Source organism: Thermobia domestica, chromosome 1 (genome assembly GCF_964235325.1).
Source record: "Thermobia domestica chromosome 1, izTheDome1.hap1.1, whole genome shotgun sequence".
In the NCBI taxonomy this organism is placed as follows: domain Eukaryota; kingdom Metazoa; phylum Arthropoda; class Insecta; order Zygentoma; family Lepismatidae; genus Thermobia; species Thermobia domestica.
The window spans coordinates 227669869-227814047 of record NC_137454.1 but is presented as its reverse complement, the minus strand read 5'-3'; the positions used below and the strand labels follow the sequence as shown (position 1 = coordinate 227814047).

The following is a 144179-nucleotide window of genomic DNA, read 5'->3' as shown; positions in this document are numbered from 1 at the left end:
GTTTCGGTACTTAGCACGGATTTAATATTCAATCTACAATTGAGGCCTATTCCGGAAGAAGGGCACATAGACCGTTTCCGTGAATGGAGAAAATGAGCCTTAAAGATTTTATCAGAGCATATGTTATTGTTATATGTTCTGATAAAATCTTTAAGGCTCATTTTCTCCATTCAAGGAAACGGTCTATGTGCCCTTCTTCCGGAATAGGCCTCAATTATCCATGCCGTTATGCTGTACTTAGTTGCTGCCTTTGTGCGTTATTTAGTTATTGTAATACAAGTCTATTTTAAAATATTTTTCATTGTTGTTGCTGTATTATTGCTAGGCACCAACACTGTTTTGATTTAATAATTTGTCAGAGGTGAGGATGGAAATGATGTGTACAATCAATTCTGTGTTTTGAAATATATATACATCAACACTTAATAAGGAATGATCTTGATAATTGTTCTAAATTATGAAATGGCTGTTTCAAGGAAGTAAAGGCACCAATCTTGATGGAAAAAATTGCAGTTTATTCTCACAATACAAGTCAGTAATGCACATGTTGAACATGTGTTTAGTGTAATGAAAGCTTTATTTAGATTTAGGAGTTCAGATAATAGAAACAAAACGCCAACGGAAATTGTGATGACTAAATTTTGTTCACTTGAATATGAAAATGACCTATCATTTTCCCCCACAAAACTGCAGGAAAATAGGAGTCTTCTTCAGCAGTGAATAAATTAAGATATATATATATATATATATATATATATATATATATATATATATATATATATATATATATATATATATATATATATATATATATATATGAGTATGCATATATAATGGTAGTATTAGGAATTCGTATTAGAAATAACGGTGGTAACAAAAAAAAAAAAAAAAGCTATTTCAAATTTATGTTCCCAATTGCACAAATATCGCTGTTTCCCGGGCTTGCCTTCAGTTCAATCTGGCAACTATAATTTTATCCTTATTGCATTTGTAGAACTATTCTTGTGAACCATGAAGATACTACCATAATCGTAACGTTACGTAGTATATACTATTTTTGCTAAATAATGTGTGTACGTTATTAACAATTACGCCTGCTGTGTCATCGTCATCGTGATATTTATTCTGCCATTATTGGCAGATCAGTTGTCGCAACTGAGCTTTTCTGCTTCATTGTCTTCAGCTAACCTCTTTGTCCTCACGTACGATTTTTCTGCTTTGATACCGTTCATCAATCTAGCCTCTTTTGTTCCCTCATTCTTCTTGATGTCATCATATCCTCTAGCATGTCCCTCATGATATAGTTCCTTCTAAGCCAATTTCCCAACCAGTTACTCTTCCTTTTTTCAATGACATCTAAAATTGTTTTTTTTCTCCCACACCACTTCTAACAGCCTCCCATTCGTTTTCCGCTAATTCTTTCTATTCTTCTCTACACCGATATTTTGAAAATTTCTAATCGTTTTTCATCACTTTTGTGTAATGTACGTGTTTCTGCTCTATATGCGTAGTGCAATACTCCTGCTGTGTAATATCAAGTTAATACAAGATACCGTATTTTCCAAATTTTAAATGTAAAATAAATAATGAACGTCGAATAGATTAGTCAATACAAGCACCTAATAAATATATTGAATATATGTGTCTCTTAAATTTATTTAATTTTTTTCAGAAGTACATAAAGCACAGGAAGTAATTGACGAATATTTTTTTCATGTTCTGTCGTCATTATGTTTACGTCTTAAGACGTCTTATGTTCATGTATACACAATACCGAAATTATGAAGGAGGGGACCTGTTATTTTTATAGTCTCCGAATCACGTCATTACCTTAAATAGGTGCACACACCCTCTCATACACAACGAATCCTTTCTCACCACAGTATATACCCCATTCCTAGGGAGGTAGATTATAAGACCAATACACACAATCCTGATGTTTAAAGATTGATTACATTAACACTTTTAGGCAGGGGTAAAAGTGGATCTGGAAAGGTAGGGGGACGCATGACGTCTCGTCGTCCCCCGTGCCTATCTGTGCCCATTATAATTATCTTCGAAAGTGGGGGGACGCCACAGGTATTTTCTGGAAGTAGGAGGATGGCATCCTCCCGTGTTCCCTCACACTTTTACCCCTGCTCTTAGGGAAAAAAAATTAATCTACAGGGTATTAATATACTTTTAAACAATAGTTGCTCTTGACAGAGTCACGTTGGGGAAAATTCAAAGCTTACCATTGGAAGTTCGAATTTGTAGCTTGTAGAAATATTTTTTTTAAAATCAATGTATCACCCTCAAGAGCCGCCATTGCTTTTTAGGAAAGCTAAGTTAATTGCACTCTTACCTTGTACTCTGTTATGCCGACGTAGAAGTCCACTTTAAGTGAAAGTTGATAAGAAGAATCAACTGACGATCTCTGTTGTCTTCCGTCAAATAATAGCAAAACTTCCCACTAGCTTAGTATTAAAAATAACTGTGAGAGCGAACTCACTTCTGATTCCTTGTGTTCGATAATCTTATGATGTTGTTTCACATAATATCAATAACATCACCAATCACATATACCGTAACAATAAATACTTTATGTTACCCTTGAAACATGGACGACATAACAAGTTGCTATTTCAAATAAACGATGCGCCAATATTAAGCTTAAGATAGATTACGTTTCAAAGTTTACACCACAGTTTCTTCCTCAATGTTATCATGTACTGAATGGAATTCATTACTAAGCTAAATAATAATTATTATGTTTAGACTTCCTGATTCAAATTTTTTATGCTGACGATATTCGCTTAGCTGTGTTTGTTAGTATATTAAACATACTCTACATGACACAGTTAAATTGTTGATAGTGGTTTGAGAGTTCATGCGATTTGCATGTCAATATCATGATGCAAACATTTACGAAACTTTTGTGTTTGCAATCTGTCTGATAGAAATGGGCACATTGGCTTAGTGGTAGAGCGTTCACTCTTGTGAAGGATCTCTGGTTTGATTCCAGGCTGTGTGGATTTTCTGATATTCTCCCGCTTCCTCCTACGTTTAATTCTTAAAAAAAATATTCACTTTAAAAATAATATGTCTCCTTCAGCCTACAGAACACAAGCGTGGGAATTGCGGATTTCATTTTGTATCTAAAAGAGTAGTCATTTGTGTCCCAGGAGCTAATGTCCGTGGTTCCGGACTCTATTGCACTTGGGTTTCTGGTGTGGGTACTTCCTCTTATTGTTGCCGCGGTGGCTCAGTGGTAGAGCGTTCACCTCTGGTGCTTGGGGTCCCGGGTTCGATCCCAGCCCCCGCCAAGTGAACTTTGTGGTGGACAAACACCGTGTGCATGGGTTTTCTCGTGGTTCTTCCGTTTCCTCTTACTTTCTTAATTTCAGCATTTCATTCATTACTCATCACCACCGTCTTCTTTAGCCTAACCGGCATAACTGTGGAACGTAAAACTCAAAGATTTTATTTCATTTCACTTCCTGACTTATTTTTCTATTTCCACTTCTTTTCAGGACTACTGGACTCGTCAGATACACGAACACAGACACATCAAGGACAGTTAAAGTTCAACCCTTGCTACTACAAAGGTACTCGAAACTCAATGGGTTTCACTTCATGATCATCAGCTTCAGCCCGCTCGGTTACACCCACCTACACCACTGAGCCACCGCGGCCCACCTGAGTTAAAATTATAGAAAGGCGTAGGCCTACTATATATTAACTTTGATAAGAATATTCTATTACTAATGCACTCAAATCTATCGTATAAACGTATAAGTTTTCCTATCCAAGATACTAAGCTCCCACGAACACATCTTTGCTTTAAAAAAAAAAAAATGCTTTTGGTGTGGAAGACTTATATGTTAGGTTTAATTCCCGAAAGGAGTACATGCTGTTCGAATCTCGTGTTAAACTGTTAAGTTCGACACTCCATGTTGAAAATAAATGTTGAAAATAACTTCAATCAATAAAACAAAATCAACTAACATTTTTTATTAAATATACGAAAAAGTGTTTTACCCTACTTACGTCCATTTGGAGCAAATTTTGCAACAAAATTTCCAATAACTTTTTCCCCAGAGGATTTTCTTCAAAATTTTTGCATGCATTCTTACCTTTCCGAGGCTATGAATATATTGATTAGGTGAAAGTTAAATTTTGTAACTGAAAACAACGTTCATGAATCATTTATAGATAGGGACGTGAAGTTTTCGTTTTACTTTATCCCTGAAATCGGTTAATTTTGCCGAAAATCGGTGTTATTTTTCGCTATTTAATAAAAGCAAATAGGGTTTATTTGCTTTATTCTGTAATGGTTTTGAAAAGCAAGTATATTGTAAACATAGAGAAAGTGGTATGTGAAACCTAATTAAAATAAAATATAATTTTAAAATTAAATGAATAGTTTTAAACTTTGACATCTTAAATTTAAAAGAATAAATTTTTTTACGCACAGAACCCACTTTGCATTAAGTCCGCTGACAAAAATACAAAAGATTACATTCCTTGAACAGTGCACAATTTACATTTTACAGAATATCAAAATATAATTATCCACTAATATACGTTATTGTGATAAGCCTCGCAACAGCATCCTCAAACCTTCGCCGAGATTACAGATAATTATATTTTCGGACTTATCATCTGAGAGAAAATGGCTCGATATCTTTCCTAAACTTGGACTTATTTAACGTATGATTTGAATACATATATCGACTAAAAACCACATTGCAATGTTTCTTAACATTTTCTTCACTTAAAAAAATCAATTCACAGCATACTTAATTAAAACGCAATTCATATCATCATCAACACACATTTTCACTTAATGGTAAATTTATAGTTTCTTCAATGTTTCTTATTGAAGCATTGTTTCTTATTGTCAATATTTCCACATTTTCTTCTTTAAAGTTTTGTCTCCTTACCGTAACTTCGGAAATATATTGTGAAAAATATCTTTCAGAATCAACGTTGGAAGTTGGCAAAGATATTGCTTCAAGAGTACAGGCAGCAAAATCTCGGGGGCAAACTTTCACTAATCAACCGCTCTAAAAATAACAGGACTGATGATCTTCTGTAAATCACATTTTGTTGAAAAGGAAACCTGTGTTGTTTTATTAGTATTACCGGTCAATATGGCGATTTCGATAATCTATTGCTTTATGCAGTGCATTTCGGTGTTATTTTGAAAAAAGTACCTAATTCGCATTATTTCGCGATTTAAAAACACCAAAAACGGCTTTCTATCATATTTTGGGTATATCTACACACTTTATTTTACCTTTTTGAAGTTTTCGATTATATCGTTAAAGCGGAAACTTCACGTTCCTATTTATAGATCGAATAACTCTTGCCAGTAACACAGGATATCACTACTAGTCAAGCTTCAATTATAGCGGCTCACAGAGCTATTATAGCTGTTATAGCGGCTCACAAATTAATTTTCTTGACCATAATCATCACGATTAAGCAGCATAAGCACACTGCCGTTATTGACTCAAATTCATAAAGTAGAGTACACATTTCTGGTGCTACGGGACTCTAATTCGGTCTTAGGCCACTGGGTTTGGGGAAGACAATAATATTAGTTTTTTTTTCGGGATTCTTCTCAGTGATAATTTCAGGGCAGGCGCGGGGAGGAATTTTCTACCTTGGATCACATTGTGCTCAATATAGATTCCCAGTATTTTCGTAATGTTACTTCTTCCCAGTGTATTGAAAGTTGAGCCGGAGAAAAACCTGAAATCGTCACTAGTAATACCGTTCTTTCCCAAATTCTCATTCTGCTATATTTTTTTTAAAATCATAATTTACTTTCATGCTTTCATTGATAAATTTGTCTCTTTTATCATCAGTGTTTGCCTAAAGAGCATTAGTGTTCGCCATGGGACGAAACGAGATGAAAAATAAGTTTTCTTTCCTTCTCGTCTCGTATTTTTTATATTTTTTTCTCGTCTCGATTCTTGAACACTTCTTTTGTTCCGTATCGCAATTTTTCTTGTCTCGTTTTGAAAATTTATATATGAACTTTATGCTTTTTTAAAAATGATTTAATCTAGAACTTATCAGAAACCTTGCTTGTCACGAGAAGTCTAGCTTGGGTGTGATATCATTATCATCATAGGTATTCTCCCATTATTGGCAGGTCACTTGCCGTAGCTGAGGAGCTTCCATGCTCCAAGTTCTTCCGCTAATCTCTTCATTTCGTAAGACATTTCCGTTTTTATATTGTCCATTAACTGTAATCTACTTCGATCCCTCCTTCTCTTTCCTGCCACCACACCCTCTAGCACTCCCTCATGAAACAGTTCCTTCGTAGCCAATGTTCCAAGCTGTTTCTTTTCCTCTTTTCTAGTAATGTCTAAAATTGTCCTTTTCTCTCCATATTTCTAAGACCCTTTCATTCGTTTTCCACTCAACCCAGCTAATTCTCTCAAGTCTTGTCCACACCCACATTTTGAAAGCTTCAAGTCGTTTTTCATCATTTTTGCGCAATGTCCATGTATCTGTCCCATACAATGCAATACTCCAAACGAAGCATTTTATGATTTTTTTAAAAACTCTTTATTCAAGGTGCCACAAAATAGCATTTTCTTCCTCCTAAAGGGTTCTTTCGCCATTCCTATCCTTGCTTTTATTTCACCTTCACTCTTCATATCACCACTAATAATACTACCAATGTATTGAAAACTAGACACGATGCTCTATTTTCTCCCCTCCTTCTATATTTGACACCGACCGCTTCGTTCCAATAACCATGATTTCTGTCTTTCTCACATTTATTTTCATCCCATGTTCTTAACAGTACATTGTTTTTAAGAGTCCCAAGAAAAAGTATTACAAAAATTGCAACCTGTAAAGAGAGCCAATAAACGGTGGAGATGAACAGTGTGGTCATTAAACGGGTAGGGGAGAACTGTTAGGTAAGACTTCAGAGGAAGTTACTCCAAGACATGGTGTGAATATACTTGGCGTGTGATACATTTGGTGTGGTATATGATACACTTGGTAATGGAATGAAAGTGTACAGAGAGCAATCAAAGAGCAATGAAGCGCGAAATTAAAATATGATAAATCAAGAACTGACAAGGATCGAGAATGATACCGGAAAACAAAGGAAAAAAGTGAAGAGAAAAATGGGAAAAGCAAAGTCAGAGGCCTAGGGGGAAGTATACGAAGAACTTACATTAGCTCAGAGAGAAAACTTCCACGGATAGCTAGGGCACAAAAAAAGCAACAAGAGATTTCCCTCATATTATATAATACAAATAAAGAACGAGAAAGGGAAAATACTACAGGAAGAAAATAAAAATCAAAAGAAGGTGGGAAGAAAACTATAGAAAACTGTTAAATTAAAAAAAGCTGGGGAGTAATCTTGCAGGACGGCGTACGAAGCTAAGGAGTTACAGGCAACAAAGGAAAAGAAGAAGTAATATTAGACCCACACCTATTTTCTTGTACGTCATTTTTTTGGTTGAAAGAAGGGTCACAGTCCTTGAACACTTCCGTATTCATCTGATGTAGCCTCAGATGTTCAAATCTGCCCTCAGTTGACAGAGTTTTTAGGATGTTGCATCGATTCAAGCGAATGTGACGCTGATGCTGAGCGGTATTGGCGACTATCCTAGGGATGTCCAGAGCATCTATGACCAGTACCGCGATATCGCGAGCATGTGGTGCGGGAAGGGATGTGGAAACTGAAGTGATAATAAATTTTTCAAACATCGTTAATTTTATTATTTTGAGATTGTTTCGGAAGGTATTGAACGGTCTGTATTTCATTTTTGTTATTTTTAAAGTACTTTATTAAAAAAATAACTAAATAAATAAAAACTAGGTTTTTAGAAAACTTGATTGAAAGTTACCTACATCGGCTGAAAGTAGATATAAACAAAATTTGCAGCCATGAATAAAGTTAAAAAAAAAAAAAAAAAAAACATCTATACGCATCAGGTACGTTATGTATTGCTCTCAAGAAATTGAAACATAAGTGCTCTTGATACCTTGAGAACTAAATCAGTAAGAATTAACATTGCGAGTAAAAGAAATTTCACTTTCACTACGTTAAGCAAATATGACGAATTTCGTATATTCTAACTTCTATTTTAAATTATAGTATCCCACCAAATAGTGTTCAATCTGAAAATACGGTTTCATAATTCAAGTTATTATTTGATGGTAGGGTGTCACTCAATGAATCACATAGTGAGTGAGTGGCATACTGTATACTGGCACTCAATGAATCAGTGAGTGGCATACTGTATACTGGCTATGAACCAGTATACATCACCTAAAATTGTTAGCGAGGCCACGGTGGATAGGTGGTAGAGCGTTCACCTCTGGTGCTCGGAGGTCCCTGGTTCGATCCCAGCTCGTATCAAGAGGACTTCGTGATGAACAAACAGCGTATGCGTGGATTTTCTCGGGATTCTCCTCTTTCCTCCCACTTTCTTCATTCCACCATTTTATTCATTTCTCATCATCATCCTCTCCTTTAGCCTGGCCGGTATATCCGTGGGACGTAAAACTCAAAGATTTCATTTTTCCCCCTAAAATTGTTAGCATAACATTTTTTTTTTTTTTGAAATTCAGGAGCTGTAATGCGATTATGCGTATTTAAACGCAATTTACAGTACTGAGGAGTAATTGCCAATCTAAGGTACATAATGAACATACTAAAAACAATGTGAACCAAAATTATTCTTTCTCTCATCGCCCCTCCCCCCCCCCCCAATTTTATTTTTCGGATGTAGTTCGCAGTAGTTCATACGTATTCGAACCGAGCCGCTCGAAATGTCGCACTGGGGCGTGACCTGCACATTCCGTGTCCCAATAACTTAAAGAGGACATAGCGACTCTTCGATGACAATATCAAGTATATGTAGCATTCATGTACTCACCCTTTATGTTGGTTGTATTAGCGTGGGACGTAAAACTCAAAGATTTCATTTCTTTTCATTGGCCGTAGTCGTTTGTAACCAATTAGCCAGTACACCTAGCACTAAAAAAAAATCATCACCATCATTGTGATAAGTATTCTACCATTACTGTCCTTCCAAATCCATATTTCTAAAGCTTCTTGTTTTTCATCATTTTTGCGTAATGTTCATGCTTCTTCTCCGTTCAGTACAATACTCCATACGAAGCATTTTATGAGTCTTTTTCTCACTTTAAAATAATAGAAACTTGTCCCACCATAAAAGAAATAGAAAATATGATTTTCACACACTTTCATAAGCTGATAGTCTCACACTGTTTACTTGTTATGCCCTGTAGACATAAAGGAGAAGGATCATCAATGAAAGCGATTGAGTGCGAAATAATTGGTGGAGTGAAATTGTATGAAATGAAATCTTTGTTTTAGGTCCCACGATTATGCCGGGCAAGCTAAAGAAGACGGTGATGAAAAATGAATGAAATGGTGGAATGAAGAAAGTGGAAGGAAACGGGAGAATCCGGAGAAAACTCACGCATACGGTGTTAGTTTACCACAAAGTTCACTTATCACGACTGGGATCGAACAAAGGACCCAGCTAAAGGCTATTTTTAAAACACTTTCTTACTCTTTTGTTTCTTTCACTTTTGACTATTACCAGACTCAACAGGGACACGAACACATTAACATCAAGGGCGGTTATAAAACACCCATGCTCTTCAGAGGGACTGAAACTTCCGAGGAATCACTTAGTTTCGCCTCACAATCGTCACCTTAATGTCTCAGACAGCTCTTTTTACACTACACTGGTTAGTGAGCCATTGCGTTCCCTCTACACACTCACATGCACACCTACATATAACCTTCATACTCTTTAATATACTTTTCCTACCTTGGCATAATATATAAACAACAAATTACAATTTATATCGATAATTTGTTGTTAACTATTGTGACCTTAACACTAAATACAATTAAGGAAGAGGAATCTCAAATAATAAAAAAGAGAAAACATACTGTCATTCGTCTTTGTTGTACCATTTTATTCCATTATCATTTATTACAATATCCTTCCTTTCACCTATGTAAGTTCCATTGAATCAAGGCTTACAGATACAGTAAAAACACATAACTCTTCTAGGTGACCGTAACAGCGAACAGAGGACACTCTGAGGAAGATACTGTTACGATACCAAAATGTCAGCAAGAATTAGTGTTTTTATTGTATTAATTTTAATTAACACCGCGTGAAAGTATTAATCAATGAATATTAAAGCTAGGAAAGTGATGTGAATTCTTTATCGTTACTTTACCCAATTATACTTTATGAATTTAGCGTACCATATTGTTTTAACATGGAATCAAGTTAGGCAATCAAGTTGACAAATTTGAGGCAGAAATCAATATCAATTCTATTTTCTTAAAATGTGATGTGATGCTAGAATTTACAATTGTAGAAATATAAAACATTAGACATATAATAAAATTTTTCTACATTAATTTTAACATAGGTCCTATATATTTTAAAGCGCTTTTCTGCTATATATAAACACAATGTTTCTGAACGCACATATTGTTGAAGAATATATCTGTTAGCACTTTAAAGCATTGAGGTCATTGGAACAATTATAAATACTTTTTCTTTTAAATATATAAATTAAGAATAAATACTCATAAATAAGTAAAAATAAATCGTGGACACATAAGCGACATATTGTGGATGATATGAACAGTTCATAGAACTCAAACAATTAAAAATTAGCTATTTCAAGGATAATAATAACTCGCTGACGAAACTTACGTAAAAGATTTATAATACTTTAAAACAAAGATTATGAAAATCGCAATCACAAATCGCAGTTAGTCTCCAAATAAAACGTAAGAACTAATAGAAAATTATGTAATAGATCTACATTTAGAATGTGGTATACATGTGCGGCACAACAAGTATTATAATTTAAAATATTTAGTTCAAGTATGTATAGCAAATAGAGAGTGAAATGAGAACTATTTTGAGTGGTTTCTATTAAATTTACTATAAACTTCCCTACCTCGTTGTTCGAGAGCATGCTTCGTATATTCCCTGAAAGAGTATGGTACTCTGAAGGATTCTAGTATTGCCGCAGGAATCCGAATGCCCCACAATTAACAACATGGAATCCAAACAAAAAGTTCAAGCGAAGGTTGCACCGGAATTTGAACACTACATTTGAATTTAAATGCCCGGTGTGTTATTCGTGTGTTTGTGCGTTACGATTTCCCAGTGGTTAGACCACCGAAATGAAAAATGAAATGGAATATTTGAGTTTAACATCCCTTTAGGCTAAAGGAGACAATGATTAAAGGAAGGAAACGGGAGTACGCGAGAAAACCCACGAACACCGCAAACTTAGTTGGCCTGGGATGGAACCAGAGACGGTTTAGCCACCGATATATGCTATGTGTTTGTTCAATTCATTCGGAAGCTATACTGAAAGCCATCTCATGTGATTTTCACTGCTAATTTTGTGCTTTTGTGCTTGTTCTGTGTTATTTTCTAAATGTAATAAGAACTAAGTGTATTCACCATGGTGTCCTAAAAAGTGAAGGAAACAAAATCAAGAGAAAAGCTGTTAGAGCTACAATTGAAATTAAGAAAGTTTTTTTTTTTATCTATAATTATTTTGAAAAATTGAGTTATCGGAACCTAGGAACGGATTAATCCCATTCCTATTATTTTAAATGGAATGTTGTGTGTCGGAACTTGAACTTGGATATGAAACGGAATTATCCAGTTTCTATTATTTTAAATTGAAAGTTGTGTCTCGGATCTTGAATATGGATATGTAACGGAATAATCCAATTTCTATTATTTTAAAGGGAAAGTGGTGTTTTGGAACTTGAACATGGATATGGAACGGATTAACTCAATTTTTAGCATTTTAAAGGTAAAGTTGTGTCTCGGAATTTGAACATGGATATGGAACGGAATTATCCAATTTCTATTATTTTAAAGGGAAAGTTGTGCCTCTTGAAACTAGAATGGGGTTCTGGAATGGATGAAGTTTAAGTTTTAAGATCTCAATGTATTTCTATTATTAAAACTCTCTGCTATCTCCATCCTCTTCGTTTTAGAGGAGTCCTCATCAATAAAAACGTATTTTCAGTCATGGACAAAATTGTGAAGGAATAAAGAGAACAACTAAGAATCGGATTAAGTTTTACTTATATCTAGCAACATAATAGTAACGACGAAAAGCTGAGAGGGAATTTAAGTAGATTCTCTGAAAACAGATCATGGGGCTTCTGTTCCACTTTGACTTTCTGTGGTACTTTCAATCTTCTCCTCTAAGGTATCCGAAGAACTTTCCATGACATTTTCGGTCAGTATTTCTTCTGGCGTTTCAGGAGATTTTGTAATTTCTTCTACTGATAAACTAACTATGTTGTGCGTTGTACTATCTTCAGAATTTTCATCGGAAGGCATTGGAGTGCTACCTAAATTTTCTTCAGCAGAACTTTCGACTTTGTTTTCTGAAGATTCTTCCAACTCGTTTGATGAATCACCTTCTACGTATTCTGTCACAACTTCAACAAGATTTTCTGAAGATTCTTCCAACTCGTTTGATGAATCACCTTCTACGTATTCTGTCACAACTTCAACAAGATTTTCTGAAGATTCTGACAACTCTCCTGGAGAATTCTCAATTGCATCCTCTCCAGAACTCTCAGTGTAATATTCCGTAAAACTTTCGGTTTGCTCTTCTGTAGAACTTTCGGTGTAATCTTCCGTAGTATCTTCAGCAGTTTTCTGACTTCCTGTCTGTAGGTATACTTCAGTGTTCTTTTTGGTAAAGAAATAAGGGTTCTCTTCTGTAGGGCAGAGGAATCGGATGAACTCTGGTTCCCAATGTTTTGTCTTCCTACCAACAGGTTCCAGTAAATTATTCCACAAGGAATTTGCAGCTGAAATAGGATAAATGCGTGTTATTATGCATTAAATAGATGAGAACAGAATTTTATCATCTAACATAATTAGAATATAATTAACTTTCTGATCATGTAGAATTTCTAGCGAACAGTGGAGCAAGTTGTTCATGGTAAAGAAAATTAAAAAAAAAAATATCTTTGAGAATATTGAAGCATTAATTTTTGATTTTGATTTGGCTTTTCTTAGCTTAGCGTTCCTTTTTGCAGCAAGGCTGTATGAGATATGGACCTACAGCTTAACATAGGATCGAAACCGCACGAGCTCCTGTGGTGAATCGAACCTGGGTCTCCCACCCAAATACATGTAAGCTAACTGCTTAGTCAGGTGGGGGTTATGGAAGCATTAATAACTCACCATACATCAAGTATATACATATAATAATAATAATAATTATTATTATTATTATTATTATTTTGAAAAAATCTTTTATTTTTAATTACAAACGTGTGTAAGTGTTAAACAAGTTAATAAACATATAATAAACGAATCCTATTTGGAGGCAAATATATTGTTTGGTAACTGAGTCTCCATTTGAAAAAAAAAAAAGACAAAGTTTATATGAGGCTCTTATATATGTGGAAAAGTTAAAAAACGTTTTTGCACTATAAGAGTTATTTTCAAAGAGGTGGTAAAATTATTGCAAAACTGAAGAAAAAGAAAATTTTATTCTACTTATCCCACTTCTTTCAGCAACGGACGTGGCTGAACTAATGTTTTGATATATATTTTGTCACTAAATAATATAGAAGAAAACATTGGTTTCAAATCTGTAATTTTGAATAAAACTAATAGATGGCTTCCTTCTCCCAAATATTTTCACTCTGTTAAGCCAACCTACTCATGTAAATACAAATTTCACCATATCGTTGCTTATAGCACCTGTTGACAACTCTAACGAAAGTATTGGCTAACAACATGGCAAGTCAACGAACCACAAGTACCTGTGTAAGGTGCGTTGATAATAATGGTTTTTACGTTTGTTTTCAATTTAAAATATTAAATTTAACTATTAGAGAGCCATTCCATGACTGTAACTGTACTATGAATAGCCTTGCAGTTCCAGAACTTCCGCTCAGTCAAGAATGAGCGGCGAATTTAGCCTCCTAATGTGGAATGAATTACTCTCTCCTCCGACTAAAAAAATATAATCTAAGGTATTTTTTTCGCAAAAATGTTAGATTTTCATGGAAGATGGAGTACACTTCTTAAGGCTTCACAATGATTACCATTATTTCAACTTTCTGAAACAAAATACAGTTTTGTTGAATATGGTCTAACTTGTTTCTTTGAGTTTCCAACCGCCTCAATCACTTGCCCTTAGAATGGTCCAGAGCACACTCAGAGTTTTTAGAACATTGCGTTTTGTCGGAGATTTGAGACTTATACCTGTAGTTTGGGGCTGAACTTAGTTTAGGATTTAGGAATTAGATTTCGGGGCTTTCGGCATCTATGACCATTTTAGCCCGTCATGTATGACGGATGACGTCCCTCGACGATCACACTATTCGAGGATAGGGAAGGGAGGAAGCGGCATTGAACCTATATGTTAGGTACGATTCCAGCATTTGCCTGGTGTGAATGAGAAAAACCCAGGGCTTCACTCAGGATGGCTGACCTGAAAAAGCTTTTACACTTTTTCGATCGAATGTCCTTATCGGGAACCGAACACAGGACCGCTTGCACTAAAGACAGGAGCGTTGATGACTACAGTACACGGCCCCTCAGAGGTTGAAATTAGTGAGAGGGAGAATTGTTTGTTTTAACAATGCACAACACTACTAGTTATTTATTATTTCTTAATATTGTTGCATTTTATTCTGTTTGGAGTATGCGATTAAGTAATACGATGGAGTAATACAAATTACGGAACAATTCATCTTTTACAAACCCCAAAATCTTTCCAACGAGTATTGGATGCAGCAAAACATTAAGATCACCTTTGCCTGCTTTTGTCTTTGAGTGTAAATAAATGAAAATTGTTGAGTGTATATAAATGAAAATACTATATACTATCATCATCGTAGGTAATCTACCATTAATGGCATCGCGGACAAAAAAAAAATCCATTAGCAGAACTCTTCTTACATCTTCGTCTCAGCGTACCTATTTTCTGTTTTAAGACCATTAACTGGAGCCTTTTTCTTACTCCTTTTTCCTGACATTATAATTTATAGCATGCCTCATGATGTAGATCCTTCGCAGCCAATTTCCTACATAAAACGTATCTGCTGCTTTGCAGTTGTTTTATCGATCGACCCAGTTAATTTTCTGTATTCTTCTCCACAACCACATTTAAAAAGCCCTCAGTCTGTCTTCGTTTCTTTTTCATAATGTCTATGTTTCTACCGCATCGAGTACAACACTCCACACAAGACATTTTATGAATCTGTTTCTTAATTATTTATTCAAAGAACCACAAAGCAGATTTTTCTTCTTCCTAAATATGATTTCTATTTGGAAAATCAAATTGCAGAATCACTATTTCTAATTATAACCGGTAATTCAATTGTATTAATTAAATATTAAACGTTAAAATGAAAACGAAAACTGTATTTGTATATACATTGTATATACTTGTACTTACCACACGCATTGCCTCTCTGACTGAAGTGGAAGCAGTCGATGCCAAACAAAGATGTTTCTACATCTTTTCCCCAGGCTGTTCGGAGGGTGAAAGGTTGTAGGACAACCGTAAAATCGTCTTTAGTATCGTATCGTCCACTTTCAACCTACAATTAGAATGAACAATGAGTATACAATGACTAAAACAGCAAAACTGCGTAAATTGTGAGAAGCGTAAATAGCAGAGTACAGAATAATCAATCGTAGAACTTCAAAAATTAAAAATTAGTAAACAGCGAGATTGGTTGCGTTTGTCGATGAGTTGATTGCATTTATCCCAATAATTCATTGGATGTCTCTTGTCATTGAGAAATAAAAGCTGAACCAAATTGGAACCCTGAGGAACACCAGATTAAGTACTGTAGATATCACAGACACAACAACTGTACCTAATAACAAATTTTCTACACAACAAATAAGATATCAACCACATTATAAATGAAATGCAAAGATAATACAATTCTAATTTCTTTATCAAAATATAATGAGGTAATTTATCAAAGGCCTTGGAGAAATCGAATTATATTACAGCAACGTGCTCAGATATAACAACAACAACTACTACTACTACTACTACTGCTAATAATAATAATAATAATAATAATAATAATAATAATAATAATAATAATAATAATAATAATAATAATAATAATAATAATAATAATAATAATAATGACATTTCGCATCAAGATCTCAAAATATGCAATATAATTTTTTGGCACAATCACTAGCGCTGTCAGCTGTTTTGTGTGTAGATAGGCACATTTTATATTTCAGTAAGACAAACTAAGTTTTTTTTTTTAATCAAGATAAACTATTACCTGTAGATTTTTCTTAAGTATTGGTGAGCTCACTGCCCATATATTTTAATATAAAATCAACAATCAAATAGTAGTTTTAAATAGAGACTTATTGGTCAGAATCTCAATAAAAATAGCTCGAAGTAGACAATCATAAAGCCCTCAATATGGGTAAGATGGCTTCCAACTTTGATAAGAAAACATGTGACTTTGATGTGAACAATATCTTATTCTTTTTGAGCTGGAAAAGCGTACTGAAGACGTAATTTAATAGTATATACCTGGATCAACGATAACAGTGGATGTTGTAGAGGGAGCCTGTTGGATTCTTTTGTTTGCCAAATTTATAGCCCTAATCATCGTGTATTACACTAGCTCCAAATGCAATATATGTTTCGTACTCGTGTCTAAGTTCCCCTTCTTTTACATCACCATATCTGCGAATGACCTAAACTTATAAAAAATATACCTAAAAACTTACTTTTGCCATGGTTACGTTGGAAATCTAAATGTTTTACGAAAGAAAAACTGTAAAAATGTCAGATTGACATTGGACATTTTGAAGTTATCGTAGAGAATGACCATTACGAACCTCAAATTATTGCATTCTATCTTACATCTGAAAGTGAACTTGTTATCTACTATTAGTGATCTGAGGTGGAAAATTTTCCGCTACATTTTTCCGGAAAATTTTCCCATCTAAAAAAAATCAGTAATCAAATAACAATTTCTCAGCAATCATGAAATTGATTGAATTTATGTATAGAAATGTTAAAAAGTGAAAGATCGTTTAAAGAATCTGAAAATTTTCATGGCTCAAACAATTTTCAGTACTATGTAGAATAAGTTAAACAATTTTTCATAAATCGAAATATTTTCTGTCTTATATGGAAAAATTGAAGAACTTTTTATGAGTCGGAAAGTTTTCATGATTTTGAAGCAAGAAGTAAAACAACTTTTTTGTGAATCGGAAAGTTTTATTGCTCTGTAGAAACTAGCGAGAGGAATTTTCATAGATCGGAAAATTTTCATCACGATGTAGAAACAACTGGAAAACACTTTTCATAGGCCTGACAATTTTGAATATTATGTATAGTGATGTTAGGTGAAAATTTTCCACTATTTTTAACTACACATAGAGCTACAAAATAGAATTTGAGTAGAGAAAAGTTAGTCAGCAACAAATTATAATTTTCTAATTAGCTTTCGGGAACCGGAAAATTTTCTATTTCAGGTTGGGAAATAAAATTTTACAGTATTTCTCTCTCTCTCTCTTGCTCTGCGAGCTCCTTCGTTGCTAAGCGGTTAGCATACGCGCCTTTGGCATGGAAAACCTGGCTTCGATTTCCAGCGGGAGCCCATGTAGTTCGGATTCAACGTTAATCAGTTGGTACCGTTTTATATAGTCTCGGTGTTGAAAGGGACGTTAAACTCAAAATCAACTCAATTCAACTACTCTCTCTCTCTCTCTCTCTCTCTCTCTGTGTGTATGTGCGTGTATGCAAAGTGCAGAGAACATACCTCGAGTTCGTAGAGTACAAATATCCAATTCTATTATTTAAAATTTCAATTTATTAAAAGTCATGAATATTTTCCGATTCATAAAAACATACTCCACTTATTCATTCGATTCATGAAAAATTGTTCCACTTGTTCATACATAGTACTGAAAATTGTCTAAGTCATGAAAATTTTCAGATTCTCTAAACGATCTTTCAATTTTTAACATTTCCATATATGAATTCAATCAATTTTTTGAATACTGACGAATTGTTACTTGATCACTGATATTTGTTAAGAACGGAAAATTTTCCGGAAAAATATAGAAGAAAATTTTCCACCTCATATCTCGACTAAACAACGATGTAGGAATAAGTGGAGAATGTTTTATGAATCAGAAAATTTACCGGAAAATTTTCATCACTTTAGAGGTCAAACAATTTTTCAATTGATGAAAAATTGTTCCACTTGTTCATACATAGTACTGAAAATTGTCTAAGCCATGAAAATTTTCAGATTCTCTAAACGATCTTTCACTTTTTAACATTTCCATATATGAATTCAATCAATATTTTGAATACTGACGACTTGTTACTTGATCACTGATATTTGTTAAGAACGGAAAATTTTCCGGAAAAATATAGAAGAAAATTTTCCACCTCATATCTCGACTAAACAATGATGTAGGAATAAGTGGAGTATGTTTTTATGAATCAGAAAATTTTCCGGAAAATTTTCATCACTTTAGAGGACAAACAATTTTTCGATTGATGAAAAATTGTTCCACTTGTTCATGCATAGTACTGAAAATTGTCTAAGCCATGAAAATTTTCAGATTCTCTAAACGATCTTTCACTTTTTAACATTTCTATATATGAATTCAATCAATTTTTTGAATACTGACGAATTGTTACTTGATCACTGATATTTGTTAAGAACGGAAAATTTTCCGGAAAAATATAGAAGAAAATTTTCCCGAAAAATATAGAAGAAAATTTTCCACCTCATATCTCGACTAAACAACGATGTAGTAATAAGTGGAGTATGTTTTTATGAATCAGAAAATTTTCCGGAAAATTTTCATCACTTTAGAGGACAAACAATTTTTCGATTGATGAAAAATTGTTCCACTTGTTTATACATAGTACTGAAAATTGTCTAAGCCATGAAAATTTTCAGATTCTCTAAACGATCTTTCACTTTTCAACATTTCTATATATGAATTCAATCAATTTTTTGAATACTGACGATTTATTACTTGATCACTGATATTTGTTAACGGAAAATTTTCTGGAAAAATATAGAAAATTTTCCACCTCACATCTTTACTAAACAATGCTGTAGGAATAAGTGGAGTATGTTTTTATGAATCGGAACATTTTCCGTTTCAAAATTTTCCGGAAAATTTTCATCACTGTCTACTATATAACAACTTTTTATGTTCCGAGTCATTATGCAAGGAATTTGAGTAGGTTTGTAAGTGCCACCTGTCTAAAACATGTTCCTATATATAAATGTTTATCAACTAGCAGTGATTTGGCCAATGTCATTGATGTATTTATTCAGGATTTAGATTTACTTCAGGAGCAACTCTATCTATATTTTGTGACAGGTTGAGGGTGGTTTTAATTAATTTATTTAATACATGATTTACTTTTTAAGAACTAAGTTTATAATCTCATGCAACTTTGTACACTGGAAATTGTACTTGGACGTATTGTCTCTTATTGTCTGATCCTAAGAAAATTATTATTATTATCATATATTTTGTATTATACGTAGGGTTGTCAGATCTTACGTTTTTCCCGTAAGTTTTACGTTCTGCCGTGTTTTACGTTATTCATTGTTATTTCTTTATAAAACAATTTCTTTCGGTTTTTCAATAAATGAAAAGAATGATAGCCCTAGACACTTAAAAGTTTTTATATACTTGTGCGATAAAATATTTATTTTTTTAAATTAAAGGAACTGAATTCTCCCAGATTATTAACAAGGATACCCAACGATATAGCTGTATTCAGAGAGAAAATGCAACAGGTTGCGTTTTTATATCCTATCTAACCGACACCTCAACCTTATTTTTAAGAACAACTAACTTTTAAGAATAACATCTTAGCTTTCGTCTGTCAACACTGTATCTATCATATCGCAATTTCGGTCGATTGTGAAATACTGATGTCAGTAATAGGGGCTATTGCGAACTAATAAAAGCAGAATTCAAATCATTGTGGATTTCGACATATTCTGCAATGTTTTTTCGAACGTATAAAAATAGATATAGAACTATTAGAAGACGTAAAGTTTTTATTAAAATACTATTAAATTGGAATAAAGATCTGTGTAATATACTTAGCCAGTTCTGTTTCGGCTTAGCGTTCCCTTCCGCACAGAGACTGTATGAGACGAAGACTTATACCTTAACATGGGATCCGGAACTTCCGTCGGTTGTTGTAACACTTTTTTAGTGTTTTGTGTGCTGCAATTATTTTTAATAAATCTGCCTCAGTTTCCAATTAAAATTACTTTACTTTACTAACTTTACTATGTGAAATTATATAGGCTATAAATCTGATATGTGCAAATTATGAATATTACATATTTTCGTTTTTTCCCTAAAAATCGTAAAGTATTTTCTATTTTCTTTCCAAAAAGATCTGACAACACCAATTGTACGGAAAGAACAAGAATCTGTGGCTAACTATATGTCCTTATATACTCTGAGTTCTCGTAATTCCCGAATAATACCACATATTATACAGATAGTCCCTTTTCAATTTTCTCGAGAACCGTACATTCACTTAAGTCTCTGTAGGGTTATCTAATACTAGAATCAGAACTCCCTCATAGCTATATAGATAGCGTACGCCCCTACAGCGCAGGAGACTCGGATTTGATTCCCTGTGGGATCTCCTTTGGTTGGGATCCCACGTTATATTGCAATTTCACATATTATATAGCCTTCGGTGCTGAATGGTGTGCTCGGTTAGAAGTGAGTGCATATTGTGGTGTTTATAGCTTTGCTTTCGTTGAAAAGTTTTAAAAGAACTTATTATGTAGGTATAGTTGCTGGTAGGAGCAGCCGAAGGCGCCAATAACTCCCAAAGTGGCAAAAATTCAGGGTGGGACGTCATCAGTTACCAGGAGCTTGCCCATAGTTACTGATGCAAGGCGGCGAAGGTATCGACGATAGGGCACCTCCAAATTCCATAGAATTACCCTGGGTTGGATAGGTTTCATAAGGATGGCTATTAATTAATCAGAGAAACTAAAGACAATTCTTTTTAGCCCCCTTATTTGGATGAATTTTGCAACATCACTGTTTGCTTTACCCATCGAAAGTATTCTCATCCGTACATTTAACTAACGAGATCTACAGTATCCTCTACATATTGGTAAAGATTATATCGTAGAAGAAAAAAGACTGAAAATCGGCAACGGGTATAGTATGTATGCTGCAACATTTTCTACCAATGTTAAAGTATAGACTTCCTAATTTGTAATGTTCATAAATATAACCCTTACCAACTCCTTTTCTACTCTGTGGTATTCATTCATCAGCCACTTTGTCAACTGGGTGTTAATGTCTTCTCGAAATCCAAACAGGCAATTACATTCCAAAGCATATGCCAATTGACATTCTCCAGGAACTTTCATTCTCTTGTAAGCCATTACATCTTCAAGGAAAATAAGTATAAAAATAAATATCATTTGCTTAAATTAAAATTTTGTATTGCTTATTAGTCAAACATCTGATTTATGATTAGGTATAAACATTTGTATGATAGACAGTCATCTTCACAGCAAGAGAAACTAAGTGACTATTAGAACTGCATGCTTTTTGGATCAACAAATCTTTTATATTTATTTATCTTTATAGTGTTAGTAAGTCAGTGGATTATAGTCTTTTAGTGATGACAAATACAATTCACCTGAGGTACTCGTACATTTAAAAAAAAAATGAAAATTTGCATAATATACTATTTCAGTACGGAGAGAATTAAACCTATGCAGTTAAATTTCAATACTTTTGCAGAGATTTCTCCTGCCCATGATTAATTAATTCGTTACTATATAAAGTTATTAAATATCCTTATACTTCTTGTATTGTATGATAAAGTATGTTCATATGAATCAAACCATATATTATAATATGTGTTTATACATAGTGACTGTAATACTCCCTATCATGGTAAAAGTACTGTATGTCTAGCTCATTAATAAATCAACTTAAACCAGATGAATACACATTGAAATTCTACTGTGAAGTCGTTGGAAAAATAAGTGTCTTTTGGTGATGATTAGTAAAATGACCATGAAATTTTAGAAGGTTCAGAAAAAATTATAGAACCAGTTGGCAACTTTAAATTTGTTTAAAAAGCTTTGAAAATGAAAACCAGTTTTAAATCAGGTTTGAAACAAGAAAGTAGCTTTTTGAATATCAAAATTACAAAGTAGTGATTTACTTTCGTAACGAGAAGAGAAACATTTCTGGCAAATGTAAGGGAAGTCACCGAACAAGCAAACGTTATTTTCTCTAATCAACAGAGTTAGTGTCCTTTTTAAAGTAGTCATTTTTTCCAATACTTACTAAACACAGGGACTAAATTCACTAATGCTCTCGGAACATTTTCATGGAGATAATCTAGAGCTTCTTGCAGGTGCTTTTTATGGATTTCAGGACTGTTAGCAGTGCCATTGTGACAGTGATAAGTACACAAGTCATTGACTCCTATGTTGACAGTAATAATCTGTAAAGAGGAAAGAAATTTAAATGTTAGATTACGTATTATTGCTGTTATACTTTTTCTCCGTAAGTTTTAATGTGTAACTGTATATTTAAAAAGGTATCTCGACAATATTTTCAGTCCTCGTTTACCCAACTGTTTCTGGATTACAATAATCTCAAGAACATTTCATACTTTCTATTTCAAAATTGGCCTCCAGTGACTATGGATCAGAAATAGGCAATGAAACACGCGTTTACTGGGGACAATCAATTTTTTTTGATCTTATAATTTGCTAAATACGAATCTCTTGTGTAACTCAACCCGCGCAACTTTGATGTGGGGTTACATCGTATGTATGCTTTTCCTGTGCCAGGTGATTTTGCACAATTGCAAGAGCACTGTGCATGCAGCCACGAATGTTAACCATGACATACTGGAACGTGCAATACAAAAACTGAAATACAGGATTGATGTGTGCCACAGTACCTGAGGCACATATATAGCATCTCTGCAGAATTAGAAAGTTTCTATCTCTGCAGTATTTCCCTTTGTTATTTTGCTATCAGTATGTAAAAGCTTGAGTTGAATAAAGAAAAACTGTGTATATGCTTAGTAGAAAGAAAAGATCGAGATTTGATTGTGCTATTCGAGAATTATTATCCATCCCCTTCCAACGCATTCGTTCGCAAATAGTTCAACATAAGAAAGAACATTTTTCATGCCAAATTTATTCAAAATTTTTAAAGAAACCTAAGGTGAGTTGTTGGGCTAAAAAGTAAAACTTGACTATAAAGACTTTAATTTATTAATGTCAGTTACCTTCCAATCCTCTTCCATGTTAACATCGGGGTCAGCAATCATTCTCTGGGTGAGATACCTAGCTTGATTTCGTAAATCATCATCGTCTGCACCTGTCTGAGCAACATTGAAACGTGAATCCGTGACAAGTATATCTGACGGCCCTGTAGAGAAGCCAATCAAGTTAGGATTAAACTCCTTCAGTATATTTGGTAATGTCAGGTATTCTTTCCACGTCTTGTCACCACCTGAAAAGAATAATAATAAAGAGGAATTATTTCTACATCAACGTAAGATCTGAACTGTTTGTTATAGAATTGGTTCGAAGTTTAATGTTGATTCTCACAGTGATATTATGTGAGACATAGAGTGACAATGTAATCTAGTATCCTAGTCATGCATTGCCACTCATATTCATTACAGATTCATAATTAAGGAAATAATAAAATCAGGTTTAAAGCTTTCTATAACAACCAGGCAATTTATCCTCCAAATTTCCCGTAATTTTGTTTTAAAATAAATAAAAATTGAACTTTCTTAAAATCTATATTTCCTTTTTAAGGAAAATGCTATCTGAATGTTTAAATGGTCTCATAAGTCTGGAATAACTGTGAAAACAGTTACATCTATTTCCAGGTAGAGTAATATCACTTCAGCAGGAAGAGCGATTTGTCAACAAATTAATCCTAGTTTCATCAATTGAGCGTAATTATCGACTAGATCTATGTTATGACTAACGGGGGTCCTAAGTCCATGTCTCGCGACACCTTATAATGTACTTGCTGTCACTGACTAGTAGATCAGAATATAGACTACTCAGATCACACATTCATAACATCATCAAAATACAGTAGCGTTCATAGAATCGTTACTATTTTGAACCGAAGAGCATGCTGATACCTCTCATGCGTTCTCTACACCTCCTTTACTTTTTGTACTTAAAAAAAAACGCCTTAAACTTTTTAATATTGTTGTTCGCAAGTTTTAACTACATCAAACTTTATGAAAATGTTATTCTTTCCAATCTAAGTTTTAGTATTTGATGCTGATGTCCACTGGTGTCTCTGGCATGTAAAATTTGGGGGGAAGGGGCATGAAAGAGAGTGATTTAAATGCTAGTACCTGTATATTATCTTTGATTCCATTTGTTACCTTTCTGCTTACCTTCATGGACCCCCCGAGACATATCAAGAACTCTGTTATAATCGTTTCACAGCCTGAATATTATATTCCAAATAAATATAATTAATATTATTTATATGCAGGGCTTGAAATATTTACTCGCCCGCTCGCCTGTGGCGAGTGCTTTTTTACATTTGGCGAGTAAAGTCCGATCAATCAAAAACGTGAATTCAAGAATAAATAGTAGATGTTACTCTTTTTTTATTTGTAAGAGACATGCCAATAAACAAAGTAAAAAATTTATTGATGTGTTTACTACGTCGCAAAATGAGTTCCGCTTATTTGTATAAACGTTGACTGCAAAATGGTCTGGTAAGTAGATTTTTTTGCTAGCTAGTACTTGCAAGTAAGATTTTAAAGTCCTGTTTATATGTTATTTTGTCGTAAGTAAATAAATTAGTAGAATAGAATATTGAATATTTTGCACTTCAAAATATTGGGGGGGGGGGATAAGGCCCCCTCGTTCCCCTCACCAGAGACACCCGTGCTGATGTCTATGAAGTTACAGTTTTCAAATTTTCTTATGAATTTCACACCAACAACTGACCTTCGCCTTATCTCCATAAGCATTCAACTCAGGATGTGAGGGCCAATGGAACAGACCTCTACAAAAAGCGACAAAACTTTTTTTTTCGTTACTTTTATAACAACAAACTCCAAATTATTTGAAATTATTGTACAAGATCAATGCTACTTCTGAAAATTGATTATTGTTGTATAATGTTATATCGCTCAATCCTCGATGTGCATATACGTACATAAGGAGGCTAAAAGTTATATTGATTATTATTCAACGTATAAACATCCGCCCATAAAATCAAACTTGCGGTCACATAGCTAAGTTTTTGTCAACGTCATGAAAATGTAATTTCGATATTAATTTTGTGAGCACACATTAAAAGTTTTCAACGGATGCTGGAACCTCAGAGCCAAGGCCATACCCGTTTAGTCGACACCTATGGTGTACGGAATTACCTATGTTTAATACTACATTTCTCTTTAGTTTTGAAAGAACAACAGCAATATATTTCGAAATGAAATGAAATTCCTAGTTTAACGCCCCACAATTATGCAGAGGCTAAGGGAGAGGGTGATGATGAGAAATGAATGAAATGGTGGAATGAAGAAAGTAGGAGGAAACGGAAAAACCCGAGGAAACCTACGCAAACAGTGTTTGTCCACTAGAAAACCTACATTGCGCAAGCTGGGATCGAACCAGGGACCCTATGCACCAGAGTTGAACCGGTTTACCACTGAGCCAGTGCTTGTGCATAACTTTTGCGCAAGAGTCTTGGTTTTGGTCTTGATCTTACACCCCTTGGTCTTGGTCTTGGTCTTGCATCGGGATTCTTGTTCTTGGTCTTGGTCTTGCATGCAAGAGTCTTGCAGAAACTTCAAGACTAAGAATTTGCGCTCATCACTAAATATAACGATCTCTATCCCTTACACTATGGGCTACTTGCCTCACAAATGTGCTTTAGATCTGGACAATAATTACAGAAAAATAGAGTAAGTCCACCATAATGAGTCAAGCCGAGCCCAACCTTTTCCTAGCCAAAGTCGGCCACTAATGTACCAACGAATTTTATTCATTTGACAATGGACTGCCTGATCATCATCAAATTTTGTTTAGATCCGGTCAGTAGTTACCAGAAAAGGAAGTACCACATTCATGTAAAACATACATACATACACACACACACAGATATATATATATATATATATATATATATATATATATATATATATATATATATATACGTTCACATAAAATGAAATTATAAACTTAAAGTATTTTTACGCTGGGATCTAAAGAAAGTCGTAACATCGGGATTTCAAATGGAACATACTCCACCACTTTCAATATGACTCCACTAAAGAAGGGACAACTTGAAGCCGGATTAGCCACTGGATCACACACAACTTACCTCCACTCCAGGAGACTCCCTTGAAATCAATAGGTAGTTGGAAAATGCTAAAGGCTAAACTAGCCATTCCAGAAGTAAGACTGTTTCCCATAGCTCCTACTACGTCAATATCTCCTGGCCTCAGTTTGTGAACACTTTTTGGACGATTGCGTGAGCGAAAACTTTCTGTTTGACACATGAATTTATTCGGAACGTTCTTCTGCCAAAACTATATAAAAGAAAGTTAAAAAAATATATTTTCAAACTTTTTTTTTTTTTTAGTTGGAAGTAAAATGTTTAGCTGTGTTCAAAGAATGTAAATCAGTTGAAATAATTCCAACTCAACAATTTATACTTAACGTTTTCCACTAAGATAAAATTTAAGACCTCGATTATTTATAATTCTAAATCAGTACAGAAATGTAGAATAGCTACAAAGATTATAACATACAGTTATTTATTTTTGTTACACATTGGAAATGATTGTGATAAACTTCGATGAAATAATTGTCACAAGGGTTAAGTGATACAATTATAACTTACCCTTTTCTTGTAAATATAGTGAATGCAAAATCTTGTTTAATATGAAACATAAGAAGCAGTTTAAATTTATATATATTATATATGATATAGTGTGATATATCACTTCCAAATATGATTCAGCCAATCCGTAATACTGTAACTCAGGGATGCAAATAACTACTCGCCCACTCGCTCGGTGCGAGTAGTTCATCAGTGCGGGCGATTATTTAATATCGTACCGAAGGAAAGTAAATGATTTCTATTATTGGGTGTGGGCTAATAGCTCTTTTCTTGGGCGAGTAAAATTTTGTTGCTTATTTGTATCCCTGTTGTAACTCAAAAATATTGGAATCTTATAGTACTCAGTTTCACCAGAACTCATTAAATAACTGTTAAACTACTGTTAATTACTCCTTAATTAACAATGTACAAAATTTTAAACATTCGTTAAAATAAATGACAGCGTAGGAAATTATCGATTCATCGAACAATATATTTTAAAAAAATATTTAGCAATTGATAGAGTTGTAATGTTCATCTTTCAGCTGAAAGTTACAGCTTGGTCCATGCACCTTCTGTTTGTATATGTATACAGGGTGTTTCAAAACAACACCGGCAACGTTTGGGAGGTGATTCCTGACACCAAGATAAGACGAAAAGTATAGACCAACCTGAGTGCACGAATGCTTCCTTTCGCAGTTATAGGTTGCCGAAAAAATGAACTTTAATGGCTCATAGCTCCAAAACTATGGGACCTACCGTAGTCGGATCAAGATTTCACTTAGGAACTAATACGTGTGCGCTATCCCAAAAATACATATTTTAGAATCCTAAGGTACTCACGAAGAAATTTTTATAGAGCCAGTTTGGCTACGGGCATAGAGATTAAGCAGAAATATAATACAATTCAACCTGTAGAAGATATTAAAAGGATGGAATTAATTCGTTTAGCAGGTACGGAGGAAAGGAAAATACATACAATCCTAAAATTACCTTTTCAGGTTATGATGTTTCGATATACTTTTTATTAAATTATGATTAGCGTCTATGGTAATCATGAAATTCGAAATAGGCAGGGAAACCCGGAGTGGATATCCCTACTTTACCAAATCAGCCTTCTAAATAATGGAATAAAATTGCACATAACAAATTTTGAATCTAAAGTTGAAGTAAATAGTAACCACGAACTTTTTTCGAAATATTATTATCTTCAAGTTTGAAGCAGAACAAGTTAAATCAAACCATCAAAAAATGAAAAACATTAGTAAAATAAAATGTTACTGTACATGTATAAGTGTAGTAATTTCAACATAAAGCAATACAGTTTTTTTCTTTAACTAACATTGTATGGTGTATGCTTAAAGAGGATTTGCTGAGATCAACTTTAACTAATGTAGAGATACTCGTATTTTGATTTTTCTAACATGCTTGGATCAATTACATTAAAAAAAAATCAATATTATTAGATAATAAAGATAACGTTAGGAATACAATCAGCAGAGCATTAAGGGAAACATACATACATTTGGGAGCGTTCAGAGCACACATAGGGAATTCAAGTCAAATTACCAAAGTTGTGAGAAAAAGAGGCATTAACTTTGTAAACCCCATTCAAATACATAGAAAAGTGAACATTGTTTTCTACACTATAAGAGTAATTTACTGTATCTAGACATGAATATATTAAGCACTGAAAGGAGCTTTAGGATAGAGATCTTAAATGTGAAGTATGTCTGAAATAACCAAAATTGGTTTTTCAACCTTTGTGCATTGAACGCCCCATATATGTTTATGACAAATGGCAATAATAATAATAATGAAAAATAATGCAATGAGAAGAATTATGAAATACATTAATGGAAATAATAATAATAATAGTAGTAATAATAATGTATTGAAGATAGTAAATCAATAATTTACAATTGAAAATAAAGATCAAAGACATGCTTCAATTAATTAAATAATAATATTAAATAACATAAATATTATTATTTTATAAAGAATAATATTCATATAATAATAAAAATTATCATCAAGTAATTTGTGGAATTAAATAATCTAATCTTTCAACATCAGTTTATTATTATTACAAATATTGTGAAAGTAAAAAAAATACTATATGGTTAGCGTACGCATCTAAAGCGCGTAGTAGTTTCAGTTCAATTCTCGGTGGGATCTTATGTGGTTATATTTTTATGGAGAAATACGACCTTATCCCCATTGCCCTTTCCACGCTACCTTTCTGGTCTCAATCTGAGGTGTGTTATGAATTGAGAAAATATTTTCAAAGATCTGGTACCAGCTGGCAGTGTTAAATGACGAGGCCCTCGTGATCTAAAGTCCGGATTGTGATTGGTTGGTTTTGAACCCGGAATGGAAGCCACGGATCAATTGACGTCGATCGTCAGTTAGTCAGTGTTTAAGGTACGTAGAGTGTGTTTCTTTACATTTGTTAAATTAATATATTTTCTATTTATGAAAATATTGCATGAAAATTTATCCAAAGGATACCAGTGAGTATACGCAATGTATTTGAAAATTATTATAAAGAACTGACATATATACGGTTACGAGAAAGTGTCAAATTATGCTATTGAAAATTAGACTGCTTAAAGACGAAGAAATTAGTGTTTGTTATAAGCCATGTTGGAATTGCCCTTTTGTGAAAAAAAAAGTCTTCTAGGCTGTTTCATTGGGAAACTGTAGAAACTGTTTTTTTTTTACTACTAATCCTATTGTTAATTTTTTGTGTACTATTAGTTATTTTTCTCTTATTTTTTATTTTTTTATTATTTAATAAATTGTTTGCACTTGTTATTTGAAATACTAGGTTTGTCATTGCTAAGTAACATCCTTGAACAACTGAAATAATTTTTAAATTAATTTAATATATTAAAAATGAGAGTAAGACATTTACATTATGTGGATGCGCCACACGGTCTTTCAATACAGTACCGGCGAAAAACCCTCCCTAATTTTTCAGGATTATTTCCCCGGAAGTCAGGTCTGTGTTTTCAAAGTTATATTGTACTTATTTATTCCTTCAAGTGCGGATTTTGGCCCAAGGCGGTCATCCGGAAAGAAATTGAATTTAAGAGTGTTTCGTTACAAGTGTAATAATAAAAATAGTAAGATACTATATTTTTGCATACATTTTGAACCCTATATCCTCCTTAGGATACGCCCTTTAATTGAAGGGGTGTGGTGGGAACCTAGCTCAATGGAAGTGCTAACTATGGTCTGAAATTTATTTCTTTATGCTACTTTCTTGCGACGCGATCACAAACAACAAACAACGACACTTTTAAAGTGGTAAAATAAATTATCTGAAATGCTCCCCTTACTCCCGTGAAACGGAAATTTTTCAAAATGTTAGGACACTGTCCACTTATTTTTAATGAGGATTTTTTTTTCTACCGAGCTTCATCATTCTAACTTGATGACCTCTAAGATATTAAATTTTTGCATAAATTTTGAGCCTCATACAATTCTTAATCATTTTAATCAAAATAACATGATGAAATCCCAGTTCAAGATAAAATGATAACTATATTCCAAAATTCATTTCCATGAGTCGATCTACTACAAGATCACTTTCATTGTTATGTACAGTATATTAGATATCATAGAAAAGTTTTAATGTTACATCTTTTTGTTTCTACAAAATCTTAAATAGTAAGACTATTCATGGCTTTGGATTAATTGTTTTAACAAAAGAGACACTGACCAAAGCTTAAAACTTTACTTTATTTTAAATTATAATTTGTAACTGTTTCGGATATCTAGCATATCCTTCTTCAGACACGATCGAAATTAATGAAAATACAGACATATATATAAATGTTGTTATAACAGAGTTTAAATTCTTTAACCGTCATATATATATTCATTGTTATAAAAAAATTTTTAAATTCTTTTAACAGTCATATATAGAGTCATTGTTGTACTTTTTTATTTTTATTTATTTATTTATTTTTCTTATTTACCGAGGCCTTCAGCACATCCTATAAGTCTTCGTGTTCACTTTCCATTTAATCACTTCCTTTATTTTTGGTTCTTATAAGGGCCTTTTATTTTTATTTTTATTATTATTTTTTTATTTTTATTTATTTATTTTTTTTTCTCTATGTTATTCAAACTTCCTTGCCATGATTCATTAATTGGTAATCCCCCTGTCCAGTTCATCAGTTTATCTCTTCCTACCTTCTTTATCCAATCCGCTTCTTTCCACTTCCTTATTATCATTCTTTTCTCCATCTCCAATACTTCCGTCTTATCCCAATTAATTGCGTGATTCGTCTCCTTAACATGTTTGTATATGGATAAACTGATGAAGAGATAAACTGATGAACTGGACAGGGGGATTACCAATTAATGAATCATGGCAAGGAAGTTTGAATAACATAGAGAAAAAAAATAAATAAATAAAAATAAAAAAATAATAATAAAAATAAAAATAAAAGGCCCTTATAAGAACCAAAAATAAAGGAAGTGATTAAATGGAAAGTGAACACGAAGACTTATAGGATGTGCTGAAGGCCTCGGTAAATAAGAAAAATAAATAAATAAATAAATAAAAATAAAAAAGTACAACAATGACTCTATATATGACTGTTAAAAGAATTTAAAATTTTTTTATAACAATGAATATATATATGACGGTTAAAGAATTTAAACTCTGTTATAACAACATTTATATATATGTCTGTATTTTCATTAATTTCGATCGTGTCTGAAGAAGGATATGCTAGATATCCGAAACAGTTACAAATTATAATTTAAAATAAAGTAAAGTTTTAAGCTTTGGTCAGTGTCTCTTTTGTTAAAATCTTAAAAATAAGTAAAGAGTAACCATTAAGCACCTTTAATGAAATTGTATATATATATATATATATATATATATATATATATATATATATATATATATATATATATATATATATATATATGGGGGGGGGGGTCTTAAAACTTTCATAAATCTATATAGTATGTTTGGTTAATGCATCTTTCATCCGTCTTCCTTCCTTTTCCCTTCCCCATCAAATAAGATTACGCATGCACATTTGTAGACAACACTTTTCTTTTCTGGGTTTACAGCCATCGCTCCCAAATCAAAACTTTGACATGAAACAAGTTCAAAATTACCGTAAGAATAAATATAAGAACAACTTTGCTAATTTAATATGTTATTTCCATTTAAGAATGTGCTACTAATATGTTTACTTCTGTAGGATAGCTATAATTAAATAACGATCAAATATATAAATGCAGAAATTCAAGAGATTCGAATACGTTTTACAGAGGGGAGGGGGAGATCAAGCTTTAGTATGAGACCATATTCATCACCTACATGGGGGGGGGGATCTAGAGCTTGGTAAGGAATGCTTCCTCTCTTGACATGTCTGAAAAAAAGAAAAAAAAAAACAATGCGAAAACCATCCTTGAGTCAGTTTGTTACTTATCCTCCCATCTGTTGGATAATAAACCAAGGCATATTACATGAATTTATTCGTAAAAAAATGTTCATAACTTATTCAATTCCATAAAAAAAATTCGACTCATGTGCAATTTGTAATGATCTATTAAATATTGTTATATATATATATATATATATATATATATATATATATATATATATATATATATATATATATATATATATTATTAGCAAGGACATGAAATACTATCATGAAATATAAGCAAGAATAGGAAAAGCGAAAAAAGGATTTACGAAGAAGAAAAGTATATTTTGTGGGTCCTTGAATAAAGAGTTAAAATAAAAACTTATAAAATGATTGGTGAGGAGTATTGTAGTCTTTGAGACAAAACATGAACATTATGCAAAAGCGATGAAGAAAGACTGGAGGCGTTTGAAATATGGATATGGAGAAGACCGAGGAGAATTTGCTAGGTCGAACGGCAAATTGATGAGAAAGTGTTAGAAATAGTAGGGGAAAAATATGTGTAATTAAACATATACAGGTTGGAGCATTGTCGGAGAAGGAACTGTATTATGAGAGATGTGCTAAAGGGTAAAGTGCACGAAAAAGAAGAGGAGGCGAAAGAGGGTACAGCTGATAGACCAGTGGCGGTGCTAGGCTCGTAATATTAGGGGTGCAAGAGGGAAGGCAAGAAAATGTTTTGGAAGGCGAGACAACCACACTTGTTTTGCTTTGAATAATTTTATTATCGGTTGTACATATTATTATTATTCACCAGTTGTACATAGAAAAATGGGGAGGGGGCGAAGGAGGGCATGAAAAATATTAGAGTGTCGGTCGTCTCTCCTCGCCCCCTTGTAGCGCCGCCACTGTGATAGTATTAAAAAAAAAACTTCTACGGAAAGACAAAGACGTTAGTTGAAGACCGTGGTGCATGGAAATTTTTCCACTTGGCAACGACCTACCAATAATAGCAGAATGCCTATGATGACGAAAAAAAAATATTTTTCTTACAGTTAATATTAGTAATAATTATTCTATTCTAAATATTGAAATAGAATAACAAAATTATAAATTACTCTTAGTTTTACCTTGAGTTTAAACTTTTCCGGAACTTGTTTATGATCCTTAAGTTGGCTATTGGGGTCACCAGATTTAATGTATGCATCTCGTAACTTTTCCACTAGCTCCGCTGGACTAAATTTAGCTGAAGAAGATTCGTTGATAACCAAGGACACACATAGAACTACTATTAGCAGTCTCATTACGTACGAGATCTGGACCAATACTGAAAAGTAATTGTTATTAAAACATTCACAAACTCGGAAAGAATATATTGTATTGTTCTTACATGTACTATAACACTCGTTATCATTTATTTGTTTATTAATTCACAATAACCTGCTCTGTTCTTCCGCTCATCCATTTATAAATGTGCATTTATATCATAAAGAAATAAGATGAAGTAATAAACGGCATGGATCATCAATTGTAGGCTTTACAAGATCGTTTGTAAAATATGGTATAGAAAGAAACTGTGAATACAAAAATCAAACAGCTTTCAGAGCACTTGCAAGAGAAATAATATATATATATATATATATATATATATATATATATATATATATATATATATATATATATATAGTAAACGTATAGGGTGCTTATAAAGTGTCGAAACAATAGGAGAATTGATGAAAACATAATGTGCCTTAACATAAGAAGTAGTCTATACGTCAGCCAGCATTCTCGACACACTTTACAAAAGTATTTACTTGAATATCTTTGAAGTACGTTAAGATCCACAGCGAAATTTCTTTCTTGTTCTACTCTCGTTTCCGTATGGTTCAGGAGGTTCATGAAGGATTATTGAGAGCATTTTTTGTATTTCAAAAGAAATATTGAAATGTTCCCTCATATTTACTATCAAAACTTTTTTAGACTTCGTAAGTTCATGGCTGCCTAGACATAAAACATTTGACTCATTTTACTGATTAACATATAGGCTAAAAAATCGGTTCTCAGTGCGATTATTTCTAGTTTTCTTACATAGAAGTTTGTTTCATTTTAATTCATGTTATGATTATGTGAACTCGAATAGTTAATAGGAACTTGCCCTCTCTGTGGATGGTAATATGTCTCATTCCTATGAGGCACGAAATTTTCGTTTTCCATTCTGTATCAAAAGGCAATTGATGAGGTATTTCAATCAAAGATAGCGAACTCTAGTTAAGAAAGCCAAAAAAACATGACGATGGGAATGGATGGTAAAAGCAGCTTTTGACTACAACATTTCATGGGTTCTATCGCTATTTTTAAAAACACGTAAAGATATTTAAGAGAGCTGTGAATTGTAATACTTTCTCTCGTGTTAGTTGATATTGCCGCCTTTGTTTAATCCTCTTGTAATAAGAAAACACTTTATGTATTAAAGATATGTATTTTGTAAAAATCCAGAAAGAAAATATTTTTTGTTGTAGAATGATTCATTTTCCGATTGCTGCTCATCTCCTACTGTCCTGTCATTATTTTATGCTTTTTGGTGTAGAAGGTATTCAAGTACCAGACATAATTTGTACTAATGTTATTGACGATATAATTCTTTGACAAATTACTTCTCACTTATGTTGGGTTGTCAGACAAATTTGTCTGGTATTTCTACCAATGCTATTCGAAATAACATGAAAAATGTTTTATTGAAGTATTATCCAGATTATTCTCAAAGTCTTTTCAGATTTGAAAGCATCATTAATTTCAAATAGAATTCATAGTATCAGGATTCATAGCCAAGGAAATTTCCTGCTTCCAGGGAAATAGTCGAGTTGAATTCTAGACTAAAATTTGTGAGTGTGCAAAGCGAGCGGAGAATGAGTAATGGTACGTAAATCTCTCACAGGGCACAGTGAACGTAACTCAAATGGTCTGGGCCTAGATTTTTTTTAAATTACAAACCAAACTTCTCAACCCTCTATACACATTTAATGGGCTTTCTTTCTTTCTTCTCGTTTTTGACATTAGATGTCACTTTTCTGCGGTGACGATTCGTGCCGTCACGCACTGTATGTTATTTTCAGCATAATGTATCTGCACGCAGTTTCGTTAAAATCTTGCATATTCTTTAGGTACTTCTAAACTATCTTTATTACCAATTCTGACATTTTATGGTCATAAGTTTGGGGGGGTTCTTTGCTACAACCAACCGTTTCATGAAGGAGAGTGAGAAACACACATTTCCTTATTTTATGTCTACTATACCTAAGTGCAATTTCATTCGCTTCGATGTAGTTTCTTCTGTGCTATTGGTGTCAACTTTGAAATTTTTGAACGGGGACTTTTGTCCCCAGGTACCGTTTTTACGCAGAAAATGCATTTGAGAAAGTGTGTGTTCACTTATTTCACGTTCTACTGTCTACCTACCAAATTTGGTCGAAATCAGCTTACATCAGTAAGATCCACACAACACATAATTAAATATATAAAATGATTGAAGTCGATTTCAACCAAATTTGGCAAATACTAGAAATGACATAAAGAAATATGTGTCGTTTATTTTCTACGGAAAACGGTTCTTGGGGGCAAAAGCCACCGTCCCAAAATTTTACACTAAAACTGATGCAAATATGGTAGGAAGAAGTAGATCGCGGTGGATGCAATTACACAGACATAGTCTATAGTAGACAGAAAATAAGGAAACGTGTGTCTTGTATTTCATAGAAAACGTCCGTATGAGCATTTGAGTTTCATGCCTCATTTCGTCATCAAGACAAGTATGACTTGATTAATGGATCAATTAGAATTATAGCAAAATATACCCTAACAACACTGTTAAAAACACTTTCTTAAATCTCAGAAACCGTTTCTTATCTGTGCACCGAGAATATCGTTTCTTAGAAACAAGAGTTTAAAAATTTCATTAATGAGAAATGAAGAAGATTAAATGAGGTTGTATAAAGCGAAACGAGAAAATATAGATCTACTGTTACTTTCCTCATGTAAGAGAATTGCCAAATCTCATTCCTAAGAAAACGGTTTCTCAAATTTAAGAAATTATTTTTAACAGTGAATTTGCCACGTAGGGAATTGAAGAAAGAAAGAATTCATTTTCGACCAACTGTTCAAAGAAGGTGTCAATACAGTGCTGTGTTTCATCCTTTTCAGCAGCTTCAGTTATATGAAGTAATTGCAGTGGAGCTGTATAGTAAAGAAACGTTAATTTTAAACATCAGAAGGTTGAAAGCTCTTTGGTTAGCCTACTTCATATAATAATTTACTATTATGCAAGATGAAACATGACACAAATATTCATACATTATTTATAAACAATGTATTAAAACTAACAGTTAAGTACGTGAAGTATTTTATTTGCATTATAGACATTCCTGACATCGATATCGATCCATAATCGATCAACTTTGAAAGATATAGATATCACTGATCTCTTATTTGATTTGTTTATGAATCTCAAAATATTTTGTCATCTTTAAAGATGGTAGTATTTGGATTTTTTAAAAGATGATTGATATTAACTGTCTATTGTTTATCCATGCTATAACTGAAACATCAGTGGTTTCCATATTTCTTCAGAGTTAGGGTACTTCTTTTATTTTTAAGGCAAGGTACAAACACCACACTTTTAAATTTTGGTAATTACGTAGTAATAGTAATGGAGAGATACGTAGCAATATTAACAACACGTAAATGATAATTTTTTATTTGTTATAAGCATAACATATACAGTATTATTATTATTATTATTTATATTTTATATAAATTGATATTTTTATATACATTTTAAATCACGATATTTACGTTGTCTTGACTAACGGTGGGTACTCAGTCTTATAAGAAAGAAAACACCTGTGACCAGTAACGTAGCCAGGATTTTTGTTCTGGGGGGCTTTAGTGTTGTTGTCTCTCTTTATATATATAATAAAACGAAATATAATAAATTAGTTAATATAATACAAAATGTTAAACTGCATTTGACAGATATTAGAAACAACCACGAAAAAAATCCCAAATTCTGAAAATTCGATTTCCGTACCCCTCCCCCAAAATGCTAACATTTTAAAAGAATATAGACGATGTAGGCGAACACAGCTTGCCTAAGAACTGTTTAGTGAACAATAGTACAGGACAGTAAAACGTACCTGTGACAGCTTAGAGTTCTTTCCATCTTGTGGATTCTTGGGGAGACTCCTGATACCATAGAATGCTCGTAGTTTGTAATGTACTATTGTGTACTGTTGCAGTAGACAGTAAAACACTTTTGAAACGACAATTTTTTTCGTCTTGTTTCTCGCTATATCTTTATGGTGGTGTGTGTGTTAATCCCTCTCCCTACATGTAATGGTAACATATGAACTAACCTTCCATTTGCATATTTCAGAATTTTTTAATTCGTTACCATTTTCGAGAAAAAAAAAATAGTTGCCATGACTTTTGCAATGACCCTCGTATATACTGAACTACGATGTTAGCCATTTATCAGTAAAAATTAATTGCAATTAACCAATCAATTGAATGTAATTGCTCTTGAAATTAATTGCAAACTATACTCAATTGCAATTTAATGACAATTTAACTTTACTTTCAATTACTTTCAATTGACTGATTTATTGTAATTGATATGTCAATTTCGTAATTTCAGTGGTTAGAAGAAACATAATAAGAAATATGACAATCTTAATCCGATTGTCGGGTTAAAAGGAAAACAACACTCGACGCCCGAATATTCTTAACTCGATACTTGATAAGTTTGGCCAAATAAGATATCAATACAGCAATTCTACATGAATTAGTCCTATAAATAACAATAATAAATATACGAATTCATAATGATATAATCATATAGCAATAATATTAATACTACGCCAACTTATGGTTCTAACCATAGAAAACATTTTAAATGCTTTGAATGGCATCACTGTATAGGGCCCTATACTCAAATAAACTTTCTAGTTCAGCTGTTCTGAAACTTCGCGCTTTTCAGGATCCCTTTGATATGATATGCATTTACCAGACGCTTAACAATTTATTTAATAGAAGGTAAGAAAATAGTTTCATTTAAGCATAATGAGCACTATAATCACAGTACTTGTAACGCGAACTTTGATCAGGGAACAAACTTAAAACAAGAAATTTCCAACAGCACGTATTTTAACTGTAACGAAAAACTTGCTTATTATACTTGTGCTTTTCATAAAGAAAGCTAAATAATATTAACTTTGACTTGAAGACCTCTGACTATAGCCTACACTCAAGGTACTCAGAGGATTTGCGGACTCAGAGGTTTAAGAATCATTTTTCCAGTGGATCAATCCTAACAGCACAATTACATAGCAGGCATATGCCTATCATGTTCTCTCAGGCACAGTATGTCCAGTATGTGCCTTATATACTTCTGAGAAAGAAATACATAGATTGCAAGTGATAGTCACAGTCTATGTCCGCCCCTAGGCACATGCCTGACACGTACCTGGGGAATGTGTCTAGTATGTTCTAGGTATGTTCCCCATGCCGTAAGCTCAATGAACCACAAAATTACTCCCCCAAAATATGTTAAATCGCCGCGTGCTCTTCCGACTTGGCCACGGAAGCGATGAAGAAAACGTCGCTTGTAGACGAATAAATTATTGAGGTTTTTTGCACTCGGCTAATCAGAGTGCTCCTTTAACCGTATATAATCGACTATAACCGTTTAAGATCAGATAAAATCTGCTCGCCATGTAATTTTATAGCAAATTGACGAGTGTTTATTTACTGTATTTCATGGTTCTTCCATATTCACTTTCAAATCATCGGTGACAGTTGCCATCTAGTAAAGTTGATGCGTTTATTGTTTATAGTACACAATCGCTTAGAAAAAGAAGCAACAAATGCATCAAATGTGGGACATGAATTTAGAACATCTAAATGGCGAATGCCTAGCACATCTTGTGCTGTTAGGGTATCTGAAACAATATGTACTTAAAGGACGTACCTAGAATATGACAGATATTTGTCCCAATTGACGACATAAAAACAATGACTGTTGCGAAACTGAGCCAGGTATATAAATGCTATATTTGTGGTACAAAGCTACAAATATCAATTAGCTGTAACAAGTATCTAAAACTGTAGGTAGCTGAAGTACATACTTAGCACATGAATATCATATGTGCCAAGTTTCGGTACCGGTACCTAAAAAGTAGCTGGGACACCTAAATGGCACATGCCTAGCACATCTTGTGCTGTTAGGGAAGTAGTCCAGCAGCCTCTTTAAATGTCTATCTACTCAAAATTTAGAATCACACAATAACATAAATATTTTTTCAAGAATTGTAATGGTGTCTCTAAAAAAAAAAAAAATCCGAAGTATAGACGAATAGCAAAACACAAAATTTGTGTTACTGATGCAGGCGTGGATCCAGAATTTTTTGTTTGGAGGAGTCCAAGGTTTGGGGTGTCCAATAACACAAGACACTATCGAATGCGTGTTATTATACACAACAGAAAAAATGATAAGTGACTTTTAGGTACTGACACCTATATTCTCACGAAAAATTGTAAAATTAGATTTTTTTATTAGAAAAGAAATAGTACACATGATGAAAATGGTCAAATCTTTAGTCTATATCAAGTATATGTTTGCTAAATTAGTATGATTTTATTAAGAATGTGTACAAATGAATGTCGAATTACGAACTTTTTTATGGGGTGTCTGGACCCGGTAGACCTCCGGTGGGTGTGCCTATTTACAAAATGAATAGACCTATATAATACCGATTATCGATTTTATATTGCGCTGATGTATATCAATATGGTATGGAGCCTCAGTTCAAAGTACCCATTACCTTATTTTATTTTCGTCTTACGTTAGTAAAAGCAAAAATAATTGCGTCAAGACAATAATTCTTGATGAACTAGGATTTTGAATATAATTTATATTATAATTACAAGTACTTACCAAAGTAAGAAATCCAATTATGAATAACAGTTACTAAACGAACCTTTCTGCAACGAACTTACAATATAATTCTGTTTTCCTCTCTTGGTGAACTTGAACTTGTGCGTGTGCTTTTCTTTTCTACATCGAATTCCATGCCTAAGGTGGTTTAGCGCGAATGCCTTGTTTGTTTCTTCTTTTCCTCTGTTTTTTCTTTACAAGACAAAAATGTAACATAACATACACAAAATAAAAACAAATCGTTAACTGCAGATCTAGAGATGAACTCGTTCTCCCGTTGGAAATATGTGACTAGCATAAATATACGAAAAAAAAAATCCCAACGTAGTTGCTAAGGTTTTATTTTACTCAAATTGCTTCCTGCAACAACAAATGCTTTTTTTTTTTTTTTTGGTTAACAAGGGTCATTTGCCTTTTCTTTTCGCAAAGTTTAATTTATCTCTATCCTTCTTCATGCTTACGATAGTTTAATCCATTTGGAGTAGTTTAATAGCTTGCGTTATGATAGTGGAATATTTTGGTCATTATTTTACGTTTAATTTTAGTAGGCGAACTGGTAGATAAACAAAAAATGTATCTTTTTGATTTGTTATATATATATATATATATATATATATATATATATATATATATATATATATATTGCGTGAAAAGATTAAGTGCTGTGGGAACTTGGCCTGGTAGTCAAAGTCGTCATATTCTGAAGGCAAAATGGCAATTATGTGTTACGCTACTAATTAACAAACAGCAACAACGAATTAGTTTCAACTAGGGTAAGTATATAGGCGGATCAAGAGGGGAAAGGGCTAAAGAATTGTTCGCAAAGTCCAGGTCTATTCACAAGTAGAACTAAAGTAGCATCGGAGAAATCTTTCACCGCCCCCCCTTCCTTGGAGTCCGTCCTAGATGTGGTAAAGTTCATCCCGCTTAACTGATAGGTAAATGTGAGCCTGCTTGGTAATATTGGTTCGATTCTCGATAGTGTTATAGAGACCCATAACCAGAAATTTCATTCTCGGGAGAGGGAGATGGGAGAGTTCTTCACAATATTAGGGACTTAACCTAGTTTACGATATAATTTACCTAGTACTACCTAAATCGAGTCGAGATAACATCCACTACTCGGGTTTGTGTCGGGGTCAAGCATCCAGTATCAGCATTCGAACCTGAAACCATCATAAACATTAGCCCCAAAGGAATGAAAACATCATTAGAGATTAATTTATGAAATTATGACTTTAGTCATATTCCGCCTTATGCAGAGTCGTTTTGACAAATGATTAGCGTCATGCTAAACGCCCGACTTCTGCAGGAAGCATATGTAAGTCGAACGCTTTAGTATGGCTCTAATCACACTTCAGAAGGACTCTGCATATGGCCCATTGTGTCTTGAGGTATGCATTACTGTAATTTTATACTGTTATTCTCGTAGTAGCTATTCACAGACTGACAATTCCTATGTGCCACTCGACTGTTTTTAGTTTTAAGAAATTATAAATGCCTTCTTATGCACTTCCATGTTCAAATGAATCATACAATTTACGTCTCCATTGAGAAGACCATCCCAGCGCTGCGCTGGCTCACTAGTATAAAATCAGGTTAAACAAAATAAAACAGTCCAGGAAAATTAGACTTTAGCCCGAACATTTTGAGAAACACGCTGAAAATTGGTGGAGATGTTCAGAATGTTACCCTAATCAACTTACTCAAAGTCCCAAAAAATCCAGCTTGGGGAAACCGAGATATGACGTCATCAATATGTCCGCCGACCGAATTCATATCATAAACTTTAAAAACGTTATATCTACTCTGCATTTCAAGATAGGAACTTCGTGTTTGCTTCATTTTGCAGAAAATGTACTGGAAATTGTTATTTAGGACGTGTATTTGTCTTACATTGGCACTACTTTCAATTAGATGACCTCAAAGTGAAAATAATGTGCATTCTTGATCTGTTTTTTAAGATGTAACTGTAAATTACTTGGGAAGGAGTACATATACGAAAACATATCCTGAAGTAATTGTTATTTGTCGTTGCAAGAGCTTTCCAATGAGCCCAGTTATGTTGCTGTACCTCTAAAACTGACGGAGATATTCAATTCTATGTGCAGCAAGCCGTATTATCTCATCAAATTTATTGTGACGTGTAAGGGATAAAGACCGACCAGTCTGTAGGGGTAAAAGCTTAGTGAAACCTACACAAAATTAGTGAATTTTCATAACTTGGTAGACAATACCCTAACCAACATCCTTGCCGCTCCAACGTTTGCGTCATCCAATATGGCGCCCATTTCTAATATGGATGCCGTATCTAAGAGTTTATAAATTACGCTTTGACTCGGACATTTCGAAAAATACGCTGAAAATTGATGGAAATATCCCGGGAAGTGTTCTAATTAACGTACTGAAAGATCAAAAGCATCCATTATGGAGAAAAGCCACCATTTTGAAAAACTGACGACGCTATCTCGGATATTAGCATTTTGTGGTGTAACTTTGAAAGTAGCAGTCCGATAAAGATATTTCTCGGACCAAGTAAATACTTGTAAGCCAGATTACACAACGGAAAGGTTTACTTTAAATAAAAACAATAATTTAGTGCTTCTGGACCATTTTAATTGAATTACGTGCTATAAAATGAAAATGAAATCTTTTAGTTTTACGTCCCATAATTATGCTGGCTAGGCTAAAGGAGACGGTGATGATGAGAAATGAATGAAATAGTGGAATGAAGAAAGTGGGAGGAAACGGGAGAACCCCGAGGACACCCACGTACATGGTGTTTGTCCACCAGAAAGTTCACTTGGCGCGAGCTGGGATCGAACCAACGACGAGGTGAACGCTCTAGCACTGAGCCACCGCGGTCCTCATTTTATATGCTATGACAGTGGGTAAAAACCAAAATTAAAACGTTTAGTTAACATCTTTACAGTAGAATTAGAAGTGAATATGTAGTTTAGAAATCAGCTCAATAATGTTCAATGAAGCATTGCACATCCCAACGAGCAATCATCCATATAGCTCCTGTCTGTGTGTCAGTCCTCCAACAATTTTTATAGTCCGCATAAGTACTTGTGGACGACCATGTCTGCCCAAACCCCTGTTCAAAATTTATCCGATTTTCTAATAATGGAATAGTCTTGGGTGGTGAACCGTTCGAATTGTGAGGTTGTCATGGTTTCTTCTAACTTCGTCATTAGCTGAAGGTTAATCTGAACAAACTTAGGTGCCCAGTAGTGAGCAAATACGGAATTATACTTTTTACAGAGTAGAGGTGGCGTTCCCAGTAGCTAGAGAGTTCTGCTCTAATAAAAAGACAGAATGTGTGTTGGCATTCGTCTTAATTCTCAAGGAAATCGCAAAGTTTTTGGAACACATACAAAATTGTGTCACTTTCTGAAAATTCATTTAAAAACAGTATCACGTCATCCATTTTTCCTCCTGTATTTTCATGTATTGTAACATTTTGACTGGTTGATGAAATCTGCCTTCCTTATCAAAGAATTAAAAAAAAAAAAAAAAAAAAAAAAAAAAAAAAAAAAAAAAAAAAAAAAAAAAACAGAAAATTACGCTTGATAGAAACATATAAAATTAAGCAACACAAGCCTACTATGTCGTTTGTAACTTTATATCTACCTAACCTGCAGAGATTATATATCAAATGAAAGGATTTTTTTTTTTTTTTTTTTTTTTACAAAATATTTTGTTATCAGTTCCAAGAACATATAATTGAACCTAAACTAAGAAATCAAAGAAAACATAATTATTCTATAGACGGTGGTGGCGTTGATGCATGTCTCATTGAATTTTATTTATGTGTGACTAGTGATTCTTAGTGCTTTGTTTACATTATGATTTATGCAATTCTCGTAGAATTTCAGTCACTTCATTTTGATTTTTGGAAGACATTTTAGAACTTCATGTAACATTTTCATATCTCGATGTCGAACATATAATATCTAATCATATACCGTAATTGCGTTGATACTGTTTTAATATTTCTTATATATATATATATATATATATATTAAATTTATAGACTAAAATTTTTTGTGTCATTTCTTGTCAGTTCTACCAACATAATTTCGCATTAGGCAAATCTTGAAAGGCGAATCTTGAATTCAAGATTCGCCTATACATTCTCTTGAGTTAATATTTGTAAATTCAATTGCCTAAGGTTATTAGGCGAATCTTGAATAGGCGAAATTTGAGACACCATTTCATCTAGATAAGAGAAGAACTTCTGAGTGACTGACTGAGCTACGCTCAGACCAAACCACTTAAGCTAGAAACTTTAAATTTTGGCAGTACAAAGGATTTGTGACATAAAGTACCCTAAGTAAGGATTTTCGGAAATTCGACGTAGTGGGAGGAAATGGGATTGGCAATTATTATCGTAAAATGTGTATATCTAAAAATTTCTGAAGGGTAAAGACATGAAATTTGGTATATGAACTTCTCATTTAAAATAATTAAAGACGCGTTTAACCGTTTCCTGATATTTCCCCTAGGAGGAAAGAAAAAGATGCGGAAAAGGGGTAGGGTTACATTTATTATAACAAAATAACCATTTCTCAAAATCTCTTAAGATTCAAAACATGAAATTTTCTTTTTAGATTTTTCATTTAAAATAACTAAAGACGTGTGTTTAGTGTTTAGTGATGTTTCGCTTAGATGGGAAGAAAAAAGCTAGAAAGAAAAAGGGGAGAAGTTGCTATTATCAAGCAGTTCTTGAGGCATGGGCTGCTACTACTTCTTGAGGACCCGTCGGAGGTCTGGAAGAGTACTGGGTGGAGGTATACGCTCTACAACACGACTCGCTAGAGCATCCCAAGCATGCTCTATGGGGTTGAGATCCGGGGAGTATACTAGCCTCTCTATTCGATGAATATCTTCTTCCTCAAGAAGAGGGACCACGGCAGCCACAGGCATGCGCAACGTGGGTGCCATGGGTGCCTTGGCACCCCCATTAGACAAACTTTTTTATGTAGAATTATTACAAACTGAGAAGAGATTACGTGTAAATTATTTCCCATCTGCATGTGTGCCGTGCGTCGCCAACGCAGCGTCGGATGCAATGATCTATCTTTTCTTAGGGAAAAAGGGGGGGAGGACGACATTCCATATGGTGGTACTTTAGATCTGGCACCCACATTCCCAATGTCCTGCACACGCTAGTGACGGCAGCTGTACGATATGGATGAGCATTGTTGTCTATAAAACGAAGCTCTGGACGTACTGCTCAAAGAAACAAACGAACATGACGGAGAAGAGAGTCCCTCCTTCTACAAACTGCAACTTACTATAGTGCGTACATCATTATGCTGACCTTGATTTCGCCGACTGTTTTGTTCGTTTTCACAATGTTTTCTTGGCGGTATCGAGTTCCAGATTCACGCCAGATATACCGTCGTCCAGAATCAGATGACAGACAAAAGCGGCATCGCAACTTCTCCCCTTTTTCTCTCTAGCTTTTTTCTTCCCTTCTAAGCGAAACATCACTAAACGCTGAAACACATATTTAGTTATTTTAAATGAAAAATCTAAAAAGCAAGTTTCATGTTTCTATCCTTAAGAGATTTCGAGAAATGGTTATTTTGTCATAATAATATTGTAACCCTACCCTTTTTCCGCATACATGTTAGGGATATGAAACTTGGTATATAAAGTCCTTATTTAAAACAAACGGGAATACGTCATAGCGTATTTGGAATTTTTGCCACAACGTTTACCGAAATTCCGGTTTCAATGAGACAGTGGGAGCAATTTTTCTTGTCTGAATAATATATAAAATTGTCTGAGGTTGCCAGTCTTATAATCAGGAAAAAAGTGGGGGAAGGGGTAGACCATACGAAATGAATTTTTAAACACAGCTAGGACCTGGGTTTAGATGGGTTTTTATCATTTCACTTTGATCAAAATACGTATTCTATGTGTGAAACGTTTCTCTCATTTTTGGGAAAGAATAATGTCATAAACGTATTCTTGCCGTGCAAAGAACGGAAGTAAAGGCTGAAATTAAAGATACGAGACCGTAAGGCGAGTAAATTCGGGGTTTCGGAGAAGAAATTCCCAGCTAGTGATATATAGTGATAGTGTGACTCAAACCTTTAGATTAAGTTTTAATATCATTGACTGTTAGAAATTGGAAATAAGAAAATTTTCTTGAATAAGTATTAACCGATGTGTTTCATGATTTAGCTCCGAAAACTATGCTCGCGTCCTGATGAAATTTATATAAGACAGCCGGTAGAGTTGCAGTGTTGCGCAACGACCAAAGTAGTTAAAAAAAATATTATTATCAATAGTAGTAAAGAACAGAACAATACTTTTTAATGCTCGCATATATACACTTTAAATAATATATTTTTTTTTATTTATTTCTGTAACTGTCCGTTCCGTTAATCCGTTTTAAAAACCGAAAAATAATCCGTCACAGAGTCTCTAATTTATATTGTGTTGCAGCGACCATACAACGACCAGATTCCTTCAGCGCGGCAATTGGAGCGAATGTTAAGTCTCATTTCCCATATCTCAGAAGTTAAAGGGACTGGTCGTTGCAGTGCTTCTGCAACACAGCACGGTTTCCAGTGAACGAGAAGGTTTTTCGCACTAAATAAGATTTTTGAATTTTATTTCACTAGCAATTAACAAATGGAATTTGTTTTTATGCATTCATATTTTTAAATTACAGGACCATACTGAAGCAAATCAATATAATGACAATTAAAAAAAAAGCTATTGCAGAATTACAAAATAAGAAAGAAAATATCTAGTAGAGCAGAAAACAAATGAAAGTAGACCCGCATTTACAAGTTAATTCTTAGCTTATAATGATGATGAAGGCTTCTTCCATCAAGCCTTCATTATCAATATAAGCTGTGATTCAAATATTAATAAGTTAGTATGTAGAATCGCCCCCTCCCTGTGTGGATAGCCTAGTATTTTAGTATATACATATTTTTATCTTTTATAAAATCAGTATATTTTATACTCTTGATAATTTCCACATAAAACTGTATGATGGGGAACACCACATTGAATTTGGGACTAGTTAGCAATGCTCAGGGTCGTAGCCACGAGGGGGTCCACCGAGTCCGGACCTCCAAAAAATTTCGAAACTTGACTAACATTTGTAAACTTTCCTAACGAACTATACTTGTTTAACAGAGAAACGATTGATGTAGGCTAAATATTTTATTTACGCCTCCTCATGTACTCTCTCTTTTCTTAAAAATAATCCTTCTATCATTTTTTTGCTAAGAATATAGGTGACAGTTATTACTTGTACTTATCGTCTTTCCGGATGCAGAATAAGAAAGGTATATGTTTCTACATAGACATAGACATATCGAACCCCTCCCAACACACATTTCTGGGTGTAGAACTCGCAGCGCAGTTTGTTTGACTTTTACCTTCTGTTAGGTACACATGCTGATTCTACATCTGGCGGGTTTCGAAGTTTCCTTTCCAGAACATATGACATTGATAGCATTGTTTTGCCTCATTTGGAAGTATACTATGTTCATCGTGCATTGCGTAACAACCAAGACGGATGATTTGGAATGTAGTTTTTTTCTTTTACGCACATGTGTGTGTGTTTATGTATGAATATGTGACATTCGGAATTCATATACCAGTACCTCTTTTGTATCACTGTTTTGATTTTTATTTATTAGATTTAATTTTATTGTGTGTGCTTTATTTCTGTAAATAACCTACAAATTCTGAATGAATTGTATACAGTGACTTCTGTAAATAACTTACAAAAAACATTGACCAGCTTTCAACTGGGGAAAAACTTGAAATTAAGGCTTAGACAAAACAAGCAAAGGACAATTCAGGAGAGTGTTCGAAAAACATCCAGTTTAAATTTACAGGATGTTTTATGGCAGTAATGTTGTTTGCACTAGATAATTTTCTCAATTTATTTTAAATATTCCTGGATAAACTGTGAATAAAGTGTGTTCAATGGATATTTTTATAACACTAATCTCTGTTACGAACTCTCTTCAGTCAACGCTGAAGAGGAATTCGGATCACTGTCAGGGACTGAGTTTGCTAGAATGAATCGTTCGCAATAATCTAGAAAAAATATTTTATTTAATCTACAAAGCTTCTGAAATTAATATTAACTGTACCTATGTCGTCAGCAAAAGATGAAAAGTATTTTTCTACATGAAAAAGAATTGACACTTTCAAGGAATACAATGTCCCAAGAAAGGTTATCACCATTGGTTATGCTTTCCATCGAAAAAGACCTGACAATAAGAATACCAGAGTTTAACCAGCATGTATTAGACAGATTTGCTCCAATCAAAGAGAGGAGAATGAACTTACTAATTAATTAAGGTGATTAATCGGATAAAATGTTCTGCATATATATATATATAAGTATGCCTAATTTCGCAGTACCACATAATATTAAAAAAAAATGAGAACTTGGGAAAGATTATGAAATTAGTTCTCCGCATGAGTAAGAGCAATATATGGCAGGTACTCCTTTATGAGAAGAAACGTTGTCCTTCTACCTGTAGCGTCCCTCAGAAACTAGATGAAACAGAAAAAGCAATGCAATTTTTCGTGCTCATTGGGACGTGAAGCACAGTTGTTTCTTCACCAGCTATTTGTGGTAAAGATGTTAGAGCACAGTATATCATGGGTATGTAAATATGTAGAGGAAATTACAAGGAATGTAATGATCAGGGCCCGGATCTTGTTGACAAGTCAACTTTTTTCTGTTACGCATAGGACAAGGCAAGTTCAAATAAAAACGGTATCCATCAACTCTAGCTTCTAAAAATATATATTTTTAGGGTCAACTTTTGGTCACTTTTTGCCGTTTTGAAGTTTCAGGTAATCTTTTAATATTTTAAAGTAACTTTTAGGTCACTTATGGTCTTTTTATTCTTTTTCTTCTACATAAGGAAATCTTAAAATTAACACTGTTTATGGATGTGAAAAAGATGAAGTTAAATAATCTCTTTCTATGCTTCCTGACTATTGGGGTGGAAAAACTGCATTCTTAACAAGCTAATGAAAACTAAGCTGTAGCTGCTTAACGAAAGGTGGGGGTTGGTAGGTGGCCAAACAGATAGTTTTGGGTTGTTGACCACAAAGGATTAACTAAAAATATATTAGAAGGAGTACAAAAATTTTAAACAGGGTTTTTATCTATTATTCTCATGTAGTCTACACTTGCGAACTTTTATTGTTTTAAGAATGTTTCCTAGTTTCAACTCGGGAGTGAATTGATTCCTTCAGTACATACAATGACGCACAATGGATTGCAACTAACTGAAACAAAACTTTTGAAAATGAGTGAGAAACCTTAATTAAAACTCAATAGATATTTTTTTAAATGTCAATGTTTAACGAAATAAACGTTTTAAAACGCAAGTTTTAAGGTCAATTTTTCTGTATTTTAGAGTCATTTTACAGGAATTTTAGTGTCATTTTATAGGTCACTTTTTAGAAAATTTTAGGTCAACAAGATCCGGGCCCTGGTAATGATATATGCAAAATATTTCTAGCCATTGTATAAAGCTCAGTATAGGCTTAATTTCAGTAAGGCTGTTTGGAGCCCTGGTACACGAGGAAACAAAGACAAAGAGACTTTCTTATAACAAGCTCTCTAGGAGGCGACGTTGTTTTTGAATTGGTTTCAGTCATAGCTTTTATTTAGTTAAGATAATTTGATTTCTTGTGTTTGACCATTTGCTTTTCTAACACTTGCTCTGTCATGTGAATTAGATAACACAATGCAACAAATTGCAAGGCCACAGAAACTTTTTCCGAAAATGTGGGCGTTCTTTCTGTATTTTGACCTCCTGAATTCGAAAAAGATACTCAAAATATCGTATCACTCACAGTTTTGGCACAAATCGCTTACATTTGCAATTGATGATAATGCAATATAATGGAATTATAATATATACGAAAACACCATCTCAGAAGCGGTGTGTCGGTTTCAATTGTTCACAGTTGCACCCCTAGCGAACTGCCACATTGGAAATGGCGCTTCCTGTTCGTCACTGTGTTGTTTGAGGAAGGAAGTACGTTTAGTGTTAGTGTGCAATATCTACCGGAGGCTGTGTAAACTCTCCTAACAGTTTTTGTTACATTTGTGGTGAAAAAAGACCGAAGAAACATTACTGATTTCGTCAAAAAGGTCTACCATGCCTATTTCGGAGTGAACCTAGGCGACATCAACAAACCATGGGCTCCACAGAGGTCGTGTGTGTAGAAGATTTGCGACGGTGGGCGCCAAGAAAGAAGAAGTCATTACGATTTGGCATCCCTATGGTCTAGCGGTAGCAACAGAATCATACCGACGACTGCTACTTCTGCTCTTGTAAGATTACTGGTTTCAACAAGAAAAACGAAAAGAAAATTGAGTATGCGAACAACATTCGCTCAGCGATTCGTCCTGTTCCACATGGCCCGGATATACCTATACCACAATCTCCGCAGACATTAGATAGGACGACAGTGATGACAGATACCGTGAAAGAGACGGATGATACTGAATTTGAAATAGGTATAGATGAGTGCCCTATTATGTTCACTCAGTTAGATCTAAATGATTTAGTCCGTGATCTGGGACTGACAAAGGACAAAGCAGAGCTCCTAGGGTCAAGACTGCGTCAAAGACATTTGTTAGCACCCGGTACGTCCGTTACATCTTACAGACAAAGAAACTTGATATTCACTATAACACTATTCACGTTGTCGTATGTATCCTCGTCGCCAAAAGTGCCTTTACATCGCCGTGACGGGTATGTGACGGCGCAGTACAGCAAGGAAGGGATGGTTGCATAAGAAATTGTGATTAATTTTGAAGAGTTTTTATTTTGACTAGGGAAATAACGTAGGTATAGGGAGTAAAGGCACAGATTTGAACCGTCAGTACACTGCCATCTCTAAAAAGATTCGTATTCTCAGTTTTTCAATTTATTCTCTTATATGTTAAATTAATAACTGCTAACAATTGCTACTAGCGCTTTTTACTCTTCAGAAATTTCCTACGACATGTTCGCAGGACACTTTTCTAAGTCCTAAATTTGTGCGTGAATTATTTCATTCGCTTCACTGACCTTATTTGAGAATGGAATCTAATTACACTGAGCGTGAATATGTTTCGCTGTTGTCAAGCAAGGGCCGTAATAAACATAAATAAGGTTCTTATTATGAAATAAAACACAGAAGTATTTATTGTGTGTATAGCACAATATAATACAGTACTAAACAACATGATAATCACTAACACCAGCAGAATTTTTCCAACGGGAGGGGGGGGGCAAAGGCCCATATAGAGTTTTTCGATTTATTGCCCTATATATATTGTTTAAATTCATAACATTTATAATTGGTAGCATATGTCTTCTTACTTTTTAAAATCGCCGTTGTAGCCTGTTAGTCAGAACATTCATCTCCAGACACGATGTAGAGAGAAGAGAAAGAAAGAGATATGACCAGTAGCGTAACTAATTCTACTGCGCCAGGGATCGATTAATAATCAATTTACTCATACCCGCCGCCTGCCCCAGGAATTTCAGCTGCTGCGTTATATATATGGTTCTATTTCAAAAGGGCCAGACAAAAGGGCGAGGAAAGGGCTCAAGGCAAAACGGGCCCACGTCAAAAGGGCCCTGCGTCAAATGGACCCGTGTCAAAACGAGACCCACTACAAAAGAGCCCGAGTCAAAAGGGACCTGTTCGAAAGATCTCCACAACAAAAGTGAACGAGTCAAAACGGCCTCGCGTCAAATGGATATGGCTCAAAAAGGTCCTGCGACAAAAAAGACCCGAGTCAAAAGGGACCTGGTCGAAAGATCTCCGCAACAAAAGTGAACGAGTCAAAACGGCCCCGCGTCAAATGGATCCGGCTCAAAATGGTCCTGCGACAAAAAAGACCCGAGTCAAAAGGGTCCTGCGTCAAACTTCCCGAGTAAAAACGGCCCCGCGTGAAAAGAGCCCAGGTCAAAAGGTATCCGGTCAAAAGAACCCGGGTAAATGGCCACCCGCAACAAAAGGCCCCGACTAAATACGGCCCCGGGTCATGAGATCTTCACGACAAAAGGCCCTGTGCCAAAAGGGCCCGAGTCCAAACTGCCCCGCGTCAAAACGAGCCGGGTCAAATAGGCCCGCGACAAAGTGGCCCTGGGTCAAAAGAGGCTGGGTCAAGAGAGCCCGCTCAAAAGGGCCCGAGTGAGAACGACTCCTGGGTCAAAATGTCTCCGCGACAAAAGGCACGAGTCAAAACAACCCCTGGTCAAAATGATCCGGCTCAAAAGGTCTCGAGTTTAAAGGGAACTGCGTTAAAAGAGCCCGGGTCAAATGGACCCCGCCTCAAAAGGTCCCGTTTCAAAACAGCCCAGCGTGAAAAAGGCCTTGGTCCAATGTTCTCCGCGACAAAATGACCAGATTCAAAAGGGCCCCGTGTTAAGAGGGGTAGAGTCAAAAAGGCCCTACGTCAAATGGACCGTACCAAAAGGGGTACGCTACAAAAAGGCCCGAGTCAAAAAGGCTCGGGTCAGAAGGTCTCGCGACAGAAAGACCCGAGTCAAAACGGCCCTGCGTCAAACGGGCCTGAGTAAAAACGGCTCTGCGTGAAAAGAGCCCTGGTCAAAAGGGACCGGATAAAAGGACTCCACGACAAAAGTGCCTGAGTCTAAACGGCCCGGGGTCAAATGATCTTGACAACCAAAGGGGTCGAGTCTAAAGGGCCCGGGTGAAAGGGCCTCCGTTTAAACGGCCCCGATCAAAAGGGCCCGGGTCAAAAGGACTCTATTAAAAGGGCCCTGCGTCGAAAGATCCGGAGTCAAAACGACCCCGACTCAAAAGGGCCTTATGTCAAATGGACCCATGTCAAAACGGGCCCCGCTACAAGAAGGTCTTAGCCAAAAGGTACGGGTCAAAAGTCTCCGCAACAAAAGTGTCCGAGTCAAACCGGCCTGCGTCAAAGGGTCCCGGGTGAAAAGGGTCCTGCGAGAAAAAAGACAAGAGTCAAAAGGGCCCGGCGTCAAACGGGCCCGAGTAGAAACGGCCCCGAGTTACAAGAGCGCAGGTCAAAAGGGCTCGGTTAAAAGGGCCTCGCAACAAAAGGCCCTGAGTAGAAACGGCCCCGTGTCAAAATTGCCCGGGCCAAAAGGGCTCGAGTTAAAAGGGAGCTGCGTCAAAGAGACCCCGCCTCAAAAGGGCCTGAGTCAAAACGGCCCAGCGTGGAAAAGGTCCGGGCGAAAGGGCTCCGCGACAAAAAGACACGAGTCAAAAGGGCCCAGCGTCAAAATTGCCCGGTAAATACGGTCCACGTGTAAAAAGCCTGAGATGAAAGCAACAATGGAAATCAGGCATGCACAAGGGGAAAGTATCCCCTTAGTAAATTGAAGTGTTTGCGCGAAAGAAGGAAAAATATCTGTAGTTATTAGTAACAAATAGGAAATTTGAATGGTGAAATTAGTTTTGTTTGGCTGTTGATTGTTCTGCAACAATCGCTATTGCTTAAGTCGTTCTCCATTAAAGTTTGTTTGCACTTCCGACTGTCTGAGTTTGTATTCTCGATACATAGCCTAATCAAACTCTATCTATTATTGACTTTCCCCTTAGTTCTAAAATTTCATTTCTACCCCTGGATCAAAGTATAGAATGAAAAATATACTGTGGAAAAGATTAGTATAATGTTGCTGTGAGAAGACATATGTGGATCTGTATACAGGTCATTGGGACAGAACAATAATAACGACACGCGTAGACGCACTGATTTGGAGTGGATGTTTCCTTCTGAGTACTCATATCTTTATAGGGAATATATACTTGACACACAATGACAGTTACAGTTGTTGGATCAGGAATTGAAATACTAAGTAGTATAGTTCAGGATAGGTGCAGATAGATTTAAGCTGAGTAGCACTTTGCAAGAAAATTGTTGTTATTTTTTTTTCTCATAGTTTATTCTTGTTGTTCTTTGTTTTTTGTTTGTTTTGTTCTTGTGCTGTGGTTTTTTTGTTCTTTCCTTTTTCCCTTTTCCTTTTCACCTTTTTTCTTTCAAACATGGATACCCAATAAAGATAAGAAAATAAATAAATGGCAATGATGATAACCCGTTCCGGTCAAAAGTTTCAGATGCCGGATCTGAAAGACGGGCCTGAGCCAAAAAATAAAAAAAAATACTTGACACAGCGTACCATTTAAATCTGCGCAGTACGTGAATTCCGCCATATTGCATATCACACAATATTGTTTTAAATATAAAAGGTTATGATTTTACACTTCAACCTAGGCTTGAATATTCTCCCAAATGAGAATGTGAACTCATTTTTTACACATCATCTGTTTGGGACAGGGAATGCTATGTTTGACATATGTATCTAATAGAAAAAATGTATTGTGACAGGGCAGTAACAAAGAGACGCATGAACGGAGTAAACGAAAATGTTACAATTTGGCATTGGTGTAGAAACAGCGTTAAATGATTTAGTGTACATCATGGCAGCCATCTTGAATTCCGTATATTGTATATCACACAGTGGGTGATATCAATAAAACGGAGAAGTTACTCATTATTCTCTAATTTGTAGTAGCTACTCGCATTGGTATCAATAAAAAGAGAACTGAGCACTACTCGTCTCGGCTGACCTCGGAGAAGCCCCGCCCTTCTGGAGAAACCACACCTCTATTCTCGAGCCGAGTAACTATTTCGCGTTTGATATCAATAAAAATCAAAGACTCCTCTGTGATGCTAGTAACTTCTCCAAAATTGTGGAGCAAGCTAAATAGGTTCCTCCGTGCGAAATATGGCAGAGTATATGATTGTTTTACTACGTAGAAAAACTTATAAACTGCATAGAAATGTTAGAAATGGAGATTACAAAAAGCATTATAAGTTTATGAAAGAAAATGTAGAGTGGTTAGCACAACATTTTTTAAGGAGAATCAACCAAAATTCGGGGTGGTGCACTACGTAATGATGAAAAGATGCGGGTTTTCTTCAAGGGCGCCGATCCTGTGGGGGCCCGGGCCCCCCAAAGCTCATGTGGGCCCCTATTGTATTTATGAATATACAATATTTGGCATAATTAGAGTGCAATTTGTCTTAAAATCCTGATATATATACCTTCTGCATCTGAATGCCCCCCCCCAATTTACAGATAAATCGATGCCCTTGGTTTTCTTGCGTTACGTGAGTGATCCGGGATTCCAGGTCGGAATGTCAGGGGATTCTGGTGTGACTCAAAATATTGTGTCTATGACTACCTGAAAATGGATTGTTTACGGAAGTGTGCGTAATATGCAAACAGCAAAGGCAGAGTGGCAAGAACAATATACATTTCCTGGTGCTATCGGAGCACTTGACTATACACAAGTGGCATTAAAAAAACCTAGTATTTTGGACAGTAATACGTTAATAGGAAGAGCTATTTCGTGGCTAAGCGGTTAGCGTACATGCCTTTGGCATAGGAGACACGCGTTCGATTCCCGGCAGGAGCTCATGTGGTTCGGATTCCACGTTAATCAGTGGGTTCCGTCTCATATAGGCACGCTACTGAAAAGGACGTTAAACTAATAATCAACTCAACTCAACGTTGATAGAAAGGGTGTATACATGAGAATGTATTTGTTTATGTCAAGGCGAAAGGGGGCAGGTATGGTGTGGAAAACGCAATCAGATGGACGTGTTTTATGGCGTGAGTGGCTGGACTTTTTTAAAAAGAAAACAAAGGAGTCAAGTGTCTGATTTCGTTCTTAAAGCCAAACAATCTACAAAGACCTTGGACAACACGTGATATGCGCTTGTCGTGTTAATCTTGATATTGCTGGATTCGAATCAACATCCATCAGCTCAAATAGGTTCATTCCCATGGTTTCAGTATTACTTTCTTCTATCCCGTTTTTTTAAATTTTTTTTCTTTTTTATTTTTGTTTTATTCTCGCTCGAATATTAAAGATTCTTTTTGAATTTGTATCTCAGTCGTAGATGTATTTGGTATTTCGTTGCATTTCACTGTAATTATCTTCAAAGTTTCGGCTTTTCTTCGTTTACTTTCTGGTAGCTGTGACTTTGAAAGTACCATTGGAAACTCTTTTTATAATACAAATGCACTTTGACTGGAACTGTTGTTGCTACCTGCCCGTTCCATGGCGTTTAGGATACTACGCCATAGGTTAAAAACAACGGAATGACCGCGCGACGGATGGGAGAAATGAGTAATCACTTCTTTTATTGATACGACTCACTACTACGCGCAGAAGAAACGCGAGTGAACGTTCATAAATCTGGAGCAGTCTAGACCTGAGTAGTGGCTGGTTTTATTGATACGAAATTGAGGGAGGAGATTACTCCAGCTGTAGTTACTCCGATTCACGAGCAGGACTTCTCAGGAGTAGTTACTTATTTTTATTGATATCACCCAGTATTTCGAAATAGATAGAGGTAGATGCGTGTCACATAAATTGATGCTAGAATCTTCCTACAAATTACCTTCATTGTCCGTTTCAAAAGCATCGGAGTCTACATTACTTATTATTTCCGTAATCCTTCAGGCGCGAAAATACGCCACTATCATAACCACGAGTTGACCCGGTGTTATTCATACCCAGAGACGAAGTGAATCCTAACTAATTACAAGAAGGGTGTTCAAACAGCCATACACACTTACACTGGCTAATAGAAAAAGGAGAACAAAAATAGCTACACGTAATTTAAATCTACGCAGTACGTGACCCGTACCCACGAAGGTGACAAATATTCGTGAAAAGTAAACAGAAGGGAATAGTTTTATGTTGCTGTTGTTTCCTCCCGTCGCAGGAACTGACTTTGGTAGGTGCGAGGCAACCAAGACCAAAGTTGTTTCCCTGACTGAACGCCTTGTAAAGAGAGCAACTATAGTTGTCCATGGGTCTCACGTCTCATAGTTCTAAGTATTTGCAGCTATACAGCGAGCTATGTGCGTTCTGTGCCACTCTATGTCCCCCAGCTGTGGTTGTGTTTGCGAAAATATTGTTTGATTTTCATTGGGGTAAGGCAAGACAATCTCAAGAGAAGCCCTTTACCGTAGCGAGTGACGTCACACAAAGTAGTGATAGGCAGGCGCACAATGTGCTGGGTGGAGACAGCCAGCTCAACACGAGAGTTTTTTTTGAAAGAAACAAGCCGTTTTACAGACATTTTTGTAAATCATGATATATACATATATATATATATATATATATATATATATATATATATATATATATATATATATATATATATATATATATACAGGGTGTTTCAAAACAACACCGACAACGTTTGGAAGGTGATTCCTGACACCAAGATAAGACAAAAAGTATAGACCAACCTAGGTGCACAAATGTTTCCTTTCGGAGTTATAGGCTGTCGAAAACATGAAAAAATGAACTTTAATGGTCCATAGCCCCAAATCTATGGGACCTAGTCGGGTCACGACTTCACTTAGGAACTAGCGTGTACTCGCTGTGAAATACATGTTTCAGAATCGTGCGGTACTTCCCCAACAAATTTTATAGAAGGAATTTGGCTACGGGCATATAATTTGAAACACTCACCAACGACCTCTATAAAAAATGTCGCGGAAGTACCGCAGGATTCTGAAACTTGGATATTTGGATAGTGCACATATTAGATCCTAAGTTAAGTTTTGACCCGACTACGGTAGGTCCCATAGTTTAGGACCTTTAAATTTCATTTTTTCGCGTTTTCGGCAGTCTATAACTCAAAGGAAGCATTTGTGCATACAGGTTGGTCTATACTTTTTGTCTTATCTTAGTGTCAGGAATCAGCTCCCGAACGTTCTCGGTGTTGTTTTGAAACACCATGTATATAGTAATTTTGAATGATACGCACTAAGTGCTAAGAAGAGAGAGAGAGAGAGAGAACTTAAATCCTATCACATTAAAATTGTTATTGTCCGCAGAATAATGGTAATAGAAAACATACATATTATATATATAAAAAAAATTCTTAGAAATTATATTTCTGACAAAAATTTCAAGAGGATAATAGGTTAGTAGGATTTATAACTACGGGTTCTTTTAAAATCTTTGCATCATGCTGGATCGCATAGAGAATTTTCCGTTTAAATAAAACATATCTCATTAGAAAGAGATTATGCTTCTAAGAGAAATATTTAAATTCAGTTTAACTTTTAAATACTTGATGAATCAAGCAAATGGAAACAAGTGGCATGAAATGTAACTGAGAAATTTAGTATTTGGAGAAGCAAAAATGTAATGTGCAGAATACAGAAATTTCTAGCGCCGTCTCGGAAACGAGACGAGAAATATATGTTCTAATAAGAGTTAAGACAAGAGGTGTATGTCCAAGTTAGAGACGAGACGAGAAACGACAATTCTTGTCTCATTTTTGAGACAAGATATTTATCAAGTCTCATGGGCAAAAAATTCACTGAAGTCTTAGATACCAGTGTTTTAGTATTACATGATTTATAGTAAAAGTTCACAAATTATTACAGTGGTTGTACGAACACAATGAAGAGTAAAATGAAATCTTTCAGTTTTACGTCCCACGCTTATGTCGGTTAGGCTAGAGGAGACGGTGATGATAAGAAATGAATGAAATGCTGGAATGAAGAAAGGGAGGAAACGGGAGAATCCCGAGAAAACCCAAGAGCCTGGACAATGAAGAGTATTTATCAACATTTTAAGATACTCAAGTTATTACATAATATACTTCGATAATAAATATGATTTAAATGTTGATATATTACACTCTTAGTGGAACTCTCGTAACTCGGAAGCATTCTCATAATTTCTAGGTAAAATTAAGAAGAAAGCCAAGGCATAAATTTATAAAACGAGAAGAGAAATAATTCTTCGAGAATCGAAATGAGACGAGAATCCAACAATCAATTTAAGAGACGACAGGAGAAAACTTCATTTCTCGTCTCGCCACGTGAGCAACACTACGCAAACGTACCGGTAATCAAATAAAGTCTTCCGTGTCACTGAGGAGGGAGAAGATTGATGGCTCAGTAGTGCAGCTTTTAAATTTGATGTGAGGACTATAATTCAATCCCAAATATAGTATGTTCCTCACGAGAAAGACGAGACAAGATTTTCTCGTCTCGTCAATTTTTATAGAATTCTCGTCTCGTCTCGATTTTCGAAGTCGATTATTTCTCTTTCGTCTCGATAATCTAAAAAGTTTTTCCCGTCTCCTCTTGTCTCGTAAAGTAGTTTCTGGTCTCGATTCAGAAGAAATACTCTGCTAATTTTTATGTCGCTTGATGGCAATTGAATAGAGTACTACAAATCTGTTTTGAGATCAGCCCTATGTAATTGGGAGAGAGACGAAACCAAATCAAACAAAACGTGAATTTTAGCTTTCTTCTTGAGAACCGAGATTATATGAGACGAAGATGGTAGATCTACAGATACTATATATACAAGTATCAGTGATTAACGCGGACTTTAGTAAGATTGTGGCTTAAGTCAATAAAAAATACATGATGTAACCAACACTTTTAACAATTAGCGCGAACAGCACCAAATCATCTGAAAATTAAACTGAAAAGAAAGAAAAAAAAACATTATCATTGGAATACTTTGACAGAATCCACATATTTGGATGTTCGTAATTATTACATAATGTGGAATTATATATAGAAAGTTGTCACATTATAATCACACCTTTTTTGTCTTTACACTGTGGAGTATGCAACGGAAGTTTTGGGATTTAACTTCTCGTAAGATATTATGTAAAAATAAATATGTATTATGTTAGGATATATATTCAAAACTCACACTTTGTATTTCATTATTGAACTTAGTGTAATATGAACTTCTAACTTTATTATATACAGTATGTTACCTGTCTTTCTTTTCCGTCTTACTCTTATAAGTTCTCCTAGTAGAAGTTGCATACACAAGATTCGTTCGCGATGCCCTTCCACTTTTCATGCCCTAACATGTTTGTGATACCCCCAATGAAATGAAATGAAATCTTTGTGTTTTACGTCCCACGGTTATGCCGGTTAGGCTAAAGGAGACTGTGGTGATAAATAATGAATGAAATGGTGGAATGAAGAAAGTGGGAGGAAACGGGAGAACCCCCGAGAAAACCCACACACACGGTGTTTGTCCACCACATAGTTCACTTTGCGGGGTCTGGGAGGATCGAACCCGGGACCCCACGCACCAGAGGTGAACGCTCTACCACTGAGCCACCGCGGCCCCCTCGTGATATATATACTACTGCGTTATATTCAGCTGCTGTGTTATATATATATATATATATATATATATATATATATATATATATATATATATACAAACAGTATACAAAGTTATTTGTATTAAGAAATCTAAGTTTTCACTTATCTTTTTCCTAAGTTATCACTACATACTTAACTCGTAACTACTATCGTGGGTTTAAATTTGACCTAGCACATTTCTAGCTGTGAACAAAATATATATATTTTGTTTCAGTGAGGTTTCAGTCGTCTATTCTCAGTTGACCTTGCTAGAAGGCCGCAGTGGCTCAGTCGTAGAGCGTTCACCTCTGGTGGATGGGGTCCTGGGTTCGATTCGAGCCCAAGCAAAGTGAACCTTGTGCTGGATAAGCACCGTGTGCGTGGGTTTTCTCGGGGTCCTCCCGTTTCTTTCCACTTTCTTCATTCCACCATTTCATTCATTTCTCATAATCACTGTCTCCTTTATCCTAGTCGGCATAATCGTGGGACGTAAAACTTAATGGAGGCAATTTTCAGTTGATCTTGAGATCTCGTAGGAGACTAGGTGTTCGTGTCCATGCGCTTTGTTGTTTCGATGTTTTCGGACCTCTGGGGTCGAAATTTTCTCCAGGATAGTACTTGCGCTATCTGTTTTCTGCATTACATTTTTTCTGTGGTTTTCTTGGGGAGTGTTACGGAGGTGTGTGCAGAACTCCGAACTAGCAGATCGTGCAGAAGGTGGTTTCTTGCAATTTTCTACAGAATATTGGACGTTGCATGCTTAAATGTTCTTGTTTTCTACCATCTTTCCAAAGAACCAAGAAGGCTTCAGAGGCGAGACTTCATGAGGAGTATTCGGATGACTCTCATTCAAGATCACCTAAAATTAAGGGGCGAATGCGGGACACTTTCTTGTAGGCTTCGGCAGTCATTGTTACGACTAACTTGTGGGAACATCAATGAAGACCGACCGCAGACAGATTCTCCAGCTAAAAGGAGGAGATGTGCTATTTGTCCTCGAATGGATAACCAAAAAAAAAAAAAAAGTCCTTGGATTTGTTCTGTGTGCAACCGAAATGTGCACAAGGGTCATTCAAGAAAATACATTATATGTACTGACTGTCAGTAGAACAACTAAAATGTCTTTATTTGTTCTGTATCTAACAGATGTGTGATTAAGACACATTTAGGGGTCGTCCACATATTACGTAACGCGGCAAAGGGGGAGAGGGTTCGGCCTTGCGTTACGAAGCCTGACAAGGGGGGAGGAGGGGATTTAGGTCTTTGTTAAGTTACACTTTTTTCTGCTGTAATTTTTATTTTTATTCTCAGATTTATATGCAATCTTTTAAACAAATAATTTTATTCGGTCTTTTCTTTTTTATAAATTAGCTAGAATACTCGTCTTTATACAGGGAGAATACGTTTCATTTTGGATATAAATAGAACCAAAACTGTCACCATCAACTTACGGACTCCACAAACTATGGATTCGACACAAATATCGGTCATTTTCGATCATTTTTATATACATCTCCCCTTCCCCAAGTTGCATCGCTAAATTTTAATTTAAACGGCATCGAAAGTGTTACTGTTCATCTCAGCGACCCCAAACACCATGGAATCATACAGAAGAGATTCTAAGACGCAATAGACACCAGCATAAATGGTGGCGAAACCTGCATGTATTACAATACAATAAAACTCCGTTTTGTGGCTATCGCAGCATTGGATTTAGGGAACATGCTTTTTCGGAGTTAGTTGTTAGTGATCGTAACCACCGCCTGAAAATGCCCTCATGTTCCCACTCGTATTGCTATTTTTAAGAATGTTATCTGAAACCTTTGATTTGAATCATTACTCACTCTATTCTTCTAAGGGGTTTTGCATGGGTAACAGAAGCAATTCTTTTTCGTGAAATTATATTTTCCGCGATGGAACGATCCAGGATTTGTAGATCAAAATAAGATATTAAAAACCTAATTCGTACTATTTTTCTTTTATTTTTGAATTTGAATATTACTGAAGAAATTGAGTTTATTCTCATTCTCGAACTGATTTAGGACAAGAAAAATATGAAAAGAGGTTAACTTAAGTCCGAAGTCCAAAAAAAAAAAAAAAAATGCTCGAAAGCTTGTTCACAAACGAGATGTCCCTGCTTCTCCACATTCACAGCCACTTCGAATCTGTGGTCGACGAGGAAGAGAACTTTGCATCGTCGGCACTGGCGAACTTCAAGTGCACGAAGCATCCTGGATCCCTGAAAAAGATGTCAATGTTAGTTCTTTAGATCCTGTTCCACCTTCATCTTCCTTGTCAGTATTTCCTCATTGTCATCATCTGACCAAAAAGGATAGGTGTGATCTCCTTGGGAAAACGACAGTATGCAGTTTTGAAGAATTAGGACTGTTAATTAAGCAATCTTATGGGGTTAAAATATGATTACCATCCTACCATTTTCTAATACGTACCGGTACTTTGATTTATTGGCGAAAAACACTACAAATATATTCAGAATAAAAGCATTTTGTAATAAAAGTTCTCCCATTAAAAATAGTGTTTTATTATAATAACTCCCAAAATAAGGAAGATTGGTGAAAAACAAAAATACAAAGGTGTTATGTAACGAACGGGGGAGGGGTTCAGCCTTGCGTTACGAAGTGTGACAAGGGGAAGGGAGGGGGTAAAAATTGGTCAAAAATAGCGTTATGTAATATGTGGACGGTCCCTTAAGACTAAACATTGTGTGTATTGATAGGTAGCAAAGCAGGCCCGTAGCCAGCCCAAAAATATGAGGGGGCGGTAGAAGTTAGGGGGGTGATCCAACCATATTATAGTTCATCACTATATTATAGTAGTTCATTTGCAAGGCTACGGTGAATATTTTAGGGGGACAGTAAAACTTTAGAGGAGCCCGGCCCTCTAGTCCCCATGTGGGTACGGGCCTATAGCCAAGCAACTGATGAAACAAAAAAGCATCAATTGTCAGTTTTTTAAAATGACAAGTTATATTTTCTCAGCACTAATAATTGAATGCTTTCCTTATATGCAAATAAGTTTATTTTCATACTTTGTTATTTTCGGATAACAAAAAACTTTATTTCATTTAAGTATGTTGTTTCGCTTTGTAATAATCTATTACTAATAGACAATTAGTCAAAAAATATTTTGAAAACATTTTTTGTCCCCAAAACTAGTTAAATCCATTAAAGTATAGGACTAGTAAAAGGTCCACAATCAACTGCTAATGGTAATACGTTTTAACATAGTTTAATTTCAAAGCAAATAATGGGGTTAAATCTGACCCCACGATAGTACTTATGAAGTTTAAAAATAACGATATTAGTGAAGAGTTGATATGAATTATGTTAATAGGAAATTAAATTAAAAATAGTTTACTCTACATAATCTAATTTAAGAAAAATAATGATAATAATAAAATAAAATAATGCAATAATAAACAGATAGTAATAAAAAAGTTTTATTTTTTTACGGTGATCCTGGATTCTGTCGTGTTGAACAACATGGCTTTCCTCAATGCTGCATCCAGAAGGGCGATAAATACGTATTAGAAAGCACTCCAGCTCACATTTTTGGTTAGCGAACCACATATAGAAAAATGTCTTAAATTTATTTTTCAGACCTGCGCCCCTCCCCCTCAAAAATTCCTGGATCTGTCCCCGATATCGGTTGTTGACAATTAACTGATAATAGTCATAGCGTACCTTTTGAAATGTTTTCAAACGCTCTTTGCACAAGGAACAGTTCTCCGTATTCTTTCTTTCTTTTTCTTTTCTTTTCATTGTTTTCGTCCTTGCGCTCTTTTACTGTGCTGGAAAGGGACTCCAACTATGAGCAGTGTTTCGACAGAGCGCTTTAAATTAATAAGTTAAAGCGCCTTGGTTTGGCATACGCTATGTAGAACAGCGAGCAGCTCTGAAGTTGAATGTTTTCAAGACCAAGGTCACCGTCGCACTTTGATAAGTACACTGTCGCGTGAATCACCCTTAGGGAGTGAGTATGCCACAGCAATTGCACTGTGTGTTTCCGTATGATACTGAGATATTTCGTTGGCAAGGAAAATAGTTTTGGAAGGAACCAAAGACGACTGTATATAAAAACATTAAAAAGGTATACTCGGCCTGCAAGACTTACATGCCGGGCTTTACTTTGATGAATAAGGACAACCACAGTGCATGTTGTGGCACGAAAGTTGTAGTCTACGTATCTGCTATGCGACGTTGCCAAGTGACGCCTGATATTTGGTGCTATCAGGAAAAGGAAAAAAAGGAAATGAAATCTTTCCGCATTATGCAGAGTCGTTTTGACGTATTTTTAGCGTCATACTAAAGGCATGACTACTGCAGGAAACATATGTTAGTAGAACACTTTAGTATGACACTAATCACTCGTCAGATCAACTCTGCATAAGGCCCTTTAAGTTTAACGTCCCACGGGTATGTCGGTTAGGCTAAAGGAGACATTGATAATGAGAAATGAGTGAAAATGGTGGAATGAAGAAAGTGGGAGGAAACGGGAGAACCCCGAGAAAACCCACGAGCACGGTGTTTGTCCACCACAAAATCCACACGTCGCGAGCTGGGATCGAACCAGGGATCCCAAACACTGGAGGTGAAAGCTCTACCACTGAGCCACCGCGCCCCCAATCAGGAAAAGGAATCACAGACCAGTGTTGGGCAAAATCAATTGAAATCAATTGCAATTGATCAATCAATTTAAAGTAATTGCTCTGAAAATTAATTGCAATTGATTTTAATTGCTAATGATTTCAATTTGTAATTGACAATTAATTTCAATTGCAATTGAATTCAATCATAAAATTTGCAATTAAATTTTCGTCAATTGTTAATTGTTAATTGGTCACCAGGCAATTGAAACTTTTTAATTGTTAATTGTCAATTGCAAAGGGTGCAATTGAAACATTTAATTGTTAATTGCAATTGACAATTGAAACTTGTTTTGTTAATTGTAATTGTTAATCGCAATTGAACTCAGCAATTAAAACTGAAGATAAGAAGATGTGTGTATATTGTGTTGTCCACTTGTTACTGTTTTACATATTTCAAATAAGGTACTTATAAGAAATGCTGGATAACTACCATCCCTTCGCCCCCCTGGGAAGAAAGCCGTGAAACTAAGAATTTTTTTAAATATATTATGTTTATTTTCCTATCCCCCTCGAAAGAACTCTATGTGCCCGTCATGCATACAATAGGAAAGGGCACGAGCGAGCTCGAGCGAGTTTTCTTTAAAACTCAACTTGACTCGAAGCAGAGATCTTTGAGGTCGACTCGAGAACTCGGCTCGAAACATTTCCCCCAACTCGACTCGAATTCGGATCGAGTTTCCAGTCGAGTCGAGCCAATTCGAGCTAAATCCTTTGTGTAGTTCCAAGTATTACTATCTTCAAGTATCCTACATAGACAATATAACTATCAATGATACTACTACTACTACTATAACTAATTATTATTATAACACCATGTACCTGTATGAACATGGAATACATATCTCAATACTATCTCAATACTAAAAATTAGTTGACTGTCAATCTCGGTCAAGAAATCTTCAGGAGGCAAGGACATTGGTCACGAGGTTCTAGGTTTGAGTTCAGGAGGAGCAAGTATTCGGACTCGAGCCGAAAATTGTTAAAAGTTATAGGACTCCAGCCAAAAATGTTCAAAATTGCTCGACCCGGGTTTAGAGTTGTCAACGACTCAAGCGGCTCGCTCACAGCTCATTCACTTATCGAGCCGAACCGAGAAGTGAGCCGAGCCAACAGCTCATCCAACCGAGCCAGCTCGAGCCGATGGCTCACACAAGCCGAACCGAACCTAGCTGATTGCTTACCCCAACCGAGCCGGTTCGAACCATCAGCTCATTTAAGCTGACTCGAACCCAGCCTATGGACTCGTTTCAACCGAGCCGAGTCGATGACTCGTTTCTACCGAGCCGGTTCAAGCCATTGGCTCAATTGAGCCCAGTCGATGGGTCATCCCAACCAAGCCAGCTCAAGCTGTACGCTCAGTTGAACCGAGCCGAGCCGGTTGACATCACTATCCCGTTTGGGCTTCTACTTTGGCTAAAAAATTGGACCGTGCAGTTCTCAGCCTTGATGGTAAGAACTACAAAAAAATGAAATGAAATCTTTAGTTTTACGTCCCACGGTTATGCCGGTTAGGCTAAAGGAGACGGTGATGATGGGAAATGAATGAAATAATGTAATGAAGAAAGTGGGAGGAAAGGGGAGAACCCCGAGAAAACCCGCGAGCATGGTGTTTGTCCACTACAAAGTCCACACGGCGCGAGCTGGGATCGAACCAGGGACCTCAAGCACCGGAGGTGAACGCTGAGCCACCGCGCCCCCTGGTAAGAACTACAGTATATACTTAGGTCTATATTGGTGCCCACCGCGTCATTAACTTGTTCCGCCACCAACGAATTTCGAGGTACTTTGTTTTGCATCTTTTGTGCGAGTTTTGTGTCGCTTTATGCGCTTATTCCCACATTTTGTGCATCACCGGAAGTGGGTCAAAATGGGCCTACAAATATGGCGGAACAAGTTATTGCTGTTCTGCCACCAATGAATTTCGAGTTCGTTTCCTTCACATCGTTTTGTGCCGTTTTGTGCGTCTACTTCCACGTTTTGTGCGTAATGGGAAGTGGGTTAAAATGAGTCCCCGTATTTTCACGTTTTGTGCGTCAAAATGGGCTTCCAAGATGGGACGAAAATGACCAAGAGTTCCGCCACTATCGAAATTCGAGGTCGTTAATTTTACATCACGTAACCTTTTGTGCGTCTATTTCGACGTTTTGTACGTCACTGGAAGACGGTCAAAATGGGCCTCGAAAGTGGGACGAAAATGACCCACTGCTCCGCCACTACCGAATTTCGAGGTCCTTCCTTTCGCATCGACTACTGAATTTTCGTGCCGTTTCATGCCCCTATTTCCACGTTTTGTGCGTCACCGGAAGGGGGTCAAAATCGGCTTCCAAGATGGGACGAAAATGACCAAGAGCTCCACCACTGTCGAATTTCGAGGTCGTTAATTTCACATCGCGTACCCTTTTGTGCGCCTATTTCGACGTTTTGTGCGTCACTTCAAGACGGTCAAAATGGGCCTGGAAGGTGGGATAAAAATGCCCCACTGCTCCGCTACTACCGAATTTCGTGGTCCTTCCTTTCACATCGACTAGTGAATGTTTCCTGCCGTTTTGTGCCCTTATTTGCACGTTTTGCGCGTCACCAGAAGTGCGTCAAAATGGGCCTCCAAAGTGTGACAAAAATGACCCACTGTTCCGACAGTATCGAATTTCTAGATCGTTACTTTCGCATCGTTTAGTGCCTTTTTTGAAAGCTTTCTGCGCCTATTTCTCGTCTTGTGCATCACCCGAGGTGAGTTAAACGGGCCTTTAAAGTGGGAGTTAAATGGCTCATTGTTCCGCCACTATCGAATTTCGGGGTTGGTTCTTTCTGCCTGCTAGTACGTTTTGTGCGTCGCCGGAAGTAGGTCAAAATGGACCTACGAATATATTGAAATAAGTTAATGTTGTTCCGCTACAAACGAATTTGGAGGACGTTTCCTTCACATCGTTTAATGTGTATTTTGTACCGTTCTGTTCGCCTACTTCCACGTTTTGAGCAAATGCGTCAAAATGGTCCATCAAGGTGTGAGGAAATAGAGCCATTGTTCCGCCACTATCGAATTTGGAGGTCGTTTCTTTCGCATCGTATAGTGCCTGCTTTGTACCGTTTTGTGCTCCTGTTTCCACTTTAGTGCGACAACGGAAATGCGTCAAAATGGTTTACAAGTAAAGTGAATAACCTAATGCTGTTCCGTCACCATCGAATGTCGAGGTCGTTTCCTTCACATTTTTATGCATGATTTGTGTCGCTTTGTGCATCAGTGCAAGTGGGTCAAAATGGACCTTGAAAGTGGAATGAATATGTCTTTTTCTGCCATATTTGTAGGTCGTCTTTGACCCACTTTCGTTGCCGCACAAAACGCGAAAATATGCGCAGAAACGGTAAATACATGCACTAAACAATGCGAAAAAAGCGACCTCGAAATTCGATACTGGTGGGAGAGTGGGTCATTTTTCTTCCCACATTGAATGCCCATTTTGACACACTACCATTGATTTACAAAACGTGGACATAGGCTTACAAAACGGTAGAAAACATCGCACAAGACGATGTGAAGGAAATGACCTCGAAATCGTTCCTGACGGAACAGCATTAACTTGTTCCGCCATATTTGTAGGATAACATTGAGCCATTTCCGGTGACGCAGAAAACGAGGAAATAGGCGCACAAAACGACACAAAAATGGAAATTTAGCTTAATTACATGGAAATTTTAAGTTTGTAAGCTTAATTATAGGGAAAATGTTATACATTTTTCCTTTACGTTGGTCTACTTTATGATTTGGGACTTCCAAATTTTATTCTTTTTTCCACTGAAAAGTATCTATAATTCAACAAGGAAATAATTATGTATTATAATTATAATAATTATCTATATAATTGAATTCATTATAATTTGGTTCATAAAAAACACTTTACCATTTCGCACTAGCTGTTATGCCCGTTCTTCGCACGGATCTGATAAAATATCAATGTAAACAAACTGAACAACGGGAGAACAATTAAGAAACATTTCTAAAATTGGACGTATTTTGTGTGAATATATATCCAACAACGTACATGTGTTTTCATTGGGAAGGCCGATGGGGGCTGAATTTGAACGTAAACATTATCGGCGGTGTCACTATACATCTGTGCAACCCCGATAAATATGGATTTGACACAAATATTGGTCATTTACTGCTACTTTTACATGTCCCGGTGAACGCCCCCTCAGACCCCCTTCCGTCTCCTTTAGCCTAACCGGCATAACCGTGGAATATAAAACTTAAAAATTTCACTTCATTTTTCAGACCCCCTTGGTTCGAGTTGTAAAAAAAAAAACCTCTGGCCCCCAACCAATACCGCGAAAACTATGAATGTGACACTAATATCTGCCATTTTCTACTACTTTTTACATATCCCGGTAAAAGCCCCTATGATCATCTGGTTCCAATTTTGAAAAAACAACGCCTCTGGTCCGCAGCCGATGAGGGCTGTATTTGGAAGTCAACGCCTATGGAAGTATCACCATTCATCTCAGCGACGGCGAAAACTATGGATTTGACACTAATATCGGTAATTTTCCATTATTTTTACATGTCTCGCAATCCCCACCCCCGGTGACTCCTGGCCCGCATACAATGGTGGCTAAAATTGAAAAAAAAATCGCTAATGAAAGTATCACCATTGATCTCAGCGACCGCGAAAACTACGGATTTGACATCGGTCATTGTGGATTATTTTTACTTGTCTCGTGATCCCCTTTATAATGCCCCCATTCCTTAGCTGATTGGGGCTAAATGTGAAAGTAAACGTGGTCTTAAGTTTCACTATTGAGCTCAACTTTCCGAATACTATGGATTTGACATTAATATCGGTCATTTTCGATTATTTTTACATGTCTCGTAATTCCCCCCTCTGGTGACCCAAGGTGGATGAATTTGAAAGTCGTCGCTAATGGTAGTGTCGCCATTGATACCAGCAACCGCGAAAACTATGGATTTGACACTAATATCGGTCATTTTGGATTACTTTTACGTTTCGGTATCCCCCCCCCCCGTTGACTCACGGCCTGCAGCCGAATAGGGAGAATTTGGAAGTTAATGCGATTGGAGTTTCACCATTGATCTCAGCGACGGCGAAAACTATGAAATCGACACTGATATCAGTCATTTTCTAGTACTTTTACATGTCCCGGTAGACACCCCTGAGACCCCCTGGTTCGAATTTTGTCAAAAACGCTTGCCTTGGTGTGGGTCCTGGACCAAGGTATCTTTGATCAAAATTTGGTAACTCTCGGCCGTCAACTTGTCTGGTCCCCAGGCCGGTCCCGGTAAACGTCCCTCTGAGATCTCCTAGTTCGAAATTAGAATAAAAGCTCTTCGTCTTGATCTGGGGCCCTAGACCAAGCTACCCGTGACCAAATTTTGAAAAATTTCGGTCCACTCGTCTGGTCTCTTTTGACGCGGGTACTTTTTCACTCGGACCTATTTTACGTGGGGCACTTTCGACTCGAACCCTATTGACGCGGGCCCATTTCGATTCAGGTCATTTTGAAAAGGGCTTCTTTGACGTGGGCTTTCTTGTCACCGAGTACGGGTTCTTTTGACCAGGAATCATTTTAATTTGGACCCTTTTGACTCAGGTCCTTGGTCGCCGAGCCCTTTTGACACGAGCCCTTTAGACGCGGGGCCGTTTTCGACTCGGGCCGTTTTGTCATGGGTCACATTTGACTCGGGCATTTCGGTCCTCGCCCTTTTGTCCGTGCTCTTGTGACATAGAATATTCAGCAGCTGAAATGCGTGGGGGCATGGGGAAGGTATGAGTAAATAGATGATCAACGATACAGAGCGCAGTAAAATTTGTTACGCAACTGGTCATATCTCTCTCCTTCTCATGATTTGCACTCCTGATCTCAGGCTTTTGAACCGTGGAATTGTATTTACCGGGTCTTTTGTCGCTGGGCCTTTTTGACGCAGGGCTTCTTTGATTCGGCCACTTTTAACGTGGGGCCTTTTTGACTCTGGGCTTTTTGTCGCGGGGCCCTTTGAGTAGGGCCATTTTGACACGGAACCGTCTTAAACCGTGCCCTTTTGAGGTGTCATTTTTTACCCGGGTATTTTTGAGATAGGGCCTTTTTGTCGCGTCGAACTTTTGATTCGGGCACTTTTGACATTGGGTCTCTTTTGACTCAAACCCTTTTGTGGCCGGTCCCTTTTTACTCAGGCATTTCTGTCTTCGCCCTTTTGTCCGTGCCCTTCAGACAGAGCTATATATATATGTATATATTCACCAGCTAAAATGTGGGGAGCAGCGATGAGTAAATAGATGATGAATGATCAGGCGCAGAATTGTATTTACCGGGAACTTTTGACGCGGGGCTCTTTTGACTCGGCTCCTCTTAACGACGGGCCTTTTAACTTGAGTCTTTTTTACGCAGGGCCGTTTTGACCCTGGCCGTTTTGGTGCGGAGGTTTCTTTGACCTGGGCTTTTTTTGACATAGGGCCCTTTCGACTCGAGCACTTTTGTCGTGGGGCCTTCTTGACCGGGTCCGTTTTGACTCGGGCCTTTCCATTCTCGCCCTTTTGTCGGGCCATTCTGATATGGAACCACATAACACAGAAGCTGAAATGTGTGGGACAGGTGGCGGGTATGAGTAAATCGATTATTCAGGGCGCAGCAAAATTAGTTACGCCACTGGTCATACCTCTTTCTTTCTCCTGATTTCCACTCTTGATTTCAGGATTTTTAGCCGTGGAATTGTATTTACCGGGCCCTTTTGACGCGGGACCGTTTTGACCAGTGCCCTTTTAAGGCGGGGTCCTTTTTGACCTGGGCTTTTTGACATAGGGCCCTTTTGACTCGTCCTCTTTACTGGTGAGGACCATTTGACCTGTGCTTTTTTGAGGCGGGGTCCTCTTTGACTCGGGTTCTTGACATATGTCCCTTTTGACTCGGGCTCTCTTCCCGCGACGATCTTTTGACCCGGTCCCTTTTGACGAGTTTCGACTCGGCACTTTTGTTGCGGGGCCACTTTTCAACTTGCTCTTTTGCGCGGGGTCTTTGTGACGGGCCATTTTGACTTCGGCCTTTCTATTGTCGCCCTTTTGTCGGGCCCTTTTGACATGGAATCATATATATATATATATATATATATATATATATATATATATATATATATATATATATATATATTATATATAAATATAACGCAGCAGCTGAAATGCGTGGGGCAGGGGCGGGTATGAGTAAATCGATGATCCAGGGCGCAGTAAAATTACTTACGCCACTTTTCATATCTCCTTCCTTCTCTCTACATTATATCTGGAGATGAATGTTCTGACTAATAGGCTACAGTGGCGATTTTAAAAAGTAAGAGGATATACGCTATCAATGATAAATCTTATGACTTTTAATATATATAGGGCAATAAATCGAAAAACTCTATAGCGGTCTTTTACCTCCCCCCCTTCCCGTTGGAAAAAATCCTGCAGGCGTTAGTGATTATCATGTTGCTTAATTACTTTATTATATTGTGCTATGCATAGAATAAATACTGTTGTGTTCTATTTAATAATAAGAATCTTATTTAGATTTATTACGGCCCTTGCTTGACGACAGCGAAACATATTCACGTTCAACTTAATCAGTTTCCATTCTCAAATGAGAACAGTGAGGCGTATCAAGTAATTCATTAACTCATTTAGGACTTAGAAAAGTGTCCTGGGAAAATGTCACAGTAAATTCCTGAAGAGTGAAAAGCGCTAGTAGCAGTTGTTAGCAGTTATTAACTTCACATATAGGACAATAAATTGAAAAACTGAAAATACGAATCTTTTCAGAGATGACAGTTCGCTGATGCTTCAAATCTATGCCTTTACTCCCTATACTACGTTATTTCCCTAGTCAAAATAAAAACTCTTCAAAATTAATCACAATTTCTTATGCAACCATCCCTTCCTTGGAGTACTGCGCTGTCACATACCCGTCACGGCGATGTAAAGGCACTTTTGGCGACGAGGATACAAGTGTTCCCGAATGGTGGTCATCTTTGTTGTCGGTGGAGTCCCAATTTTTGCATTTGCAAGCGTGTACGAAAACTACAGTTGCTCAGGACGTACGAATCAGACGAACACCAAACAAAAACAAATGTTTACAGAAGAAACTGAGGTATATGGAGAATATATACTCTTGCTTCTAAATAAATATGCAAAGTGGCATACCAATACATGAAATCACCAGAAAAACTACAGAAAATTACACTTTTAAAAGGGCTGTATTTTGGAATGGCATAAAGTGGGGGTTCATAACTTTTGTGGTAATACTATTGCATGTAAAGAGTCTGCAGTAATATCTACAGTTATGATATTATTGGCACCGTAGATTTATGGGGATCCGAAAGTTGAAGTTGTGATTTTGGTGCCATTTTTGGGGCGTAATATCTCAGGAGGGCAAAGTGCTAAACATTGCTGCTTAGGCGACAAAGTAATTCTGTATGTGAATAAACAATTGCAAAAAAAAAAAAAAAAAAGCAAACAAAAATCGTGACTGATATTACGTGGAGAGAAAAGTAAGGACATGGGAAAAAACGCGAAGAAAGCACGTGCATTATGACGGTCGTAACCCGGGAAAATTTAAATGTTTGCATATGTTTCGTGCCAGATCTAATAAAAAACTACGCATGGTGCAGCAATTAGGCCGTTTTTGTTTGTGTTCAGTGGTGCAAAAAGCTTGCGAGTGGCATTTGTTTCTATCTTTCTAGCTACATGATCATTGCCACGTCTATATAGTGAGGGACCATCATGCACCCACGACAGCCATCGTCGAACTGGACTGCAGTATTAAGGCACAATATATCAGTAAACAGGAGCCCCCGAAGAAAATTTTCTAGGGGGGCACCTCCATGGCTGCTATATTGTCTGGTATTTCTGGTTTTTAATATACGTAGTTTGCTATATTACGTATGCATTTTCGTAAGCCAGGGGGAGCTGGGCCCCACCCTGCCCCCACCTTTGGGCGCCCATATCAGTAGAGTATCATTGAAATCCAATCCCGGTTACGGGAATTAATATGTTCACAAGGTTGCGTTATGTAGAATAGATAGATGTAACACAACATTGTGAACATATTAACTTCCGTAACTGGGATTGGATTTCAATGACACTTTTGTAAGGAAATAAATACCTTGCTCATTTTCATATTTAATCTTTTTTTTTCTGCAATAAAATGGCATACCTCACTCTTTTTGCAATATAATGGTAACCAACATTTGGAATATCTGTTGAGGCTTCCGAACATACTATGCTTATTGCTTTGCTCTACAGTAACTCACGTGCTTCATAGTGTTATTCGCGTTTTCTCGAAAGTGCATAACTGAGGATTACCATTATCTTCCCACGGGCGTCTCTGGTGGGGGGACGAGGGACAAAATATTCAATATTTTATTCTAATTCAATTTATTTACTTACGACAGAATAACATAAATAATAATAATTATATTTATTTGGAATGTAATATTCAGCCTGTGAAACGATTATAACAGAGTTCTTGATATATCTCAGGGGTTCCGTGAAGGTAAGCAGAAAGGTAACAAATGGAATCGAATATAACAAACAGGTTGGGCTAAGCACTGCCATTTAAATCACTTCCTTTTATGCCCCCCAATTTTACATGCCAGATACGCCAGTGATCTTGCTCCAAGGGGCTGAATTTTCAAAGATTGTCGAGCAACCATTTTCACCATCTTTGGACAACTTCAGATGAATTGACCCATGGGTGCCACTTATGCAGAGATACGATTCGCAGGTCGAGATACACCACATTCTTGGACTAGGAGACGATACTGCAGGTGGGACTTTTCGCGAATGATGTCAACACAGCAGTGGATGTAGCTTCGTCCGTCGCTGTGCGAGGCCTCCCTGATTTTTGTTTGTTTTCCACCGACTTGGTTTCCTTAAATTTTGCTATAACTTTCCACACTGCGCTATGGGAAATGGGCTCCCGTTCTGGGTGACGAGCGTTGAAATCGTCTGCGATCTGTCTGCTGCTGCGCTCTCCTGAGATCAACACGATCTCTATCCGCTCATCCCTTGTTAGTGCCATTCCGTGTTCGTCACCTGAAACAAAAGAAATTCGGTTAAAACTTTACAACGGTTGACCGTAGAGCCAAAAACATTTCACCACTGGCTTCCTGGAAAAATTTCAGTCCTACTTGATGTTTCACATGATAGGTTTCCCATTTTTTTTTAATGTTCCTCCCATTTCAAGATGGCAGATTTTAAGACTGCGGCCGATGGTGCCATTATGTCTCAAAAGATTTTTCCCCTGTCTGTTATCATCACTTTTTCCTTTTTTCCCAATTCTGAACGGTTTGGATGTTATTTAGGTGTTTCCACACTTTTGGACCACCCTATTAAATTTCTAAATTCTATCTTGTAAGCCATCTAGTGACTGAGGCATGAACTACTACTAATTTGGAATAATTTGTCGATTTTTTCTTATTTTTCGTATTTGATTACGAAAATGTTTATTGCGAAAATTCGACTTTTCGTAAATCTAGGGTTCTTTTGTGAGTTTGTGTGGAAAAGAGCCCTAGATTGATCTACTTAAGTAAGTTGAGGGCTTTTGGTATATCAAAACTTTTGTTTGTCATTTGCCCTTAAAACTCTTAAGCAAATTCTAATGATTATACACTGTTCACATTATAAACTAAGACTGAGAACCTTAGGTTGGAAACCGCTGTTATGCTGTGAATTGGTAAATGTCTCTTGTTCTTACAGTTTTAAAAGTATTATGATTAATAAGTCAGGCTAAGGCAACGTATGGTTTTTAATAGCTTTCACATGTCTTTCATTCCCATCCGGGGATAGGCGGGCCGCAGAAGGTTATGCCTTCTCTATGGAATAGCTTTTTTCAACCAAAATAAATAATTACAAATTTCTCGTATGTATTTCCAGGTAACATTATGATACGACGGAAATGAAACTAATTTGTTTCTTTTTTTAAGTTATCATCAAAATATGCCTAATAAAACAATGCAATATGATAATTATTCAAAGTATTTGTGAATACTGTTTCCACCTTTCATTCATGCCAACGTTTGTTTTCCTATCACCATCATCCCATCTTCTGCTTCAGATTCTCTTCAAAACATTTTTTCACGTTTTAAAATTTACTTCTTCATTGCCTGGGCTCTCACAAGTGTTTACAATGGTTCATTCACAATAATGTGATGGTTTAAACGATACATTCACAATAATATAATATTTAAATACAATAAATGAAATAGAAGCTTACATACTCGTTCACATACACAGTAGTACAACTACAATTAATACAATGCATAACATCCACGTGTGATTGCCAATTCATGAAGTCAGGAATAGTTTAATTCATTTCTGATGAACCTAATTCAATAATTTCAAAGACGATGCCTGATAATTCTCCACTTCATAAGTTAATAGTTTCCCCAGCAGACCATCATATTATTTTATTATTGCAGGTAAGCCGAAATGATATCAGGTATGTTAGTTTAAGATATATTTTTCCTTCCAAACTTCGTTTTATGTGCCAAGGCTCGGCAACTACAATTGAAATTTTCTTCTTCTTCCTTTTTAATTTCCAAAAGCAGTTTTAAGTGCAATAAGGATTCGAAATATCAGGGAAATCAACTCTTCCTCAGTGTCGGCGTTGCTGTTAGGTAGCCAAAAGCGTTCCCTGTTGTAGGCGTCTGTAGTTTGAGTAGAGGCCCTAAGTATAATCGCAGAATTCCCTTTATTTAATTACCGTTGAAGCTGCAACATAATTTTTTCCACCAAGGTCTCTTTGGCGGTTCTGACTTCGGTAAATCGTCTGTGCTGCCGTTGAGAAAGATTCGCTCCAACTCGGACTCTAATATGTTCTGAAGGATGTTATGCTCGGATAATTCGCTTCGAACATCGTCTTCGCCGTTGAAGCAGCAACACAACAACTTTTTCCACCAAGATCTCTTTGGCGTTTTTGAATCTGCTAAACTAGCTGTGCTGCCATTGAGAAAGATGCGCTCCAACTCAGACTCTGATATGTCTTCAATGAGGTAATGATCACATAATTCGCTTCGAGCATCTTCGTCAGATGAAAGTGTGGTGCAAGAATTGTGCGTGTGTATACCGGTACCTTTAAACAACTCTTCTTGCAAATCGAATATATTAAGTTCTTCCTTCTCTTTTTCTGAATTAAGGTTACAAGAGAGATTTGATGAATCATTACTTTCGCTGTCGAGGGAATTCAGATATTCTTCTAAAGCTAGTAGTTGTAATGATGGATCCTTGTGAATCTCCCTAAAGACGCGTAGATCAGTCCTTACACTCACATAAGGAAGCAGTCCTTTCAGACGCCTTTCTTCAGGTGAATACCAAAAGATAGCGAATCCTTGTAAAGTGTAAATGACAGCTGTTCTTACTACTTCTTTATCAAATCTACATGTATATACCAGATTTCCATTGGTATTACGACTCTGGTACTCTCGACACCTTCGCTCGCAACTTATTGTAGACAAAGGGTCATCTATAAAGGGAAACTTCTGCTCATATTTCTGAAGGAAAGAGGTATTTTTCCATTTTTCCTCCTTTCCACAACAGGTCTTATTTTTGCGCTTAAAGAGCATTTTGTCGCTTTTAAAGAGCAAAGTATCAACACGTGTTATCTTCAAATCCTTCTTCGCTGCACTGAATTTTCCAGCTCTTAGTAACGATAACAGTGAGTTCAAGAATGGAAACTTTTAATTCTATCAACAATGATTTACAATAATTTATATTAAGCATAATATAGAGAATAAACTAACAATATTGACTTACTTACGTTACAAATAACTATCAATAGTAATTTACTTACATTACGAAATATAGCTGGGCAAGCGAAGGGGGTTAGAAGCTCCGTAGGGCTCGTTTTGTTCCACTTTGACCCCGTGATAATACGTCACACTCTGGTGGTAAAATTTCAATGTAAATCTAACCTCACCTGTTTCCTTGTGACCAATTTAAAACAGTTGCGTAGGGTAGCGCGTGAAAAAAAAGTTCCGAGGCATATTTGGAATCCCAAGCGTTTCAGGTATCCTCTGATCTTATTGGTCGATACAGATAGGACATAAAGAGTCATGACTAGAGAACGGATTTTAAGGTGCAGCATCTTTTCTAAAAATGTAGTTGTTAAACAATTCAAGTTCAAAAACATAAACTTCTGCTAAGTTCCTGTCCCAAAAGAAAATACTTGTGTTTAGTAACTACCCGAAATGTTACACTTATAAATTATGTACAAAGTCAGTGTAAAACTTTTTATTAAACAATTATGTCATCTACAACGGTTAAAGGAATTGGTCAAAATGAATAATATAAAGTTGATATGTATTATGAACAATAAGTATGTTTTTGTAAGTTCTTTTAAAGCTTAAAAGCAGACAAGAACTACTGTGATCTTTCGATTATTTTTTGATTATTTTCAAGTAAATTTTTCTCTTTTATAAATTATCTACGACGTTATTAATCTTGCTTTCTGTCGATTCTCTTCCTCTATTTCATTATTTTCTACAACATTTGCATCTTCAGTTTCAACTTTTGCACTGCTGGCAGCAACTTTAGAATTTTTGTTTGTGTAAAAATAAGGATTTTCTTTAGTGGGACACACAAATCTACTAAATTCAGGCTGAACCCAATGCTCGGTCTTCTGCCCAACAGGCTCCAGAAGGTTATTCCACAGCGCATTTGCAACTAAAAGTATAAAACAGATGTATTAATTTATTACAATATGATGATTATGAAATATTCCTTTGATTTTGAATTGAACTTATTTTCAAACTACTTAAATATTTTTTTTGCAGGATAGTTTCGTGTGTCCATGTAACCTTACAATTTCCGATTTTTTTTTTAAAAAAAACCTTAGATTCAATTGTGATACTTCTGAATGATTATTAATAAACAAATAATAATCCGAGTTAATGGAATTATTGATAGCCATGTAGGATTAATTTTTTTTCGTACCTACTTTGTGAATGAAGAACAATATGTTACACAGCGGGGCGCGGTGGCTCAGTGGCAGAGCGTTCACCTTCGGTGCTTGAGGTCCCTGGTTCGATCCCAGCCCGCGCCGTATGGACTTTGTGGTGGATAAACCGTGCTTGTGGGTTTTCTCGGGGTTCTCCCGTTTCGTCCCACTTTCTTCATTCCATCCTTTCATTCATTTCTCATCATCGCCGTCTTCTTTAGCCTAACCGGCATAACCGTGGGATATAAAACTTAAAGAATTCATTTCATTTCAATATGTTACACAAAAATTACAGGATGAGCTGAACATGAGCTAGTAGAACTCATTTCAAATCACAATAAATAGCATCTCTAAATACCATACATACGTACAAATACGGAGACGGTAGTAAAAGAACAGAGGGAAAATGTCGTAGTCACAGATATCGTTAATTTCATTTTCTGCAGCTTCATAACGATGTAGGAAGCAGCACACTACCCACTTGGACATACGAGAAATGTGGTGAAGTTCACCCCAAAGGGTGAGTGTCCAGCCTGAGATAAGCGATATTTCTGATGTTCAGCAGGAAAAATTTTGCTTAAGAGTGTGATGTCAAATAAGATCAGAAGAGCATCAAACATGTATACAGTGACGGAGTTCAACTAAATATGGAGGGCTCAAAGAACATCATTAGCACCAAGATATCCAGGTTCTGTTTAACTTAATACGATTAGATTAAATTGAATTCGTTTCAAAGAAAAGATGAGTATGAAACACTGCACATTGATAAAGTACACCTTTTGAGTCTTTGGTGAGGTTTGAACAGGTCGTCGGCTTGTATTCATTACAGAGAAAATAGTAGCGTACCTTCATATGAAGAGTTACGGGATGCAGATATCGGCAAATTAAAGACATTGCAAACTGACAAAAGCTGGAGGAAAGAACATAATGAACAGGTATTCGACAACGAGATCCGACTACATGTTGTTGATGGTTTCTAATAGCAGTGAAGAAGAATAGAATTCAGCAAAGAAGAAAAAGACAAACTGGACCAAAAGTAGGGAATATAGAAACAAGAGGAGTAAACGAAGATAAAAGGAATTGGAAGCAGTAAATAAAGATACGGGAATGGAAATGGACGAGGAAATGTAGAAAGAGGTAGGAAGAAACAGAAAATAAATGGATGAAGCAATGAACCACTTGCTACAGGAAATATGGCTCAGAGCTATAGTAACGAAGAATTATAAACTATTGAAGTAGTTGTATAGAATAAGAGGAATTATTCATTTTGGCATAGCCAGTGAGAGTGTTGAGGGAATAAAATAATCCACGAAGTATTTTTGTAATTGTAGAATTTAGTTGTTACGCGGTCTACGAGAGCTTTATGTTTACATTTGTTGATTCAGAAGGTTCAAGTTCTGTATCAAGATTTGCAATAAAGAGGCTCGTATAGTAAAAGAATAATAAATAAATGTGTAAGTTAAAGTCACTTTGATTTTCGACTAGTCCCAATTAGTGCTGTAAAGGCCTAAAAAACCGAAAATTTTGGGTAAAAAAACACTTCTTTACCGTTTGTTTTCCCGAGCTTGGAAAAAACGGAAAAATTGTAATTTTCGAATATTTTACTACATTTTGCTTTTAAAATGAAAACTATTTTATATTTACTAGTTTACAGTTAAGATTACTGAGTAGTTATGTTTCTTGTATTAGAATAGGGAAATTTTGTGGCAACAAATATATTTGCACCACTCTTTTAAAGTTAGCACTATGATAGAATGGAGTTATGGCTACGAAAGATACTCAAATATGATCCTAGTTAGATTAATTAATATAGACACATTTAAATTATCTTAAGTAATCTTATAAAGTTACCGTCTTATGGCAGGGAAGTGTTAAAATAACGAACCGAATCATTTTAGTTAATACCAGTATGTTAAAATCAAATATTTATTTTATGAAGATATGTATCTTCCTTGTGCTGAGTAAAATTTCCGGAAATTTTAAACCCATTAGAAAATATATTTTGTTCAGAAATATTGGCAAAACAAGCAAAATATAATTTAAAAGCTATTTCTTCGCCTGATGCTAATCTTATTTGCTGTAACGTGTCTGTAGCATATATACAACGTATTTCGCTAGCAGGAAAATACTTAAAGCAACAGTTTTTAATTTTAATTTTTAGTTTTCTGATTTCTGATAAAAATCCCTACTTATTATTTGTATATTTTTCGGACAACTCAAAAAGAGACATTACCTTATTTACATATACACACATACAACGCACAAGTGCATAAATTTGAGCAGCGACAAATATATTAAAGAATTTAACATATGAAATTTAACATATATATCTTCCTACCCAAGTTGTGGGGATGAATTTGGATTTAAACGGCATCGGAAGCGTTACTGTTCATCACAGCAATACCAAAAACCATGGATTCGACACAAATATCTTTTATTCAAGAGCCCTATTTGTTGTAACAGAAACACTTCATGATGGTAGATGTGTATGCAATTGTAAACTTCTGTAATCAATGCACAACCAGTAAGGAGTAAACAACTAAAAGGCACATAAATGAAATGAGTGCAGACTATTAATTTTCAAGAATAATTACAACAGTTTTATTTTCGAATGCTTCGTTTCTAAATATTCACAATATTGAAAATTCTCAACTTACATTTTTCGCGCATTCGAAAGAAAACGGTTCCATTACTAGTAAAACTAACCTAATACAAAGAATTTTGTTATTCTCCCTATTTTTCTGGAACAAACCTTTTTTACCAGCAGGTTCAAAATTTCCGGAAATTTTACAACACTAGCCCCAATAGACCCGGGCTTATGGACGCACATTAAACGAAAGCTTAATTACCAAGAGGAAAAGATGTAATTGTTGAATAGTAATAATAGCCTATTATTCACGTCAGAGCAAACGCACTCCAAGTAATAGTTCCTTTACCAAGTCCATTTCGCTTCAATCATTGATGATTGAAGTTGAGTGAAGTTTTAACGTTGTACTTGCAGTAAACAATTATTTAAAGGCGGAGGCGTAAATGTGGGGCTGCAAATCCCTTTCAGCTGCGGGGTGGCAAAACATTAAATCCAGCCTTAGTTGACGTGGTAAACGATTGATTTATTCCACAAAGGAATTGTTATATGTCTGGTTGGTTAACTGAAAACCAATTGATCTTAATCAACGGCGGATTTAGACATTTCACAGTCTTAGGTAATTCTTAGTCTGACGCCCTTTCTCCAGGAAACGAAAATTCCCCACTTAACTCTGCTTATTTATCCATTTCGTAACTGCTCTTCCACTCGTTTTGCTTGCTCCTTTATTTATTTATTTCAGCACAACATGCATGATGGCCAATTAGAAGATTGTTATGTAAGTCCAATACCAAGGAAATTTTAGATGCTTTTACGTGCATTAATTATAAGGAGCGTTCATTTAATTCGTAGTCACCCCGTGAAATGAATGGAAGCCTTGCGAAACGTGTAACGATGATCATACCGGTTTGTAGTGGGTTCTTTGAAGGCTCAATAGATGATGACATGGTGGTTATCCCGTGAATGGGAAGAGGAAGGAGGAGCTGCCAAGAAGGACAGCTGTGTCAGCGTCGTCCCAATGCACAGTACTGTGTTTTCAATCGAAAAACAAATTGGTTCACGGAAAACGGAGGAAATTAAGTGAAGCAGCGTGCCGTTATACGGTTTCTTACCGCCGAAGATGTTGGCGCACGGGCAATGCACAGATGAATGATGGGTGTTTAATGACAGCATGCATTGTTACTGCCAGCAGCATCAAATGGAGGAAAGCGGTTTGCAGAGGGTCGCGAGACGCTTAAAGACAGCGTTCGTCCGGGGCAACCCATACTGGTGACGCCACAGAATACTGCGCGAGTGCAGGAGATCATCCGGAAGAACAGGAGAACTACGGTGAACGAGATGGCGACGGGAGTGGGCATCAGCGCTGGATTGGCCCACTCCATAAGCACCCGTACGCTTCATTTTCGCAAGGTTTCTGTCCAATGGGTGCCCCACAGCCTTACCGACGCTCAAAGAAAGGAAAGAATAGAGGCGTGCCAGTTGCACCTGGACAGATTTGAAGCTGAGGGTGAGGCAGTCCTGGGAGAAATCATTACAGGGGACGAAACGTGCTGGCATCACTACGGCCCGGAAAGCAAAGGCCAAAGTTCGCGGTGGCGTCACCCTACCTCTCCCCTCCAAAGAAGTCTAAACCAATTTCAACCTCAGCCGGAAAGGTCATGGCCTCCGTGTTTGACATTTAAGGACTACTGCACACGGAATTTTTTGAGCACAGACAGACAGTGAATGCCGCCCGGTACGGAGAGACATTGCACAATCTCCGCAATTCCATCAAGTCCAAACGCCCAGGGAAACTGTCGGCGGGTGTGATTTTGCTTCATGACAATGCACGGCCGCATACGGCCAACGTGACGCAGGGGACTTAAACTAAGTGTAAGCGGAAGGTTCTCCGTTACTCGCTCTACAGCTCTAATCTCTCCCCTTGCGATTTTTACCTGTTTGCGGAATTGAAAAAAGCTCTACGTGGACACTGTTTCCATATGGACGATGACATCATACAGGAGGTGACGTCGTGGCTTCGCCGGCAGCTCAAGCCTTTCTACCAGAAAGGCACCCAGTGGACAAAGTGCTTCGTCGCCATAGGTGATTACTTTTAAGGTTGGTGAACAATTTCCCATACTTGTACAGGGTGACTACGAATTAAATGAATGTTCCTTATATTTCGTTTACTGGTCTTATTTCCACATTATTCTTCTAAAAATATTTTCACTCATTCCAAATATATCAATATCTCGAGTTACTAATTTTATATTAACGTAGGAAGCACTCATTCGTCATATAGGGGATTTATATAGCATATCAGTGCATGCCTTCAAGCAGTATAATATATTGTTATTTCTGATTCTAGTTTTGGATGACGGAACGTGCATTACTACATTGGAATTTAATTCTAAAAAATCAATATTATTGTTCATAATTTTACGAAGAAATACTAATTACTGGAGACTTCTTCTTTGTTTCAATGTTAGAATATTGATGTATTTTATGATTTCAGTATATGATATATATATATATATATATATATATATATATATATATATATATATATACAGGACTTAGAACTGGTTTCCTTTACGTCAATAATTTCATAAACTCACACTGAACACTTTCTATCATTTTACAAAAATTTTCAGCATTCATGTTCCAAATAACACAATCATATTCTAATTGAGATCTTAAGTAGGAATAAAACATTGAGATAATATAAAGAACTAGAGATGCCCTTCCTCATATCGCAGTATTGATTCAAGCGTGCTCGCGACATGTAGATTTCGATTCGAGATATCGTCTCCCAAGATTATATATTCCGCAAGAATCAGTTTGCTGATATATGTAAACAAACAAAACGCACATATCTAAACTCAATTTGTATACAACGTAAAAACATCAGATAACATTTAATAAAGATTGTTTAACCAAAATGGTGTTAGTATATCCAATTCGATTATCACAGGTAGCTTCACTACGCGTGCGTGAATGGATACAAAAAAATTTGAACAATACCAAATGCTAAAACCTTTTACGTTATCCGCTCTTCGCTTTAAGGTGCTAAATTGGAAATTATTATTTTAAAAGGTAAACAGTAGCGCCTGTGATTTTTAATCAATAAATTCTACCAAACCAAAAAATTATTATATATTATAAACGAAAGATAAATTTTCAATTTAGTAGAACCGTCTACTAAAGTAAACTTGAACCCATTTACAAATATATTTCTTTTGTTTAGAATATCGATAAATAATGTGCGTCTTGTGTGAGAGATAGGCCTATTGTTCCTTTTCACAGTGAGTGAGGATTATTTTATGTAGTTATTGCCATCTTTAGCAATTTTTAACGGAGACAAATTAGGTCTACTACCTCCACAACGAAACAATTGCCTTGCCAAAGTGTCACAGAATACTACTTGACCTAACATAATTTTGGCAGAATTTCCAACTCATAAACATATAGTTCAATAAATAAGCAAACTTAATAACAGTGGACAATTCTCTAGGTAGTAGTATTTATGAATCTTTTGACAGTGCACTGTAAAAAATGAGGTGTTAAAACAACACAAAATGACTACCACTTTAGCGTGTTACTTGTGTGCTAATTCAGCACAAAGATTTTGTTTGGCGTTTACCCGGTTAAAGGGTTTTGCCCTTTCTTCAGGGGAGTGATGCATAAACATTTTGGATGTCATAATATTGTAGTTGGTCTAAGTGATTTCTCTTTATTCATTAATTATTAAATAATTCAAACATACAATCAACAGTAATATAAATGTAAGGAACTATAAATGAACAATAAAAAAATAACAAAAAGTGATATGTGCCGTAAACGAGTATATAAGTGAAAAGAACAACAATAATATATGTGCATGAAGGCTAACAAACAGAAAGAACGCAAGTAACGAATAGAAAACAATATTTGAACTGAAAAGAATGATGTGATGAAATGATAATAAATGAATTGCACTAGATGCCACATCACTAGGTTTTGTTAGCAAACATATGAAGTTATCTTCTGTTCCTGGGGCCACTCAGGAACTGATGAAGACAGGGGAGGCCCATATTAGTTGGTAATCACTTTGCGTATGATGGATAAACATGAGGTGATAGATGACGTGGATGATAAATGGCAAATACATCACGGTCTCTGTTGGCAGGATCCAACTGAAGATGATACTATGTCATATAAAGTTGCAGCGGAGAGTCCAAGTATCGTGGGGGTGTATCGTTGTCTCGATCGTAGAGTAGGATGTCCTGTAGCATTTCATGGTGTAACTCAAAACGTGTAGTAATGTAGCGGATTCGAAGTCGTTCAAAATGTAAGAGTAAAGACGGAAAATCAATAAGGTTGTACAGGAGCCTAGTTGGACTTGGTAACCTGATGCGATATGCTAGCCGCAAAGCTCCATGATACACAACTTTTGATAATATTTGTCACAAGCAGAGACCCAAGCCGTATGACCATAAGTTAAGGTACTTCTCTTGAAGGCTTTGTAGATATGGAGGACCGTAGATGGTTTTAAACCCCAACTTGTACCAACTAGCCGTTTAAGCAAATTGAGTCTTTTCTGGGCTTGAACGATAACCTTCTTAAGATGTTGGATCCAAGATAGTTTACTGCCAAAGAGGATGCCAAGATAAGTCAGAGTCAAATGAACCGGAACTGGTGTATGTTCTACATGGAGACGAAGTAAATTCGGGTTTCGGTACACTCTGGAGCGCCGTCCTGGTGGTAAAATTACAAGTGAATGTGTCTTCGCAGAGGCAATACTCAATCTCTATACATTACACCAGTCGACAAATCTATCAATAGCAGGTTGCATAAGTCGATTAATTTTGCTGAATAGCACGGGCTGTTGAAAGAAAAGCTATGTCGTCAGCAATCTGATAGATTTGGATGTTGTCTGGTAATCTCAGATCGGCAACGTATAAGATATAGAGGGGAGGCGACAAAGACGAACCTTGAGGAACTCCAGAGTGTAAGAGGATCGGATGAGAAAGAGCGCTGTTTATGAATATATATGCCAGTCGTCCTGCTAAGAAGGAATTCATGAAGCGTATATAGGAAACAGGTAACATATATTGATGTAGTTTATATATAAGCCCAAGATGCCAAACTTTATCAAATGCTTTCTCGAGGTCAAACGTGACTAAACAGGAAGGAAGACCTCGGTTATATTGGTTATAGACGGCGCTTGTAAGACGAAATAGCTGATCTAAGATGCTGAAATGAAGCCGGAAACCAGCTTGATGGATTTATCCGAAAATTGTGACGTCGAATATAATCACGAAGACGGCGAACAAGGATCCGTTCTAAGATTTTACAGAGGCAGCTAGTTAAATGAATTGGTTGATACGACTGAATATCCGATGGTGGTTTCTTATTCTTGGGAAATAGTAGTACTTTGGAGTACTTCCAATCAGGTGGAAAGAAACCAGTTCGGAGGATGAAAGTATAAAGATGACTGAGAAATAGAAGAAAAGTAGGAGACGCATGTTTGATGAGTACATATGTGACACAATCGAAACCAGGTGCAGTATTGCGTTTGTTTCGTAGACTTGTGGTGATATCGTCTGTTATAGGCTGCGTAAGCAGAATATTTGGTTCGAGTAGATGATTATCCGACGGTTGTAAGTGAGCTGATGTCGGATCAGTTTGGCAGTTGATGATGGATTAAGTCGTTGTGGAGTATGTCACCCAGGTAACGGAGTGAATATATCTTGAAAAAATAATGCGAATGTATTTGCCTTCTCAGTGTCAGTAGGGAGAGCTTGATTGTTGTAAATCAGCGGATATATCGTGCGTGAAGTTGTGCCAGTAAGTTGATCGAACTAACGCCGATATTTGCAGAGATGAGTTTCGGTAGCCAAATTATTGCATGTACGGATCCCCTGTCGCTTCTTGTACGCAACTATGTAGTTATGTGTTATACGTAGGTACTGGCGACGCAGTCGAAGGGCTTCCAAATTGCCGCTCAATCGGTACTTTCGATAAGCTCTACGTGACGCTGTTATTAATGAAAGGTATCGTGGCGGTAATGTAGGTTTATGAAGATATGCGGTAGTAGTAGGAATGGATCGATCAGCCGCATTTTGAACTGCTTCAGTTAGTGCAGTGGTTACTAGATCAAGGTTAGGTTGTGAATTAGGCACAGTGAGCAGAATGATAGCTTCGTCAAGTGCTTAACGGTATTGATCCCAATCAGCCCGATTGTAACAGTAGACTTTCTTGGCTGGCAATGGTTGTGAGGATTATGCTGTGCAGCGTAGCTCTATCGTAATAGGAACATAATCACTGCCTATAGAGGCTAGTATCGAAATGGTGATAAACTGAGTCAGAGAAGATGAGGTAATAACAACAGCAGAAGTAGTGTTACTAGCTAGCCGTGTAGGTTTAGGTAGAATATGAAATTCGCCGGTAGTGGTATTTTGAACAAAATCAAGAAAGTGCTGTTTGTCTTGCTGGGTACGACTATGGAAATTTATGTCTGCCATAATGATGTAATGCTTAGAGTGGGAGTCAATGAAGCGAAAGAAATCATAGTTGAGTTGTTTTCCGGGACGAAAATACATCGTAGCAAACGTGACGGAAAAGCCTCGAAAGTAGATAGTAGTTATGTTATGTTCAGGAAGAGCAATATTATGAGGTGCTGTTACGGATCGAAGTGGAGTTACGATTGGAGATACCAATAGCCGTACCATCATAAAGACGTGGTAGAGCAGGGGCATCGTGACGGAGTATGGTATATTTCGGTATGTAGCAATTCAGATAAGGAGCTAGATATGTTTCGTTCAATGCTAAAGCTGATATTCGTTCTTCTTGTAGTAACTGCGTGAAAAGCACTTTATGGGTCAGTAATGAACGGATGTTCATAAAAAGTAAGGTGTAAGCCATAATAAATACACAGAAAAATTTGAGATGAATTTCGCCATATTAGACATAAACTTCAAGGGGTTGGATTTGAAAGTGTATTGTGGGCCCAGAATAGGTGGGATGAAGCTGAATATTAAACAGTATTTTAGCTGTGTGAATGATTTGAGTAAGTCCGAAGAAACGGATGAATATTTTGTAAAGTAATTTTGAGAAAGCGTAGTAAGTCTTCAACAGTAACTGGATGGAGTAATGAGTTGGCAGGTGGAGTCGGAGGATCAACGGAGCGAATAGGAGCAACCAGTTCCGGCTTTGAAGGTTCAGGTTGTGGTTTGGCTTTGAAGTTGTAGCTGTATGTCGAATGTTTTTCAGGACATGCACTGCATTGTGGTGGTTCCTTTTGATTAGGGCATTCCCTGGTAGGATGTTGCATGGAGCAATAGCCACATTTAATGATACTAGTGCGTTCCGACGTGGATGTGAGTTATACTGCTGGAATCGCTCACAGCGCAATGGAAGAGGTGCCGGTGTACGGGATGGCTTGACCTTATAGCGTCTGCGATAGATATACGCTCCTTTGAACAGAAGTTGATAGATTAGTTGTGGTTGGTCTGTAAGCGCTCGCACAAGATAGGTTGCTCCTAAGTTATTCTTTATTCGGATGCAACGTTTTACAGGTAACCCTTCTTGATGCTGTTCCTCGTAGATTTCTTCGTCTGTGAGGTCTGGTTCTACGCGTGTGACCACCGATAACATTGGTGGACGTTTAGGAGGCGGAGGTGTTTTACGTGTGGTAGGAGTTAAGGCGGAGAGTTTTGCTTTTGGCCCAAAGATTTCGAAAGTGGCCTTATTCCCTACATGCGTCGCAAAATTAGACCTGGTTGATTTTATGATAATGCCTTTACGTGTTTTCATAATTTCACGGATCTCAGATCGTGGTACAAATTTGACTAATTGTTGAAAGACGGCACGTACCGAATCGTATTTGGTGTCAAAATCGGTTAGTAAGAAGTTATAGATGATGTCTTGAGTAGTGGTTGTTGAAGTATCTGATCCAATAGTGTTTGAAGCCCAATCCATGTTATTTGTTTGCTGGTTGTCGTTATTACTAGTGCGTGGCCGTTTTGGATGATCAGAGGTAGAGTCACGCCCGTGTGGTGATCTAGAACGAGTTCGTTGATCTCTAGGTGGGCTGTCCCCGGTATCTGTGTTGTCCCCTGTTTGTGCATTACTGCTTCCCTTAGTGCCAGTTTTCCAACGTCCGTTAGGTCCGATATCAATAGGAATTTTTTGATCGGGATACAGTGGTCCGGTAACGTTGCCAAGGTCCGTCATGATGAGAATAGAGCCTAGGGCCGAAGCCCAAATAAAGATAGAAGCGAGATGAAATATGATGTTCAAAAAGCAAGCTTGCCCTCCGAAAGTGAGAACTTTCGTCAATCCTCTAAGTGCGTAAGTGTGCTATGCTCATAAGTACGTTTTGCAATACTTGGTCCTCGCTGGCACAGTAACTAACACAAGTGAGGCTAGGCTTCTTGGTTAAGTGAGAGTATGCACATCAACAAGATTTTTTTCCCGTTTACCCGGTTAAAGGGTTTTGCCCTTTCTTCGGGGAAGTGATTCATATACATTTTGGAATCAATAATATTATAGTTGGTCTATGGGATTTTCTTTATTCATTAATAATTAAATAATTTATACATACATTCAATACTGATAATGATTAATCAAGGGAACGATAACTAACCAATAACAATAATAACAAAAGGTAATAGGTGCACATAACGAATATATTAGGTGATAGGTGCACAATGAGTAAATAAGTGAAAAGTAGAACAATATTATATATATGCACATAGGCTAATAAAGGGAAAAAGCGGTGATGAAGTAGAAAACATAACATATAACTGAAAGGACGATATGATGAAATGATAATGGATGAATTGCACAGACGCCACATCACAAGGTTTTGTTAATGGACAGATGCAGTTATCTTCTGTTCCTGGGGCCACTCAGGAACTGATGAAGACAGGGGAGGCCCATATTAGTTGGTAATCACTGTGCGTATGATGGATAAACATGAGGTGATAGATGACGTGGATGATATATGGCAAAGATCTCTGGGTCTCTAGGGGCAGGGACCAATTGGAGGTGATATAGTGTCATATAGTGTTGCAGCGGAGAGTCGATGTATCGTGGTGGTGCATTGTTATCTCTATCGTATCGTATAATGTAGTGTAGCATTTCATGGTGTAACTCAAACCCAGTAGTAATGTATCGGGTCCGAAGCTGCTCCAAGTGTTGGAGTAAGGACGGAAAATCGATAAGATCGCACAGGAGCCTAGTTGGACTTGGTAACCTGATTCTATACGCTAACTGTAAGGCATGTCTCTCCATGATACACAATTTTTGATAATATTTATCAGATGCAGAGACCCAAGCCGTATGACCATAAGTTAAGGTACTTCTCTTGAAGACTTTGTAAGTATGGAGGACCGTAGATGGCTTTAAGCTCCAACTTATACCAACTAGCCGTTTAAGCAAATTGAGTCTATTTTGGGCTTGAACGATAAACTTCTTAAGATGTGGGATCCAAGATAGTTTACTGTCAAAGACGATACCAAGGTAACTCAGAGTCGAATGAACCGAAACTGGTGTATGCTCAACGTGAAGGCGTAGTAAAGTCGGGTTAAGGTACACTCTGGAGCGTCGTCCTGGTGGTAAAAATAAATTGATTGTCTCTTCGCAGAGTTAATACTCAGTCTCCATATGTTACACCAATCGACAAATCCATCAATAGCAGTTTGCATAAGTCGATTAATTTTGCTGAATAGTACGGGCTGTTGAAAGAAAAGGTGTATTCTCAACAAACTGATATATTTGGATATTGGCTGGTAATCTGAGATCGGCAACGTATTTTATAGATATGTATGCCGGACATCCTGTTAAGAAAGAATTGACTAAGCGTATGTAGGAAATAGGTAATAGATAGTGATGTAGTTTATAAATAACCCCAGGATGCCAAACTTTATCAAACGCTTTCTCGAGATCAAATGTGACTAAACAGGAAGGAAAACCCCGGTTATATTGGTTATAAACGGGCGTGGTAAGGTGTAATAGCTGATCTATAGTACTAAAATGAGGCCGGAATCCAGCTTAATGAATAGGCAGAAGATTGTGACGTCGAATGTGGTCATGAAGTCTGCGAACAAGAATCCGTTCCAGGATTTTACAGAGGTAGCTAGTTAAATGAATTTGTCTATACGACTGAACATCCGAAGGAGGTTTTTTTGGCTTAGGAAATAAAAGAACCTTCGAGTATTTCCAATCAAGTGGAAAGAAACCAGTGCGAAGTATGAAAGTGTAAAGTTGGCTGAGGAATAGAAGAAAAGAAGGAGGCGCATGTTTGATAAGTACATAGGTGATGCAACCAAAGCCAGGCGCAGTATTCCGTTTCTTTTGTAGGCTTGTAGTGATATAGTCTGGTGTTATAGACTGCGTAGGTGGATTATTTGGTTCAAGAAGATGATTATCCGACGGTTGTAAGTGAGCTGAGGTCGGATCAGTTTGGTGGTTGATAATTGTTTGAAGTCGTTGTGGCATGTGCCACCCAGGCAACGGAGTGAATATATCTTGAAATAAGAGGACGAACGAATTTGCCTTCTCTGAGTCAGTAGTGAGAGCTTGATTGTTTTGAATGAGCGGATATGGCGTGGATGAAGTTGTGCCAGTAAGTTGACGAAACTTACGCCAATATTTGCTTGGATGAGTTTCGGCAGCCAGAGTATTACATCCATTGTCGTTTCTTGTAGTTATGTGTTATGCGTAGGTACTGATGATGGAGTCTAAGTGCTTCCAAGTTGCCGCTCGTTCGGTACGCTCGGTAAGCTCTACGTGATGCAGTTATTAATGAAAGGTATCGTGGCGGTAATGTGGGTTTATGAAGATGTTCGGTAGTAGTAGGAATAGAGCGGTCTGCCGCATTTTGAACTGCTTCAGTTAGTGTAGTGACTACTAAATCGAGGTTATGTTGGGAATTAGGTACAGTGAACGGAATGATAGCATCGTTAAGTGCAGAGCGGTATTGATCCCAATCAGCCTGATTATAACAGTAGATTTACTTAGTTGGCAATGGAGATTGTGCTGGCAGCGTAGTTCTAACTTAATAGGGACATGATCACTTCCTATGGAGTCTAGTATCGAGATGGTGATAAACTGAGTCAGAGAAGATGAGGTAATGACAACATATCACCAAGACATCGCTTTCCGAGCATATCATTAATAACTCGTTACTATCTGAGAGAATTTGCATTGGTATTTATCGTTTAATATGAGCAAAGTTTTGCAAAATATTTTTGGCACTTATGCCAACTAACAAATAATGTTCTATGTTTTCTGTAGTCGGTCACAATAATATTGTGTAAACTTGTGAATCATCTGACAACAGTTACACAGATAGCTGTGCTTCCATCTGTTTTCTTTATTTGTTATTCTTGTGTCTTAACATATATGAAAATAAGATGGCAGAACTGTTGCCTATGTAACTGTTGTCAGACGATTCACAGGTTTACAACAATATTATTATGACCGATTACAGAAAACATAAAACATTATTCGTTACTTGGCATAAGTGCCAAATATAATTTGCAAACCTTTGCTCATATTAAACGATAAATACCAATGCAAATTCTCTCAGGTGGTAACTAGTTATTTCTGATATGCTCGGAAAGCGATGTCTTGGCGCTACATGCCACAACGACTTCAAACAATCATCAACCGCCAAACTGATCCGACCTCAGCTCAGTCGGATAATCATATTCTTGAACCAAATAATCCACTTACGCAGTCTATAACACCAGACGATATCACTACAAGTCTAGATAAGAAACGGAATACTGCACCTGGCTTTGATTGCATCACCTATGTACTGATCAAACATGCGCCTCCTTCTTTTCTTCTATTCCTCAGCCAACTTTACACTTTCATATTTCGTAGTGGTTTCTTTCCACTTGATTGGAGATACTCGAAGGTTCTTCTATTTCCTAAGCCAAAGAAACCTCCATCGGATGTTCAGTCGTATAGACCAATTCATTTAACTAGCTGCCTCTGTAAAATCCTGGAACGGATTCTTGTTCGCAGACTTCATGACCACATTCGACGCCACAATCTTCTGCCTATTCATCAAGCTGGTTTCCGGCCTCATTTTAGTACTATAGATCAGCTATTACGCCTTATCACGGCCGTTTATAACCAATATAACCGGGGTTTTCCTTCTTGTTTAGTCACATTTGATCTCGAGAAAGCGTTTGATAAAGTTTGGCATCCTGGGCTTATTTATAAACTACATCACTATCTATTACCTATTTCCTACATACGCTTAGTCAATTCCTTCTTAACAGGACGTCTGGCATACATATCCATAAACAGCACTCTCTCTCATTCAATCTTCTTACACTCTGGAGTACCTCAAGGTTCGTCTTTGTCGCCTCTCCTCTATCTCTTATACGTTGCCGATCTTAGATTACCAGCCAATATCCAAATTTATCAGTTTGCTGACGATACAGCTTTTCTTTCAATAGCCACTATCACACTCAATAGTACTATTCAGCAAATTAATCGCCTTATGCAACCTGCTATTGATAGATTTGTCGACTGGTGTAACATATGGAGACTGAGTATTAACTCTGCGAAGACACAATCAATTGTATTTTTACCATCAGGACGACGCTCCAGAGTGTACCTTAACCCGACTTTACTACGCCTTCATGTTGAGCATACACCAGTTCCGGTTCATTCGACTCTGACTTACCTTGGTATCGTCTTTGATAGTAAATTATCTTGGATCCCACATCTTAAGAAGGTTGTCACCCAGTCTCAAAATCGACTCAATTTACTTAAAAGGCTAGTTGGTACAAGCTGGGGCTTACAACCCCTTATGGTACCACATACCTACAAAGTCTTCAAGAGAAGTACCTTAACATATGGCCACACGGCTTGGGTCTCTGCATCTGACAAATATTATCAAAAATTGTGTATCATGGAGAGACATGCCTTACGGTTAGCGTATAGAATCAGGTTACCAAGTCCAACTAGGCTCCTGTACGATCTTATCGATTTTCCGTCCTTACTCCCACACTTGGAGCAGCTTCGAACCCGATACATTACTACTCGGTTTGAGTTACACCATGTAATGCTACAGGACATTATACGCTACGATAGAGATAACGATGCACCACCACGATACATCGACTCTCCGCTGCAACACTATATGACACTATATCACCTCCAATTGGACCCTGCCACTAGAGACCCCAAGATCTTTGCCATATATCATCCACGTCATCTATCACCTCATGTTTATCCATCATACGCACAGTGATTACCAATTAATATGGGCCTCCCCTGTCTTCATTAGTTCCTGAGTGGCCCCAGGAACAGAAGATAACTGCATCTGTCCATTAACAAAACCTCGTGATGTGGCGTCTGTGCAATTAATTCATTATCATTTCATCATATCGTCTTTTCAGTTATATATATAATGTTTTCTACTTTGTTACCACTTTTTCCCTTTGTTAGCCTATATGCATATATATAATGTTGTTCTACTTTTCACTTATATACTCATTGTGCACCTATCACCTTATATATTCGTTTTGTGCACCTACTACCTTTTGTTATTATTGTTATTGTTTAGTTATCGTTCCCTTGATTAACCATTATCAGTATTGAATGTATGTATAAATTATTTAATTATTAATGAATAAAGAAAATCCCATAGACCCACTATAATATTATTGATTCCAAAATGTATATGAATCACTTCCCCGAAGAAAGGGCAAAACCCTTTAACCGGGTAGACGGCAAAAAAAAAAAAAAAAAAAAAAAACTTGGCGCTAAATTAACACACAAGTTATACTTTAAAGTGGTAGTCATTTTGTGTTACTTCAACACTTCATATTTTGCTGTGTGTAAATACAATGCATATGGGTATTCACCCGATATTATTACAAGCACACAACCACATTATATTACTGACTGTTACATGTCACAATAAGAGAGAAAATGGTTTTACTTTGACATATTATGAAATTCCAAAGAACGTTGATTTTCTCGTAGTACAATTTTTCAGAGGAATGCAGACAATCAACAATAAAAGACATAAATTACTAGGATCATACATACAAACATAAACAGACATAAATTCCAATTCGATAATGGGTCATTTCATGGGAAATCAACCAATGAAATGACAAAATCTGACCTGACCATATTAGATTTTTGTAAAAATTGGTGCACACCTTTATTACAGTGGGATTCCAAATATTACCCCTCTCCTCCTGAAAGTGTCCCCATACAGGGTGTTGAAAAATTTCAAAAAATAGCATTTTCTGTTACAGTGATTATCAAAAATATTCATAAAATTGTTAATATGTGTGCACTAGAGACATGGAACAAACACCATGGAAAAGCTTAAAATTGCTCTACAAGTTGTACTATATTAAAAAGCCTGCAAAATTAAAAATAATACTTCAAAAATTCAAAGTATAATTTGAATTTTGATTTTTGCACAAAAATGTTTTTGTGAATTTGATCAAAATTGTCCAGATTGTAGTCTCATATGTGTACTTAAAACACCACAAAGTTGCATTTTGGGCACTCAATGGGATCCGATTCAAAATTCAACATATACCAAATATTGCATGATATTGACCATGTGAATATCTGGGTTTAGATCGATAACTATTTACCTGCAGCATCAAAGGAATTTATAATCAACTTCATTTGTTTCTTGGTGTGTTCATTTGAATTTACACAATTCGAACACATCCACCTTTCGAGTTATTTAGACAGGTATTACGTTTCCGAAAAGTACTCAATACAGGCCATTATTCTTGTTTGTCAGTATGGATGTTCGTAAATTTATATTGGCAACATTGATACATGTTATTTTCATTCCTTTGTTTTAGGACCGCTGTTACAAACATATAGAAATGTATCACTGACATAGGAAAAACAATTTATTGACTGAAATTTGCTGAAAGTGTGTAATTATGAACAGTGCCACAGTGTTTCATAACACATTTGATATAATATTGTGAAAGGTAGGGAAACATATCCCTCCCTTTCATAATAAATTCTTTTTCCTCTTTCAGTGATGCACTTCCACATGTTTGTAACAGCAATCCTGAAACAAAGAAATGAAAATAACATGTGTCAATGTTTCCAATGTACATTTAGAAACATTAATTCTAACAAGAATAATGGTCTGTATTGAGTACTGATCGGAAACGTAATACGTATCTAAATAACTCGAAAGGTGGATAATTGTGTAAATTCAAATGAACACATCAAGAAACAAATGAAGTTGATTATAAATTCCTTTGATGCTGCAGGTAAATAGCTACAGGCAAATGGTTATAGATCTGAACCCAGTTATTCACATGGTCAATCAATATTTTATTTATGTTGAATTTTGAATCGGATACCATTGAATACCCAAAATACCCAAAATCGGATACCAACTTTGTGGTGTTTTATTACACATTTGAGGCTACAATCTGGACAAATTTTGAACAAATTCACAGAGACATTTCTGTGTAAAATTCGAAGTTAAAATTTTAATTTGAATTTTTGAATTGTTTTTTATTTTATTTTACAGGTTTCTTTAATATAATGCAATTTGTAGGGCACTCTCTAAGCTTTTCCATGGTGTTTGTTGCATGTCTCTAGTGCATATATTAACCATTTTATGACAATTTTTGATAATCACTGTAACGGAGAAAATGCTATTTTCTGAAATTTTTGAACACCCTGTATGGGGACACTTTCAGGAGGAAAGGGGTAATATTTGGGATTTTTCATCTCCCACTGTAATAAAGCTGTGCACCAATTTTTACAAAAATCTGAGACGGTCAAGTCTGGTGACTTGTTCTTTTGACATGGAATGTCTCTAATGCGAGTTCGATACTATCAAAGATCTCGCGTCAGGGCATCTCTAGTTCTTTATATTATCTGAATGGAATAAAATAACCCGTTCCTATAATAATAAATAATTAACAATTCGTTACAATACAGTTACAACAGTGGGAAAGAAGATTCATTCAGCACTATTTTTATTCACACTACAAGTTATTCATGTTTCTAATTTACGTGGTTAACACTGTTCACCCCTAAATAACTAAAAATAAAAGACCACTAAAAATCACATTTTTCCCCCCAGAAAATCGAAGCAAAACAAATTATCACAATTAACATTCTTCTTTCCAGGCTATCGAGAACCAAAACATCGGAATGATAAGAAATCTGAGACATACTCTTTCAAAACGAGAAACAAAGAGGTTGTTTGTTGTAACTTAGGTATTAGTAAATCGACTAAAATGCTCACCAGCAAACTGTTGAAACTGGAAATTCAAAAAAATAAAAAATAAATAAAAAATAAATTGGAAAAATGAGAGAACGATTTGCCTTCCTTCTTATCAATAAATATCTGAAAAGGAAGAAAATTATTGCTTCAGGAAACTAATGATATTTAAATAATCTACAATAAATGCTTTTGAAACGTAAATACTATATTCCCAAAAACAAAATGTAGTTAAGTAGCCATTTAATTAAACTTAGGAAAATTCTTTGTAGAAATAAGAAGACCAAAAGGATTCAGAAACGTTGGGATGGGACATGCACGTAGCCAATGGGGGGTCCGGATTCCCCCCTTCAAGACCAGAAATGATAAAAAAAAATAAGGAAGGATGAAAAAAATGAAATGAGAAAAAGAAGGAACGCGTTAAAATTTAAAAAAAAAATCAGGAAGCTTTTGGTTACTCTTTCTTATGAGGAGATTTGTATTACTTGCAATACATGGTGGCGAGGTGAGCGAGATATCCTGGAAGAGTTAGGGAATTTGAAATTTCTAGAAAAGTTACGGAATTCTCAGAATTTCTAGAAGAGTAACGGAATTCTCAGAATTTTTGCTACTAGTCGGGGGAATTTCAAGGGAGATTTCAAGCTTCCGAAAGTGTAGTACCGTTGTGTAACAACGTGAACATATTTTATCATAAATTTTCGTCATCGCATCCTTGCAGTATCAAACATGTTATTTCAAAAACAATTTTCTATTGCTCCTTTAACCTGTCATTGGAACAGACAGTAGTTGACGGAATAATAAAAACAAAACAAAAAAAAATATATATATATATGGAAAGAAAGTTCTGTTAACATTTGATTGAACAGAGAAAATCGTTACATTTGAATGAACAGAGGAAGGATGTAAATATTGTAAAATCTTTTTCAGCACTTATTATTATTATTATTATTATTATTATTATTATTATTATTATTATTATTATTATTATTATTATTCTCGAGATTTCTCATAGTTTGTTATTAAAATACTTACCAACATATATGTGTTGATAGTAAAGTAGTTTAGATTGATCGAGCTCCTGGGCATTCAGAATTTCATGTCACCCCCCCCCCGTTACAAAATTTTGGCTGAACGAACCAATATATGTTCCAGTAAAATAGTTTACAATGATTGAGCCCCTGTTGTGATGACCACAGTATTTCATGTCACGGACCCCCCCCCTGGCTACGTGCCTGGATGAGAGGAGGTCAAGAGAATCTCAGCACCAGCTTTCGGCGCCTACGATCATGATTAATGCATTAGTAGATTATGGGTATCGCCCAGGCACAATCACGGTATTTGTCATAGTAACCTATCTTAAGCAGTGACTGAATCTACCAGAATTGTCCATTGTCTCGACTAAGTGTAGAAAAGTATGTTTTTCAAGTATGAGTATTCTTCACTTATGTTTTCTATTTCTTTATCACTATATTAACACTTTTGAGACTAAATACATAACGTAAAAAATAAACAAAAAATAAAGTGTGCGGATTAAATGTTAAGATTTCATGTAAGATTAACTTAAAAAGAACCCTTTCTTATTATTGACTCCAGAGACAGTTGGACCGCTTGGATGCCAAATGACCTAACTCCGAAACATGAAAGCAATAGTCTATTGCTTTCATTTGCTTCTGTACATGGGTACCTTTTGAAAATGGTTCATGTAAAGAGTAAATTTGGAAACCACAAACTACGCAGTTATTGTATTTGTTGCCAACACAACAACAATTTAAATTATTTTTAAAGAATGTACGTATTCAGTAATTCCTTAGACAGATTTTTTTTCTAAATAAATGTATACAATGATTTCAGAGATAGCTTATAATGAGTACATGTAAACGACGTATATGTGCTTGAAACAAGTGAATAGATGCAACTAAATTCAACAAAAAATGTTACCAAAAAGTGAAAAAAAAAAAAAAAAAAAACTATGAACTACCTCGAGCATGTCCCTTCTGACTGTAATGTAAACAGTCAACAACAAACACGTCATTTTCAGGTATTTCTGAGTTTGGAAACATCTGTTTCGGAAAAGGCTGCAGAACAACAGTGAAATCGTCTTTTACATCGTATCTCCCACTTTCAACCTTAAAAGAAAGAAGAAAGACTAGGATAGTAGTTTATGGAAGAATTTAATTTTAGAACTATCAAAAAGTCGAATATTGAACTAAGTTATGAAATCCTAAATAAATTCGCTACTGTTACAACCCACGAAAAAATATTAACTTACTAAGTTACGGTATTTTTCAATGGTTACTAACCGGTGTGTCATGCAGTCTGACAAGAACATCATAAAGCATTTCATACCTAGTTAAAATCAAGTTTGAGACAGACTATGTCAGTTAACCTCATGAGGCAGGAATAATGATCAGTACTAGATTGTCACTACTTTGTCTTGCACTATTATAATATACTAACCTCCGGCTAGCTGGGGACTTTGTCCCCAGACCTCTGAATTTGCTTGGCCTACGACTTGGGATTTCTCGTATTCCTAACATATGACAAACCCTAAGAGATTTCGAGGTAAGATAATCTTATTTTAATAATTGACCCCACCTTCTTTTCTTCCCGCCTTTTCTTCTCTTCTAGGGTAAATACCAAAAATCGCTGAAACACACATTTAATTATTCTTTTTAAAAATCTGAGTATCAAATTTAATGTCTCTAACCTTAACAAAATTTTGAATATGGTCGTCTAATTACAACTATTGTAATCCATCTTTTTATCTTCAAGTCATTTTCCTTCTCTTCTACGGTAAATAGGTAACTTCGGCAAATAACGCCACCAATTCGACATATTGTTCTGGTATTCAAGTGTTTATATATCTAGAACCGTGCAAATTACATTCAAAAGGGAGTGAATCCTCCGCTATAATACAATAAGAAAACAAGGATCCTACATACGCAATATCGACCACAATGCATTGAGAATCAGAGTGTGTATGAGATGGCGTAATTACCAGATATGTCGGCAAATAAAGCCACTTGCTTTACAACAACGGAAAGATGTTAGAATCGTAACGAAACACATTTTAAATAGAACTAAACAATGTTCTTGGCAATGTGCCATCTGATTTGCTAGTACACAAAACTCATAGTCATAGTACATGTCGTTAACAGGTAACTCTTGTGATGATTGCGGATACCTTAACATGACAGCTGCAGTTACATGGAGCACTAGGTACTTGTCGGAGTCAGACAACAATATACAACCAGCGTCACACAATGTACACAAGCCACATTTAACAATGCTGCCAGAATCACACGATTCCAGAAACCAAATATTGTATTCAGTACACTGAATCCACGTTTTAGCACACCTGGGATCATAGTAATATCCTCCATAGTCCCCGCGGAATATATCTCTATCCTTCTTCCTAGAGGATACTTGTTTTCTCGTGCCGGAAGAAGTGGAAGAGCCAGCTGTTGCAAACAGGTCTGGTTTTACCAATACTCCTCTGGCAGTTAGAGAATGTCTCCTGAAACGAGATTTGCTCCTAGTTATTTTAGGTGTAGGCAGAAACTCATGGATGGAGTGGGCACTCGGTGGTGTTGAAGAAAAGATGGAGGCTGGTCGTGTGCTTGGAAATGTTGGTGAAGGTTTCTCTTGCTCTGAGAGATCACTTGCCGCAAAAGCAACATCGGGAATAACATTTCTGTTAAAGGGATAGATGCCTGTAGCGCTGAAGCCTGAAATTGTGTTCTGAGGTGTTGCTGAACGGAACCATGCCTGTGAAAACTGTTTTGGAAACTGCAGCTTCCCAAGTGTTCTTCCGGGAAGTGTTCGTCGCTGACTGGCAACTGCTTCAGAGCAGTCCACTTTTAACAGTTTGAAGAGGTTTTTGTCAAGCGTTTGAAGTTCGTGGGTGCAATGTGCAAGCAAGCACAGCAGTTAAATATCCATGCTCTCAGCAGCATTTAAAATGGTAATATCAAGATGACTGCGATGACCATCTACAATAAGCAGTGCTGGACCAAGAATCCGGTGTTCTTTGAAATGGTCCAAAAATGTACGGAATTCTTCCTTTGTAACATAGAATTTATATGTTATTTCATAGGTGCTATCTGGAGGAAGATCATCATCAAACTCTTCTTTTCATACTTTCCCTTGTATAACACCATTGCAGGGATCCAATTTGAACCTGATGCATTGTTGCAAGCAATAATACTCAGTTTCACCTTTTTCGTCATGTGTGGCATTATGTATTCGCTTGCTTCCTGTCTGTGCCATAATTTTTAGGTTGCTGCTGTACGTTAGTTGTAGCCGAGTTTCATCTGCATTGTAACAAAATTCAGCATTGTCACGTAAGTTCATAGCATCAAGTATATTTTCCAATAGCGTATAAAATTCGTTCACTATAGTTTTGTTGAAACGCATGAGTCTACTATAGATCAAATTTTCCGCCTTTCTGCACACGATATCCGGTGTCTTGCCATGCAGGGGCGAATCCAAGATATGATCAAGGGAGGGGCTAAACCATATTTTGCCGTTTTATCCAGTGTAAAGCAGGATTGAAGCTAATTTTATCCAGTTTATACCTGAGCTTCAGAGGGGAGGCTATAGCCCGTATAGCTCCCCTTGGATTCGCCACCGTTGTCATGAACGCATAAAACAAGTCTTTTTCCGGCTCTACCACTACGAAATGGATTAGTTATGGGGCGTTCTCTTCATATATTCTATACATGGTTTAACAAACATCTTTTCTAGTTAAACCAAATCCAACCGTCTGTAACGAATTATTCTCTGTTTTAGTTCTTCTTCCGGTTCCTGTGACAATACAGAGCTGCGACCAAGTTTTCGAATGGGCTTTCTCTTTTATCGTTTTACCCAGTCTCTTAATTCTGCGAGAAATCTTAAACGCACTTGCAGCCCTTGTAATTTTCATATCCTGCTCGATGACTGTGATAGCTCGACGTAAATCATTCACCTGACCTGTATGTTTTGATGTTTCCTTCCCACCTGGAAAAGAAAATGAACAAAACATTAGATGTCTCACATTTCATAGGTATTTCGTCAAAAAAATATTTTAAACACTTGTATTAGTTTTGATTAGCGATTAGATGAAGTGGTGTTATTTCCCGACGCAATCGACATATAGCTTTAGTAATAGTAAAACCTTAATTTTACAGAAACAATTTGCTTACTTCGTTTGACGAACTAAAAATCTGCGATCGGTTTCCTCTGCTCCTCTGCTCTGCTGCCATTTCAACACTTGTTCACTCCTTTCTCTCTACTGACTTGTGCCTTACCTCTAGTCTTTGTGTCTACAAACACAACAGGCGCCACTACTTATCACACACCCATAAGTGATTTCTTTACGAACCACGTGTTCATGCTAACACTCCGGAAAGTTTTAAATGGCGTTACTACCCTACTGGCGTTATTTGCCGAAGTTACCCTATCAGAAACCGGTGAATATGTCTAATTATTTTAAGTGAGAAGTCCAAATACCGAATTTCATATCTCTAACCTTAAATGATTCCAATATATGGATATTTTAGTATAATAATTTTAATTCCCACCACTTTTTTAGACTTCCAAACTATGCTATACATAAGTATCGGAAGTCTCACGGAACGGCTTTATCCGTCTGTTCGTCTTTCTCCAGGTGTCAGAGCAAAAACGGTAAGACATATAGAGATTTTTTTGTGATTCAGTGTCCCATGAATAAGTTCTATCTCCTCCGTTAACTTTATTCAAACTGGAAATGGTTCAAATTAGCCATTTCCGGTTTCACCTTTTATCACCGTAGAGCGAAAATGGTAACAGAAAGTCAGAAGTAGCTTTTTGCAAACGATTCAGTATCTTAAGACAATATACCATGAGTATTCACAACGTTGTACCTAAAAAGGAAGTGCTTGAAATTTACTATTACTTCCGGTTTCAATACTGATTTTCATAGAGCAAAAACGGTAAAAGATATCAAGGAACGGATTTTTGCTATCAATTCAGTATTTCAAAAAAAAATATGTTTTGTGTCCTTCCTTATCTGTTTATTCAAACCAGAAGTGATTGAAATAAACGATTTTTGGTTTCAACCTTTATCACCGTAGAACAAAAGAGTAAGGGATGGCGAGTAATGTGCTTTTTATATGAATTCGGCGTCGGAGATCCAGGTTCTACTGTTCTTTGATCTTATTGCTGTATTGGAAGCATTACTTATAAATGCACTACTTCAAGTTTGAGTATTGAATTCGCATAGTTTGAAAGTTTTAGTTTCACACTGTGAAACGATACTCATTTGTCATTCTTACCCCCTTTTTTTCCCCCTTCTAGGTCAAATATCAAATAACGCTGAAACACGCATCATCTAATTGTCTTGAATGAGAAGCCCATATAGTAAATTTTATGTTTCTAACATTCAGAGATTTCGAGACATGTACATTTTAAGATAATAATTTTCACCCCTTACGCGCCATCACAAATCCTATGCCCTGTCTAAATTTCAATTTTCTAATTTAAGCGGTTTGGCCTGGGCGTTGATCAATTTGTCAGTCAGCCAATCAGGACTTCTTTTATATAGTGAGATATTATTTATTATTAATAAAAAGAACAAAACAAGTATGTCTCGTTGCGTGGGTGTTCAGAAAAGTGTCCTCAGTAGAAAAAAAAAACAAGGTTGGGAACCACTGATCTTTGAAATAGATTCCTTTTTTTTAATCTCAATTTTATGGCACGGTTAATCAGTGGTGAAGTGCTGATATTTGGTGTGAGAGGTTCCTGGTTCAATCCAGACGATGTAATTTCATAATTGGCAATCTTATGTTGTTGGATTTTCTCGGTTTTCCCATTCCTCTCCACATTCACATTTCACCGATTATTTCATAATCATTCATTTTCATTTTTCATCCATTTGCTTCTGCCTAAAGAGCATAATTTTGGGACGTAGAACTAAAGATTTTGCCTTATTTTTATGTTGCTTAAGGTGAATGAAATAAAATACTAAGGGCAACTTTCGTCAGATTAAAGGCCCAGAAAAACAGCCTTATATAACAAATATTCAGTACACATATTAGGTTGTATAAAAAGTATTTAGGCTTTGGGAATCAAAGTTGAAAATACGTTTGTTGTTGCTTAAAAATAACGTTATGAAACCAATTAACATTTTGTTCTATGACCTTAAATCATTTTTTCGACAACACACTAATCCCGTCGATACAGAATCTCTGTAGTTTCTGGTCAAAAATTGTGACACGTGGTTTTCACAGGTCTCTTTCCAAACTAACTTAACACCATTTAGTGAGTTTGACAGAGACCGTAACTTATGATAGTATGACGGTGCCAGAGCCGTACATACGGTGGATGTATGAAAGACTGCCAGCTAAGTGCTCTTAATTTCTGAAGAGTCATTGGTTGGCGTCGTCAGCATGGTGCACGACATTCTTCCTGTTGATCAGTTTTGGCCTTTTTTTTGAGTTGCTAGGTACTCACCCTAATTTTCGACAGTATCGGTCCGATTCTATCATTTACCTGGTTGTAGCAGCTCGTGATGTACGATGCCCTTTCAAACACATCAAACGCATGGCATGTTGGGCATCAGTGTAGGTTTTGCCACCCACCGATCTTGGAACTTCTTGCCGCTTCGATTATCTTCGCACATTGTTGTCGTTAAGGTATCCACTTGTGATCAACCGCTTCAGAAATGGCTCAAGTTCATTACGTCTCAGTAAATGGAAATTTAATCGAATAAATGTTTCTGAATCAGATCATGTGGCATCCAAACGTTGAGCTTCGTTTAGTAGCCATCTTTCTCTAAATGGTTTAACATTGTTTGGTGATATTTCTTTAGGTCATTGAGGATATCATGACTGCTTAGATGCAGATTTTGTTCCATTTTTGCCAGAATATCATCCATTTTTTTGGTATGATTGATCAACCACTGCGAGGAACACCTGGAACATCGAAATTTCCAGTACTCAAGCGACTGAACCCTCTTTTTGCTGTTGCTTTTAGTAATGTTTCTTACCCATAAACAGCACAAATTTCTTCACGGGTCTGCGCACCATTAGCGTCTTTATCGAAATAAAGTTGTAAAATGTAGCTCAGTTTCGCGGGAAGTCCACTCACCTTCATGAAGTAATACTCTACATTTGATTCCAACACGTTTTATGCGTCTACTACATACAGTAGATTCAACTATCATTTGTCAAATTTCGTTACGCGCAGACTCAGACTCAGACGTAGCCCCTATTTGGTGGTTTATATTGTGCTTAAATACCGGGCTAGTGCCCTTGCCTTACATTTGTGTTGAAATTCTGACATGGATTCTGTATTTCGAACGTATTTGATGTTTAGGAACCTTAGTTGTCGCATTTTCCTGATCCTCAGCTGCCTGGTGCTGGGAGTCCTTAGTATGGCTTATTGCCCTCTGGCTTCTATTGCAGTCGGGGCATTTTGTAAAGTTGCATTTTTGGTTGTGATGTTCCAATTGCCCCTAGGTGTTGATGATTAGAATTTTGGAATTTCCTTCAGAAGGTGGCTGGTCGTTTGTGTCTGACGTCTTCCAGTAATGGGATTTCAAGGTCTTCATGGGTGTTTTTGGGCGTTACGCCTGGCAGTGTTTCTTTCAGAAAAAAAATGTTCCGGGGGGAAAACATTTAATATTCGGACAAGCACTTATTATTTTTACATGGTACTATTCTATTTATTATTATATTATAACCGTATTATTTTGGTGTTTCCCGGGTGGCCACTCTCAGAGATCCGGAGGGGCAGTGTCCCCCCCAAAAAACGGTTGGAAGACACACTGACGCCTGCTCTGCTGAGACCATCGCCGGCTACGATCTCTTAGCGGCTTCCGAAATAGCACAGACAAGCGAACGGGGCCTAGTTCCTTTAGGAGCCGCTGTGGCGCTAATTACGTGCACCAATATTTTCTTTGTGTGGCAGGGAAATGAAATAGCTAGCTATAACAGGAAAAGAATTATTTGGGGAAGTCCCCCCCACATAGTATCACAAAAACTAAACTGTTTTTAAAATTGAATACAATCAGTATCGATTAATTAAGAATAAAAGATAATAAAAACACACCGGGAAGAAATCCTTTACAAATTACAAACGAAGTACTTCCCTAGATAATGGCTTGGCATTTAGAAATGTTGCATGTTAAAACATCCTGTTTCAACATCTGCTATGTTCTTCAGCAACACTGGAACTATTACATCGCAAATTTTTACACTTAATTTGAATAGATGATTGTCCGAAAAGAGGCAGTTTTATATTAAGCTTCATAGTAAAAGTAATGATGCAATCACATGAACTATTTTGCGGAGGAGTACACGCGTCGGTAGGACAACAGCAAATCAGCGAATTTAGTTTCACGTGGCTTTGTTTATCGCAGTTTAGAGCTTACTCCGAACAATGTATAGTTTTTTGTAGGATAGCACATTACGTTTCTACTGTCTTGTTTATATATCAAGTTCATAAGCGTGGAATTGCATTTGTCCTGACTGATAAGTTTGTACATGAGGCACAATCTATACTTTGAATAATTTTCCGATCTACAAAACTTCCTAAGAAAGCAGTAGAAGCTAATTTCATTGTTCCTAATAAAATGTCCAAAAAGAAAACCATAAATGGGAACATTAAAGTATTATACAAGTTGTGACAATAGGCTAAAATGTTATGAATTGACCAATTTCTTAAAAATGTTATGAGTTGACTAATTTCTTATTGTGCATATAGTGTGTACAGACTGAATTTCTAAGGATTGGATTTCATTTGCGTTATGATTTAACTGAATTTCACTTTTAGTTTACACTTTAATGAATGTGTCTATTTTTCTCCTAGTGCAAAATGGTTATATTTTTTTCCCTGGCATTATCATATTAGTAGGTTTCATATGGTAAATTGTCAGAAATACATAAATATCTTTCTAAAACATAGGATCTTTGTATATTATTATTATCTGTTCTAGCGAGATGTAAATAGGAGTCTACTAATATATTACTACGATATTTCACAAAAGTAAATAAAATCATTTTATCTAGGTAAATATTAGCGAAATTTGGGGTTACCACTGGCATACCAAATACCGGGATGGTATCTGAAATACAGGCTCCGGGTTCTTCTTCTAGCCCATTAGCAAGGGCATCAATCTTGGGAAGCTTTGTAGGCCGGCCCCCCCCCCGAAGTTGAAATTGGCTACCCTAATGGGGGGGGGGAATGCTAAGTTGAAGTAGGTTCTCCAATTTCTACAGTACATGGTAATTCGTTTTCCTGTTCTACTAAAGCGTATCTGCCATATGGCTCCCCCAAAGTTACACATAAATCGGCATTCTTGCCCATAAGTTAAAGGTTTTACGTCTGTTTTTTTCTTTAGAAAAGAACTAACCTACACATAGATATCCATTACTAATCAGAAACATAAATAAATAAAATTAATTACACAAGCAAAAAACAACACTTACTAGGATCAGTATGAAGACCAGTTAATAATTCTGTAACTGTATCTGGTATGGGGATATATGCTTCAGAATTAGGAAAGTGATCGAAAATATACTATTTGAAATAGTAGTGGAATTTGCAGTGGAAGGCTGCGTTAGTAATCCAATTTTCAAAATTCGATTTATTGTATGTACAATGGCTCTGCTAACCAACATATCATTGCTCCCAGACAAAATGATACACAATATATCATAATTAAAACAATAAAAGAACATTTTGTGTTGTTTATTTTACCACATAAAAATACTGCAAATATTATGCAACTATAGTGCCTACACACACCACTTGACTTTTTTTTTTAAGCAAGGAGAAAAATCACGTAAAACACCACACTCAGGGTTCCGAAATGTCCCGGATTTTAAGAGACAGTCCCTTATTTTATGATTTTGCCTCGCGTCCCGGGGAGCTTCGATACGGGGCAGCAAAAGTCCCATATTTTGCCCAAATGACAAATTTACCTCAGACAACGACTTTAAACACCGCAATTTTTAATGAGTCGTCATGAGTGTGGACAGTAAATGGTAAATGCTATTTCAGAAAAGCTCCGAGTTGCCAAATTTATTTAAAGTCGTCTCCTTTTGCCTAAGACCCCACCGTCAAATTCATTTGTAGAAAGAGTTTTCTGACATATGAATTTGAAATGGACTGACACAGAAATATGTGTTTTGTTGATGACAGCTGAGTTTTTCGACAGCCTATAGAAAAATCCAAACTTGAAAAATATTATAAGTACAGTTAAGTCAAGCGTGAAGTATTTTTGAAATAGTTTAGCTCTTTGTATTAGTTAATACTTTTGTATTTCTTTCAGTCTAAAATGATTACTTTATTTTACCTATTTTTTCTTAGATCTATATTAACTCCTTGTATTAGTTCATACTTTTGTATTTCTTTCAGTCTAAAATGATTACTATTTTATGTGATGCTTGGTTCATTTTCTACCACTAGATCATGTTTATTAAAACCTTCCCGTTAATACTCATTGAAACTCGTCAACCCATCCCTTATTTAGAATATTTTTATTTAGCAATCCTGACTACACTACATTGTCTAAATCCACTCAGACTTACGTGACAGACAACCTGTCCTTCTGTTTAGTGCACGTTAGTGCCGCCACAACGGCCACAACTATCCCTGTACGCTAAATCTCATGTTACGAGAGATATGGTAAGGCGCTAAGGGATCGTAGCCGGCGATGGCTGAGACTTATATATCTTGAGATTTCAGACACTAATGCCATCTCGTGCGCAAAAGGCTCAGTACTTTGTTGCTGACCAGATATAATGCATCCTTCCAAGCGTTAAAACATTGAACATTGGCGTTTAAAATAAATAAATAAAAATAATAAATACTCTTCTATCGATACAAGTGCCTGATATTAAGAGGGTTTCGTATCGTACAGAAGAAAGCCAAATGATATTTAAACAAAGAAACATACGTAAAATTTTGTTTCTAAATATTTTGCACGGGATATCAATTGTAAATTTAATTTTGATTAAGTTTAAGGAAGTCGCGAAATTTCAGGTCTAAATCCAGTAGCCAGATCAAATAGTTTGTCGTTCTTTGTAATGTACATAATTAATTATACATTAAAGTGCCTACTGACAGACTAAAATATTTAGTCCCCAACAGTAATCTGGCGACCAGGAATTTGGCATCCTAGTTTAAAGTGTGAAAAATGCCTCCTCTAAATTATCCTTACCAGTTCCTTTTCTGCCTGCCAATATTCCAGTTGAAGTTTGCTAGTGGCTTGAATTTTCTTTTCCTCGTTGTAGCCTCCAAACAAACACGAACATGCAACATTATAAATGACATAGCATCTTGGAGGTACATTTTGAATATGTCTATATACTCTCACATCTGTAAGAAAGAATTAGGTTTTCGCTAATCAAACGTGGCATTTATTATTACTGTTTCAACATGATCGTGTTTACTTAAATATTAATACTTAAAGTTTACAAAATGAATATTGAATACAGTAAACTTTAAGTATACACAATTTAATAACTTTTATGAATTATACTGCACTTTTATTATTTTAGATACTATATTATTCATCATTATTCTAGCACGAGTGTAATAAAAGAAAATACAATAGTAGTAATTATAATTGTTCACAAAGCCTTAAGAATATTAGGTTTTTCTGATCAGAATTTGCCAGCTACAATTTCCAGTGCGCACGGGTTTCAGTCAGAGAAGATTCATGGTTTACAGACAGAATTGGTTTGTTTCTACTCTTACAAATATTTAACGCTTAGAAAAGTGGGATTTCTACTTCCATGGGAGCAAAGTTAAATGGTTTTAGTACATAAAATTTAAAATTAGTCTTGAGAAGAATCTGAATATTTGCCATTCAAGCGAATACGAAGTATTTTCTATTTGTCTCTATGCATGTATACATAGAAGAAGCTCCAGTATTTACACAGTCTTATCTCGGAATAGAAATGCACTAAGGATACATTTATTTAACGCTATTGTCGAGAGAGGCCTACGCGCAACATAGGCTATATTAGACAAACATTTATTTCTCCATTTTTACTCGGATTGTACTCGCGCAACTTATTAAAAAATGGCAAAAGAAAAGTGTTTGCTGATAAAAATTGCAGTTAGGGTTGCCGCCAACACTAAAGTACTAACACTGCATACATCAGGGAACAGTTGCCTTCAGCGACAATAGTGTACCAAGTGGCCAGAAATCTAGAAGTGAATATATGGGAAAGAAACGTACGGTCAAGTTACGAGTGACAAGATCACAACATTCAATAGTTCTTATTTAATACAAAGTCAAATAATAATACGGCAGTTACTACAGTAGCAAACTCGCGCGACAAACTGCAGGTGCATAAATTGCCCCGTATTCTTCATTTGCCATTAGCACGGCAAATATTCCGTGCCTTCCTTTGACTTAGGTTCGTGTGATTCGTTCTTGAATAGGGGAACGGTCTCGCGATGCATGAATAGTGCCATTTAATTCAATATTCCTTGACTCGAACGACAAATAAACTCGCGAGACAATCGCGTTGTATGGATGCATCCTTATATTTAACGACTTATATGTGGATGCTTAATACTTTCGATTCTAAGCCTGGGCAGGATACTTAGCGAGGAAATAGCAGGAGCACCTCGATAACTAATAAATGCAAATCTAACTCGGCAAGATCGTAGTAATTTAACCCAACAAAACCAATACATGTTAAACATGTATTCATATTAAACCAGTTGAAAATGCTCGAAGAGCATTGTCAGAACGAGCTTAAAAAGAATTATTTTTTTCAATATCAATACCACTTATCGATTCAATAATTATTTCGTCATTAGTTATTGACTCAATGATTATTGAATCAATAACAAATGACGCAATAATTATTGAGTCAATAACTCATGACGCATAAATATTGAATCAATAACTGGTATTAAACAGAGTGTCAAATTACCCAAGATTATAAGATATGATGCCTTCGCTTGGAAGTCGGGCAGAGTGACGACAAGGATTTACCAGGAGTCAAGTTCAGAGCTCTGGGTCCTAAGATATTGGGGACTCCGTCTAGATAGTACGACCTTGAGGGATCCAAGAGCAGGGAGAATGTTCAATTGAGTCAGCCGTGCCTAGAAGATTGCGTACTTCCACCATGTGCACGATGTTCAAGAGTGAACCCTTGGGCGCAAGGTGCCGATAGAGACCAAAACAGCAGTTTATAAAGGGCTCGGAAAAGTTTGCCATCGAAACAAATCTATGTGACGATGGAAAAAGTAAAGGGCGCAAAGTTGCACCAGACTCTTAAGGTTAAAGTTTGGGCATGCGTGGTAACCCAAAAGTTTCCTGAGAAGGAGCGAAATAATTGTTACCACCCTGGAAAGAAAGTTAATTGGTCTGCGCACGACACAAGGGCCAAAGTGAAGTTAAGAACAGTTCATCTTGGTGCAACTAAAGACGTTGGGAATATCTGGGGAACGGTCACCAGTTGGCCAGTGACAACTGGCTACTATTTGGTAACAAAATGTTCACCATCCTCTTGTGTATTGATCAACCCAATATGACTTTCTATAACTTACGGTTCCTTAAATCGAAACTTTTTTCTGGCTAATTTTTTGGAATTTTCAGGAAAGATTGATGTTCGAGGTAATTTGCAAAAAGCTAAAATTTACCCCCTTTTCATTCCCTAAAAAATGGTTCAAATTACGGGTACTTTTCAGGGTATGCTGAGAACAGCAAAATAAAAGGGCCCGCAAAAATATAGCGCTCTTTTCGATGTAAAGGTCCAATTTTACTTTGCTATGAAGAATTGTGACAAATAGAGGAAACATTATCTACATCGGTTTAGCCTCTTGTAAATAAGGCAGTAGAGTAGTAGTAGTGCATAGAACACTTTAAAAGAAAACATATTGCTAACTAAACGAGACAGTAATTGATGTACAGTATATGTTAAACGTATAGAAATTGAAAATGTAATACTCACCAAAAACATGCGTTAAACTGACAATAGCACGTGGGACGTTCCTTTGCAAATAGTCGAGGGCTGCTTGGATATTAAGTTTATGATATTCAGCGCTTTGTCGCTCTCCTTCATAACAATGATAACTACATAAATCATTGCCACCAATGTTGATTGTGATCATCTGTGAAGAATATAAAAGCACTCATGATACGCGTTGTAATGCTTACTCCTTATAATGTGTGATCATTAATGATGTGTTTGCTGACATTTCTTTTTCACTTTATGTGATGTGTATGCAACGTGCAAGAAGAAAATTATACTGAGGATGCTTAAATTTATTAGCTAACATTGATATTATTTCGATCAATTTAATAAAATACCACTTTCAGCGTTTGTGAATAATTGAATATTTGAAATATAATAATTTCCGATATATTTCCTGAATAAGGAAAGGAAAAACGTATTTTAAATTTCATGAATAAGAAAACAAAAAATTTTTTGCTATTTTTATGATCTTTTTATGCTACGTTATCCGATAGAGTTTGTTTCGATTTTTTATGAGTGTTATGCATTTTATGCAACAATATACAGTGAAACCTGTCTATGTTGGCCATCATCGGTTCCATCGAAAAGACAGGTGGCCAACTTACAGAAAATAAGTGTGATTTATGTATTTTTAGAATAGGATTTCTAGTACTAGTTGATTGTAAAATTTTAATAATCAGTGGCACGACAGCTACTTATAAATAATGTATATAGAGTAATCATAAAAATATACAGTACTAGAAAATATTACTATAGTATGTTTAATATATGTGCATACTTTTCTCTTCCTGAAAACTAGTCTGGGACATTGGATTATTCGGATTGAAAACACAATAACACAAACAACTGTGAGATAGAAGCGTGTGTACGCAGTTTATTGAAATTGATATTATAACACACTAAGTTATTCAGATTGAAAACAAGAAAAGCTAATTTATAAATTGAGAAATTCATATGCAATTTATATGACTTCTTTTTAGTTGTTACTGAATGCTGGTTTATTCTAGACGTATTTGTTTTATTCTTTTTGGCAGATATGCACATTCTATTATTGTAGTTAACTACCTCTTGTTAATGAGCTAGAAGTGTTTATCTCGGAGCAAAAGATGTTTTGAGAAAATCTTCAGGGAATTCATATGAACTCCGCTATCTTTTGACAAGCCGACAGGTTCCAATAGTTGACAATTGAGATGGTTAGTTTCAACCTTGAGAATTTTCTGGAATTACTAAAGCTCCCCACTGATGAGAGGAGTTGATATAGCTAATGATTTTACCAAAACAGACAGGGTAAACAAATACGTACAACCATTTTCTGAATTCCTGTACGTGGTTTTTCTTATTCACACCTTCCTTCATTACCTCTTTATGAGGGTAGTGTTCTGGCCATTGACCTCCAAGAACAAATCGTGCGAATCTACAAGTATGCTTCTTTGTGTTGTCACAAATACAGAACATCTGCCTCTCATATGGGAATTCGAAAGAGTTAAGAAAAATAACAAAACTGTATTTTGCGTGGCCAAGATACACAGGTAAAATTATCATTATCATCATAGGGTAAACATTGCTTCAGTGTGGCCAACTTCCAAGATAGACAGGTGGCCAACATATAGAGTAGTAAGTAACGAATGTCTTATAGGAAAATGAAGGTTCAAGACGAACTAGGCCAAGATAAGCAGGTGGCCAACTTAGAGAGGTGGCCAAGTTGACAGGTTTCACTGTATAAAGTTTCTATACAGACAATATGGCATCAACTGCTCGAAGGCATCGTTTCCTTCTTTATTTTATATTTTTAATGAGTTCAGTTTGCCAAACACTCCTTTAAATATAGTGGTTCGGTTGAACCAGAACTCCTGGATCGGCGTCTCAAAATATATTTTTCTTAGATATTTTGCAGTTCGTGAACCATGACCATTATATAATCGAATCGTATACTATATAATATTATTATATACAGATAATATAATATATGGTGTATAGCAATGTATAATTTTATTATTATCATTATATCATAGCTGTGCATATTATATAACGATATAGCAGTCCTGGTAAATATTTGTTTTTTTAAACTAAACCACTGTAAAATATCAAGAACTACACTAAAAATTAGAATCCATTGAAATAGTTTTAGTACAGATGTTAAGAGGATTGATAAAATAGTGTTTATAAAGTGTGCTTTGTGTGTCCGAAAGTGTTACTACTCTAAAAGCAGTTTCTAGTATGACATATTTAAAACACTTCTTTTCTTCTCAGTAAAAAGTTTGAAAACAAAGTGATAAAATACATTTTTCACATTTTGTATATACATCTTTGACATACTTGGACAACATAGTATCTACAATGGATGAATATGTGTCTTCTGGAAGTGTTCGAAAAGTGTCGATAATGTGTAAAGTGTCCTACTGTGTCTAAAAGTAGTTTCTGTATTTTTTGCAGTGTACTTTATGGATTAGCATCAATTTTGGCGAGGATGTACATTGTCGAAAGTTACGAATATGAATGAAGTTCAGTGATAATCCATCCAGTTGATCCCAATATGTAGACAATCGAAATCAGTTCCCCATATATTCCTATGGGAGTAGTTAGGGATATCACCCTTGCTTGTTAAACTACCCGCAGTGTGTTAAAATTAGCTTGTTAGTATAATGGTAAGGATGCAAAATAGGAATCTTTTCGTGGCATAAAATGCTAAAATGAAATTAAATGACTTTCTACTCCGCAAATCTAAAGACCTAAATATTTTCTGTCTTTAAATATTTATTAATCTTAAACTAATGATTCATTTGATTTGAAGTAAAATGCTATAATGATAAAATAAAATCATTACAGCATTTAGATAAAATAGGCTTGATAAAATTTAGATTATTAATGATTTTAGTTTGTCAAATACCAAACCAAACTCCTCCTCGTGGTGTACAAAATAACATTGTTACTTGTTTCTCTTTAATTTGCAACCTCAAATTTTGACCGATATTTAACGTACAAGATTCCAAATATGATACTGTATTAGAGTCTCTGTTCCAGCTTTGACCTCAATTCATCAGCATTCTTTTTATTAATTCACTAACTTAACAATCTCACTACTGATTATACATTGAAATTAATATACCCAAGCTACATTTATCAAAGGAATCAGAACGTTCCAAAATTCTCAATAGATTTTAGAGTTTTTCCTGATATTTTCAATGTAATTTATGATAAAGCGTCATAATGAACTTTCGACATGCAAGACCCCAGCTTACTTTTCAGAACAGAAACTCTTCACTTTATCACTGCCGGGTTAATAAGCATGTTCTTTTTTTCTTTCTCTTTTTCATAGCGTTGACCCAGAAATATTCGATTGTCAACATCCTCTTATTTATAATTGATATGGTGAAATAAAAGTACTGTTTAGTTTAGAACAGTTAAAAATAGTAAAATGAATTTGATGAGAGTAGTATTCGCCTACAATATGAGGTAGGAAATAAACATTTGCATGAAATTATGTCATTGTACTTTTGTTATGATAATGAAAGTTCACTTACTGGATTGCGTAATTCTAATTTTTCTTTCTTGACAGCATTTCGTAAAAAGATTCGCTAAAAAGCAGCTTAAGCAATCTGCAGAATGACAGAACTTTATTATTTTTTTTAAAAAAAAAGGTATAATTATAATTAGTTCTTCTCTATTTTGCTTTTGATTGTTAATTTTGTGATGTACAAAAAGTGTTTATATTTCATGCCCACGCAAAAGGGAATATGTATAAATATTATTATTAGACCTTATAACTATTTTCCTTTGCTGAGGAATATGATTTACAACACTTACAAGGGACTCCAATAATGTAACGTAACATAGTCTGGCTATAGCGTACCTTTCAACAGGTATGAGATGTGGACCTATAGCTTAATGTGGGATTCGAACCACAGGAGCCCGCCGGGAATAGAACCCGGATCTCCAACGCCAAAGGCGCGATAATATTAGTAATAATAGTAAAAGCTGTTTTAAAGGTTCATAACGTGTTGCTACATGATCAAGGGAAAGGAAGCAAGAGACAAAACTAGAGTTTCAAGAAATATTTTTCTAATGCGTCTTTCTTAGAATACAATTCAACAATAATGATACGTAGCGGAAACAATTTCCAACATTAGCCATTCGATTAGATAAAAGTATATTCAAATAACAGTTCAAATTACGTTATTTTTTATTTTTGTATAATGATCTAATGAAAAATTCATGTTGTTTCTACCTTCCAATCATTTCTGAAGTCAACCCTCGGATCTTTCCTCATTCGTTTAGTGACGATAGCTGCTTCATACAAAAGGTCTTCGTCAGGAGCACTATTCACAGCAACATTAAATTTAGCCTCCTTATGGTACGAGAAACTTGTACCCAACGAATAACCATAAAGGTTTGGATTGAACTCCTTCAGAATATTGGGTAATGTAAGATATTTCTTCCAAGTTTCTTGTCCACCTGGAAACAGAAGACATAGGGGAGACCGGGACTATTTGAGTATAGGAAGGGAAAACTCAAAATTTCCACTTCTAAAATGCACTTTAGAGTTTAAATAATTAGGCCATAATATACTAGATTATTATAGTACAATATATTAAGGAATAAAAAAACCCTGGTAAATCATGGAAATTCAGGAAACAAATTTAAATAAAAATTGCAGAATTCGAGACTAGTAAAAATCACGGGGCTATTTGGGTTTCTTAGGTGGCTATTTGGGTATTTCATTGTATCAACATTGTTTACATTAATTACATTAGTATTCATGTATATTCTTAAGTTATACACTTTTCATATAATTTATAAAGAAACATAACAACATAGTAAAAAAAATAAGCGGAGCAATTCTTTAGAAAAGGGTGTTAAAGATAAGCTAAAACTCTTTCAGCGTTGTAATAACACAAGACTTAATTTTCTTATATATTACATAATACCTTACATGTACAGATGCATCTTAGAGTGGTTTGACTTGGACCTATGTTCTTTGAAATAAACACTTCTAAAAGCAAACAAGCAAAAAGAAAACCCCTGACGGAATAACATTAAAAAACTTCGAATAGTTTTATATATTTTACATTAATTTTCAGTAAAAAAAAATACATAATAATGAAAACTGCAGCTCAAATTTAACTTTTAAAATAAAAATGAACTGACAAGTTTTAGGTTCAAAATCAATTTAACGAAAAGTCTTATCAATCAAAAATAAATGTATAGTAAAATAAAAATCAAAACTTGTGCAGCAGAAAGCAAAGTGCATGATTTTTTTTTTCACCTAGGTACAAACTTATGAGAAATCTCTAATTTCTCAAACTTCTGAAGTACGAGACAATGAAAGTTATCGAGAAATGTATAACTTAAAGACACTTGTTGCATACAAACCGTTTTCTCCCATAATGCCCATCACATATCTCATGGTACCACTGTTCTCAATGTTGGCAGCGAATCCATTCTTCTTTGCTCACTGATTCTTTAGAGTAATATTTCACCTTACAGAATCCGCACGATACACCGTTCTCGGATTCATTCTAATCATTATTATCATCACGTGCACTATAGGTAACACTTGAAGACACAGGTCAATTTATTTTCGTCTTCTTGATGCTTTTCGTCTTCGAGCAGGCTTTACCAGATCCCTCCATTGATAACTTCCATTTTATGCCAAGCTGTTGAACATTTTCGAGAGAAGCAAGTAGACCTGTACTTTGCTTCTTCTTCTTGGAGATACGTTTGACATTTTTTGTAAGAATGAGAAGGATTTGCATCACTGTACAGCATGATGGAATTGCTGCTCCATCATATACTGTACATCCCATGTACTCTTAAATATCTTTCCCAGACTGGAGTTTTTAATTCGATTATCAGTTGAGCTTCCTGGCTCTGATGTGCTGATGTCAAGAAAATACACTGATCTGCCCAGTGGTTGTAATATTGTAATACATGAGTGGTGTGAGGTGGCAACCGCAAAAGTTCAATGTCATGTTGCTCACAAAATTTGAGCGGTTGTAGCGAACAGTGAGAAATATGCCCGTCCAAAATTAACAAACTCTTTCCCTAAGCCCTGTTTTTTTTTATTATTATTAAGCGAAGAAGCTACTCTTTATTAACGTAGCCACTATCTGATAAGGAAACTTGTGAAGCCGGTGTAGATTGTTTACAAATTCTTCATTCATACGCTGATCTTTAAAATAATAAATTGTGGGATGTATCGCCAACTGCGTTCCAAGCGACTGTCACAGTGACACTTTCGCCTCTCTCAACGTAAGTACCACCCACTTTTCCACCTTCTTGGCAACAACTTTAATTTACCTACATTATATATACACCATTGTTTTTGTGTTGAGACTTGAGACCAATCGTTGAAGTAACGGATTTCAAGAATTGAAAATCGGACTCATTGCTTCCTTATTAAGGCTCTGAGCACGAGGTCTTAAAAGGCCGTCAGGCTTTCGTAATGATAAATTCCGACGTCTTTTGATGAAACTTGAAAACTAATCTTGGCTAGTTTCTCAAACGTTGAGGAATTTGAGTTGTTACATATCGATGCACAGCTTTACGAATCGTTTCAGAGTTGCAGCTTATTCCTTTTTCCGTGAGAGTCATAATTTGCAACACCAACTTCCTCCTGTTCTTCTCTCAATATTGTGAAGTGTCTTATGACTTTCGATTTTGCACTTTGAGCTGTTACATTAATATAGCTATTTCATTATTATCACTGACTTTGGAACTGCACTTTCCTTCGCAAAGTTTCAAAAGGAAAATTGCAGAGCTGTGGAGCTCCAAGTAAACTCAAATTTCTTCTTGTTATACTTTGCATGGCCTTCTCCACGTCTTCGTTATTCCATTTGCTGAATTTATGTTTTGATTTCTATGTTCGTGCAATCTAAAAAGAAAATGAAATAGCCCCAATTGGCTGAAATAGCCCCATTTGTTTTGACTCAAGTAACTCCGTTTTGCACATCTTTACGAAGGAACGTACTAGATTCACACGAGACAGAGGAGATCATCAAAAATGGCGGTTATAACATGGGGACGTTCTGTTTTACGCGTACAGGAATAGTTTTACAAATATATGCATTTACACTGATTCAGCATCTTATATCATACAGACATTATTTTATACCAGATCAAAATATGAAGTATTGCAACCCACCTTGCTCAGAATAGTCTCATATTTACAGTAACTGATAAGAAATCAGCAGATCAACGCCACATACAACATTCCCTTTACCAATGAACTCACAAATGAATGCAGATTCAGCGTACTGATGCGCATATTAAGTGCGCAGTGACTTTTTGTTGTTTAACCCAAATAGCCCCTTGACTCAAATAGCCCCGGTCTCCCCTATTTTATTTATATAATTTTCAGTATTTCTTCCAACTAGTTTAAGTTTTTGAAGAATAAAACTGTAAAGTAACTGAATTGTTGCCATTTTATTGATTTAAAAAAAATCCTACGACTAGGTTAGGACAGAAACTTTTGTACACTATTCTTACAGAAGTTGGAATGCCGAAATACCTAGTTAGATTAATTAAGATGTGTTTATATGAATCCCAAAGCAAAGTCCAAACAGGAAAATTCTTTTCCACTAGCTTTCAGGTCGAGAATAACCTGAAACAAGAATGTACATTGTCGCCATTATTTTTCAACTTTTTTTCGGGTACCCTATAAGGAAAATAAAAAATAGTAACCAGGGGCAAGAGCTGAATGGTATTCAATAGGTTATGGCGTACGCTGATGATCTATATGTGATAGGGGATGATAGAGGAACAATAGAAAGAAATGTAGATGTCTTATTACACGCTTACAGGTATATGGGTTTGAAAGTAAATACAGAGAAAATTAAATACATGGAAATTCGTCGGGATTGTAATATGCAAATTATATATGCGTCAAAACATCAAACAATACTTTTGACCAATTAAATACTTTCAAATATATAGAATCAAGGTTGACAGATCAAAATCGTATCCACGAAGAAATTAAATGTCTACTGCGTCGCGATTTCCGAAGAGGGCAAATTGTTTGTGTTTGACTATGCTGTGCAAGCATAACGATGTCGCAAGTATATTGGGTATGTCAGAATCGACAGTGTCCACGTAATGACAGCCTATAAACTCACTGCAAAGCTACATCGGCGAAGAGGAACAATGATCGGAAGAAATTCCCTAGTGTCAGATACTGCAGAGTGAATTGTCACTCAGAACTTTCATGTGACTACGGTGGAAGAGACGTAGGAATTCAAGCAACACTTCTTACACCTGTGAATAATCAAGTTCGCTGCGAGTTACAAGACATGGGCTTTCGGGGTTCGGTTGCATGAGAAAAAAACACTGATATGAGGCCATAACCTTTAGCACAACATCAATGGAGGCTCGAACATGCAATATGGATCGCTGACAACTGGAAACAAATACGATCTGATGAATCATCGTTTACAGCACTGTCTGTATTATGTGTGGTGGACGCTCAAAAATAAGTATGATCCACCTAACCGTGAAATATGGTGGCGGCTCTGTGATGCTGTCATTTGTTGTCTCTTATTGGTCGCGTCATTCTTATGCTTATGTCATCATTTTAGGGAACAATGTGAATTCCATGGTTCAGATGTTGTTTCCGGGCAACATATCCAAGGATGATAATGCGCCCATTCAAACAGCTAGAACTGTTTCAGCGTGGTTTGACGAACGTCGGGATAAAGTTGAACTCATTTCCTAGAATGCTCTATCCCTGGACCTGAACATAATTGAACATCATTTGTCAGTTTTGGTCACACTTTTGTCTCTATCCTCTCTCACGGAACAGAGTGATGCACTAAAAACAGAAAAGTGTAATACTGAATTCACGAACATTCATAACGACCTCTGTGACTCCATTTCACATCTTATCAGAGCTGTTCTGAGAACAGAAGATGGTGCAACGCCATATTGATCTGGAAAACTGCAGTTTTTGGTATTTCTATTACATTGATAAGTACCTGTATATAAACCAAGCGTTTATTTCTCTTATTGACCGAGGAATTAATGCATTTTGAAAACAAAATTAATGAATATTCACTTTCCAGGTTTCTTCCGAAATCCTTGAGCACGGAATGTAGTAATAACTACTAATCTAATAACTGCAGATTATAACCTAAATCGAAAATCTGTGTAACTCACTGTTTGCGAAGAGAATGAAACCAAAATGAAAGGAACTAAGGCCCGTTTCTTTCTTGTCTTAGATACGATAGTCTTGGAATATTAACTCATGAATCTCTTTGAAAAAGGCTTATATTCTTCCGAAATACAGACATAGTAGGATCAATTAACCCAAAACTGGATGTGGGTAAGTTCAGAGTTTACATTACAATGAAGTTACGAAGTCAAAAGTGTGCCAAAGAAGAAATTAAAGCAAAAAGCTATCAGGCATAGATCTTACGATCTCAGACACTTTTCACACAAAAATTCAAAAATATTGTATTATAAACATTTAACGAATGTCCAAAAATGTTCACAAAATTATTCATATATGAATCTATAGATTTGATTAAGCTGAACATAAAATAATATATGACACTGTAAACGTCAGGTGTAGTTTTGGAGAAAATGGAGAAAAACTTATTAATTTTTAAAAATCAAAATTGATGCTGTGAAGAACCATGCTTCGTTGAGGTGAAACTGATACTGAAATGTACTTCCGTCAAACACTTGGTTATGATATTAGCACAACGATAGTGCATATAATGAAATATCGCCTAAAATTATCATTAATTCTTAAATTTTAATTTCTGTTTAATTAAAATATTGGTCGGAAATAAGACATTTATCAATCGACAGATCACTTCGAGCTGAGCAAGATATCATTCTTATCATTCAATATATCACTTTAAGCTAAACAAGATATCATTCTTATCAGTCGGCATAACACTTCAAGCTGAACAAGATATCATTCTTATCAGTCAATATATCACTTCAAGCTGAACAAGATATCATTCTTATCATTCAACACATAACTTTAAGCTAAACAAAATATCATTCTTATCAGTCGACATAACATTTCAAACTGAACAAGATATCATTCTTATCAGTCGATATATCAGTTCAAGCTGAACAAGATATTATTCTTATTAGTCGACATGTCACTTCAAGTTGAACAAGATATCATTCTTATCAGTCAATATATCACTTCAAGCTGAACGAGATATCATTCTTGTCTGTCGACATATCACTTCAAGCTGAACAAGATATTATTCTTATCAGTCGACATGTCACTTCAAGCTGAACAATATATCATTCTTATCAGTCAATATATCACAGCAAGCTCTGAACAAGATATCATTCTTATCAATCGACATATCACTTCAAGCTCAACAAGATATTCTCATCAGTCGACATGTCACTTTAAGCTAAACAAGATATTATTCTTTGAAGGAAGATGAGATCAAGAAGGAAATAGATGGGTACGGTTAAGAATGACCTTAGAAATAAAAAAATAGAAAAAATTCCGGGATCGGATTTTACAAAGAAGACTCCTCAGAGACAACCATCCCATACAAGTGGGAATGGATGGAGGGAAAGAATAATACTACATAGCAAGTATACTGTTAAATAATAACACATTGTTTCCCTTTTCCTAATGGCAACACACACACATTCTTTACGTACAGTCTTGTTAAGGAAAAGAAGCCTAGTCATCCACCTCTCTTTGAAAAATCAAACACTCTTATCTACAGCTAGAACTAATTCAAACATAGGTGGATTTTCGTCAACAATTCAATATCTTTATTTACAGTCAGAGTATTAGTATTTCCCACGTACGGTTGCCAAAATATGGCCTTCTAAAACACATGGGCAGTCAAGATTTTTTTGAACAAGACTGTATATACTACTAGTAATTTATCATGACTAAAGAAAGATCAATATAATAGCTTTTACCTCACTGACCTGCACACCATGATATTCCTCGATCATTCCTTACAATCTCTTGTAGCCTTATAGCCAGACCACCAGCCGCTGCCGATAGACTGTCTCCGAGGGCAGCGATGACATCAATATCTCCAGGCATCAGTTGATGGACACTGGTGGGTCTATTTTTAGATCGGAACCCTTGAGTATCACAAGGAAATTTATCTGGAACATTCTTCTGGCTTATCTGGAAGTAGAATTTAGTGCTGATAGAAGTTTTATGTATTGAAAAAAATATTGCTGGCCAAAACAACACCGCAACGGTCCCCCCACCCTCCTTACTCCTCTGAAGGAGCCCAGTGCGACTTCTACCTGTTCCTGAAGATGAAACTCGCGTTGAAAGAGCAACGTTTTGACTCCATTGAAGACATCTAAGTGGAACCATAACGAGTCCTGAACACCCTTCACCCTGCAAACTTCCAGGAGTGCTTAAAAAGTGGGAACAACGCTGAGATTGTTGCATACATGCCAGAGGATACTAATTTGAAGGTGACGGAGGACATTAGGACGTAAGTATAGTTTCTGATTTTTACAACGACATTTTCGATTATTTTGGGAGCACCTCGTACTTTTTACACAAAAAGTGTTCTTCTTCTGTTCTTTAATGTTGAACTCTTTCTAAGTTCTTATTGCAGCAGAAACACTTATTTGGGTGATCAACTTATATGGTCGAAGTGTCGTGTCCTTAATAAAGTTTACAATTGATAGCTAAATTATTTTTAAAGTGCTATTTAGTAGGTACAAGATACGAAGCCGGCAATCAGAGACATGAGCTATAGTGTAGAGCAAGGCATAGTCACTTACTTTAAATTTTTGGAATAGTGCTTACGATTCGGTATTGAGTTGAATTGATTTTGAATTTAACGTGTCCTTTCGGCAGCGAGGGTATATGAGACGGGACCTACTGATTAACATGCAATCCGAACCACATGACCTCCCGCAGGGAATTTAACTCGGGTCTCCCACGCTACGATTCGGTATTTATAAGATAAATCATAATGACTCGTATTCTATTCTATTTATTTACTTATGAACTTGTAGTAATAATAATAACCCTATTATTATTTTACAACGGTTCGAATATAACAGTAGTCTTCAAACTGGAGAGTTCTCTCTGAGAGGCCTAAAATACCTACTGGAGTGAAATGAAGTGTGAAATTATTTCTTACCTGCAAAGTCGTCAATTATGAAAAAAATAAAAACTCTGTTATCTAAACTTTGTATTGAGTATAGTCGTCAGCAGCTTTCTGGTTCTGTGTGTGTGTGTGTGTGGATGAATTAGAATCCTTTCAGTGAAAAATATAAGTATACAAAATTGTCAAAAAATCTTTCAGTTAAACGTCCCACAATTCTGCCCTTTGGACTAAGAGATATGGATGATTGAGGCAAATGAATGATGATGGAAAAATTGGTGGAATGAGAATGTGGAAGGAAAGTGGAGTATCCCTAGAAAATCCACGGATACGATGTTGTCCACCACAAACTTACTTGGACCGAACCAAAGACCCCAGGCGCCAGAGGTAAACGGTCTACCACTGAGCCACCGTGCCTCCTATAAAGTTGTCAAATGATAAAGTAGCTTTAAAAGACCTAAAGAGGTGAGTTTAGATTAAACATACTTGACCAATTGAATGTCCCAAATATTATTAGTTCATTTTTCTTTTTACAAAAATAAATTTAGTTACAAAGTAAACTATGATCAATCATTGAAAATTCAAGCTAAAGTAATACAACCCAGTAATAAGTAACGAGTAAGGTAAGCAAGTGTCTAATACTCTTGCTTTATAAGTAGGCTGGTACCATTTAGCTTAAAAATTACAAGAATGTACCAAGATAAATGGTCTACCCTATATATATATGGTCTACCCGAGAATACTGTTAAAATATTTTCAGGTTATAAATTGCGACTTACGTTGTTTATCGCATGCTCTACTTTGTCAGGGTCATCTGTAAGTCTTCTTAATACTCTGGTAGTAAGATAAGTATCTCCGAGAATTCTTGTAAGAAGCATTGAGTCCCTTGACTGAGGGTATTGAACAGTTTGTGGCATTACTATCATAGGAAGAAATAAGCAACATACAAAAAGTACGCAGACACTCATATTTCAGTCCTGAAAATACGAAAAATAAAATGGAATATATTTATTATTAATGGACTTCGGATCGATATGCACTTAAAAAAAACTATGCATGCAAATATGCACTAGAAATCACGGAAATATGCCCTGGAAATATGCAAATACGTACTAAAAAGGATAAATATACACTAATCAAAAGCTAAAGCTAAATGAGAAATTTTTTACATCTCCAGGGAGAAAAAGTTGTATTACTTGAACTAAATATACCTGGTGTATAACTATGATGCATTCATGCTACAATACACAACTATGTATTTTTCGATATTTTCTGGTAAAAACCTTCATGATTTGTCAGTCAAAACATTTCTGTACATCGATAGTATTCCCTCCGTGTCACAGATCGTTAATTGACAGTATTTCAAAGGAGCAATGTTACTTGCCGATAAATCTGGAAATTTGTGTATCATTGTTTCCAGTAACAATTTGTTTACATCAGACAAGAATTTTAGGCCAGACGTTTTTCGTGATTATTGACTGTATACCCTACTTTTCGAACAAATGGTTGCCCGACTGATCCTGATGGAGAATGTTTCGTTATTGTCTCAAACAGCTCAAATGCACTAGAAAGTTCTAATCCCCGATCTTTTAATCCTGTTATGAACGTTTGAATTGAACTGAAATAAGCATTGATAAATGCAAGCTGGCTTTTTATGTTTTCAGCTCCGCAAGCGTGCACAGCTTCTTGAATACAATTGAAAAAGTGAAATGAAATCTTTGCGTTTTACGTCCCACGGTTATGCCGGTTAGGCTAAAGGAGACGGTGATGGTGAGTAATGGATGAAATGGTGGAATGAAGAAAGTGGGAGGAAACGGGAGAACCCCGAGAAAACCCACGCACACGGTGTTTGTCCACCACAAAGTTCACTTGGCGGGGGCTGGGATCGAACCCGGGACCCCTACCACCAGAGGTGAACGCTCTACCACTGAGCCACCGCGGCCCCCATTGAATACAATTGACTAGAATGCGCCAAGCAGGCACGTAGCCAGGGTTTCGTGAAGAGGGGGAAGTCCGTGACATGAAATACTGTGGTCATCATACCAGGGGCTCGATCATTCTAAACTACTTTACTGAAACATATATTGGTTCGTTTGGTCAGGATTTCGTAACGGGGCGGAGGGGGGGAGCTGACATGAAATACTTAAAGCTCAGAAGCTCGATCAATCTAAACTACTTATCTAAATCTAAACTACAATCTAAACTACTACTCTATCAACATATATTGGTTTGTTAGGACTAGTGTTGTAAAGGCTTGGAAAAAAGGGAAATTTTGGGTAAAAAAACAGTTTTTTAACCGTTTTTTCCCGAGCTTGAAAAAAAACCGGAAAAATTGGAAAAAATTGAAATTTTCGAATATTTTACTACATTATGCTTTTAAAATAAAAACTATTTTATATTTACTAGTTTACAGTTAAGATCATTGAGTACTTACGTTACTTGAATTAGAATAGGGAAATTTTGTGGCAACAAATATATTTGCACCACTCCTTTAAAGTAAGCACCGTGATAGAATGCAGTTATGGCTACAAAAGATACTCAAATATAATCCTAGTTACAGTAGAGCGTCGATTATCCGAAGTAATTGGGGGACATGGGTGTTCGGAAAACTGGTTTGTTCGGATAATCGAACTGTACATGTTTATTTGCCATGCGCGGAGCGGCACGCCTCAACTCTAAGCTGGCGCAGCTGTTGCTGTGAACAGCTTTGATACTGCCGCTACTTCTACAGCCAGTGCCAAACCGACAGAAGTGTGCTGATTGTTGAAACACAGCGACTGGCGGCTTGGGCGGTCAGCAGCGCCTTATGAAGGCCCCATTAGAAGCAATGTTCTGCCAGCGGTGGCTCAGTACGGCGACTACTGTGGGAAACTTGGTTTGGGAGTGAGGGGAATGATGGACGGTAGGGTGGGAGAGTAACAGGTGCGAGCGAGTACACAGTTCGGTTAAGCGGTCGTTCGGTTGACCGACGTTCGGATAATCGACGCTCTACTGTATATTAATTAATATAGACAAATTTAAATTATCTTAAGTAATCTTATAAAGTTACCGTTTTATGGCAGGGAAATCAGGGCCAGAATAATTTTAGTTAATACCAGTATTTAAAATTTTACGGAGATACGTATCTTCCTTGTTCTGTGTAAAATTTCCGGAAATTTTGAACCCATTAGAAAAAAATATTTTGTTCGAAAATATTGGCAAAATCCGGAAAATATAATTTAAAAACTATTTCTTCGCTTGGTGCTAATCTTATTTGCTGTAACGTGTCTGTATATACAATGTATTTTGCTAGCATGAAAAATACTTAAAACAAAAGGTCTTAATTTTACTTTTTAGTTTTCTGATTTCTGATAAAAATCCCTCTTTATTATGTGCATATTTTTCGAACACTCAAAAAGAAAGATGATCTTATTTACATATACACACATACATCGCACAAGTGCGTAAATTTGAGCAGCGACAAATATATTAAAGAATTTAACATGTGATACTTCCGTTCGTTATTAGATCAGTTAAAGACTAGCACAATACCCATTTTTCGCACTTGGAGAATGCGTTTCATTTTGGGTATAAAGGGCACCAAAACTGTCACCAATGAACTTAGGGACCTCAAGAACTATGAATTCGACAATAGTATCAGTCATTTTCAATTACTTTTACATGTCATCCTCCCCCTTTAATAGTACTTGGATTTAAACGGCATGGGAAGTGTTACTGTTCATCACAGCAACCCACAAAACTATGGATTCGATACTAATATCTGTAATTTTCGATCATTTGTGTATATATATATATATATATATATATATATATATATATATATATATATATATATATATATATATATAGATAGATAGATAGATATAGATATAGATATCTCCCCTCATCCTCGCCCCCAGATCAAGGCGTTGAATTTCGATTTAAACTTCATTTCAAGTGTCACTGTTCATCAGCGGTATTATGGATCCATAGCGGAAAGCAATGGATTCACACTAATATCTATCATCTATCATATATATATATATATATATACCATCCCCAATTTGCAGTGATAAATTTGGGTTTAAACAGCATCGGAAGTGTCACTCTTTTCCTGAGCAACCCCGGAAACTATGGATTCGACACTGGTATTCGCTATTTTCAACCATTTTTATATATGTATCTCTCCTTCCCCGTCCACTAAGTTGCGAGCCTGAATTTTTATTTAAACAGCATCGGAAGTGTTACTGTTTATCTCATCAACCCCGAAAGCTATAGATTTGACACTAATATCGGTTATTTTTGATCATTTTATATATTTTTCCTCCCCTTCCCCCAAGTTGCAGTGCTTAATTTGAATTTAAACTCCTTCAGAAGTGGCACTCTTCATCTCAGCAACAGCGAAAACTGTGGGTTCGATACTAAGATCGGTAATTTTCAATATATATCCGCACTTGCTTCCTCCAAGTTGCAACTTCAAAGTTAAATGGTAAAATCCATCCCAGGCTCGAAGCTCATCTATGTTGAAAATTTTTGTCGAGATTAGTCTAGTGGTTTAAGAGTTGTTTAGTCACTTTCATTTTTATATATATTGATAATTTGTCGCACTAGAAAACAGGTATTTCTTTACATACAAAATTTGGTACATAAAGTTTATATTAAAGTGTGTATTTGAATATTAAGTAATAGTAATTATATGTTTTAGTGCATAAGTATTAGTGAAATTCGCCTACTGCTCTTTCCTTTAAGAAGTAAATTAACAAACTTTCACCAAATCAAAGAGCACGTTAAGTACGGTACTCAGTTTCATTCAAGAGCCCTATTTGTTGATGGTAGATGTGTATAAATTGTAAAAGTTTTGTAATTAATGCACAACCAGGTGTAAACGACTAAAAGGCACATAAAGGAAATGAGTGTTATTATTTTTCAAGAGTAATTACAATAGTTTTATTTTTGAATGCTTCTTTTTTTATTTAATATTCACAATATTCAAATTTCTCAACTTACAATTTTCACACGTTCGAAAATAAAGCGATTTCGTTACTAGTAAAACTAACCCAATACAAAGATTTTTATTATTTTCCCATTTTTCCAATTTTTTCGGAAAGAAACCGGAAAAAAACGATTTTTACCAGCAGGTTCAAAATTTCCGGAAATTTTACAACACTAGTTAGGACAACAAAATGAGGATATGTTGGTAAGTATTTTAATAACAAAATGGAGAAATCTCGAGTAAATGAATAAAAGACGTATTGAAAAAGATTTTACAATATTTATGTTCCTTCCTTTGTGCATTCAAATATAAACATTTTCCTTTCATTATGACCTCAACTATTATAAGAAGTACATATCCAATAATGTCTTGTAAAATATTTTACAATATCTGCGTTCCTTTCTCTGTTCAATCAAATGTTAACAGAACTTTCTTTCCACACAAATTTTGGTTTTTATTAGTCCGTCAACTACTGTCTGTTCCATGTTAAAGGAGCAGTAGAAAATTGTTTTTGAAACAACATGTTTGATACTGCAAGGATGGGATGACGAAAAATTATGATAAAAAATGTCCATGCTGTTACACAACGGCACTATGCTTTCGGAAGCTTGAAATCTCCCTGACTAGTAGCAGAAATTCTGAGAATTCCGTAACATTTCTAGAAATTTTAAATTCCCTGACTCTTTCAGGATATCCCGCTCATCTCGCCAACAAGTATTGCAAGTAATAGAAATCTCCTTATAAGATAGAGTAACCAAAAACTTCCTGTAGATTTTTTTAAATTTTGAACGCTGATTCTTCTTTTTCTCATTTCATTTTGTTTAATCCTTACTTAATGTTTCATTTCTGGTCTCGAAGTTGAGGTCCGGCCCCTCTTGGCTACGTGCCTGTGCCAATAACATTTTTGGTATAAGCATATAGTAAAACCTGTCTAGTGAAATTGAAGGGGACTCGGAAAATTTTCCATTAAGGATAGGTTTCTAGTTAACAAAGTAAGATCACTGTTTTTTTTTTTTTAAAAAAAAGAAAAAGATAATGTATATACATGAATGTAATGGACACACTGAGATAAAATAAAATGCTGCACTTACTGTGTTCAATTACAGTAATTATTTCTGCTACGAATTAATATACGTAAAACTTACAGTGAAACAAACAAACAGAAGTTTTCGAGAGCCAAGGGAATAAAAGGATTATAAGCCTTTTCCCACACTTACCCCTCTACTTTTGGCTCCCTTTCTATCTATTTTGTAGGCTATATTATGCTTCTTATTTAATATCTCTAGACCAACTAGGGAATGAGTTACTAGTATATGAAAATTGCACTTCGTTAAAAAAAAAAAAAAAAAAAAAAAAAAGTCGTGCGGTATCTAGGGCCTTATATGAGTTTGGTTGACTAAAATTTCAATCTGTAAGCAAGATAACAAGAAAACGAAGTCATTTACAGACAACGTAGTTCATATACCTAACATTTCACCGGATGACTAAAATGATTCTAAACACGGCATTCCTAAATTCGAATATTTTCGTAAGAACTTGTTTTTAGTATTTATTGTCCGCAACACATTTTCTGCCTAATCAACGAAACTTAACACATTATATTATGTCTAAATTCATGGGTCCGTAAAATATTTCCGTTTGAGATCAATTTCTGTTTAATAAGAGGCTTGTTGAAGGCAGTTTTTTTCTGTCTTAAAAGACTGTATTCGAACCCTTATGTTCTTATTGAAAAGGAAATAAACCAACTTGAAATTACTTTTTGTCTCCAATTATGTGTAAATCCTACAACATTATCTTCTAGGTTAACACTGTCCGTCTCGAACAGAAATAATTACAATGTGTATACATAATATTGATATTTTAAATAGAGTAAGTTTATTTGAGCGAGATATGGAGCATGAATTGGAAGGAGGTAAAGTTATCAAGAGTGTAACAGAAAACTTAGTAGGAACGTTGTGTTTCGAGAGACTGAGATGCATATCAAAACAACACAAGCTTGTACTCGCTTAAAGAAAGATTCGGGAACTTGTCTCCTTACCTCAGAAAATAAATGCTGCGACAAGTTTTGGATTTTGTAAAGCAAATATTTTGATTAATGGAGGAACTTATTTTCAAAAGGGTTTTCATTTCCTTCCGAAATACCCTTTCCAATGTTTTCTGAATCTTTGGGATGAACTCTGTCTGACTATGTAAAAAGACACAGCTAGATTGTTTCATAGTTGTATAAACACCTTAACAGGATTGAAACTGTTCTGAAAATATAAGAATGGCAGAAACCAGGGCTCTGCTGAAGTTTGAGTTTTTGCCGTCGAACAAAATGAAAATGTCTCTTTTTGAAAATAAATTCTTCAATTGATCTCGAAAGCTACAAAATAATGCAAAGATAAAAGGGAATCATATTATTTTCGTACCTAAAATCCAAAAGTACTTGCGTCAGAAAATTCTTCTACAAAAATTTGTTCGGGACCCAAAATAAGTAAGAGATTACCTTTCTCAGATTATCCAAATGTTCGCAGTATTATAATGATGCTTCAGTCCACGTTCCTCATCGTGATAGCATAGGCTCAGCAGGCAACGGTGTTACAGGCAACATTTCTCTGAACAACTTGGCACGGAAAGATGCTTTTACAAATACTTTTTTTTCGCTGTGGAAATTAGCTTGTTTACGTCTGGTAACTGAGATCGTATCTCTTCTGTATTTCTGTGAAGGGCATAAGCGATGCATGATGTTATATGTGTCATTTATGGATAGAATGCTCTTAAAACGTGTCCAGCTGCCAACACATATGTAGCTGCATCTGTGTGAAGTAGCATCTGAGAGAAGTATAAGGAACTTATTTTCCTTTTCACCACCTAGTCACTGAATACTTCAATAAAAGAAAATTTTATATATGTTGGTTTTAGCACCAAGATCTAAGAACTAGTTCTAAATATAGAAATAAAGAATCCATGTGGTCCTTTTTCTAACTTGAAAAATAAGAACTAAATTATAGATTTAGTTTCAAATTTGTTTAATTTAGTAATTGTTATTGATGCTACACAGGACTGCGGCAGGGAGAACTTCCCATTCCTCAGAATATATTTTTGCTAGAAATTATTACATTCCAGACAGCCATGCACCCAGAAATGTTTGTTAGGAGAGTCCGATAGTACAAAACACTGTGTCTTTCTAGTACTGAATTTACGTTACTCTACACACAAAGATGGGATACCTGGGTTCTAGGGATGCACGCGGGACGAGATATGGAAAAGTCTCGTCTCGTCTCGCAGCCTCAAATGTTGGACTCGTCTCGCATAAAATTTTGAGTCTCATCTCGCGTCTCGCCCGGTTTCGCAGTCTCGCATATATTCTGGGTCAAAATTTTGCATTGTGTTATTCTATGGCTGTTAATGAATGATGTGATATTCTGTCCGAAGGCAGGTATTTGACCTAAAAGTCCCTTGGCAAGGTGAATCCATGATGGTTTGCCATTGCTTTCCATGGGATGAATGTTCATGACATCCTAAGGAGAGGGAATCTAGAGTTCAACATGGTATCCGAACTTGTGTCCCCTCCGCTCCAAATTAAAAGAAAAGTTGTGCTGGAATTTGATTGCTGGACCATTAATTTTCGTCAAATTAATAGCATAATTTACAGCAAAACCAGCATAAATTGTTACTGGATCCAACATTGTTTTCCAGCTTAGAGGTCTCCATCAATGTTTTCCAGTATGCCACGCGTTCACATTTTTGTTCCGAAAGAATGTCGCCAATGTAATTAGGATATAAAGAATATAACGTTTCCGTATATGTTTTTCTGAACTCATTGAACCAAACCCGGATCCTTTTACTATATCTATATGTGAATGGCTTCGTCTTTATTTAACCGGATTTCAATCTTGTCTTTGCCTGCTTCTAGTCCGATGAATGCTCTAACGTCACAATATCCAAAATTGACACGGATTGTTCCCTTAGAATAGGTTTAAACTTTCTTTTCAGAAAGTTTAAACTCTCTAACATTAAATTTGTGGAAGCAGCAGAGAAAATATAAAAATACGTTACTTGTGTAGGAGAACAGTACTGCCATCTATTGTCGCCTATCTCCCTTTACACCAACCACCAAGGAACAACATTACTTGTGTCAACGGACTTGTGGATAACGCAATATGTTAACAATTGAGAGAATCCAAATATCCAGCAAACTATACTTGATACGAAAAAAGCTTTCTGGATCAATTTCCAGATCATACAGTTGAACTAACTGCAGTATTGCCAGAATTCGCATTTTATCAACTTTCGCTTTCAACTTATATAGTGTTGCCAGATCTAGAAAATAAATTTACTGACAGATATAGGGCCATTCCTACCATCTCCCACCAAACCTATAGGGCCATCCTACCAAACCAGTGTTTGAATTAAACTTCCGAACTAGAGGGGGATGTTTTTGATATATATATATGGAAATAAAATACTTATTCCATGTAAAAATATCATGTTATTTCTGCGAACCGGGCCGGGGATAAACTTTGACGAGAGGGGATTTCCCCGCCATCCCCCAACATTAATCGCTAGTAGTAATGTGAAAAAGACAGAAACAACAGAAATTCGAAGCAATAGGGAGTCTTATTAGCTTTACAGACCATAAACAGAAGTTCATGTATTCGTGCGCGCCCGCGTGTATGTGTTTCTGTCGTAAAATAGTCCTAAATGGATGCTGTAATAAATTTCCAATTTACAAAGTTTTTCTTTTTTAATGATGTTTAGAAACGAAAGAAGGCTTTAATTCTGAAAATCAACATTGAATAATAATAAATCTCATAAAATGTCTATTGCCCCAATCACTTTTTTGTTCCTGGAGGCATTAACTCTTAACTTAGAAAACTCAATAAATGTAAAATCACTAAATATACAATTAAATGTAACTCATAAATGTTGCGAGACTTCTCGTGCGAGACTTCTCGTGCGAGACTTAACGAGTCTCCTCTAGCGTCTCGTCTCGCGTCTCGCAAAAATTTTTCAGTCTCGTCTCACAAATGCGAGACGAGACGAGACTTCTCGCGTGCATCCCTACTGGGTTCGATTCCCTGCGAGAGCTCATGTGGTTCGGCTTCCACGTTAATCAGTAGGCAAACCTCTCCTATAACCTTTCTGCTGAACGAGACGTTAAATTCAACTCTACACACAAAGAAACGACAAGTAAATTTTTAAAAATCAACTTAGGCAAAGCATTACGGATGAGTCTGGCAATATTTGAATTGTTGGTTTTCTCCAGCTCTTTGCATAGTATCAGGTGAGGCGAACCTCATTCATTCGGGTCTAGCTTTCCAATATATCTACCCCATGAATCAGTAGTTTCATCAACTGTTAATTATATTGGAAAATCACATATATCTTCTCGGATCTTCTGTAAAACTTATAAAGAAAACGATTAAAAACCAGTTAATAGAGAAGCCATTTTAACAAAGAACCACTCATAGCAAATTAAAGCTCTGAGCAAAATCATTAGCTGTTGCGTCCTCCTCCTTCATGCAGCATGATTAGTTGTAATTTCATGTAGTAAGTTTTTCGGTACTACTTCTTAAAGAAATTCTTCTTGCACCATCCGAGACCTTGATTAAAAAAAAAATTAATAATACTTCCCAATACAATCATTCACCATCTTCCTTTAAAAAATGACCCTCTAGAAAACATTTTTTTAAGTTGGAAGAACTAAACATGTTTTATTTCATTAATTATGTTTACTTAATTGAATCAAATTGGTGTTATAAATCTATAGACTGCGCCCAATTTTATTTACTTAATACTAACCACGGCATTTGTGTGCAACTTGAGACCTATAATTAGAACTTACCATACAATAAGTTTCTCCAGGCAATGTTTATTTAGAGTCGACTCATCGGGGATTCTCCTCTGCCAATGCTTGGAGAGGAGCATTCGAAGTTAAGAATTATTCACTTTATTTAAAGGAATATTGGCTGCTACTAAAGTTTTGCATAGATTCCCCGAAAACTGGTCTTCGTTATTTTTCTTTCTTCCTAAATGCTGCTTCTAAAATCAGCTAGCTGACTAGAAATGATCCTTTCTTGTTTCTTATGTGTGTATCTGTTCTAATACGTTGAGAAATTTGATATTTCTTTCCACATGCAACCTAAAATTAATAATAATAAAAAAATATATGGCCTAACATTTATAGCAATTATAACGATAGCCATTTGTAGTGCATATCGTTGGAATCTTTAAGTACGAAATTTCTACAAGAAGTAGTCTTTGCGTACTCATATGTTTATGAGTAGCAGAATGTGTTATTTGAACATTTCTGAACTACAGCAGATTTCCAAACTATGCAAATTCAATGCTAAAACCGGAAATAGTAAGTCTGAAACCGGAAATAGTAGGTCTACAACCTCTGGTTGCAGTAGAGGGATAAGGTAGTCATAAATGAAACTTATTTCTGGAACGTTAAATCGACATCAGAAAGCTATTCCCCGATATCTCTTACCGTTTTTGTTCCTGTAAATCAATATTGAAATCAGAAGTAGTAGTAAATTTTTACCACATTTAATTTTATTAGAGAGACTGGGGTGAAGACGAAACGATATATTATTTTAAAACGCTGAATCGACTCCTAGAAAACACTTCTCGTTAGCTATTGTCGTTTCTAATTTATGGCTATGAGTGTTGAAACCAGGAGAGATCAATGTCCAATACTTTCTACTTAGATAGAAAGTCATCGAAGACAGTGGAGCCTATTCTTGGGAAGCTGAACTGATTCCCGAAAACCGCTTCTTGATATCTCTACCGTTTTTACTTAATATCTATTAACAGACGACTGGCCAAACATAAGCTTTCTTTAAGATACTTACGCATAGCATAGTTTCAAAGTCGAATGGTTGTGAACTGGTAGTATCTGCAGTGTGCGAATTTTCCGCTTTCACCAGGAACAGAAGGGAGGATAAGTCAAAAATTTTATCAGCTTAGTACTAGATTTCCAAACTATGCTATGCATAAGAATCGAAAGTCCTATTGAACGGCTATGTCCGTCCGTCCGTGTAATGTACCATTACAGTTGAAAGTAATGGCAATTTTTTTTTACGCATCCTGTACCTAGTAATTTTTTTTTATTCAATTTCGGTTTAGTTACACAATTTATTTACTCTCTTTACTTCGAATTAAATATAATGAACCCAAAGGTTTCATTAGTAACCATATTCCCACTGTATAATATATTTATTTATATTTTGATTAAGTGTAAATCCCATTTACGGATATATAACTTGAATAGTTACAAGGTTTACCATTCTGACGTCATACCGAAACATAGTTCCGTTATTGGATATAAATTTCCTTAATTTCAGACCAATGTAGAATTTAGCCAGGTACCTAATCTTTCCCTCACCCCCCCTCACTAGTCCATAGTCACTTTCAGATCCGGTTATATCTGGATTTGCCAAATTTCTATTTGCTTTGTAATTTCCGCGGCTAAAGTTTTCGTTCTGATTGGAGGAATTCTCCTACCTCTGGCTTTTTTGGCGCAATGTTATCAGAACAATCGAAGACACCTTGCAAGGAGCAGCTTGTAAATTTTGTGCTACATATTTTTCGGGAAGAATTCCAATTTCCAAGGACAACTAAGGTAACATATAATGTAATTCAATAGTTAAAGATTTACAACGGAATAGGAGCCCGAAAAATCCGCAAATTTTGGTAAAGAAGCTGCAATTCAGTGAAATAACAAATTCCAGTTCTGTTTACTAGGAAGCCATGTTTGCTGCCTATCGAGAATAGACAACAGTGAAAGAGTGACTTTATTTTTTTTTTTATTTCAAACTCAAGTAGGGATTAGGGAAATTACGACCTGTTTGGTGCATGTTGTTCGTGTATTAAGTAAATGTGACTTTCTATTATTTATTCAGTAATCGCATGTACGTAGGTTTGATGGTTGTAAAGTGAATAATAATAATGGCAGCTTAAGTTAGCTTAAAAGGGCTCCTATCCCCTTTTCCAAATTGAACCAGTTCTAGCGGGGGAATGGGTTAGTTATTGTTCGTTTTAGGGCCTTTTCCCCTTTCAGGGGAAGGGTCCCTCCATAAACCTCGTTAAGGTTCCCCCAGGGCATCAATTTTTGGCAATCATTATGTAAACAATTGGTCAGGTCAATTAGACCTAGTGTTTACCTTTCTCATTTTACCCCCTTTAAATTAAATAGAGCCGACTATGTATATATCGACGAGGGAGTAATGTATTTTAAATTTAATGTGTTAGGTTATTTTCGTCAACATGCATGTAACTAAATGGTGCATGTTTAGTTTAGTTAGTTGTCTTTATGTATAGTACTAACAGTGGTGTATGTAGTTAGTAGTTTTGTGTGAGTGTGTGAATTTTCGATTTGGACAGTGTATAAATATGCTTTAATTTAGTACCATTTTTCTAACATAAATAAACCAGAGTAAATATTAAATTTCTGATTAATGAGTACAAGTATACATTTCAGTACACGGTAAATTATGCCTCCACTACAGCGCCATAGCGTCAGTTTTCGGTAGTCAATTGTTTGTTGACAGTACGACATCGCATGACTTAGTGATTTAGATTGTTTGATTTTGGACAGTTATTCTCAAATTACTTCCCGTGGACATGGTTTTCGGTTCGGATGAGTATACCTTCGTATAAAATAGCATGAGATCTTACTGTACTGAAAATTTCAGCTTGCTAGGTCCAGTAGTTAATGAATAATCCGCTGAAATAAAGAACACCTATTTTCTTAATAGAAGTAAAGCCCATATGCTGTTACTGTTTGTTTAAAAATGTAGTATTAAATTCTTTTTTTTCCCGTGGCTGTAGAAAATTCCATTGTTGCTTCAGTTTTATCAACAAATCAGAAATAGATTAATCATTGACAATTTAACTTTCCGTAAATACATGTATGATTTTTTTTTTAAACCTGCAAGGTAAATACAATTTGGGTGCTTCGAAATAAAGAGTACGTGGTTCGATGAATGTGATCGTGTGGTGGTTTGAGCGTGATAGATTGTGATAGTTATATATATATATATATATTTATTACTGCGTAATGTAGATATGTGTATGGCCTGCGTGTAAAGGATGACAGAAATGATAATTAAGAAAACCAACTGCTATATCCTGTGATCATCGAAAAGTACAGGTTTCGGTCATTTGTACCTTTAGCATTCATAGCCTCTCCGAGATTTTTTTTTTGTTGCTTACCTTATTTATTTATTGTGCAGTGTTCATATAACTCAGTTCGGACTATCCGATTAAATTAACTGCTACTAAATATAGCGTACCCGGATGTCGACCCCTAGTCCCCTTAAGTATTTTCGTTTCTTTTCTTAGTTTAATTAGATGAGGGAAATTAACGACATCCCAGACTGTGGCGTGTCTGCGCAGGGTAGCTATCGGTGATGTTTTGGTTATTGAAATCACCGATCCAAAATTCAGTTTATTTAATTTTTTTTTAATTTTGGCAACTCACTAATTAGGGATATCTTAGCTATTACTCTAATTTCATTACTATTCTGGAATCTTCTAGTTTCCAAGTGGTCGGATGATTTTTTTTTTCCTTTGAAATCCTAAATTAACGCCTACTCCAACCTTCCGGACGATTTTCGGGACCCTGTTGGTTTGGGCCGGATACGGTTACTAGATAATAATTTTACAAGCAATAACTTGTGAAGTTATTATTTACAAGACACAGACTTGCTCCTTGGCAGCAGGGCGCTCATCGAGTCTACGTATTTGAGTAGACCACCCTTTTGGCATTTTAATAATATTTTGGCTAAGGATTTGTTGAGAGTGAAATTCGACTTCTGTCTTTGTAGCGTTAGTTATTTCTCACTTAAGTCTTTGGCGCCCCTATTCTTCGTCTTCTTTCTTTTCTATCTCTCTCTCTGTCTTAATTACTTAGAGATTTTTTTTTTTCAAATTTTTCAACCTTGCCCCCCCCCCGGTTTCTGAAACTCATAAAACATACAATATTCATTTCACTTATTTCGATCGTATGTACTAACTGAGACATCGAAGGATGCAATTCGTGGAGGTATTGCAGCACAACTCAGGACCATTTTCGCGATATTCAATCCACCACGGGAGAAATTGACGGGAAGGTACACTATGCTTTCAGATTCCTAGAAACCTTCGGTATTCATTGATCATACAACTTATATCAATTGATTACTGATTTCTGGTTTTTATTTCTATTGATTGGTCATATAGTGTGTATGTATTAATAGTTTGGGCCCACTAGTTTCGAATAACATTGATTTTTTTTATATACATATATATATGTACTTACATAGTTTTAAGAGTTACGTGCCTGCTCTATTTGTTGCATTTTCCACCTCTTATATCAACTCATTAAATAACACCAGCTATTTTTTTTTTGTATATATACGCGGATCTTTAGTAAATTGAAAATGATTATTGATTATCGGGTTTATTCATATGAAATACAATGTTGCAACCTTATGAAGGAAAAAAGGTGAATTTTGATAGTCAGGGTTTTTGTTTTGTCTTTGAGCCAAATAAATATAAATATTTATAAAATATGAATACTTGTCGAATATGAATGGTTATGTAGAATTTAAACGTCGACGAAATATTAAGATAGATATTAAAGTGAAATTTATTGTATTGATTAATATGAATACATATATATATATGCGAGTATGTATGTAATGGGCTCGATATTTACCCTGGTCTTGTTAGGTTGCCATAGATTTTTGACACTCGGTATTAATTAACTATTTGTGATATATAGTATTCCCGCGTAAATTGTCATAAATTACTTTTTGTTGAGTTGTTATTAATTTTTGTAACTATTAAAGTGGAATATAATGTTAACTACTGCATGTGAATAAAACAAGTAGCGGGTCGTAAGATAAATAAGAATAACCCTAATCCTTACCCAAATTTACTTTGCGAGTGAAATTAGCAACCTACGAAACAGTGCGCCCCTCCAACGACTTTTTCCATCAGTAAACATGAAACAAATCCTTCCCCTGCGATCGGAAACCAAACTATTCAATATTTAGAATCTTTTGACTACAAGATCTATACTAGGAAAAAATTAGTGATCTTAAATTCAACGAACTGAAAGCTGTTTAATAAGTTAATGTGAATACCGGAACATGGAAATATGTTCCCAATATCTGTGACTGGATTTGATAATTTTTCTTTAATATTAACAAACTTTGAAATTTTAGATCAAGTGCGTCGAGTGACAAAGTGAAAAATATAAACATATATGTGATATGAAGCAGTTAGTTGTCTATAGTTAAAACAAAACCAATTGAATACTCTCATGGACACAAACCACAGTGCGTAAAGAGAGTTAAGAAAAAAAAAGGAGCTATTATCGACGTAAAAACAAAGACTCATAAAACTGTCGATATGTCTCCTATTGAGACAAAGACTCAATAAAATATTACTAAAGTGTTTTTTTTTTCTTTGAATGATTAACCAATTATTTTTTTTTCTCTTCTGCCTGCAACGATATGTATTCATTGCATTGAATTTTAAATATATCTTGACCCTTGAAGTTTTTTTTTCTTCTTTTTTCTTGTTTCGTCTTTGGTTTAATTCTTTTTCATGTAATTCAACTTTTAATATATATATATAAAAGGGAAATGTGTTATTTGATCTTGTTGCAAGTAACGAATTTCTGTGCATGTTTATGAAACATTCTTTTCATGTATTAAATTTTTTTTGTTATGTCAAACTAAATCTTCTTCTATTGAAATGTAATAAATGTCTATAGCAATGTAGTTAGGTTAGTTTAATTTAACTAAATACAACCCGAAGTATACATTGTCCTGTATGAATGTGTGTGTGAGTGAAATGTAGGTTTAGTATTAAGTGCATCCATTATCTTGTCATACATGTGTAATTTATTATAATTATTGGTAGTTATCAATTGAACTCATTGAATGTTAATACTAACTTAAGTTGGCTCTATGAAGGAAGTAAAAAGGACTGAAGTAGCCTGAACGAATGATCATCATGAGAGAACTGTGAAAGTCAAAATCTTCGACACATATGTGATACTCTGATTTTTTTTTTCCTGTGGTCGTTTCTAACATGCCATCAACTTCGTCGTTCATTTTTCAAATATTGAATATTAGTCTAAACCTTCTGGAAATATTGAATAAACGGTAAAATTAAACTTTCTCATCTATCTCCGAGCTAGATTGGGATAATTCGGTAGTTGGGGTCAAATGGATCTAGATCGGGGATGTATGGGTTAACATGTGTCTATCTTTGATCACCCTAATACCAGACATTTACCCAATAGCTATTGGAAATGATCACAATTAGATAATTATTCACTTTCCTTTACCATATTCCTCAAAATATTTAGTAACAGCTTCCCCTTTATCACCTTCTTACTTTACATCTTTCCTCTTCTATCTTCTTTTCTTTTCTTCATCTTCTTCTCCTCCTTCTAATTTCTTTTTAATAAAACTGAAAGGGGGGTCGTGACTGGGAATTCTATATGTAATAAACACGGTCATGTATTTATTTGATTTTATTTTCTTTAGAAGTCCGATAAAAAGTTTTCTCGTTTCGATCGAACCTAGTATGTTTCGAAATTAAGAAATGGAAATTATATTCCAATATAATTAGGCATAAGCTGATAGCTTCATGAACATCCCTACCAGGGGTGAAGGGTTCCCACTCACGACTTATTCTGTGCATCACTTTTGTTGCAGATTTTTTTTTTTCAATCAGTTTAGATTGACGAGCGGTGACAGGATTCGTTGTTATGGCAACAGTGGTTTCTATGACAACGGCCCTCTCCCTTTTCCAGTTTTAGAATGGCGACACGTGACAAGATTGTTGCCATGGTAACCATGTTTACTGTGGTAACGGATCTGAAAATGCTTATTGAATAATACCAGTTATCATGCCAATCAGTTTGAATTGGTGAACCGCGACAAGAATGTTTGTCATGGCAACGCTTGTTCCCATGGCAACGGATCTCCGTTTAAATGGCGACCGATAGATTTGAAATTTTTTAAGAATGTTAAAGAGTGAGGTTGAAGGCATGTTGAATTGATTACAACATTGAAATTAATACGAGAAATTTTATAGTCAAGTGAAACAAGTAGAGTCGTTGGCTACTTTGTCATTTTTGTTTCCTTTTCTAAGGGGGAAAAAGAGAAGGAGTGTCAAAATTTTTCTAAAATAGAACTAAACGCTAGAAGGGTTTCAAGGAAGGAAAGAGAATGGGAGTCCTTTAATTTATGAATAATACTTGTCTGGATAGCGAATAAGTATTTTATAGTATATGTGTATTTCTGATATATATCTTGTCTTTTGTAAAGTGTAAAGTGTCTCAAAACTATGGCAACAAAAAAGGTTGTTGTGTCACAGGACGAGTGTGATGTCACGTGCACTCAATGCACATTAAACGAAAAAGAGAAAAGATCTCGCGCCCCGCGGAGACTTATAAGATGTACCGGTTGTGGACTAAAATGGATCCACTTTGTTTGCTCCAATTTGGACGATACTGCTGAAAATGCAGAAAAAGTTCAAACCGGCGAAATAATGAAATATTGTGAGGAGTGTGAAAAGGACCGAGGCCAAATATCTCCAGCGGAGATATCTGACCTCGACGATGAGGAAAAGAGTGAAAATCAAAGTGATTCTCGGGATCAGACGGCAAACCCGAAGGAAGGAATGTCATCTGGAGGGTCTGACACGTCTGCATTAATTCGCCAGATGATGGAAATGATGCATGAAAAATTTTCTAATATGAACGAAAGATTCACTAACATGGAACAAAATAATACAGAAATGAGACGTGAAATAAATGAGAAGTTTGATACCTCGAAACGAGAGACCGACGCTCGATTCGAGGTATTAAACAATAAAATTGACCAGATCTGTTTAGACTTTGCTTCTTCGATGAGCAAATTGAAAGAGCAAACATCTACTGAACTGGAGCAGGTTAGATACCGGGCCCAACAGTCCACCGAGCAGCTCAGAGACGAAACAAATGAGAAATTCAACGAAATAGATATAAGGTTTGAGAGTACAAACAAAAGATTTGGTGACATCGAACAAAAAGTTGAACAGCAGCAGGCTGAAATAAGTAGATTGAATGTTGTAATATCCGACCTATCAATAGAAACTAAACTAGAGTC

At 36.0% G+C, this 144179-nt stretch overlaps 2 protein-coding genes across 2 annotated transcripts; both read right to left on the bottom strand.

Moving 5' to 3' along the window:
• Positions 1-9984: 9984 nt before the first annotated feature.
• Positions 9985-40625, bottom strand: LOC145667133 (phospholipase B1, membrane-associated-like). Its single transcript, XM_081734876.1, has 8 exons — positions 40353-40625; positions 33496-33692; positions 26463-26670; positions 23374-23600; positions 22416-22575; positions 21350-21501; positions 15490-15634; positions 9985-12880 (listed from the first exon to the last, which is right to left on the bottom strand). The coding sequence occupies exons 2-8, from the start codon at positions 33667-33669 to the stop codon at positions 12210-12212; spliced, it is 1737 nt and encodes a 578-aa protein (XP_081591002.1). The 5' UTR covers positions 33670-33692; positions 40353-40625; the 3' UTR covers positions 9985-12209.
• A 38091-nt stretch (positions 40626-78716) lies between these two features.
• LOC145678865 (phospholipase B1, membrane-associated-like) lies at positions 78717-125980 on the bottom strand. The gene is made up of 8 exons (XM_081749441.1): positions 125843-125980; positions 123910-124117; positions 117224-117450; positions 112975-113134; positions 102902-103033; positions 101159-101892; positions 100014-100161; positions 78717-78955 (listed from the first exon to the last, which is right to left on the bottom strand). Exons 1-8 carry the CDS (start codon positions 125978-125980, stop codon positions 78717-78719), a joined length of 1986 nt encoding a protein of 661 aa, XP_081605567.1.
• Between the last annotated feature and the right edge of the window lie 18199 nt (positions 125981-144179).

What these genes read in the sequence shown, in the direction of transcription:
- LOC145678865 (XM_081749441.1), bottom strand. Translation starts at nt 125,980, where the DNA reads ATGCCACAAACTGTTCAATACCCTCAGTCAAGGGACTCAATGCTTCTT. An exon ending in TAGAGCATGCGATAAACAAC is followed by an intron (nt 124,118 to 125,842) that starts GTAAGTCGCAAT and finishes TTCTACTTCCAG; the next exon opens with ATAAGCCAGAAGAATGTTCC. An exon ending in ACTTCAGAAATGATTGGAAG is followed by an intron (nt 113,135 to 117,223) that starts GTAGAAACAACA and finishes TATTCTTCACAG; the next exon opens with ATGATCACAATCAACATTGG.
- LOC145667133 (XM_081734876.1), bottom strand. Translation starts at nt 33,669, where the DNA reads ATGAGACTGCTAATAGTAGTTCTATGTGTGTCCTTGGTTATCAACGAA. An exon ending in GAATTTAGTCCCTGTGTTTA is followed by an intron (nt 21,502 to 22,415) that starts GTAAGTATTGGA and finishes TTTTCCTTGAAG; the next exon opens with ATGTAATGGCTTACAAGAGA. An exon ending in ACAGAGTAGAAAAGGAGTTG is followed by an intron (nt 15,635 to 21,349) that starts GTAAGGGTTATA and finishes TTCTAATTGTAG; the next exon opens with GTTGAAAGTGGACGATACGA.